The 139,466-nt window shown below is 39.1% G+C and overlaps 3 protein-coding genes across 3 annotated transcripts; all 3 read left to right on the top strand.

Annotated features, from left to right (window-relative positions):
- Positions 1-32,517: 32,517 nt before the first annotated feature.
- On the top strand, positions 32,518-52,960 carry LOC134489861 (myosin-1B-like). The gene is made up of 39 exons (XM_063292734.1): positions 32,518-32,653; positions 34,506-34,731; positions 34,821-34,964; positions 35,055-35,211; positions 35,780-35,807; positions 35,903-36,020; positions 36,110-36,202; positions 37,242-37,305; positions 37,387-37,485; positions 37,588-37,691; positions 37,983-38,121; positions 38,597-38,715; positions 39,310-39,459; positions 39,867-40,037; positions 40,625-40,928; positions 41,028-41,095; positions 41,833-41,920; positions 42,014-42,131; positions 43,391-43,514; positions 43,599-43,735; positions 43,842-44,097; positions 44,675-44,917; positions 45,015-45,191; positions 45,281-45,426; positions 45,524-45,614; positions 45,704-46,093; positions 46,588-46,714; positions 46,911-47,029; positions 47,287-47,483; positions 47,809-47,992; positions 48,091-48,256; positions 48,661-48,785; positions 48,941-49,249; positions 49,339-49,542; positions 50,137-50,262; positions 50,352-50,522; positions 51,721-51,825; positions 51,940-52,035; positions 52,673-52,960. Exons 2-39 carry the CDS (start codon positions 34,528-34,530, stop codon positions 52,826-52,828), a joined length of 5,817 nt encoding a protein of 1,938 aa, XP_063148804.1. The 5' UTR covers positions 32,518-32,653; positions 34,506-34,527; the 3' UTR covers positions 52,829-52,960.
- A 4,410-nt stretch (positions 52,961-57,370) lies between these two features.
- On the top strand, positions 57,371-83,434 carry LOC134489864 (myosin-1B-like). Its single transcript, XM_063292736.1, has 38 exons — positions 57,371-57,574; positions 57,658-57,801; positions 59,091-59,247; positions 60,327-60,354; positions 61,471-61,588; positions 61,679-61,771; positions 61,917-61,980; positions 62,057-62,155; positions 62,258-62,361; positions 62,910-63,048; positions 63,604-63,722; positions 63,833-63,982; positions 64,576-64,746; positions 65,076-65,379; positions 67,260-67,321; positions 68,159-68,246; positions 68,343-68,460; positions 70,396-70,519; positions 70,600-70,736; positions 71,526-71,781; positions 72,359-72,601; positions 72,699-72,875; positions 72,965-73,110; positions 73,208-73,298; positions 73,388-73,777; positions 74,545-74,671; positions 75,208-75,326; positions 76,436-76,632; positions 76,964-77,147; positions 77,245-77,410; positions 78,037-78,161; positions 78,648-78,956; positions 79,045-79,248; positions 79,874-79,999; positions 80,082-80,252; positions 80,341-80,445; positions 80,632-80,727; positions 83,179-83,434. The coding sequence occupies exons 1-38, from the start codon at positions 57,371-57,373 to the stop codon at positions 83,332-83,334; spliced, it is 5,811 nt and encodes a 1,936-aa protein (XP_063148806.1). The 3' UTR covers positions 83,335-83,434.
- Positions 83,435-93,469: 10,035 nt separating this feature from the next.
- On the top strand, positions 93,470-121,214 carry LOC134489862 (myosin-1B). The gene is made up of 38 exons (XM_063292735.1): positions 93,470-93,688; positions 94,139-94,282; positions 94,651-94,807; positions 98,658-98,685; positions 99,633-99,750; positions 99,843-99,935; positions 100,117-100,180; positions 100,283-100,381; positions 100,507-100,610; positions 100,710-100,848; positions 104,208-104,326; positions 104,415-104,564; positions 105,048-105,218; positions 106,199-106,505; positions 106,614-106,681; positions 107,204-107,291; positions 107,380-107,497; positions 107,627-107,750; positions 107,833-107,969; positions 108,453-108,708; positions 109,951-110,193; positions 110,291-110,467; positions 110,557-110,702; positions 110,800-110,890; positions 110,980-111,369; positions 112,546-112,672; positions 113,376-113,494; positions 113,751-113,947; positions 115,107-115,290; positions 115,388-115,553; positions 115,883-116,007; positions 116,168-116,476; positions 117,784-117,987; positions 118,447-118,572; positions 118,666-118,836; positions 118,932-119,036; positions 119,799-119,894; positions 121,047-121,214. Exons 1-38 carry the CDS (start codon positions 93,485-93,487, stop codon positions 121,197-121,199), a joined length of 5,817 nt encoding a protein of 1,938 aa, XP_063148805.1. The 5' UTR covers positions 93,470-93,484; the 3' UTR covers positions 121,200-121,214.
- The last annotated feature ends 18,252 nt before the right edge of the window (positions 121,215-139,466 follow it).

Raw genomic sequence — 139,466 nt, forward strand, 5'->3', positions numbered from 1 at the left:
AATGTCTGAATTGGCTAAGCAACAGTAACACTCATGAAATGGTAAGAAATATGCTTTGAACTGAAGGGAGCCTGTAAGTACTGAATCGTGTTACAACAGCCATCTGGGAGAATGGAGTGATAGATATATGATCTTTGGGGCTCCTATGATAATTTTAATCTCCAGAATTCCTTGGCATGTAATTCTACTTTGAAAGCGTGAACAGAAAATTTGGTTCTATTTCATATTTGAAAGCATCTTTCCATGTGACAGTCATTGTGGGTTGAATAACTGGTCAACTCAAAATGTTGTGCTTAGGGTAGAAGAGCTTGCAATGGATTAACAGAGTCAAGTGGAACTTTAATGAGGGTAGGATGGAAAATAAATTTCATTGCCATACATGGAGGATAGGAGCCACTCGGCATTGACACCCTATTTCTGTACTCAGCCTGTCTGCCAGCTGGTCAGTGCTGATGCAAAGGTAACTGATCTCACAAAAAACATGGGTCCCTAAAGTAATGTCCATAAAGGAACATTACTGGGTGAAGGCTTAAAAATAGATGCAGTCAATGTGATGCACCCAAAATTGTCCTGAGACCAGCTCTTCTCTTGTAACTGTGAAAGAAAGTGCTGAAAGAAAAGTGTAATATGAGTTTTAGTTTCCTGTGCAAGAACTACTCCCTTTCAGATTACCTTATGGAGCAGGTAAAAGTAGCAAGCTGTTTCTTAGGCTGGTGTATGCTAAACCTTATATAGGTTTGGATGCCTTTCAATTTTTTAGTGAGCAAAAAACCCACTTCAGGAATAACTACACTCTCCATCATAGAATTGTCCATTTATTTTAGGGATTCTTTCTGGGAGAAAAATGCCATGTATAATTCACAGCACATGTTTTATCTGAGCTTTTCACTACAAGATAAAAGCAAACAAATTACTAAACTAAACTAAACTAAACTAAACTAAACTAAACTAAACTAGACCAGACCAGACCAGACCAGACCAGACCAGACCAGACCAGACCATTGTGTTTCAGAGCTACCAACAAGCTATTCTGCAAAATTAGAAAAATCGTGGAGGAAAAGATGTCAAAACATCATGTTGACGTCTGGGAGAGTCTATAAGAGTCAGGCAAAAGTCTCCATAATTCTACATTAAAAGCCATTTTACGATTTTCAGTTACTCACTGAATATCATCATTACATTTCATTATGAATGGTGATTTATTTTCATAATCCAGAAACCTAGAAGTACAGGAATCACAGAATATTTTGAGGAGTAAGAAAGAGTTCATGGGTCTGAAAAATACAAAAGTATTGAAGAAATCAAAACATGGCAGAAGAATCCCACTTTATCTATTTTTACTACTGCTTCTTCTTGGATTGGAGCACAACTTGACCAAGATGTCTTGCTTCCTGAGACAAAATGGTGCACACCTCTACTCTCCCACCTCCGCTGGTCATTTCACTTACAGAAGAGCAGATGCGTGGTGGCTGAACTTACGTAGTGGTTAGAACTCAAGCTTCGTGGCACACAGACATGCAGCTCCATGACTTGCTTCTCCATCACTCTCCACTCCATCACTCTCAGGCTCCATATCCACAGTCTGAGACACTCTTTCACTTCTTTCACAACAAAGATGACACATTCTCTTTGACTGGAAAGGATCCACATTTAGGCAGCATTAAGTCAATATGACTAATATCTAGTCTATTAAGGCTGCTATAAAAATCACAAATGGGAACTTGATAGACCATTACAATCTTCATGACTGAAGTGCTAAAATGCAATGGGTTATTGTACTGATTCCCCACCATGATTTATCATGAAGATCACATGCAGAGTACTCACATTTGCTTATCTAATTGAGCATTAATGCCGTATATGTATCTGACGGTATTGTGTTTAAACTCATAGAAAAATACAATCCAGTACAAAAAAAAATTATATATCCAACAGAACTTTTAAATCCAACTCCTAAATCAGTGCAATGGAGAATTTATGAGACTTAATAGAAACAGTGGAAAATTATTAATCTGCATGCTTGGGATAAATGTAATAGTTCAAGACAAAGATATGAAAGGATTGGAAATACTTTGCAGGATATATCATGTGTAGTATAGGGAAAAACAAGGAAGAACAACTGCAGTGTGTAATTAAGAAGATGAAAGTGCTTTGAGACTTTGAGGATAATCACAAGCAGCTGTAAGATCTCAGAAGTCAACGTGGCCTGTCCTGCAAGAAGCATACCAAGAAGCTGGAAGCCCTCAAGGGACCTTATGAACAGTGGTGAAAAATGGGATTGAAGGTATGAAGATCTGTATCTAACCAGTAGAGCAGTGAATGTTACATTTTCATGGTATGGAAATTAAGTGTTTAAAGTCAACTAAAATTAAAGTTACGGGTGGCTCCCTGGATTACCAGAAGTTGTTTGGATGAAGCAGAAGCCCCATTCAGGCATCATGAGGTTTGGAGTGCTCTGAATAAATCTGGGCTTCTACTAGAGCCACTTAAATGATATCTGCAGGGGGAAAAGTGCATTCAGTTGAGTTTATCAGAGGCCTGGCTCATGTGGAAACCACAGTTCTACATGGAGAAGATTTTCTTCTGAATGCTTACAGGAGAAAAATATCGCTTGAGAAATGTCATGCGGTAACAGCTGTAGGGTACATTAATTTAATAATTTCAGTCTGATTCTGGTACAGGAACAATATTAGTCATCTTGATGGGTGACCTTGGTCAGGAGAGATATAGGAAGAAGGCAATCGTGTTGATTTTCCCTGAACTTTCAGCAGCTTTTGCTAAACTAGCCCTGCAAATTGGGTGTAAGAGGCGTATATCCACACTGGAGTGCTTGGTTGTGATTCAGTAGCATCTATGCTATGGCATCCTGCAAGGTTTCATATCATCACCCATGCTTTTTAATATCAGTATTAAATTGCTGGGTGAAGTCATCAGAGAATCTGAAGTGAGGTCCTACCAATATGTTGATCGTGCGCTGCGTTATTTCCTCAAGTCATCTAACTCAAGTGGGATTCTGTAGCTGCTGAATCTGTTCCTGGGCTCAGTAATGGGTTGGATTAGAGCCAGTGAGTTGAACTGGAATCCCAGGAAGCTGGTCCTTTGAATGAGAGGTTCATGTCCAATAACTGGGCCTGCACTTATTTTTGAATAAGCAGTTGTGTAAATTGGGAGTACTTTTTAATTCCTGTCCTCAGTTGCTTGAGATGCTCTTTATCAGCTTTGGCTGATGGAAAGCTATGATTATTTCTCACTGTCAGACAGAGATGCTCTGCCCATTGTGGTTCATCTTCCAGTAGCCTCTGAACTGGACTAGCATAATGTGTTGTATGTCCAGCAGTTCTTGGGTAAGATTTGGAAGTTTCAGTTAGTGCAAAATGGGGTGCTAAAATATTGATGCACCTAGATGTCCTTCCATAATACTGATTCTAAGGAGCTGCAATAGTTGGCTATTTCCTATTGGGCTCTGTTCTAGATGCTGCTACTTGCCTACCTTTAAATCCCTAAATGGCTTCAATCGAAAATATCTGAAGCAATATTTCTTACTATACTAGTTTGCCCATGCCTTAAGATTTGCAGGGGAGACCTTGCCATTATTTAAACTGGGTAGTCTATCTTCTATGTAGGTTTGTAGCCTTTACTGCTGCATCTTGGTTAGTTTTTATGGGATTTTCTGGGATTCTATAATCATTTGTAGTGATACTATTTATTTCCTGACATCTGTTTCTTGAACAGTGATATAATTATTTTTATGACTACATCAAATAATCAACTCTGTCATTGGCTTGAAAAAGCCTGTAGGTGCCCTGGAAAAAGCCCACTGAAAAATGATCTTAACCCTGCAGACAAAGTCTGAAAAAGAGTAATCCATGTGTTTGAATCTTGTAGCCTGGGAAATGCTACTTTCACTCTTTCTTTTTATTGGTCCATACAATTTATCATCTTCTGGGTAGCCTATCTTTTCTTCTAAAATGACAACTGATCTTAACTGGGAAATAATATACAAGTATAGTTTTGTAAAACAGCTAAATAGTATTGAAGATTTTGAATGGTGAGTTGACATTCTAAATTGTACAACATAAGGAATTGGAATCCTTAAATTAGAAGAGGACTGTTAGATCACCTGCTGTAATTCAGATTATCCTGGATTAAAAACAGCATTAAAGATGTCTTTCCATCTCACATAATTTATTTGGCTACCTCTAACTACATTGGTGTGTTTTCTCAAAGGGAGCGAAAAAAAAATTAAAAAGTAGATTGGAAAAAAGGAATGGCTAGCATTCTCCTCAAAGAATGTTTCCAAGAAGCTGAACATAGCTGCTGCTTGTGATATATAATGAATTTGAATAGTGGTGTCTAGATATTGCAAAAAAATATATCTAGAAATTTGTGCTGTGAGTTGCCCAAAGTCATTTGGAGCCAGACAGTGTCCAAGTTGAATAAATGAAGGAAGGAATAAATATTTAAAAGGAAAAGAGTGTTAAAAGTCAAATCAATCAACTGAGGTGATGAAATGTATTTTTCTCCAATGCATGTGTGAATGTATAATAAATATGGACAGAGTAAGGCAAAACTAATGGCTAGACTAGCATATTGTGTGTGTCTGTGTGTGTGTTTAAATCCCTGTGCTCCTTTTTGCTCTGCCCTAAACTCCTTTCTCCTCTCCCTCTTCTGTCATGAACTTCTTAGCCTTGTCATATTACTCACCAGCTGTGTAACAGAACCCCTTCAGCTGTTTTGATGTACAAGGGGTGAGCTTAACTAAGCATCATCCTGTCCTTTGGAAACCTTGTGCCCAAATATTGGACCTAAGGAAGACAGATCCCAGGCTGCTGTAGTGGTTAATATGTTGGATTAAGATTAGGGAGACCCAGATTCAAGTCTACTCTCAGCCGTGGCAACTCCCTGGGTGACTTTGGGCCCTTCACTCTCTTTCAGCCTAACCTACTTAACAGGGTTGCTTTTGGGGGAAAAGACATTGGAGGAGTTGGTACTGTGTACTCAACTTGAGCTCCTGAAGGAAATATGTGACATACATCTGGAAAATAAATAAGTCTGTTAACCATTTAAATTGTGGTGAAATATTTGAGATGTTACTTCTATAGTTCCTTTTCCCAGACTTTACCATTGACTTCAAGGTCCAAATTACTGTTGCTGTTTTTTAATCCATCCCCTTTGGTAATCGATATCATAGGTGGCAAATAGGAGATATTCCTGGTCTGAAATCCTAAAGCTAGCATCATGATACACACATCATCTGCTGTACTTAATTTATATCCAGACTCATGGATGTGCCCAAATGGCATTATATTCAAGGTTTGCTTCTATAACAACTCATTATGCAATTTACAACATTACCGTGTTTCTGATTAAACCCATCTAACATTCCCATTTAATTCTCTTCGTACCAGCCATGCTGCTGAAGATGTCGTCTAAGAGACCACCTGAACTAACCAACCCAATTTTGTGACCCTTCAAAAATCCTCCTTCTCACCATCCTCTGGTCTTTTTAAAGAGCTTAATTTGATTCAGCACCACTATCATAGCAGGTGAAAGAAATTGGTAAGGGCAGAAAAATCTAACTTACCATTTTCGTGGTGCAGACCCTGGAAGAATTGTAATGGAAGTGTGTAGGGATGGGACATTTAGCTTTGGAGCGTATGGCTCCAGGATCACTTTTTTTTCTTACCCACCGCCAAGATTCCTGGTCATTCTCTTGTTACAGGAAGAACGGCTCTAGGCCAAGGCTGCACATTCCATTTCACACGTGCTGTTGGGGAAGGCTGATCCCTCCAGGCATGTCTACTAATTCTGAAAACATGGCTGAGCACAGCTCTGGCAAGCTGCAAATCCCACTGGGGATGTTTTTAGAAACACATTAATTCCTGAGCTCAGTCGGAGCAGGTTAAGGTCTCTGATTGCTTCTTCACAATTCTGGAGTTGTACCACAAACCAAGGAGGGTTTTTTTTACTGTGATGCCATCCTATCAAACACTGTGTGAGAGACTTCTGAATTGGCTCAGGGCTTAAACAAAATCAAGCCAAAGACATTCTTCTGGTTTTCTAAATGAGTCTCTTTCCCTGAATTGGACCTCAGGAACATTTGTGAGCCTGTGTTCCTATAATATCAGTGGAAATAAACCCTTAAGGAAAAAGGCTCCTGACTTTGATATTTTAAGCTAGTAGCTTCAGATTTTCGTTATTTCTCTGTACTGATTTATTCTACTTCTGGCATACATAATTTCATCTTCAGTGACAAAGTCCAAAAGAATTTTGCCCTGATTTCAAGACAAACAGAATCTCACATTTTGGCTTAAAATGGAGCAAACATTGGTATTTGTAGCTGTTCAAAACAGAATTAAGGAATTCAGATTTTCAAAACCTTTTAGTTCAGGATTTGCTATGGGTGTCTATTAAAAAAAACCAGATCTTCAGGGAAGCTTGAAATCTGTATATGTTCCAGGAGCATATATAAGGATATTTAGCTTAGCATTAATGTCCATTCTGTTGCATTAATTCTGTAGTTACCATTTTCTGAAATAGCTGATAACCAAATTGGGTATATACAATAACTCACAAACAAGAACATGGTAGTGTAAATTATAGTCCAAGTCCCACCTTGCTTCCACCAAGTTGTGCAGAAGAACACAAAGGGGATATCTACCCATTAAATGCACTCCTATGGGTGCCTGAAATACACACAAAGTTTCAGATTTTCTGCACAAATATTTCTTTCAAATTGCAGATCATGGATTATTCAGTAAGTATAATTGTATTTGCAAGCATGCTGCAGAACTGCCAATAGTGCTTATCTGTGAAGTTCTGTCAGGTGGGAATAAAAAATTCAAGATGGTGGCCACAACCATGTGATTGAAGCCCTGCACCTTTGATAACAGGATTGTGGCTGCCATCTTGACTTTCTAGACAGATGTCCCTGTATCTATGGAGAACTGAATTTCAGGAAGCATGTGAAAAGAAGCTGGCCTTTACACTTATGGGACTGTTGTGAAGATAAAGTGGGGGAGGCGATAGCCAGATACGTTACTTTGAGTTCTTTAAAGTCTCCTTTAAATTCAGCTTTATGTGATTTGGTGAATATTCTGTAGTTTCCTTGGCAATTATATGGAAATGGTTTGCTATTGTCTTCTGGATATTTTTAAAAAAAAATCCAAATCTAGCCTACAGCCTTGGTATTTCTTGGTAGTCTCCAGTCCAGGTATTAACTGGTCTAATCCTGCTTAGTTTTTTGAGATGAGCCAAAGTCATCTGGATATGGAAGAAAAGCTATATAAATTCAAAATATTAAAACATACAAGTATCCTTAAATCTCCCTGTTTAAATCAGGGTCAGGGTTTGGGAACTCAACTTGCTGCCTAAAAATGAAATTTAAATGTTAAAATCTGTCTGCACTGAAGCCTTCATAGTTTATAATTAGAACCATACAATTTCTTTAAATGCTTTGATATGCTTGATTCAGAATTCCAGCATTAAAACACCATGAAGAGAAAACTACGAATGTTCTGATGTTCTGATGATATTATGATGATCTCATAATAGAACAACATCAGCAACAACCACCATGCCCCCACCGCCTTAAGAATTCTATAGCTATGCTTCATTCACAAGGGATGATAGGCAATAATAGCTGGACTTTGTTGACACTGGGTAGGAAGCATGTACATAGCTTGCTCAGGCTTTGCCCACATTGTAGAGGAAATCATCTGGATGCCTTGCATTATGTTGGAAGCCAAACAGTGGAGTGCTAAACGTCCTTGTTATGCGAATACCTCCCTCTTTAATAGAGACTGAGGCATTAGAAATATCCTCAAACAATCCTAGTGGTCTTGTGTCTGGAATTGGCCTTCTCTCTCTGGGTAGAATCTATTCCAACAGGGATGCCTTTGGCTGATTTACAACACAGATAGAGCCAGAATATGCACACCCCGTGATCCTTGTTGGCCTTAGAACAATGAACAAAAGCATAAACACTGATGTGCTAATTGAAAGTAGCAGCCAGTGCATTTAGAGGCCACCCTATCTACTAACGCCTAAAATGCCTGACAAGATAGCTTAGCCATTTTCCCTGGGCATTTCTTTTCAAGGATGTTGAGCATATGCCATCTTCCTCTGGCATTAGAAAGTTGCTTTTCTATATTTGTTCAAGGCACAGAATGGAAAGCCTTCCTATTATGAAATTATGAAAGTAGGCTGTTGGGTATGTAAATAGAAGGATTGGGGAAGCAAAGGGGTTTGTGAAGAGAATCTTATTGCGTTAATGAAACATCTTTAAAAAAAAATCTAAAAAATTATGACTGGAAGAACCTGTACTAGTATGTGGGAATGACCCTGGGAGACTAGGTGAAGAGACACAGCCAAGTGAACGGTCAGATAAGAGGCAGCTGAGTCTGCAGCAGGAATGTGGGTGGGTCAAGCAGCTCAGAAGGGACCACCCCTAGTTTTGTGGGGTGTAAAGGAGACGGGGGAGAAATGTACTTTCAGACTTGCAAGATTCTGTTAATGTAACCATAAAGTATTATTAGCTCATCTGGCCATGTTTCCTGTCTGGTCTACCTTGTAAGGCTGGCAGAATCCAACATAAACTGTTCTCTTAATGTCTAAAGGTTAATAGAAACACCTCTAAACATAGTAAGATTATTTTAATTTAGCGACAATTCCCAAAGTTCATTCTGTGGCAGGCTAATATCCCATCTATAATCCTTTTTCCAATTTAATACCTGAGATTAATGGAATCCAAGTAATTTTGCTTGGATTTAGCAATAGAGTTGATCTTTGTATGTGATTTGTCCATCAAAACACCCAAGGTGGTCAGGGCACTATATGTAGGTTTAGCGTACTTTCTGGCAGTGAAGTGGTGAGACAGAGATCACACTCGGAAGGTTTGCACAAACAGTGCTGGAGCACACATAGGCTTTAGCATGCTTTCAGAACTTGTTCCTGGTTTGCTGACTCCTAGGGTCTTGTGCAGACAAAAGGGGACTGGATTTAAATAGCTAAAGCTGTGCTCCCTCAGGCAAAGGAAGGAGGAGGATTTTGCTATCATAACAAAACTTGTTCCCTCTCTCCCTGCTTGGCTCCACAACAAACATTACTTTGTGATTTGTGACATCTTTCAACCACTGAGTTAGCAATGAACAAGTAGACAATATAGATTATGTGCCTCTGCCCAATCTTCACAGATCGCCTCCTTAGCTTCCCCAGTGAATCTGTTTTGCATCTGTGAAAATATCAAGCAGGCCCAATGAAGCTGAAGAATTGGGATGTGCCAATAAGCATGATTCCGTAGTAGAAATTATACTTGTTCCCTTTGGTAGCTTATTTCAGACATTACCTGGATTTACTTGGACTCCAGGGTCAAGTCCAAACAGAAAAAAGTATTGATACAAGTAGAAGAATTTCTATCAATGCTAGACATGCTATAATTTCCAAATTGTTCCAGTGTTTTTGAAATTCATTTGTCTCACCATCTTTCAAGTTGGCTAATGCAATATACACTTCAGTGGCCCAGCAACTTACTTTCTAAGATTGTCATGGAATTTCAATAGTTTCTCACATTATATAATTGGGCAGAATTATTTCAAGAGGTAGGGTTCTACTTAAAAGTTTTAAAGCTGTGAAGATCTTTCAATGAAGTTATCATAGTGGAAATGTTTTTCAGTCATGGCCATTAAACACTGGGAGGACCATCAACTAACCAAGGCTCACACTTTCAATAAAACAATCCAGAAGGATCTTTCTATCATCAACATTTCTGCAAGGGTCCTAAATGTTCTTCCTTAATTTTCTCTCTGTTCCCTTTTCATCAGTCTTCTCAGCTTCCATTAAAGATCTGAAAAATAAGTTGCCCCAAATTAATTCCATAACTTTGTGGGCACTGTCATCCCAGCTTTTCCAGTAATGCTCTGAATTCAGAAATTCTCCTCCTGAAAAGCTACTTTATTTTGCAATGTTTTAGCAAACATTTGAGAAGATTTACTAGTTGACAACTTACTGTGTAACCAGGAATATTATATCAGACATGTTTATATTGTTAAGGGAAAAATAAAATAGCACAATGCCTTTGGATTGTACTGGTAGGAGCTTGTTCTGCTATAAGGTAAAAGAAAAAAGGGAAACAGAAGAGTGTGGTGGGGAGAGGGGGAAGAGGAAACCAGCAACCCCTCACTGTGAAGATCAATAGAGAGAAGAAAAATGAGGTAACTTATTCCTGTTGTCATCCTGACACAAACTGGGAGAGTGTTGCTCAAAGGTTTCAACAGCCGTGGAGCTTTTTTATGTGCTAAGCATGTGAGGAGCACCACTGAGTCTAGAACTGGAGAAACCACAGGCCCGATCCTACTGATCTGAAATTCCATTGGTGTGGATGCTGATTCCTTGATCATAAAAAAAGAGGGACAGATTCAGATACAGGTGATGGTCTAAACTGACATGCAGTGTTTGTATAATGCACTGAAGCACAAGTTAGCCAGCCACATTTTAATTTAGTGCCACAGCCTCCCAGTGCTCATGCTTAGTTTATGGTTCACTGTGATGTGGGAAAAATGAGTTAGTAAATGTTAGCCATGCGTAAGTTGGTCATGGGAACACAGCAGCATGTGGAAGGATGTTGTTGTTTATTCGTTTAGTCGCTTCCGACTCTTCGTGACTTCATGGACCAGCCCACGCCAGAGCTTCCTGTCGGTCGTCAACATCCCCAGCTCCCCCAGGGACGAGTCCATCACCTCTAGAATATCATCCATCCACCTTGCCCTTGGTCGGCCCCTCTTCCTTTTGCCCTCCACTCTCCCTAGCATCAGCATCTTCTCCAAGGTGTCTTGTCTTCTCATTATGTGGCCAAAGTATTTCAGTTTGGCCTTTAATATCATTCCCTCAAGTGAGCAGTCTGGCTTTATTTCCTGGAGGATGGACTGGTTTGATCTTCTTGCAGTCCAAGGCACTCTCAGAATTTTCCTCCAACACCACAGTTCAAAAGCATCGATCTTCCTTCGCTCAGCCTTCCTTATGGTCCAGCTCTCGCAGCCATATGTTACTACAGGGAACACCATTGCTTTAACTATGCGGGCCTTTGTTGTCAGTGTGATGTCTCTGCTCTTAACTATTTTATCGAGATTTGTCATTGCTCTTCTCCCAAGGATTAAGCGTCTTCTGATTTCCTGACTGCAGTCAGCATCTGCAGTAATCTTCGCACCTAGAAATACAAAGTCTTTCACTGCTTCTACATGTGGAAGGATAGAGGTAAGAAAAGCTATCATATTGTAATTGTGGAGTGGAAACTGGTTATGTAACCTTTCCTGGTGAGTCTGGTGAAATATGCATTGTACCCAACATCTTCTAAATTACAGACACGGCCCTTGATGGTCAAAGAAATCATCTACCATGATAATATCATACTTAGCAAATAATAAGCTAGTTTCCCATTTATCACTAAATATGAAACATGAAATCACTACTAGCCTTTTTCAGCCTCTTTTAGAAAGATTGTAGCAAGAACATTTACAACCCCTCCCAAAGAAATCAAATCTGCTTGGCATTTGAGAGCTAAAGGTCACACCATGTTTCTAAGCAACACATTTCCTAGATATTAATTTTTACTTTTTACAGGCACAGAAGGTTGACAAGAAGTCATTTTAAAGCCCTATTACTGGACATTTTCTTGCATGTGAAGATAAGCCTGAAAGAAGTCTTCCTATCCTTTTCATTCAATTTTCAATATTCTTTATTATTACACGAGCAGGAAACTAGCCATCATTCATCTACCATGTATCAGAAGATGTGTGACCAAAGAAGGCTGTAAGCATTATAGCACAGCAGCAAGATCTATTCAAAGGAGAGGTCTGCAAGTACTGGAGATGAGCTATATGAGAGTATCATTTCTTTAAATGAACCTGTAAGGTATAAAACAAATGGATAAATCCCAGGGTTCTTATATTTGGCCTGGATCATATTCCTTCTGCAGCTGGCAGACATGTGCTGTGTTCACTCACTCTCCTGAGAGCCCCGACACCCATCAGAAGTAATAACAAGTCAGCGAAATAGAAGCTGTTTATGCCCGAAACCTTACCCTGGGGAGCACTGACAATTGCACATGTAAAAATAGCTTGACTGAACTCCTAGTTCCTTCAAGACGTGCTTGTAAAGGAATTGCTGGTCCCAGGATAGGAGCACATACTTAGATACCAAATGGGGTTCCTCTGCTAAGGGCACATTACCTTTTGCTGGGGATCTTTTAAACATGGATGTAGAGGTTCTTGCAGCCTTAGCTCAGGCTGAGATGAGGATCACCTCTTCATCATCTTGCTCCAGTTTGTTGCTTAGGGTGGAATGCGGAGAAGTACAAATGTATACTTTTGATTTCGCAGGATAACACTGTTAAGATGGTAAACCAGACGTTGTGGCTAGTTTGTGTCATCCTGAATGGATTGAGTCAGCATTTCAAAATCCAAAATAGTAATACTCAATATAAAATATGAAAACATGGGACAATTTCTTGTGTCCTGTATAACTTGATTATAGACTACACACCGACTTTTTTTTAAATAAGCCACAAATAACCAGTGCCAGTAAAAGGTTTCACATTAGCAGCTTTGCATTGTAAGCATGTATGGTAAGTATGTTGTGATTATTGCTTTTGCAGTTGCTTCTGGATCCTTGTCGAGGCATTTAAAGACAGAAAGTACCGATCTGTACTGAAATATCTAGACAAACCACACATGTGAATGCATAGCAAATAACATTAGCTCAATGATCGGTCTGAGTGTAGGAACCATAGAAAGTCTAAATAGGTATGGTCTGAATCAGAAAAGGATAGGAGACCATTAAGTCATCCTGAAATTTCTAACAGGAAGGTAGAATTGAACTATAATAAAATACATTACTATTGCTTATTTTCTCTGTACCATATCCTTAAGATTTCCTACAATATGAAAAAAAAGGACAGAAAAATATCCATTTGCAAAGTCAGGGAATTTTCTAGAAGGTGACTAAGTTTAGTTTTATTTTGCGTGCGGCTAGCATACTGTGTTTGGCAGCAGCCAAAATGTCCTTTAAACTCATATATGCTCTCTCTTTCTCTATAGTGGTTTATATATGCTAGAGAGAGAGGGGATGCTGTCCTATATCTGGCTATCCCTCTGGTCCACCTGCTGTCCACTAGGGCTCTGCATGCTTCAGAAATGGTGCAGAAGCACATCACACCTCATATTGCTGCTGTTCATTAAAGCAGCCGGTCTTTTTCTGGCTTCTGGACAAGACTGAGAAACATGCGGAATCTGCATTATCAGTTTTATTAAGAGCCTTAAAGCAGACACGGCATTTTTTCAGGGTCATGCAGAAGCTGGGAACAGAAGTGGCCACCTGAATGTTAGAATAGTAAGAACTGGGACACTTCTGCATTTTGTCTAAATTGTCTAAAACAAATGCTTGTTTTCACTGAGATGTTTTCACTAGTAATAATGCTGAAAGTCCTTCTAGTTTTGAACTGAATGCCTAAACTGAGGTTGAGCTTTTTGGAGAAAGTTACTGCCTGACCAGCAAAGTACACTGATGCAAAATGGAGATAATGGGTACCCTGTATCAGGTTCCTGAATCACTTGCTCTTTGTATTTGTGCAGGAAGGTTCAAGAAAGGCAAAGCAGGACAGAATTAACCCTGTAATCCTCCTAGAGAAGCTGGCTTTATCTCTTTCTACAAAATGACTTATGAACTTCAAACCCTACAACTAAATAATAGGTTATTGATCCTTGAAAATGCACACAAGAAGACTAACCAAACAAAACTAAATTTCATTTCTTCCTTTAAAGAGGCATATGGAAATTTGGATTTTCTTTAAATTAGACAAAATGTTTAAAAGCCTGGTCCTCTTGTTTGGGAATGGAAAAGTCAGGTTGTTCTTCCAAAGGTCACCTCTTTTGCCACCTGTGCAACTGCTGTATCCTTTCAGGTCTCACTCTGGCCTGACCATCTTTCATCTCATGACATTGTAACTTCAAAGCATGTCAGCATCTCTGAGTGTTTATCTTCCTTGGGGGTAAAACACTGACTGCCTAAGCCATCTGCTAGAATAATGTTGAGAATAGACACACTGAAAGAAGCTTAGAGTGTATGTGGAGATTAAATGTTTTGCTGGGCAACTGAAAAGCAACCATTCCCCCTAGAAGGAGCTGCCTTTCAAGTACAAGTGAGTCAACTTTTGAAACATGTTCTGCTGTTCGTTATAGCCGGATATATTGGTACAACACTAGTATTTCCTGCAATAAATACATGAAGTGTGAGAGAAAACATATTCCACTGAACACTTGTGAATAAGTGTTGGGGACTGCAACCTGTCACTGGCCATAGTTTTCTGGCACATGACCAGTGGTGTTTAGGGACATGTTGCCTCATGAAGTATGAAGTGGTTCTAAGTTGCTAATAGGATTAAAAGCAATAAGAACTAGAAACAAAGAACAATTAACATTCCTACGGATTCCCACAACAGCACACCAATGTGTCTATACTTCAGAGGAATACAAACTTCCATCTTGTCCCCAGATGCCCTCCAGAAAAGTCGGGTTTTTAAGGCTCTTCAGAAGCATAATGGAGAGAAGGCAGTCCAGGTATCAAAGGAGAAGTTATTCCAAGGAAGGAGACCATCCCTGAGAAGGCTGAAAGCATGGTCCCTAAAGGTGGTATTCCTCTAGTGGCAGGATCCTTAATAGTCCTCCTTTCCCTGATCTCACTGAATAAACAGCCTTGGAAACACTTGGGCCTTGAATAGGGCCTTAACAGCCCTTTGAATTGTACCTGGAAGATAACTGACAGCCACTGTAGCTCCTGAAGTAGTGGTGTTACATGGGCACACCTAGGCATACTCCTACCCAGGCTGCTGCATGCTAAACTAGCTGAAGTTTCTGATGGTCTTCAAGGGCAGCCCTGTGTACAATGAGTTGCAATAATGCAGACAGGAAGTGAGAGAGGCATGAGTGATCACCAGCAAAGGCTCCAGTTCTAGAAATGATCATTTCAAGATATAATTATGTAAAAGCCCTCTTGGCCACTTGCTGTTCTAGGTAGAGAGGTGTGTTCAAAAGCACCCAAGATTGCAAGCCAACCACTCCAGGGACACTATCTCCAGAATCGGTTAGCTTCCAGACCCACAGCTACTGCATTTTGTTGGAATTTAATCTAGGCCTGTATTTCTCCATCTGGACCCTAATTGCCACCAGGAACTAAGAGAGGACCTCTACCACATCTCCTGCCCAGCCTGTGGTGAGATATGTAACTATTATTTGCATAGTGATGATATCTCATTGGGTGCTGATAAATAACTTCTCCCAGTTGCTTTATGTAGATGTTAAACAGTATAAGGGAAGGGATAAGCCACACAGCATCCCCAAGCATTCAATGTCTCTCCTGCAGTGACTGAAACTGGCTGTCAGGAAACAGGAGAACCACTGCAGCGTAGTGACTCCCAATGTGTTGGGATGTCTAACAGACCCTGGGAAAGTGGAGGAAGAAAGAGGACTATTGCAAAAGAGGGAAGGGGTGGGGAGAGCATGAAAAAGAAGCTCAGAGCAATTCCACCTTAATTATACCAGATATAAATTGAGTGGGAGAATTGCTTTGACAGGCTTTCAAGATTCTGCTGCATTAACCTATTAACCATAAAGATCCAGGGGATTTGCTTCCTGAATTTGCCAGCTTCACAGGGCCTGACACCCATCCTAACTATTGCAACTGACCATACTGTGGTCTGTGATATTAAATGCTGCAGAGAGATCCAGCAGGACCTGGAGAGTTGCACTTCCCCTCTCCTGGTCCTGCCTAAAGTCATTGACAAGAGCAACTAATACAATTTCTGTCTCAGAGCCAGGCCTAAAGCCCAATGGAAAATGGTAGAGGTATTCCTCTTCATCCAGGGCTATCCCCAGTTGCTGACCCACTATTACCGCCATCGAATAAAGGAAGGTTAGACGGTGCTGACAGTGGCCCAAAACAGCTGGATTGAGGCTAGTTGCACAATTCGAAGGGTGCATTAACCAGTGTCCACACTCAGTCTCCTCTCACCTCCCTGGCTGATTTTACTAACAAGGTGCAAAGCTGTCAGAGCTGACACTGCAGACAATCTTGTCTGCTCTTTAGGATCTATTGGCTCAAACCAGTTCCAGATAATCTTGCAAGAAAAGGCATTTGCCATCAAAACCACACCTGCCCAGTGAGCATTCATCTCTGAGCAAAAGCGAGCAATTTTATTCTCCAGATGATGTGTGAATTTATCACAATAGCTCAGTATTTGATCTTCTGGCTCAGCTTTCCCTAATAGGAACCAACACTGCTGGATGGCTATCTGTGGATTCCATAAGGATGGAGAGATAGAACCACTGCTTTCACCACCATGCTGTAGGCTCAGACTGGAGCACTGCAGAGTTAATGTTCCATGTCCCTTAAAGTTGCCTGCCTCCAGTTCAGAAAACAATGCATAATCGTATTGAATTAATGCTGAAATAATGGAATAAAAAATGGAGTGGTATCTTAACGAAATCTATTAGTCCTGCTCTTAATTTACCCAGTTTTAATCAAATCATGTATTCCCACTCTGTAATCTTATAAGCAACAACAAGAATATGTTGTCACAAACTCTGAAGCGCTCAGATCCCCTTCTTATTGTATTTTGAGCATGGAATTGAATACCAGAATCCATTGTTGCCACAACATCCACAGAAATTCACCATATGTGTGGAAAAGGGGCAGGGCTTGTGATGCAACACCACAGTGCAGCTGACATCAGTCTCAGCCCCTTAACTCTGATTCAAATGCCACCAGATGGTTGCATTCAAACACACTTAATACTCAACCATCTCTCTGATATACATCTTCCATAGCATATGAATGTTAAGAGACATTTCAGAAGTGTCAGTAGCAGGAGGGAATATGGGATGGGAAATAGGAGCATATCAAGCTTTCTCACAATACAAGTTTATTGTTCTGAGCTGCGACTGATACAGACACCGAAACAATCTGAAGGAGACCCCTCTTTTATGATTGTCTCTTATTGCTCCGTATGCCAACTGGAAATTTGAACTACGTAATCCTGTACCCTGTTGGGAACATAAGCTAGAGGAGACAAGTCTGTTTAGCAACTTGTGATCATTTCAGGCACAAACTTGGCACATCACAACTGACAAAGATCCCAGCCTATCCTAAGAGATGACAAGTCTGAGGTGGCTTCTTGGAGAAGGCTCATGTGCCAGTATTACTAAATCAGAGACAATACATCTTTCTGCCAAATATGACCAACCTGTAATTTATCCCTTGAAAAACTGTAGGGCCTTGAGCTTAACTTCTGTTGTTTGGTAGCAGAGAGAGAGAATAATTTCTTCAGCACTTTGTTGTGAGAATTTTAGTGCTATCGAAGCATTTGCTTCAACAGCTTGAAAAAAATCACATCTCAGCTGGATATCAGTTTATTTGATACTGAGTTCACACTAGGAGAGGCACCCTTCTTATCAGCCCCAAATGAGCACTTTAGTGGTAATCTAAGATCCAGTGTGTCTCTGAGGTGAAAAGGCGAGAGCAAGCAACACCACTACTTATGTCAACTTCTGTATCACAGCTCTCTCCACGCCCTGTTGCTCAGTCCTTTGACCAAACTGAAAAGGCTGTCAAAGAAGAAGCTACAAAGTGGGAGGAATTGTATGGAGGGAAATGTATTACTTATATTGACCAGAGTTTTTGGCCTCCATATGGCTAATTAATCTAAGAATAAGACATTTAAATGATAATGATATGATTCATCCTATGGAAATAAGATTGTTGTAAAAAGAACTGACTCTTATACTAATAGATTTTGAAATGTAGGCTGCTTGGGAATGAAGTATGACAGCTTTATGAAAAGTCAGCTAGAGAACTGAATACAACAATCAGTAAAAACTTCTCTGTATCTGCTCATATCACTTGTTTTAAAAAAAGAAGTGAACAAAAGGAATGTAGAGCTTCTCTTATTACCCAGGGCAAGTGCTTTAAAATATTATACCGAAGCAAAGCAACAAATGCAGGAAACTAGTTCAGACAGTGGTTGGACTTTTATGTAATGAAAACAGTTTGCGAAGAAGCCAAGTCAGTTGTTTGTATTTGTCTTCATCTGAAATGTTGAAGGAGATGGCTGCACTGAGATCTCATTTCCTGGAAGTACAGTTGAAAATCTGATTGGAATAGAAGTGACAAAAGATAAGTTCTAGAATTTCTAGAAGTGCCGCTGCTGTCATGAGTAAGGATGGCGAGGAGGGGGCTCCCATCCAGGCTGTCAAGCGCATGCGTAGTACTGAGGAATTAGGTGGCCATTCAAAGAGACACAGATCGGGACCGCCTTAGCCTTTGGGGTTTATCTGGCTGGGTTTTTCCCACGCTTCTTCAGTTTGTTAGGATTTTCTGTCATGTAGCAGTAATAAAACACTAGAGACCTATTCTTGTCTCAGCGTGGTTCCTGGCTGTTAGGACAGCTGCTATTTGTACTACAGTTACTGTAATAATGTATCTTATGTAATTTTTTAAAGTTTTATTAATAATTACAGGTCTATGTATTTTATTGTTGTCCTTTCTAGCCCATAGGCAGTAATAAAGGTTTGATTGACTAGAAGTAAATTAAAATATTAAAGATCACTATGTTTATTAATCCAAAAGGTATCCACCCAATATTTCATATGATATTCACTCACAATTCCTGATTGTCTTACAAATATATTATTCTTGTCAATATAACTGTCCTGGTGAATTAGTTAAGTGTCCAGTTCCTTTTCCTTTTCCTTTCTCTTTTTTTAATCCAAGCCTCATCCCTCTTCTAAAGTTATATACATTCTTGGGATTGTAAACCCAGCAACAACCTTCTCTTCCCCAGGTGTGATAGTGCTACAATTCTTGCACACTGTCTCACACACACATACACACACACTGTAGAGGAAAACAGAGATAAAGTTGGCAAAGGCATGCAATGACCGTTGACAGATAAAAGAGATAAAGAAACAACATTCCAGTGCAAGAATCAGACTGAAACTAACCTCAGCTTGATTCTGTATAGTACAGGTGGGGATAGAGGAAAACTGGCATGTTTTCAAGATTCTGTTATTATACTGTACAACAATAAAATTCCAGTAGTTCTTGCAATGTTTGCATTCCAACCTGGCCCACCATGCACACACGCACACATATGCACACACAGACACACACATCCATAAGCAAGCAGAAAACTGTCCTGGCACAAGTTGTTCTGCCTTCAATTTGAACCTCTTTCAGCCTCTCAACAATGAGACTGATGAGTGGTGCTGTCCACAGTGAGGAAAAATAAAAGTGATTGCGGATTCCCTTAGCCTCATTTCCTCTGTCACTAAGTTTCAGCTGTCAAAGCCTACAAAACCCCCTTAATCTGCGGGGTGGGGAGTGGTCAGTGGATGTGGGTGCTTAAAACATCTGGTTTAGCCACCTGTCACTTTCCTTAATTAGTCACAGTTTGGCCATCCATGAGGTATGTGTATCAAAACCTACAAGACGGTGAGTGCAACACTGCAATCAAAGCCCCACCTCTTTTGTATGTGCCTTCCTAAAAATGCCAAATCTCAGCTAAAGGGCTGCTGGCATGGAGGAGGGGTTAAAGGTAAAGCCAGAGTGAGTCCTCAAGAAAAAGTGAGCTCCATCTGTGGCTGGTGCTGCAAGGGAATGGCAATGATGGTTGCCAATGGCTGTGGCTGTTAACACTCAGAAGTAATCCATGCAGAAGGCAAAATGGCACTACTCCCCAAAGAAAACACACAAACAGCTACAGCAAAGAGAGACCAGCTTGCAGCAGAAACAGCAAACAGCTTGCAATGCACTCACTGGTGGCAGAACCAGCAACACACATCTGGCAGAACCAGGATATGTTTCTCTGTTTAAATAAATCTTCTGTGCAACACAGGCTTAGTGCTCTCTCAACAGTACATAAATCCTATATTTAAGCCCAGTGTAGTGGTCTTTCAAAAGAGCACTAAGCCTGTGTATATAAAAAGCCTGCTTTTCAGAAAGCCCTGGTCAGGTATTGCGCAAGCAGATGCCTCTGAGAAAGCCAGGTGTATTATCCCTCCCATTGGTCATGTCAAAAAGGTCATAATGGGCCCTTTCCAGTGACTGGAGGGGAGGAGGCAGCCTAAACTGTCCAATAAGAGCTAAGCAGATTCCACCTCCTGTCTACCTCATCAACCATATCACCAGGGAAGCCTACTGGATCACTTCCATGGTAAACCTGTGTAGGAGAAGGTAGTAAATGTCACTTTAAATCTGGAACTGGTGATATCACTTTAAGCTGCCTTGGCTGTGTCAGGGTTGTGCAGACATTCATATAAAACAGATTATCAGTGTACGTTCTGGCAGAGTTAAGGGGATGGCAGGTGAGCCTATAGTCTGTACAGTAGTTGCTGTGTATGAAGATCTCTGGTTGGGAAAGTAACTTCATATTGATGGTAGAGGAGTCTACTAAAAGCTGCTATTAGCTGTGCAGGAGAAAACATCCAGCCTCTGCAAGCAGTGTTCTTCCTCCCTACTAATATTTGGTAGCACTTGGATCAGGGCTACAATCCCAATATCACCCAAACTGAATGCCACAGCCACTTACCTGAGAGTCCAACTTAATTTCAGAGATCTCAATAATTCCCAGGCTTTATCTGTTTTTATCTCCTATCTCCTTTAAATAACATTTTAATTCTGAAAATTGTTTCTGCTGTTTAAGGTGTGTATTTAATCAGGATATATTGGTTGGGGGTTCGCTATTGGAAAAACATTTCTGTGTTCAACTGAATGATAAATCAATACATTTCTTTTCAGTCAATATCGGTGTATTGTAACATCCCGATTTGCATCACTAGAAAAGAGAAACTATGTTTTTCTCCTTTTTTTTACAGCACTGACTCCTGATGTCAGCCAGTGGTGGAGCAGGCAAGGCAGATGAAAAGAAGCACCTTTCTACCAATGCACAGCGAAGGGACTTCAGATGGATGAGATGTGGTGATGGCATGGCATCAAGCTGAACAGCTTTAAAAGAGGAATTGATATATAAGTGAAGATAATCATGGCTAATTACAATGACTGCTATGTCTTACCTGAGGGATCAGAAGCAACATATCCTAGTTTTTGGAAAAAATGGTGGAAGAGGAACCTTGCACTCAAGTCTTCTTTCTGGATTTCCCATATGTGTATAGTTGGCCAATACAGAAATAGGATGCTGACATAAGCAGGGTTTTGATCTGATTCAGTGGAGCTTTATGTTCTTATGAAGAGGCAACGTTTTCTCCTCTTACAAAGCAATTGGTGCAATGTTGATTTATTTAATAAAATTTCCATCCTACTTTATTACTATTTAAACAAGCCAAAAATCAGAAACAATTTTTTAAAACCAAACCAGTGACTTAAAGGCAGTTTTAAAATTGAATAATATCATAAAAGCAATTTTAAAAAATTAAATAAAAACCTATAAAACGCTGGACAGCTAGACCAGACCAGAAAGGCAAGTAGTCCGAATGAACAAAATGCTCATAAGACTCAGCGCCAACCCAAAGGGAATAAGGAGGGACTTTCACAACCATTGGTGTATACTGAGAATGCCCTCTCATTGGTTTCTACATATTGAATTCTTGGGAAAAGGAGCATCATAAGACACATTTCCACAGAATCTTAGTTGATGGCAAGTACATATATGAGAGACTTAGACCTAAGCCTTAAGGACCTCGTATGTCATTACAACTACTTCAAATTTCCCTTGGCAGCAAATTGGCAGCCAACACAGTGCTTTTAGAATACATATGTCATCCATTTGCAATAAGCTTGTCCTATTCAGCAATCTGGCCCCAGCATTTTATCCTAGCTGCAGTCTCTGGGCCAGTCTTAAGCAGTCCCAGGCATAGCAGCAATCTGCTCTTGAAATTAGTGTGGACTGCTATGCCCAGGTCATCCCTTTCCAGGAAACACCATAGTTGCTGAACCAAGTGGGGCTTGCCATGGAACACATGAGCTTCCATCAGCTGGGATGGCTCTAGGAGCCCGCACATATTACCACCTCTTTTGGTGTGATATTAATCCATCCAAAATGGATTACCTCCCTAACTGCTAGAGTAATGAATTTATCAACAGTGTTGCTGCCTTGCTGGGGTTTAGGAGCAATGTTCTGACCTTCAGCCACTCCAGTTATATCCAAACACTGCTTCAGTGTGTTCACAGTCTCTTCACAACAGACAAAAGGTGAAATACAGTTTGATAACATCAGTATAGTGGTAGAACTTCACTCTAAGTCTCATAATGATTGTGATGAAGTTGATGGATAAACCTTTTTACACATCCTCTCAGGTGCCCAACAAACATGAATAAAATATTATTTTTTAATTATTCTTTAAGATTCTAAGGAACTTATTTAATATTCTTTAACACATTTAATCATTTATTCTTAATACAGAGTATTCCAACTCTATATTCTACAATTGCAAATAACTAATATCTACCTTAAGAATACTCTTGAACTGTCTATAAAAAACCAAAACCAAAGCCCCCTATGGATTCATAAATGTTCGGAAAAAAATTCAGTGCTGATAGTAACTCAGGATTTTTAACCAATATTTTTTAAGAAGAGTTCTTTTTTTTTTTCCTGGCCTTTTTCCAGAACAAAATAAATATTTTATATAAAACAGAAAACTCAAACTATGCTGTACAGTAGTTGTGCAGACAAGGATTCATTGACATTTATGATACTTTTGTATCTGTGTAATCTTACAAAGATTGGTCCGTGACTTTTAGTAATGAACTTTTCACTGCCTGACATGTTTTGCAAAACAGTGTTGAACTCTTCAGAAATAATGCTGAACCAAGTATTCTACCAATGTAGAATTTCAGTGTTGAATAATTTATTCAATTTTGCAAGAATTTAATACATTAAAAAAAATATGGCAATAAGATCCAGAGGGTCAGTAGAACTGCAAATCCTTATAAATATAGTAGGTAATATAAAATTGCCAGCGATAAAGATCTGCATGAACTTGACATTGACATGAACCTTGATCGTCTTGACTTTTTCCAGTACTGACATGTGTTCTCTGGTCGAGGCTAATGAAAAGCAGTGGCTTCTCACATTACAGGAGTGGGTGAGGGGCAAGGCACTGCAAAAGGCAGAAGTCATGTTCCTTGAGTGTTGTAACTTTGGCTGAAGTCTGATGTATATTTTCATGTTAATACTCAGGGTAAATCCTGAATCCAGGCAATCCCTAGAAATAAATTATATAATAAAATTTTATTTTATTTATAAATTTATTCACCGCCCATCTCCACCTCATGGGGGACTCTGGGCGGTTTACAATAAAATGCAGTTAAAATTTAGAACCATTTTAATACAATACAATATAATAAAAATATAGTAAAATCTAAGTGGCAAAAGATTTAATCAGTCTGTGAGTGTAACAGGCCCCTCAAAATCACTTAGGGCACTAGCCATCCCCAGGTATAACTATTCCCCCTCCCATTCCAAGCCTGCCTACAAAACCAGGTCTTTAGTCTTTTTCGGAAGTCCAGGAGTGAAGGGGCCTGTCTGACCTCTGGGGGAAGGATGTTCCAAGGGCAGGAGCTACAGCAGAGAAGGCATGCTTCTGGGACCCCGCCAGATGGAATTCTTTTATAGATGGGATCCGTAACATGCCCTCTCTGCATGACCAGTGGGGTGGGTCGATGTAATAGGGTTGAGACGGTCCCTCGGATATCCTGGTCCCATGCCATGGAGGGCTTTAAAGGTAATAACCAACACCTTGAATTGGACCCAGAAGCAAACTGGGACCCAGTGCAGCTCACGCAACAAAGGTGTTACGTGTGCAAATCTTGGAACGCCCAAGATTGTCCACGCAGCTGCACTCTGAACCAGCTGAAGCTTCCAGATACTCTTCAAGGGTAGCCCCATGTAGAGCGCATTACAGTAGTCTATATGGGAGATGGCCAGGGCATGAGTGACTGTTTGAAGGGCCTCTTGGTCCAGGAAAGGGCGTAACTGGTGCACAACACGGAGTTGAGCAAAGGCCCTCCTGGCCATGACTGCCACCTGCTCTTCAAGCAGGAGTCATGAGTCCAAGAGGACCCCCAAGTTATGCACCGGGTCTGTCTGGGGCAGTACAACCCCATCCAGCACTAAAGATGACAAATTCCTGGCACCCGAGATGCCATTAACCCACAGCCACTCCTTCTTACCAGGGTTCAGCTGAAGCCTGTTGTTCCCCATCCACACTCCTACAGCCCCCAGGCACTCAGAGAGGGCGGTCACAGCATCACTTACTTCACCCGGGATAGAGATATACAATTGAGTATCATCAGCGTATTGATGATACCTCACCCCATGGTGATGGATGATCTCGCCCAGCGGTTGCATGTAGATGTTAAAAAGGAGAGGGGAGAGGACTGAGCCCTGTGGCACCCCACAAAGGAGGGGTCGAGGGTCGGATCTCTCCTCCCCTATCAACACCGACTGGGACCAGCCCTGGAGGAAGGAGGTGAACCAGTGCAGAACCATGCCGCCCACCCCCAACTCCCTGAGCTGACCCAAAAGGATACCACGGTCGATGGTATCGAAAGCCGCTGAGAGGTCAGGAAGAGCCAGGATGGATGTTGTTTTATCATTTAAATTGTTTTATTTATTTATTTATTTATTTATTTAATATTATTTATTTAAATTGTTTTAGGCCTTAGTGTCCTGTTACAGGGCATTTGAATTTTCTATCTACCTGCTAATATTTACAGGAGTTCCTGTGAAAGATGTGAATGGATGAGATCTCCATACTGTTATGTACGTTTTACTATTTTTAAAATAATTTGAAAGCACTTTAGGAATTATTTGGAATTATATGGCCCTTGATATCTTAGATGAGTAACTATAGGACTCACCCAGACTTTTAAATCTCAGTAGAAGTAGCTGTCTGTATTTTTACTGGGTTTCTTTGGGTTCCTCCTTTGCATTCTGCCATGAGAACTCTGGAGTTACAGCAGGTTATCGACAGATTAATAAAGCCAGCAAACGAACCATGGTAATCATCAGGAACATACAAGCAGCCAAATGTCCTATGGAATGGAAATGTCATGGCATTCATGACAAGGCTATGCTTGAGAGCACTCTAGCTACAGTGTGGCAAAAGACTGTCCCCAACCAAGGAAGGGGTCACTTGTGGCACTCTGCGGAAGGGCAGAGTGTCATTCCTCTGCATTAGATGAGACTGCAGTTTTGTCACCTGCCTTGTCTTCCAGACTGATCACCCAGAAAACTGGGTGAAAATGCAGAGAGCAAGAGTTCCTTGGTATTTAGTTTTGTGTCTGCTGACGGTTAAATACTGGATAGTGAGTAATATTGCATTCACTGATAGATCCAAGGACCAATACGGGTAGTCTTTGTTTAGCAACTTCAATTGGTTCTGGTGAAATGGTCATTAAGTGACACAGTTGCTAAGCAAACCACATGTCTGAGAGAGAGAGAGAGAGAGAGAGAGAGAGAGAGAGAGAGAGAGAGAGAGAGAGAGATGCTCCTAAGATTGCTGGTTGCTGCCATCTCATTTAGATGAAGTTCTCTTATGCAGCGGTGCCAGCGTTACTTTCACTCTGCCATGCATTGCTGTCAGGTGCAGAAATTTGACCATAAGTGCATGCATTGGTCAGAAAGTGATTTTTTTTTTTTACTACTGTTTACTACTGTCTATTACCGTTGTATTTGGAAACAGTCGCTATCTGAGGCAGCTGCAAGGACTACCTGTATTTTAAAGTATCATCTGTATTTTTGAGCTCAGAATGCTCATAGCGATGCACAGTTCCTGACTCAACGTCAATGGATCAACTTCCCCATGTTAAATAGCAGCGGACACAGTCAAGCCCTGCATCGTTCTACAACAGGCCTTAGGACTTAAACTTTCCCCTTCCACTAACACTGAATTAAACTGGACTCAGAAGAAGGAGGAGAACCACTGTAATACTATAGCTTCCAATCCCAACCTTTGGATATGGTCCAGGAGGATACCATGGTTAATGGTACTGAAGGTAGCTGAGGACAAGAAGGACCAGGAGGGTTAGACTCCCAGCAAAGGCAATCCACAAGAGTGGTCAATTTGGTCTCAGTGGCCTGGCCTTAAACCTGACTGAAAAGGCAGGGGGGATAGTTTGTTTCCTCCAGGTTCCTCCACTACTGCAGCCCTACCATTTTCTCAATTACCTTCATTACAAAGGGAAGTTGGAGACTGGATGACAGTTCTCCAACCAGCCAGGTTACAGCAATGGTTTCTTTGGAAAGGGACACACCACCGCCTTTTTCAAGGCTGGAAGCACTACCCCCTCCCTTATGCTCTAACCATGGCTCCTGTTACCTCCCTGGAGGCTTTCACCTGCCAGGAAAGGCAGGGATCTAGCTTACATGGGGCAGAGCTGATGTCTTGGAGGACCTTGTCGACTTTTCCAGGAGGATCTTCAAGGTGGAGCTCTCTCAGTATTGATCCCCATGCTGGCTGGGGAATTCTGGGAGTTGAAGTCCACACAGCTTAAAGTTGCTGAGGTTGACAAACACTGGCCTGGAAGATAGCAGTTTAATGCAGCCATGAGGAAGAGTCAGAGAAAAAGAAGTAACACATAGTGAGTAATGGTAATTTTTACATCTGTAAGCGTATTTGCATTTCTATGTGAAGTTGTGAGTGCCATGGAAAACTAGAGCTACCATTTCTGGAGCATAAAACTATGGATGATCACTAGATGTCAACAAGGAGGTACAGTAAGCTTAACCCTTTGCTACCTTCTAATTACTCTCTGGATTTTTGCAGCCCAGATCTGGGTATGCCTACAGGGAAGAGAGACTTGGAAGGAAGAAAGCTTTTCAACAGAGTGTCCTGGTCCATGGTTTCTTACAGTTCCAGCATCCTTCTATAAGCAATTTGTAATTCATCTCAAAGGAGAAGGTATTCTTTTAGGAGTGCTAAAAAGAGCTCAAAATTCTAATCTGTTCTGGGCATTGGGACCCTCAGGCCTTCCACTTCAATCAGTCCTCACAGATAATATAATCAAACAGCCAGGAATGTTGGATAGTTGTTTGAATTTGCAAATATACAGCACTCTGAAAACTTTGTCATGGAAAAGCATTCTGAGATAGGTAAACATGTGTGAATGCAGCCACTAATCAATCAGAAAAGAAGCAAGGCAGGAAAAGCAAAGCATAGCTTCTCAAATGCTTTGTAACCCATTTATCAACAGTGGCCATAGGAGACATCTATATTTTCTTATCTGTAACAAAGTAACATGTTACACGTGTACGTGCACATGTATGCATGCTTCTCATGGTTCATTTGTGTATGTGTGTATTTATGTGTGCATTGGGAAGGAGGGAGGGGTTCAGAATGAAGCATTTTGCTGAATTCTGAGCAGCTGCTTAACTCAAATAAAATCTTTATTACAATCGTAGACCAGCATAGCTGCCTAACTATTTTCCCATAGTATTGGGGGTGGTGGTGGTTCTGGAATGTTTTCTCTGCAGCCCCCAGCTGGATGCAGCTCATTTTCAAACTTGAGCTTTTGTTTGCAAGCTTTTCCCCCCATACCAAATTTGGTCCTTTTCGGAGTTATCCTCCTGAGGGACAAGCAAATGGACAGATAGACAGCATCCAGAGCCTTTTTGCGTAATTTCTTTCCAACATTCTCTTGAATTGAAAAAAATAAATAAGTCAGATCTAACTCTGATGCACAGGCTTGCATGCATAGGTACTGCAATCTTAACTGACAGCCGCATACACATCCATATAGGCAGACTTTTCTACACCTTTCTGGTCATAAATGAAAACCAGAGACTAAAGTATGAATTCTGAGAAGTTGCATATATGGAGGTGGCTCTTTTTACAAGGCCTGGAGATACTGGTCTGAGTTTTTGTTTATGAGCCTTTGACCAATAAGGCCAAATAAATTGACCTAGCTCTTATTTACAGATTTCATATCATCAGTCAATAGAAAAAAAATGAAGCTGACAATCAGGGCCGCAACTAGCGGGGGGGGGGGCAACTGGGGCATGTATCCCAGGCACCATGCTGGGGGGGTGGTGCCAAAATGAGCGCTGGGGGGGACTCCATATTTGCCCTGGGTGGCACAGACCCTAGTTGCGGCCCTGCTGACAATTCAAGCAGATGTTAATGTTGAATTACAGAAGATGCATAAAGCCACAGGAAGAAAAATGAACACATATCTAGAATGAATGTCTACAGTCTAGACACTTTTGTTGTGACATAGAAGGGCTTATTAGCTCAAACCATGCATTAAAACTATCATCAAGAGTTTCAATATCTTTATTTAAAAGCCACATCAGCACCTCCTATTACCTTCATGCTAAGTAAGAGAAAAGAATGTTGGCTTGGAGTTGGGAAGTTGGCCTGGAGTAAGTAAGTAAGTAATTACTTACTTACTTAGCTACTTACTACCACCTCGCTTGGGGTGGGAGAGGTAATATCTTGTCTTGGGGGTGGCTAGCCCCATAGATCTTTCCCACCGAATAAGAACGTTGCCCCTTGGGTTTGGTATTTATTTCATTCTTATTTATTGGTATATTTATTGGTATATTTATTGTAACTTATATTTTATGATTTTAATCTTGGTTTTATTGTAAACCGCCCAGAGTCCCCCTTTCTTGGGGGAGATGGGCGGTAATAGAAGTTTGAAGAGTAAGTAAGTAAGTAAGTAAGTAAGTAAGTAAGTAAAGGTTTTTGTAAAAGTAGTGTATGGCATTTGATGATTGGAATAAATGCTTCTTTAAAGCTACCATAATTGTCTCCAATTTATTGTCCTCTATGGAATTCCGTATTTCAGCACGCCACTGATGAAAATCACCACATGGAATTTTGCACAAGCTGGTTGCAGATTAGCAAGTTGGTGTCCAACGAACCTATAGATATATGCTCCAATGGGTACACTTCTTTACAGGTTGTGAATCTAATATAAATTTTCAGAAGAGGGTTAGATTAAATGCCACCAATATGGGGCTGCTGGAAAAAAGGAGAACTATTTATGTTCTTCCTTCCTTAAACCTTAAGATATTTTCCTCTTGGGAAGTCTACCAAAAGAGATGGGAATGGGAGAAGCCAATGTAATCATATCACTGGGCTTGTTTTAAAAATGATTTGGAAGATGGGTTTTGCCTCTTCCAAGCATGTTTCTCCTATTCCTTAAAGGAATCTGGCCTTTTTTCAAGCTTCTACGCTAGCTTAAAAAATGCTGCTGCTTTAAAGAAACCACTCATTCAAATTAAAATGACTCTTAAAACCATACAACCTTTTTTTTTTTCAAGTTAAAACAGAAGCTGGGTTCCTTTACTAAAGAGCAGGGAAATGCTTGGTTTAGCCAAAGCCTGAAATGCATGGGAATCATTTTCAAACCATGCATGTCTCTGTTCCTAACATAGCCACAAAGCATTTCCCTTTCATCAGTCATCAGAAAGTGATAAGTTTTCATCTGCTGAGCTTCATAACTTGACTTCTTGCTCTTCTTCATCTTATGATTGCTAAGAATGCCAGGAAAGAACTAGAAATGATAGGGAAACAATTTCTTATATTAGTTATATTAGTTATATTTGTCATATCTGATTCTAAAAATCATATCAAAACTGTTCACTTAATTATCCAGTCGTTCTCTTGAATTTCTCATCTTGCCTTCCACATTTTATTATGGATGCATCTTCCCAGTTCATCTCACTTCTGGACAGCCTTCTGGCTGGCCTTCTGTTACAACAAATGATACAACTTTATAGGCAAGGGGTAACAGGAAGATGGTGTAATGTTATAGATAATTTGAAAAATAAAACGATACCTCCCTCTCTTTCTCAGAAACATGTGACTTACCAAGAAGAAGCAAAGGAAAATGGTCCATGAGTTTTATTCTGACATGTGTTTTGAAGACAATACTGGGTAGTCTACATTTTAATCAGTCTTTTTCTCCTTAATATTTCTGGGAGGCAGAAAAAAAAAGAGGAAGAACTGATAAGAAAACCCAAGTTACAAATGGAAGACTGATTGGACCTTTGTAATTCTGTGGGATGATTGCATAATAAAAATCTTATCTGAGAAATCCCAAACACAGAGACCTCTTCCTTCTGTTTGCTCCTTGATTGCAACTTTCCTGGTTATCCAATTGCTCCTAAAATGTTGGCCTCTTCAAAGATAGCCCACAGTAATTCTAAGTGGGTTTTAATGTTTTGAGTTGCTAAGATTTTTTCAGGTCTCCATGGTGCCTCTTAGAACTTCTCAAAGACTCCTGAAAATGGCATCCATCTCTAGCTACTCCCTGGACTGATGTCAAGGTATTAAGTGGCTCCAAATCATGCAGCCAGCCTCTCAGATAATATCACAGGGATTTCAAAATGAATACAACAGCTGGATAGAAGTACAATATATTTGTGCATGTGTATGTATATGTATTAATAAATGTATGCCCATATTATACTCTGAAAGCATTTATTCCCATTTTAGATTCACATATCGCCTTCAGCAATTTTCCATGCCACAAATTTGAGTTAGGTCTGTAAATCATTATATATTCATCAACTATGAATATTAGAAGATATGCTTGTTAGTGTTCATCATTCCACAGACTTTTTCTTTTCTAAAAACATCCACTCAAAATTATGTGATTATCATAATAATCAAGGTCAGTTGTGCAAAAGTTTGCAAATTTATCCAGTCTTCATTTTAAATGTCTCTTTTTTTTTTTACTCATGCCATGGCTCTGGTCTGAATTTGCACTGTTTTATTTTCATGACTTGGTTCTTCTTCTTTATTCTCTTGCTCTTTTGCAGTTGGAGAGATGTAGAAAAGCAGGTACATCTCAAACAGGTTTTCCATAGTTAAGAAACAAAAATAATACCACCAAAAATGAGAAACAACAGAAAACCCTGACTTCTTTCCCACTGGCTGCAATCAGTTCAATTAGACACCTGCATTTGTGTCTTCAGACCATACCAAGTTGGGCCTGGGTCTGGTGCTCAGGTATTGCAGTTATGCACTGCCCCTCCTGGTTACAAAAGCATTACTTGGGTATTACTTGCAAGACACAAGCAGATGTGATCATGAAATAACACAGATCACCAGGTAGCCTTCTCAGTTATAAAGTTAAGCTAGATTTTGAGCTCTTTGCTTATTCTTGTGGTTCTCTCAAATTCTCAAATTTACAGAGTGCTTTCAAATACAGACGTCACAGTCCTATACAGAGCTATCAATGAGTGTATTAAGGAAAAAAATATCTCTGCAGCTCTTTGCTTTTCCCATAGTAGATCTTTATGCGAACATATTCCACCTAGACTTCATTTTTCATTATGAAAATCTTATTCAATTGAGCATCTGGATTCAGCTGCAATATGATAAAGCCACCAAGGATGGTTTCCTTGACATTATGGATGATGTGATTATTATGACATATACTCAATATATCCATCATTCATAGGACCAATAATTGTGTGCCAACACACTCCCACATGAATATTTATTAATGGTAGATGCATACCATTGTGTTTCAGAATCTGGCTTCTTCTGAACATGTAATATCTTACAATGTATGTACCCACTTCTAAAACATGTGCTTCTTATAATCTTTAGAAAGATGGTAAATTTAACATGCAATCACAAAAGAACCCCAAATGTTTATATTTTAATATACTAAAAGAGAGAATCAGAACTATATACTTGGTGTGTTTCTAACCTAGTGATGAGCTTCATGCATGCAAAATGTTTTATCTTCTGCTACTGTATATTACGCATCCATGTAAAACCACTATAAATCACTTCTGTACCAAATGGTCACATAAGTCAGTCTTAAGATGGTAATGCTTACTTTGCCAAGATATTAGAAGAGGGATTCCAGAAACACTTAGTATAATAATATAGCATTTATCATTTTTTATCATTTTTGAGACATCAGATTTATTTTGCCAAGAGTTTCTCTTAAGTGCTTTACAATGAAGAATGACATTTTTGTTGTCTGGTGACCCAAACAGAATAGTGCGCCTAAATCTGTGGTCAGGATGCCATTAAGCAATGGAACTTAAGAGGCCCTTATGCCATGCTCTGGCTTTCTTGAATAGTCCAGATTCTCTCCTTTAGATCCTTGGTGACATTATTTATAGGGTATTTACTCACATAGTCTGAGAGACATCAAATATTTCTAATTATATCCAGTCATGTCAAATGACAATTATGTCTTTAGACAAGTTTGCCAAACAATGCTTTATGGGAAAGGTTAGCCAAAAATGCCTTGAGTGAAGAATGGCTGGGGGGAGGACAGGGGATGGTTCTTATGTTCATCCAACAGTATAAAAGGGTTTCTAGGGCCAAACCTGCCTTGTCCTTCCTAAGATAGTAGTAGGTAAGTGCTGGGCAGGGGGTGTGAAGGTCTGAATGGGTGCAGAACCCGTAGATTCCACTCTTACCGCCTTGCTATTACAGCGAGAGGATTTACTTGGATCAGAGGGATTTCAAATATACTCATTCAGTTCTAAGCAGTGGCTCGTAACCGAAAGGCTTAGAAAACAAAACAAAACCCATCAGTAAGAAGAGATTTACATTTTATTTTGCAGCATTGGCCAGTGCTGAGCCTGAATACCACCTATTCTCTACATCAGGAGGTAAGATGGTGCTTATACTCACTCTTTGGGAACTGGGGATTCAAGGAGTTTGTTCTTGGGACTGAGCTTTGCAGGCAGTGTCTGAGCCCTCCTTATTAATGCCATGCATGATGCACATTGTAGAGATTTTGTTCAGATTTTAAGATTTGATGCTAACAGTGTTCTTGGAGTCTGTTAGGTGAGCTTTATTAGCATCTCCTGCTCCCTCTAAGCAAATGGCAGGATTCTGCAAAATGGCTTATTCTCACAGAAGACAAAGAGTGGTAATTTAAAAAACAAACAGTAATGGAATCTCTTTGAATGTGCATTTTGGCCAGTAGCTACAGGGATTTATAATGACCCTTTGCTTTTGATTGAAAACAAAGTTGAAGTCATGTCCATTTTTGTTTTGTTTTGCTTTACTTCAAAATGGACTAAAACTTTCCAGCTGAGTCTGTAGGCCCAGTTTTAAAGCTGCTTTATTCTACATAAATGGAGAGGGTTGATCATGGCCTAGCTACAGTTCTTGCTATCAAAGCAGTAGGGGTTAGGATTTCTGCAACAGCAACTATAATGATTAAAAGATAGAGAAGCAGAGAGGTAGAACTGAAAATATAGGGACCAAAGGAAACATAGACTTCATTTGTCTGTAGGATATAATTTTGACAGTCTGTGGTATAAGCCCACAACCATCAAGATTTGTGTTCCATGGCTTACGGTTTGGCCTAAAGCTGTTGTTAGAGGCTGGCTCCTGACCAAAACCTCTCAAAGTTATCCATCATAAGGAAACAGCTTTCTCTTCTTAACTTTAGCTAAACAAAAAAGAGGTTGTTTTTTTTATGAACAAAACAATGGATGGATTACATGTAGAAGTCACTGTAATGCAGATTTCCTTAAAATTAAAAGGATGAAGTAGAGTGATTACAAAATAAAAGTGTCACCTGGGAGCACCTGATCACTAGACTAAAGCTCTGTCTTCACTGGCACTTAAGCACAGCACAATCATGCCCAGATGACAAGAATTTCTCCCCTTGTCTCCATGACACTTATGAGTGAGACAGCCTTAAGTTGTCACTAAGGGTTCTGTATAAAAGTAGTATCGGAGTCCTTATTCCGACACTGTCAGATTACAGATTTAGGGATGAAGTCAGGTGATCTGTTGTGGTGTCACTAGAGATGTATTTGGGGAGGGCTAGAAAGTGCAGACATGACCCCTCCCTTCTGGTCACTAGCCAACCACTGGAGCATCCATTTCTCTCCCAGCCTTTGCCCTGTTCATTAGCGCTTGCTTCCATTAAGTCTTTTCATATCTACCACATTTCCCCACCAGCACACTTTTGACATCAACTTCTCCCCCGGCTTCCAAAAAGATGGAGAAAAGTACAGACCTTCACTATTTAATAAGGGGAAGAAGAAGCCCTATATTTGTGCAAATTGGCTTTAGAAGTACTGTATTCTGAAACATATAACAAATTTATTATTAGAGTGAGTGGTTGTGTTCGTCCAATATACTGAACCACAAACTAAACAACCACATTTAGCAAATTGTGTAAATCCAGGCTGTGTAGTTGCTAGGAGATTCAATATGTCGTGGAAATGTAGAATTAATTAGATTAATTTAATAAATTAGGGTTAAGTGTGCCATGCAGACATGCATATTTTTCAATGAAGCTTTTCCGTAATGTGCCCAGTTTTCCTAATTCTTGCGAGGATTGGTTACCCACTTATTAGTAGATATGCATTTCTTTGCTTGGGTGAGAAGGACATTTCTTCAAAGTAGATTGAGACATCCTTATGGTAGCAAAGTAGCAGGTTTCATAAAATGGCATGTTAAAGTTGTGGTCTCCATGTGAGTTGTTTCTGTCTTCACCAGTGCTCTCTGTTAAGCTGCAGCCATGTCATCTGACGCTGAGATGGCAGTTTTTGGGGTTGCTGCCTCCTTTCTCCGCAAGTCAGAGAAAGAGAGAATTGAAGCTCAAAATAAGCCTTTCGATGCCAAGACATCGGTCTATGTGGTGGATCCTAAGCTTTCCTTTGTAAAAGGTGTTGTCCAGAGCAAGGAGGCGGGGAAGGTCACGATTAAGAAAGAAGGTGGAGAGGTAAGTAGAGAAATACCTTGCAAGGAGAAAAGTGAGACTTTGTTATCTTCTGCATGCTTTTGACTGAACTATCTTTTGTTCCCTTGCAGACTGCGACTGTTAAGGATGACCAAATCTTTCCTATGAACCCTCCCAAATTTGACAAAATTGAGGACATGGCCATGATGACCCACCTCAATGAACCTGCTGTCCTGTATAACCTCAAAGAGCGTTATGCAGCCTGGATGATCTACGTAAGGAGAATCTGAGCATTACCATTGAATTCAGAATCAAGTATCTTATTTCCCCAAGCAACCAACTAGCAATCTGTCTTTTCTCTACAGACCTATTCAGGTCTCTTCTGTGTCACTGTCAATCCCTACAAGTGGTTGCCAGTGTACAATCCTGAGGTGGTTAACGCATACAGAGGGAAAAAGCGACAAGAGGCCCCTCCCCACATCTTCTCCATCTCTGACAATGCGTATCAGGCCATGTTAACTGGTGAGTAACTAGAGCTAAGCAGATTTCCAGACTAAGTCTTTATCCTTTCCAGAAAGTATAACAATGGCCAATTGTCTGTGGTTATAAAATTTTAATGGAACCAAATGCCCTATCCTTCCAGTTTACACTGTGACAATATTTAGGACACTCTTTTTTGTTACTGTCACTGGATCTGGGGGCCAGGAGGTGGGGCTGAGCCCATGCATTGCTTACGTTGACTTATGCTTGATGGGTCTGTTTTTACCCCAGTTACTCTTTCTATGTGTATTGTTTTTTTCGTTGTTTATGCTTTTATATTTTCTTTTAACATTAATAATCATGCAGAGTAATGAATTTGAGATTGGAATAATAAATAAATAAATAAATAAGATTAGTATTTGTTTATAATTCAGTACTTTACTGTATATACAGTATTAGGATCTTGTTTGAAAGGAAGCAGTACAAGATACGTGGAAACATTTATAACAGAAATGAGCAGATCAGATTCTAAGGTTGCCTAAGTATAACCCAAGGTTAACCCAAACATCTATTTCAGTTCTGATTACTTCTTTGTTTCTTTGCTTTCTAGATCGTGAGAATCAGTCAATCCTGATCACGTGAGTACGCTTCCAATAATTATGTTTCTAGTCAGCACAAATTTCAAAGAGCAATACGTTGGCTAACTGTGTGGTCTTTTACTCTGTTTTGACAGCGGAGAATCTGGTGCTGGAAAGACGGTGAACACGAAACGTGTCATCCAGTACTTCGCAACAATTGCTGCAGCTTCTGAGAAGAAGAAGGAAGAAATACAGCAAAGTGGCTCATTAAAGGTGAAGTACAACTTTGGGAGAAGACTAAACACTCCTTTCTGGTACCTTCCCTAAGTTTAAAAGGTGACTTAGTACTGCTACTTTTACAGGGCACCCTTGAAGATCAAATCATCAGTGCCAACCCCTTGCTGGAAGCTTTTGGAAATGCCAAGACTGTGAGGAATGACAACTCATCTCGCTTTGTAAGTTACAGTTTCAAAAATGTGTGAGAGTGTGCTAGTGTAATTACTTTTGTGCCAGTGTTCCTAGCATTCCACTGAAGATGGCAATGAATTAGGGACCACAGGCTGTATTTGGGAATGTTACCTTGTTGTGGAGTTACAGCATTACTTGTTTTTCAGGCTAAGAATGCCTGACATCAGGGATATGCAGCAGTATCAAAATAACAAAAGGAGTGCTCTGCTGTTGGGCCACAAGCTCCACCCCTTTGGGATGTGTGTGAGACACCACAATGGATTTACAAAAGGGACAGGGCTTGTGTCATGACAATGCAATACTACCTCAGTCATTCTGTCCTTCCTTGCCTACCCCGACCCCACCCGCACAGATGCTGATGGGGATGTCCAACCCTCTTGGCCAAGTCCTATTTGGAACACTGAAAGCCAGGAGCAGTTCAAGGAAGCTGGGGGCACAAGGCACCCCTGGGTTATGAGCCCTCCTCCCAGTTGAACATGGTGCACCAGTTTAACATGGTGCATTTGAAAGGGCAAGAAGGGTGCTGATTTCTATCTGGGCCACCTCATTTTAACTTGATCTGCAGTGTTTCACCTTCACGTTCATCTCATCTCGTTACATAAAGAAAATGCCACCCAATCATTATCAGCCTTTACTGTCGTATCAACCCACTTTGTCATTATCTCTCTTAATAAATCCTCAACTGTTTTTCTCTCTTAACTCACATTTTACAATGTAAATAAAGTTTAATAATTATCATATCATAAATATTATTAAAATAAAGTTTCAAACATGGCTTTTTAAGGATTTTGTATTCTTATAACTGTAAACTACTAGTTTTTTTTCCTCTGAGACAAATTAAGTTAAAAAAATTGCTCAATAAGTTTGAATTCCATACATTTTGATATTAGATCAGAGAGATTGAAACTGCCATTATTAAAACATAATGAAAAGGAAGATCTAATGGGACTGCTTTGCATGACCTTATTGTAGAGTTAATTAAATACACTGAAAATGTCTTGTAATTAAATACTATTTTCCCCACAGGGCAAATTCATCAGAATTCACTTTGGTGCTACAGGCAAACTGGCTTCAGCAGACATTGAGACATGTAAGGAATTTTGGTAGAAGGTATTCCTCTCCCCCTCCCTCCATCCTGCCCTTGTCTAATTCAATTTCTTTGTCTTGCCAGATCTGCTGGAGAAGTCCAGAGTTACTTTCCAGCTCAAGGCTGAAAGGAGCTACCACATCTTTTACCAGATCATGTCCAACAAGAGGCCAGAACTGATTGGTAAGGAGAAGCATCCGTTTGGGGGGTGGTTTCTGACTATTAAATACTAACATTCTGCTGGTGCTTGAAAATGAAACCATGCTTGTGTTTCTTTGTATTCAGAGATGCTTCTGATTACTACCAACCCATATGACTATCACTATGTGAGTCAGGGTGAGATAACTGTGGCCAGCATTAATGATCAGGAAGAGCTGATGGCAACTGATGTAAGTAATTTGCAGAATCAGGGACATGAAATAGTAGCTTGATTATACAATCAATCATATTTGGTTTAAATGTTTCAGTGGGTGTAGGATTTGGGCATATGATTTACTTCTACAGTGGCTCTCTTGGAATGATGCTTTGTCATAATGAAAGGCATAATGTTCCAAGGGGAAAACTGATAGAGAAAATTACAGGCCACTGTAATGGCCAAAATAGTACTTTGAGTGACTTTGAATGACCACCTTGGCTCAGTGCTAATTAGACAGAACCCTTTGTATTGATTGAATTAATAGGAAGCCATTGACATCCTGGGCTTCACTGCTGAAGAAAAGACAGCCATTTACAAGCTGACAGGGGCTGCCATGCACTATGGGAATATGAAATTCAAGCAGAAGCAGCGAGAGGAACAGGCTGAGCCAGACGGCACTGAAGGTATTTGAAAGAATTATGGCAAAAATTGTGTTAATAATCCAGAGCAAATGAGGACATTCTTTTCCAAAAATGACATGACTCAAGCTTCCCTGATGTTTTCTAGAAAGATAGTCATATTGATCAATTGGAGTAGACAATAGACTATGAAGTATTATGCTATAATATATTTATTAGTATTTAAGAAGCAGGAAGAGTCTTCATTATTTTACCAAAATTATAGTAAGCACTGTTGTAACATCCTCCCTCTTTTCCAAAAGTCACTTTTTTGGGGGAAGGATGAAACTATTATTTTAGAGAATGAACATTCTTAGGATTGGGCATGTGGAACTCAACTAACAGTACCCAAAAGGCTCTTTTGTCATTTTTCCATTCTAATTCTAATGTTCACTACTTAATTGTTCCATACTGCATGAATACAATGAGATTTATAATAAAGATAAACTCTAACCTCCAACTCTTTCCTGTCTATGCTCAGTGGCAGACAAGGCAGCCTACCTCATGAACCTCAACTCAGCAGATCTGCTGAAAGCTCTGTGCTTCCCCCGAGTCAAGGTCGGCAATGAATATGTCACCAAAGGCCAAACTGTCCAGCAGGTAATGTTACATTAAACCAACCCTCACAAACCTTGGCATCCTCCAAGAAGTAGGGATTGATAATAATAATGCTTGTAATAATAATATTCAAAACTGTAATTAAGAATGATAGAATATCTACTTTTCCCCTCTTATCTATATTCAATATTCTAAGGCACCTAAATAATAGAATATTAAGAATCTATGTTATATAAATATTACTGTACTGAAATAACCTATTGTACAGAAACTGAGAAAATGGAACAATAGATGGTCTGTATGGCTCGATTTAACAATATATTAAAAGAACTAAGTTCTATATTAACACTTTATATTTGATATATTTTTAATTTCTACAAAGGTCACTCATTTAATCACAATATAAAATATACAGATTTTTTTAAAAAAGAAGCATGGATTTGAACTCCCAGAATTCTCAGCCATAGTCATGGTGGGCAATGAGTTTGGAAAAGATTGCATTAAACACATAGTTTAACTATCTAGTATTTACTGCCCTGAAGTAATTGTGCAATTGACCAGAAATTGAGACTTATTATTAATTTAAATATTGATCCCCTATATGTAGTGATTTTTGCCATTATCTTGCTATTCTAGGTGTACAATAATGTTGGTGCTCTGGCTAAGGCTGTCTATGAGAAGATGTTCTTATGGATGGTACTACGCATCAACCAACAGTTGGATACCAAACAACCCAGACAGTATTTCATCGGTGTGCTGGACATTGCTGGCTTTGAGATCTTTGATGTAAGGAAACAGGGAGAAACATGTATATGTGACAGATAGGAGAAGCAGTGTTTTGCTTTACTAAATCAAATTTGTATCATCTTCTGAAAAATTTGCTGCCCAGACTCTTTGATTCGGGCAGCTTATAAATCTGGTAAATAAATAAATAAACAAACAAACATTATCATAAATTTGACTTAAATGAGATCACTATAAATCAACACAGGCTTCATAGTTTAAACATACTGTATAAAGGTTTTCAGCTATAGAAAATATAACTAATTTGCACAAGTTTTAAATATATTGCTCAAATAATGGCATAATAGTAGTGCACAATAGTAAAGGATACTTAAGATCTTTTCTAATGTACAGATCCTATCTGTTAAGAATTATGAGTATTGACAAAAATATCTCTTTTTTTCCTATAGTTCAACAGCCTGGAGCAGCTGTGCATCAACTTCACCAATGAGAAACTGCAACAGTTTTTCAACCATCACATGTTCGTACTGGAGCAAGAAGAGTACAAGAAAGAAGGAATTGAATGGGAGTTCATTGACTTTGGAATGGATTTGGCTGCCTGCATTGAACTCATTGAGAAGGTCTCTTTTATAGTATATATAACTGATGTATTCTGAAATGTTTTTGGTTTCCAGACTTCAGATGGGATAAGAAATGCCTTAGGTTTCTCTCAAAAATAATTGATAAAATCCCAACTGAAACTACATGTACTATCATCTTGTTTTTGTCCTGCCCACTACAGCCTTTGGCTTCTCTCCTTCCCTTATTATTATTTTTCTAGAAAGTTTAGCTCTCAACTTTTCTAATGGCTTCATAGAAGGACAACCTGGGAAATTGTCCAAGAATAAATAGAATTATAGCAGGATTCTATTCAATTTATACTACCATGCTCAGAGGAATTCTTGACATAAAAACAAAAGTATATATAGAACATATCATATAATAAGTATAAAATCATGCTAGATATCTATATTTGCTTATTGAAGTATATAATTTAGAAGGTGTAGTCTAGTTTTCAGTGAGAGAGTGTGTTTCCATTTGGCTCCTATTCAACATCTCCATTCTGATTTCACTTGTGCGTGTGTATTTTGATGAAAAGGTATGTTATTCCAAGGTTCAATAATTTCTCAGGATGCTATCTAAGTAGCCGTGTCATTGTTCTTTCCAGCCCATGGGCATATTCTCCATCTTGGAAGAAGAGTGCATGTTCCCCAAGGCAACAGACATGTCCTTCAAGAACAAGCTCTATGACCAGCATCTTGGCAAATCAGCCAACTTCCAGAAACCCAAGCCTGCCAAAGGCAAGGCTGAGGCCCACTTTTCCTTGGTACACTATGCTGGCACGGTGGATTATAATATTGGTGGCTGGTTGGAGAAGAACAAAGATCCCTTGAATGACACTGTAGTGGGGCTCTATCAAAAGTCATCTATGAAGACTTTAGCTTTGTTGTTTGTTGATCGCCCTCCAGAAGGTGAGAGCTGTAATGAGAGGGTTTTTTTTTCTTGAATGAGGAAAAAAATGTTCAAGAAATATAAGGCTTAGTTATTTTTTCTGTTCATTTCAATTTTAGAGGGTACTACCAAGAAGGCTGCCAAGAAGAAGGGTTCTTCTTTCCAGACTGTGTCTGCACTTTTCAGGGTACGGTATAATGTTACAATGGAATTCGTTTGTGTGAAAGAAAAAAAGTTTCACATAATAAAACAACAATTCATTTGGGTGTTTTAAGAAAGATACTGAATTGGACTGAATTTGTAGAATATATCCTTCTTACCACCACCACCACCACCACTGATTTAAAATGCACCTTCACATGTTTCTCGATAATTCAGATATAAAGAAAATATATGGAATATCATCAGCTGGTAGAACAAAATCAGTACTGAGAATAAAATTTACAAAAGTGTGATGATGCTTTACAAGTTTTGCTTAAACCATACATCTCTGAGTTGTTAATCCTAGTTCTTCTTTAACGTTCAAATCCAAAGAAGCCATGTGCACTTAGGGCAGTTCCTTCCATCAGTATACAGCTAGACTTATGTAGGCAAGTGCCATTATGGATATTTATATAGCAAGACAATAAGTTACTATTATGGTGGAACTGCACTTTGGTTCACTGCAAGCACAAATGACAGCAGCCCAACAATCAAAGGATGCTTTAGTTCCATATGTTAGGACTTTATGGAATTTGACTTTTATTATTTATCATACTTTTATGATAAATTCAATAACTAGAATTCATTACAGTAGATGAATTCATTAGAATTCATTAATTCACTATTGCTGTATACCCCTGGTTGTTTGCTTACATGATTTTTCTTTTCAGGAATACGTTCTTTGGAATTTTGTACAAAAATATTTCTTTTCTGGTCCTATAGGAGAACTTAAATAAACTGATGACCAATCTGAGAAGTACTCACCCACACTTTGTGCGTTGCATTATTCCTAATGAAACAAAAACGCCTGGTAAGGCATTGTGGGGGAATGATAGGTATTTGACATTGCTTGTCTCTGTATGTGGTTTGGTGCTAATTCTTTTTTTAATCATCTTTTTGAAAGGTGCTATGGATCATGAGCTTGTACTACATCAGCTGAGGTGCAATGGTGTGTTGGAAGGCATCCGCATTTGCAGAAAGGGATTCCCCAGTAGGATCATTTATGGTGATTTCAAACAGAGGTCAGCTTGACCTTCTTATAGGGTTCCATACATCTATCTCTCTATCTCTCTATTATCTCTCTCTCTTTCTCTCTATTCTCTCTGTCTATCTATCATCTGTCTATCGCTGCCCATCTCAGGTAGTGGCTCTACATGATAGAGTACTGCTATCTTAATTTATTTTAATGTTTAACCACATTCAAGATATTAAAGGATTAGATTAATTAAATATAACAATCATATTGGTAGGCAGACAATGGGAGGAGGATCAAGGGGAATTTTGCTCATTTCCTCCTTTTCAGACTTTCATTCCTTTTGACGATTTCCCTTTCATTGAAACTAATGGGAAGGAAATTGTAAATGTCTTCTTTGCTTAGGGATGAGTGTGCTTTGGGTCTTGCTGATTAAAAAAATTCCATCATTTGTCCAGTCTGTCCTATTTATCATTCCATTTGAGAGCAAGAGTGCTGGTAAAGGATATGCAAGGATGGTATTTTCCTCCAAGGACACATTTATCTCTGTCTTCAGAGGAAAGATCCAGCCTGTCCCATGACACCATGGAAACCCTCCCACATATCCTTGGCTTGTAACCTTAGAGCAGTGCATAAAATATAAATTACTTCTGAACTGAACACCCTTGCTTTCTCAGTGTAATAGTATGGTTTAGAGCTTAAGAGAGCTTTCCATTCTGGACACCTGGACCAAAAAATTATCTCTTCACCAGTTTACACAGAGGCTGTGGTTAAGAGGCTGAAAAAGTTCCCACCTTAGCAGGCTAGGAGTTAATATAGCTTCAGAAAGTGGGAAAAAAACCCAAACATCTAACTGTTGAGATTTCTATAATCTAATCTCTTTCTCATTCTAATAAATCTAGTTAAAGAAGCCTCTGATGAGCCTGTTGCTTTGGAGTATAATTAATAATCAAGAGCTTGACAAGCCATATTTAATTGTCACATTTCTAGGCTGCCCAACTCCTAAATGATCTGGGTAGCTTCACAAATTAAGCACACACTCACACACATGCACACACACAAATAAACATATACACAAATACAAAAAACAATATCCAGCATAGTAGTCACATAGAAGGAAACCATATAACAACACTTCTTTGTACTAACCCTTCACTAAAAGGAGACTGACCCAAACCACCTAGCCCCATATTGAGAGATGAATAAATATTTTATAGCATTTCATATTTATGTTCATTTTTTTTTACTGAGGACAAATAATTATAAAAACACTGCTATGCATAACATGGGGTGTTTTTTTTCTACCAGATACAAAGTGCTGAATGCAAGTGCCATTCCAGAGGGGCAGTTCATTGACAGCAAGAAAGCTTCTGAGAAACTTCTTGGATCCATTGATGTGGACCACACCCAGTATAAATTTGGACACACCAAGGTATATATCAGTCTTTGTTCTATATACTCTTTTGCATTTTGCAGTGCTTACCTATGACATTCTGTAATGTTTTCTTTTTTCCAGGTGTTCTTTAAAGCTGGTCTTTTGGGTCTTCTAGAAGAAATGAGAGATGAAAAGTTGGCCCATCTGATAACACGAACGCAAGCTATGTGTCGTGGTTTCTTATCAAGGGTGGAATTTAAGAAAATGTTAGAAAGGAGGTGAGAATCTCATAATTATGTAAAGCAATTCTGTCAGAAGGGTAAGATTGGTGGATCTGTCTTTATTACAAATAATTTAAGAGATATCTTTTAACGTCATTGATAGGGAGGCTATCTTCACTCTTCAGTACAATGTTCGTTCATTCATGAATGTCAAACACTGGCCATGGATGAAACTGTATTTCAAGATCAAACCTTTACTAAAGAGTGCTGAAGCAGAAAAAGAAATGGCCAACATGAAGGAAGAGTTTGAGAAAACAAAGGAAGAGCTTGCAAAATCAGAAGCCAAACGGAAGGAACTGGAAGAAAAAATGGTGACTCTGATGCAGGAGAAAAATGACTTGCAACTCCAAGTCCAGGCTGTAAGCATATAGAATGATATTAAACATTGTTCTTTTATTGAATAGTCCAGTATTAGTAGCTTATTAGCTTAGTAAGCAATCATTTACAGATTGCAGGGGAAACTTCAGTGGAAATATTTGGGATTATTTAGAAATTCACCAATATTGCTACATATATTAAGCACCTTATTACAAATCTGTACACTGTTTCACACTGTTGTAATTAAGCGGTAGATCACCTAATTCATAAAGGTACATAAGGATTGTATTCTAACAGGTAAACTGTTCTTGTTCTTATATTTTGTGAACTAACACTACCAATGTTCATTAAAGAGTTGGGCAGCATCAGAAATCAAATGTATAATAAATAGTGAATATATTTCCTGCATTATATTAACTTGCCCAATATACAGGAACTACTTACAGTACCTTTGATTATTGTTCCATTAATATAAATGCTGAGGGTTGATCCCTGTGCGTATTTCTTTGTGAAGTGTTATTTCTCCACTAGAGTAAGGAATTGTGTGTGTGTGTGTACATATTTTAATTAGGAAACTTATTTTAACAAAATTGCCTGTACTGTATTTTCCCTTTATAGGAAGCTGATGGCTTGGCAGATGCTGAGGAGAGATGTGACCAGCTAATCAAAACCAAAATCCAACTGGAAGCTAAAATTAAGGAGCTGACTGAGCGGGCTGAAGACGAAGAAGAAATGAATGCTGAGCTGACAGCCAAGAAGAGGAAACTGGAGGATGAATGCTCAGAACTGAAGAAAGACATTGATGATCTCGAGCTGACCCTGGCCAAGGTTGAAAAGGAGAAGCATGCTACAGAAAACAAGGTACTGGACAAAAAGATACTGAAGTCAAATGACTCTCTACTCTTGCCATTCCAGAGCCCAGGAGAACGTTATAACCCTGTCTGTTCCACTTTTAAAGGTGAAAAACCTTACTGAAGAGATGGCGGTCTTGGACGAGACCATTGCCAAACTGACCAAGGAGAAGAAAGCCCTGCAAGAGGCCCATCAGCAGACCTTGGATGACCTGCAGGCAGAGGAGGACAAAGTGAACACTCTGACCAAAGCAAAGACCAAGCTGGAACAGCAAGTGGATGATGTAAGCACACAATCATCTCCAGAGAAGAATCACTCTGAGGTGGAGGTACTGCTGTGATGGCACAATCATTGTGATCTCTCTGTCTTCAGCTTGAAGGGTCTCTGGAGCAAGAAAAGAAACTTCGCATGGACCTTGAAAGAGCTAAGAGGAAGCTAGAAGGGGATCTGAAGCTAGCTCAGGAATCTACAATGGATTTGGAAAATGACAAGCAGCAGCTGGATGAAAAGCTGAAGAAGTAAGTAATAATGTCTATTGTGATGGACCTTTGTGCTAAGGGGAGTTTTCTTAACAACTGATTTGGAGATTAATCCATTATGTTTTGTTATGAAAAGGAAAGACTTTGAACTCAGTCAACTCCAGAGCAGGATTGAAGACGAGCAGGCCCTGGGCTCCCAGCTTCAGAAGAAGATCAAGGAGTTGCAGGTCTGTCATATGGTGGCTCCTTTGCGCTTGGAAGAGTTAAGCCCCCCGGGAGACAGTTTCAGGGTTCACGGTTGCTTCTTCTTCTCTAGGCCCGTATTGAGGAGTTGGAAGAGGAGATTGAGGCAGAACGGGCGTCTCGCGCCAAAGCAGAGAAACAGCGGGCCGATCTCTCCAGGGAACTTGAAGAGATCAGCGAGCGTCTGGAGGAAGCTGGTGGGGCAACGGTAGCTCAGATTGAGATGAATAAGAAACGTGAGGCGGAATTTCAGAAAATGCGCCGGGACCTTGAAGAGGCCACGCTGCAGCATGAAGCCACCGCAGCCGCCCTCCGGAAGAAGCACGCAGATAGCACAGCTGAACTTGGGGAACAAATTGATAACCTGCAGCGCGTGAAGCAGAAGCTGGAGAAGGAGAAGAGTGAACTGAAGATGGAGATTGATGATCTTGCAAGCAATATGGAATCAGTCTCTAAAGCTAAGGTATGCTGTAGTACATTAAAAAGTTGATGGAAATATGCTCTTTGTTTTGTACTGGAGTTAAAATTTTGTTTTTTGCCAATATTACAGGGGTACTTCAGGGGTAGAAAAATAAGAAAGTTCACAAACATTAGAATCCAAACCCTAGACTTCAATAGTCATAACATACGACTGGTGTAATACATATTCTATTCAATAAATTATATTACATGTACTTATAATATCATATACATATACTATATATATATGATATTTCTTCAATGTGTAAAATGAATCATTTTTGCATATTTAGCAAGTTGCTTATTTTGGTAAAATACACTTTCATAATTCCCAATTGTTTTATGCTATGCAAGACATGCCTTATATTCCACTTTATTTCTGGAGGCTGTTCTCTTTCCTCATACACTTCAGGCATCCAAGCTAACTATTATATATGATAATATGTAGGAGTGAAGCTGAATGCTAGGCCATGACTGCCTTTCTTTTCCCATGCTTAGGCCAATCTTGAAAAGATGTGTCGAACACTAGAAGATCAGTTAAGCGAACTTAAATCAAAGGAGGAAGAGCACTTGCGTACTATTAATGACATGAATGCTCAAAGGGCTCGCCTGCAAACAGAAACAGGTAAAATGCTGCAACATATTTGGGGGAAATGGCTTTGCTTCCATTTGTGCCTGATATGAAGGCTCTTGCTACACTAGATAACGTGAATTGCTGATAGAAATGAATTGAGCTGATTGATTAAATCCAGCACCTTCCTCACTTCAGAAAATGTTAATGCAGCTTTTATTTCAAAACCACCATGTATTCCTTGCTTCAGGCGAACTCTCACGACAGGTGGAAGAAAAAGACACTTTGATCTCCCAGCTCTCCAGAAGCAAGCAAGCTTTTACTCAGCAAATTGAGGAACTGAAGCGACAACTTGAGGAAGAGATAAAGGTGCAGAACTTGAATCATGTGTATCTTTTATTGTCTTTTATGCTACCCACAGTTTGTGTGGAACATCCAGGGCTGCTTCAGATGGCTTCAGATAGCTTACATAAGCCTTGCTTTCACTCGTGTATTTATTGAATCTTTATATGTTCCTTTCTCTCTGTTCTCATTTCTTGTGAAATCTCACCCTGTGAAGATGGTTTTCAATTATGTAGGATGACCTGGCGATTTGCAGAATCTCTAATATTTGGTTAACTCTGCAGGCTAAGAATGCCCTGGCTCATGGCTTGCAATCTGCTCGACATGACTGTGACCTCCTTCGAGAGCAGTATGAAGAGGAGCAGGAAGCCAAGGCAGAGCTGCAGCGTGCTCTGTCCAAGGCCAACGGTGAAGTTGCCACATGGAGAACCAAATATGAGACTGATGCCATTCAGCGGACTGAGGAACTGGAGGAGGCTAAGTATGTTCAATGAGTTGCTCTATAAAAATATTTAAACATTCTAATCAATTAGCATTGTGAGAGGAGTGGCTTTTTAAGAGGGGGACATTTACAATAATAAAGAGAAAAAATGTTCATTATTCCAACTTTGCTTAATAATATTTTATTGTGTGACTTGGGATTAGTGTCTAAAAGAGTATTGACATCATGAGATTTTGCTATCTCATTTATCCTAAATTTTCCTGAAGCTGGAGCAGAATTACTGAAATCAGGTGATTCACTTAGCAACTTATTTAGCCAAATCAAATATTTACTACTATGGAGCACTGGGTTTATGTTTCTTTAGGAAGAAGCTTGCTCAGCGTCTGCAGGAAGCTGAAGAACATGTAGAAGCTGTGAATTCCAAATGTGCTTCCCTGGAGAAGACAAAGCAGAGGTTGCAGAATGAAGTGGAGGACCTCATGATCGATGTGGAAAGGTCCAACGCAGCTTGTGCAGCTCTAGATAAGAAGCAGAAGAACTTTGACAAGGTAATTTGAGCTGCTATTATCATTATTATTGTTTTAAAAGTGGAATGAACTGCACAAAAGCCCTGAGTTTATTTAACTTATTTCTTGCTTTTTTTTAGATTCTGGCAGACTGGAAACAAAAGTATGAGGAAACACAGTCTGAACTGGAAGCTTCCCAGAAGGAGTCTCGGTCTCTCAGCACAGAGCTCTTCAAGATGAAGAATGCGTACGAAGAGTCCTTGGATCACCTGGAAACCCTGAGGCGTGAGAACAAAAACTTGCAACGTAAGTCCATATTCATACATGTGCACACTCAAGTCTGACCATGGTTTTGTAGTAGGAAGTTTCTACTTCAGTTTCATCCAGGCCTATTTCCTTTGATGAGAGATGGAGAAGTTATATTCCTCCAGGTATTACTGAACTGTAACTTCCAGCCCCACCAGCCAGATAACCAATGGTGAGGGATGTTGGGGGACGTTGCTTATCAACATGTGGATTGTATTAGCTTCCTCATTGTTGTCTTAGGCTGCTGATACCATCAATCAATCAAATATAAGTCATTAATATGAACAGTAGAACTTGTATTAGTGTTAAAGGCTGGATAACCTTTTGTACTCTGTTCTTAACTGAAACAGCAAGATTTTTATTTGATGTTCCACTTTTTCTCTTATTTTGTGTGAAATTAATAGAGGAGATATCTGACCTCACGGAGCAAGTTGCTGAGGGTGGAAAAGCTATTCATGAGTTGGAGAAAGTGAAGAAGCAGATTGAGCAAGAGAAAGGTGACCTCCAGAGTGCTCTAGAGGAAGCTGAGGTAATAATATGATTATTTTATAGGATAAATAAAAAATGAACAAACAAAAATGCACTCTAGGCAATGAACTAAATAATTCTACCAGTAACATATTCCTAATTAATAATTTTTCAGATAATAGCTCCATAATGCTTGCTTGTCTTTTTATTTTTAAGGCTTCACTGGAACATGAAGAGGGCAAACTCCTCCGCATCCAACTTGAGCTCAACCAGGTGAAAGCTGATATTGACAGAAGAATTGCAGAGAAGGATGAAGAAATTGATCAGCTGAAGAGGAATCACCAGAGGGTGGTAGAGTCCATGCAGAGCACCCTGGATGCTGAGATTAGGAGCAGGAATGATGCCCTGCGGCTGAAGAAGAAGATGGAGGGAGATCTGAATGAGATGGAGATCCAGCTCAACCATGCCAACCGTCAAGCTGCTGAAGCACTAAAGAACCTCAGGAACACACAAGGACTGCTCAAGGTACATACAGGCTTCTGTATTCAGGAAACAGTTGCAATGTTTATTGTGCAACCATTTCCCAAGACAAATATTGCAATATCCTGTTTTAGGATACTCAAATACACTTGGATGATGCTTTGAGAAGCCAGGAAGATTTGAAGGAGCAAGTGGCCATGATTGAGCGCAGAGCAAACCTGATGCAGGCTGAGATTGAGGAGCTCCGGGCAGCTCTGGAACAGACAGAGAGGGCCAGAAAAGTGGCTGAACAGGAGCTTCTGGATGCCAGTGAACGTGTGCAGCTCCTCCACACACAGGTAGATAAGCAGTTAGTTTGAAAATAGCTTTTTTAAATGCAATAGTCTTGATGGGTAGATTCATATTAGCAGTTTTAGTTCTGGGGTTCCATTTCCCTGACTAAAATGGGAAAAAAGTTCATGTTTCGTAACTGCTTTGGACAATTATTGTAAATCCCAAATGACTAGGTAGTGTTAGTTTGATACCTAGGAACTTACCCTAAATGAAAAAAATTAACGCCAGAGAGGCCAATAAATAATATCTAATTAGAAGACAAATTGTAAGTAGTTAACCAAAATCTAACCTCTTACCTCTACCCAAATTTTAAAGTTTCTTGGGGGGTAAATATGCTTATTTACTTACTGGACACTATATGATTTTTGTCTCAAATTAGAGCTAAATTCTACTCCTATTTGTATTCTCCTCTATTCTGCAACAATCATTCTCAAACCCAACAGTTCTAACAGTCAGTTATCTTCTTTCCCTTCCTGGAGAGGACAGAGAATTTCAGTTCCTCAGTGGCAACCAGTTTGTGTGTGTGTATGTGTGTATGCATGCATGTCTATGGTTTCTGTGCTGTTTGAAATATGATTGACTACATTATTTTTAAACAGAACACCAGCTTGATCAATACCAAGAAGAAGCTGGAAACAGATATTGCCCAGATCCAGGGTGAAATGGAGGAGACGATTCAGGAGGCACGCAATGCTGAAGAGAAGGCCAAGAAAGCCATCACTGATGTGAGGAGAATGACTTTTCTTTGAAAAGGTTAACCAGTTCACACCCGGCATTCTTTATTTTCTCAACTGCTTGGTTCATTTATTATTAGGCAGCCATGATGGCAGAAGAACTGAAGAAGGAACAAGACACCAGTGCCCATCTTGAAAGGATGAAGAAGAACCTGGACCAGACCGTGAAGGACCTGCAACACCGTCTTGATGAGGCAGAGCAACTTGCCCTGAAAGGAGGGAAAAAACAGATCCAGAAATTGGAGGCCAGGGTATGTATAATTCATATATGAGCAATTTTCATGCAATCTTTGTGAACTTTTGATTGATTGATTGATTGATTGATTGATTGATTGATTGATTTTTTCTGTGGGTAAAGGAGAAGTATTACCTGGAAATTCAGAGTAAGATTGAAGAGCAAAAATATGGTCTGCGCGTAGTCTACCCAGCATAAATTTGCCCTACACGTTCCAAGGTTTGCTCCCCAAATCATTTCATCACATGTTCAATTTTGTTCACTCTTTAACACTCTTTACCCACTTCTAAAATATTTATTTCATTTCATTTCATTAGTAATCTTTGAAAAATCCTGCAAGCTGGTTAGGGCTCATAATACAAGAGTCACAGAGTACCATAGAAGTTTTTGGAATGACACCAATGGGAAGTATGAAAAAGGATGCCTGGAACGATGTCATGAAAAAGGCTGCAGATGAGAAAATCTGCAAAAAGGGCAAAAAGTGAAGATAAAAGAAAGTTATTCTATAATGTGTACAGAGAGAAAAAAATTGTTGCAAAGTGTAGTCAAAGAGGATAAGAAATAGTTAAAGGAGGCAAAAAAGCAGCAATTTGTAATTTTAATGGAAATGAAATAATGTGATGTTAAGGAAAGTACTGTTCAGTTTTGAAAAGTTTTGGCAAGGATGCCACAAATGCAACCAAAGCCCAGTTTATCCCAAGCATGCATACACTACTTTAGGCAAACTAGAATCTCTAATCTAGAGACTCTCTTGCAAGCCAACATGCTTTGCCCACATCCCTTTATATACTTATACATACTTTCTGAAAGCTGTGATGGATGCTGCCAGAAAAGTAATGAAGAGAGGAATGGGGCAAGACTCATGTGAAACAAAGTTGGGCAATTAGGAAGGGAAGCTATGGAAAGTATTCATCTATACCAGTCTTTCTCAACCCTGGAGGAACCCTTGAAATATTTTTCAGACCTTGGGAAACCCCTGCACATTCAGGCTCAGATATAGGCCAGAAGTTACAAAAGTATTATATTTGTTTCGTGTGTAGGCCAGTATAGATGCATTAATAGATGCATATATCCAAGGAACCCTGGTTGAGAAACCCTGATCTATACACTTGTGTGTAGCTAATCATTATAGCCATGTTTCCACATGCATTTTCACAATTTAGTGGGCATCTCTAGTGTTAAGATAACATATTTAATTTTATTTTTAATGTCAGGTTCGTGAGCTGGAATCTGAGTTTGAGAATGAACAGAAGCGCAGCGCAGAGGCTATCAAAGGTGTACGGAAATATGAGAGAAGAGTAAAGGAACTAACTTATCAGGTGAGAATGGAAGTTGTCATTTATTTCAAATACTTTTGGAAAAACTAATAAAGGAGTAAATAATTTGCATGCTTACGCACTTTCTCCATTCTTTGTATCTTAAAAAAAAAACAGTCTGAAGAAGACCGGAAGAATGTTCTGAGGCTCCAGGATCTGGTAGATAAACTACAGCTTAAAGTGAAATCATACAAGAGACAATCTGAGGAGGCGGTAAGTACACAGGAGGACCTAGTCCAAAAAATTCTCCCTGCACAATTAAAACACTTTTTTTTTAACCTGTTCAATCGTGTCCAATTCTCAGAGGCTGCCTAGACAAGTCCCTGTAGTTTTCTTGGCAAGATTTTTGGAAGTGATTTGCCATTGCCTTCTTCCTAGGGCTAAGAGAGGGTGACTGGCCCAAGGTCACCCAGCTGGCTTTGTGCCTAAGGTGGGACTAGAACTCCTGGTCTCCCAGTTTCTAGCCTGGTGCCTTAACCACTACACCAAACTGGCTCCCAAAACACATTATACATATGTGTTTAAACTGGCACATAAAATAATGGTGATTACTTTTGAAAAAGTCACTCAATATTATTTGTGAATATAAAGTTTTATTTATATGAGAGTTTGTAAAGTGACAGCCTATCCTTATGCACTTCTGATGAATGAAGACCCTCATGGGATTAATGTTAATCTTTTTAACATCATGAGATTCTTCACTTGCTTCTAGTCTGAGGTTTCAGATTAATTTTATGCCTTTAAAATTTTTTTGAGAAGAATTATTATGTATTCTTTTTTTCACTATTGCTGGGAATTAAATTTGATTGTAACAGAAAAGAAGGAAGGACTTAATTTTATGCTTTTCTAGGAGGAGCTATCCAACGTGAACCTTTCCAAGTTCCGCAAGATTCAGCATGAGCTGGAGGAAGCCGAGGAGCGGGCTGACATTGCTGAGTCCCAGGTGAACAAACTCAGGGTGAAGAGCCGAGAAATACATAAGAAGGTGGTTGTAAGCGAAGAGTAATCTCACCTGAAAACTGCAGAGTGACTGAGGAGAAGCACAAAATGTGAAGCTCTTTTTCACTCCCTGTAATTATTGTTTATTTTCCCTGATGTTTAGAAAATAAAGATGGTAGAGAACTTTGCATACTAAAAACAGTTGTGACTTTTCTTCCATTCTATTTAATGCTAGAAACTGGAGAGGATTTATGCACTTCTAAATTACTGTATTTTCTTTCCATTATTATGCATACATTTCAATGAGATTTATTAATTTATTAATTTATTTATTATCAATCCATATAATCTACTTTTTCATTTTTCCTTTGTTTTCTCACTACTGTTTTCTCACTATAGAAAATGTGTTATGGAGGAAGGAGTTGAATAGTTACACAATGTATAGCCATCATATGTCCCTAATCAAATAGTTTTCAATACTGCCTTGGTACTTAGTCATACATCTGTTTTAAAGGAATCAGCTCAATGATAAAATAACTTTTAAAAACTCATACAATGGAAGTAATACAGACACTGGTTATGAATTAAACTGAAAATAATACATGGGGAATAAGAATAAACTTCATGTTCATTAGGGAAACATTATAAACAAACAAACTGAGATTTATTTTACAAGCTATACTACAGGTAGTATTGGTCATGTTGGAAAATGATGATTAGACCTTGGAAAACTGAAATTTGAATAGTGGTTTAATGGACAACCAAACAAAAGCTAGATCTTGGTGCCTGCCATTACAAAACTGTATATACAGTAGTTCTAATAAGAAAATCAATCTTAGCAGTTTGGAAAAAATCTGTATATTGGATTCTACTACCAAAACATCCAGCTCATGCATAAGAGGGCAGAGAAATACATAATTATGAACTCACATATGGTATCATTTAGCCTAGGGAACTGCTGTTTTTGGTGTCAGCCTTATACTACAAGTGTAATACTACAAGTGATATTACTTTTGCCTGAATTATTTCTTGCCATAATTTATCCAGTTCTTAATCTAAAACAAAACCAAAACCCTAAATTCAAATTGAAATTAGCTAAGTACAAATGAAAATGACATTAACTATCAACTAACTGCCTGCAGGCTTGAAATATATGCAGTTAGTTGATAGTTTATGTCCTATCATCTATCTATCTGTCACGAACTATAAGATAAGTAGATTTCTTCTCCAGAGTTTTGACAAAATTCTATGGGTTTCTTAGTCTCTGTGGAATGAATACAACTGATTAAGCAGAAAATGGAAAAGTGCTCTAAAGCTCTAGCCAATAAGATCCTCTACTTGTGAAGCACATCAGTGATAAATGATGTATAACTTCGTATTTGGTCATGCTAAGGGTCAAGGAAGAGGAGGATGAAATTCTTGCAGTACATACCCATTCAGTGGCCAACATACAGTACATCTTAGAGTAATAATGCAGCCAGCACTTAACCCACTAAACAAGTGAAAAGGGAGGAATATTACAAGCAGCCCCCTATAAGCAACAATGCTGAGGGAGAGTGATTGAGCAATACCTAGGTAAAGGTGGGTAGAACATGGAAAAGGAATGGCATAGATCCTGGAAGGAAAAGGTGACACAAATTAGCCTGATGCGAAGTTTCCTGAGGATTGTGTCTGAGAAAGGAGAAGGTAAAGGGAAATTTGAATCTGTCACTCAGGACTTGGCAAAACACTTTGACTCCTTCTTACAGCATACCACAGCCACAAGCTCCTTACACTCTTTTATTTTTCCATCATCATCATATCTCTTTCTCAATAACCTTTGGCTTGCTATTGCAAGGCACAAGTATCTCTTCCCAGCCTCTTCTCTTGCACGCTCTTACAGAACACATGCTCCTTATAACTCAAATTCTAAGCATGGTCCAAAGGGTGTATGAATACTGTCATAGTAATCATAGAAGGCATGCCAAGAGCCCCAAGTCTCCTATTGCTTACTCGTCATCATGACTATTTATCAGACGTTGTCTGAAAATAGTAGACAGGTTTTCCTATTCCCACAAAAATGATTTTACTGCAAAGTAGGTTTTGGACCCATCACAATCAGGTTGGAATAAAACATTTGACAATTATGGTACCTATGTTCATCAGTTGGTAGCACTGAAGCAAAGGTGCAAATGAAAATGGTTTAAGAAAAAGCGATTAAAATGTTATTGAAGCTATTTAAATGTTATAAAAGTTATTTAAATAATTTTTTAAAACTGATTTTCAGTGAGGGGTAGTCAGTAGCGATTTTATGTTAGGATACTTTTACTGAAAATGTTACAAGTTAATGACTTCCATCAAATATATTTAGAAATGATACAGGCACTTGCAGGAATGCAATGGCTCAACTCTAAATATATCCAGGGATAATTTGAGTAAGAATTATGTTTGCAGTCAACTTTGCCAAAACAATACTTGGCCAGAAATATTTGACCTGTGGCAGAGGAGGTGCTATGGGCCGAGCAGATATTATAAAAGAGTTTCTGGGACCTGCTTTATCTTTGATCTGCCTGTGCTTTGCCTACAGCTTCAAGGTAAGTCATGTGAAGAATGAACTTAGAGTTGGAGGGAAGATCCCAGCCAGGCCTGGGATTCTGCCCACCCAAGGGCCATCTTGCCACGTCTGGAATTAATTTCTCCGTGGAGATTCTAACCTGTTCTTAAATAGGTCTATACATTTTCATTTTGTATATCACATATTCTTCGAACTTTTGGGATTACAAAGAATCATCATCTTTTTTTAAATTTTTTTTTTGGGCGGGTAGTGTTGGCCAGCCTCAAGGCTGCATATAACTTCTTGCAGAAGGTGAGGTAAGGCATAACAATACTAATTCCCATAATAGAGATAATACTATAATTCTCGTAATATAGATAATATTATAATTCTCATAATATAGATAATACTTTAATTCCCATAATATAGATAAAGCTGTATTTGAAAATGTGGTTGATATATAACTTCTAACACACATTAAATGTAAACAAATAATTTAAAAATGGAGATTTTAGTCTGGAAAGATTTAAAAGAACGTAAGCAGAACATTTTAAAAGTAAAATTGTAAACAATAAATAATAAATGGATCCCCAAATCTATCCAGAAATTCATTAAAAAAATGTAATACTACAATTCTTTAAAAGAGAAGGAACACTGGGTTCTATTTCAGAACTTATCAACAAGGCATAAATTTTGTGCTGGACCTCTGTCATGCTTAATAAAGATGTACCATTTTGCTGGACATGAGGATCGTGGCTTCCTGGTAACAACCTTTTGGAAGATGCTCTACTTTCAGATACACCGCAAGATGCTTCACAAAGCAAGCTTCTGTACTTTCACTTTCAAATTTCTGATAAGAGGGACTGGAATAATTCTAATGCCAAGGGATAAAGGAGACAGTATTTAATTTCATAGATACAGACATGCTCATGAATCTCTTTTTCAAAACAGTAGAGTGAAAATAATGAAATATTCATACTAAAAAAGAAAGACAGCCTGGATGTAGAAGATAGAATTAGTTTCTATTGCTGATCAAAGTCACAGTTCCTTCATTACTTTACTCATCCCCTATTGGAACAATATCCAGTGATTAAATACTTTATATATATGATAATATTTTATAGTTGTTCTGTGAGATATGTTGTATATAAATCACATTTTTTTCCATCCACAGACATACTCGACTTCTTTCTCTGGTTCACTGTTTTGATAATTTAAAAAAAAACAACTGATAAATTCTCAGTAGAGACCTGCTTTGTTACTTATACTTAACTAAAGCCATTGACTATAGACTACAGTAGGGAAATAGGATGCTATTATGCTCTATGCTGAATTATATTTCCTTCCCAGGGTAGATGTTGAGCTCTACCAACTGGCATATAGAACATAAAATTTGAGAGGGACATAAAGGCACAATAACAGGTGTCAGAATGTTACTTTTGTGAATGGAACAGGTTGTCATATTTCACTGGGAAATGGAACTAATAGTAATTAGTTATATCCCAAGGAAAAGAGCAATATTTATCCCATAAAAGGTTGATAAAACTCATCTCTCTCTCTCTCTCTCTCGCCTAAGCTCTTACACCTGAGCTTTTGTCTATTCATTCATGGTTTATATTTTTAACTTTTACTCTTGGACACGTTAAGTAAAAAGCTGATTTATTAAGGTCTGCAAGTTCCTAAATGAAGTGGCGCATCTTAAGAGAGGAGTACAAGAGATATATATAAAATGCTGTGATGCGCCTATATTTATTTACTGACATTTATTTATTACATGTTACACATTTTAAAAAATGTAACCAACTCAACAATTATACTTCTTGGGTCAATTTTTCTCCCTCCAGAAAAGGAAACACATGTTCCTTCTAGCAGGAGATGTTGCTTCCATCGAAGGAAGGCAACCCGGAAGGGTCTTGTGCTCATAAGCAGTTGCTAAGTGCACATGATGGAAGGTTGCAAAACAAAACAAAAAACTAAATTAGCCTTTCAGGAAAGCTTGTGTTGTATCCATAACCCTATAGACATTTTTCCTCCATGTAGTGTTCACTGCTGAGGGACGTCCTATAAACTGCAGCCATGTCATCTGATGCTGAGATGGCAGTTTTTGGACCAGCTGCTTCTTTCCTCCGAAAGTCAGAAAAGGAGAGAATTGAATCACAGAATAAGCCCTTTGATGCCAAGACCTCAGTTTATGTGGTGGATCCTAAGGAATCCTATGTGAAAGCTATTGTACAAAGTAGAGAAGGAGAGAAAGCTACAGTCAAGACTGAAAAAGGAACAGTGAGTAAAAGACAAGAAATTCATTGTCAAAAGTTATCCTCTATAAGATGATGTCAACTTGTCTACTTTTTTTTCTTTCCTAGAGTGTGACTGTTAAGGATGACCAAGTCTTTCCTATGAACCCTCCCAAATATGACAAAATTGAGGACATGGCCATGATGACCCACCTCAATGAACCTGCTGTCCTGTATAACCTCAAAGAGCGTTATGCAGCCTGGATGATATATGTGAGTGCAGCCATGGTTGCTGTTTGCTGCCTTCTGCTAGTGCAATATTGTGGATTTAAATAATAAATGTGTAATCTCTTAAGGCCAGTTGGGTTCATGTAAAATCTGAACAAATACCCAACAGAGATTTTAACAATAGCAGAGTCAATTGATGATTGCTTGTTTTACATGGTCTCTAGAAATGAACACTTCCAGGATAACCATCATATATTGAGAGGAGAATAAACTGCTCAAAGCAAAGTTCATAGAGTACAGTGTCTGGATTTGATAGCATCCTCCAACAAACAGCCTGCTGAAGCATCATTCAGCCTACAGTTTTGCATTGTCAGAATAGTCTATAAGTCAGTTTGGTGATCCCATATCTCTGCACATAATTAACATTCATATAGCTAAGAGGTGGGCTATTCTGTGGATGTAAATGATGCAAGGGAGGGGGGCTAGACCTCTCTGCATGACCTCTATGGATTGATACAGCAGTTTCTGCACAATACTATGTGCTGTGCACATACTTCCTGCAATAAACCTTCAGTAAGTATGGAACGTATGATTCTGCTCCTTTCATGCAACACTGAAAATATCTATCATGCTATGGATAAAAGAAATACAATAGATGGGTACAGGATGGCTGAGAACTTAGTGTGGCAAATTTGCCCTTTTTAGTTTACCATTCCTGCTCCCCAGTCTTCCTTTCTCCTACCAGCTTTCCTCATTCTTTTTTCTCTACATTCCTAAAACTTCTTTAAATAACCTTTGATTATCTCTACATCAGCCTCAAGAATCATAATGTGGAGGAGAAGGATTAGGATTAGGATATTACAGGTAACTCTTTAATGAGGAGTAGGAGCTTGCTGGGCATTTTATCTTTAGACTTGAATTTTGCCCCTCAACCTCAATACTGTAAAATGAGCAAATCAAAGCCAGACCATAAGACACATTTGTACTATTCTATTATATATTTTAGAAATGGTACTTTCTTATTTGAGATATTTGGGTTTCTAATGAGGACATATTCCCAATTTTGGAAAATGTTGTGATATTTTGAAGGACTACTTTCTCCCACAGTATTGAAAATTGAAGTGTTGAGTTTTTAACCTTAAACTTGATAGATAAAATATAGGTTTACCAGGTTTTAGCTGGTCTGAATATATTCACTCACTCACTCATTCATTCATTTCCTTTTTCCACTCTTTTTCCCTTCCATCGAACTCTTTTATACATGATTAATTTCCTTAGGGTTCAAGGAATATAACAAGCAAATAAATTTTGATACTCGTGTTGTACTTTTGCAGACCTACTCAGGTCTCTTCTGCGTCACTGTCAACCCCTACAAGTGGCTTCCAGTATATAACCCAGAGGTGGTGGCTGCCTACAGAGGCAAAAAGCGTCAAGAGGCCCCTCCCCACATCTTCTCCATCTCTGACAATGCGTATCAGGCCATGTTAACTGGTGAGTGGATATGTGTCTCTAAAAAAACAAGGCAGGGAAAACAGGCAGAACGTGACTTCTGGAATTCTTTCCAGTCCCTCAAGAAAAGCTCAATCACAGACATTTATTATGATTAATGACTAGAAATTCCACAAATAGATAACAAAATAAATGCTACATACAAAAAACAAACAGACAAATACAGCAATCAAATCATGGTGAGTTCTATAGGCAATAAAACACAATCTTGCCACATTCAAAGAGACAGAATCATGCTGGTAAGACAGCAAAAGCTCTAAATGCAGCCTGGAAAATTGACTAAGAAAAGGTTACCCAATGCATCTTCACACCTTTATAAAAGGAGCAATAAACACGGACCATACATTGAATGGCCAATACTTCATACATATGGGATGTTTAAAATTTCCCCTCAAGAGCAGCAATTGAAAGTACATTGAGATGTGATTTAAGAATAGCTCTACTCTGGGTTGTGGGAAGGGAAAAGGAAGGGGACTTAGTATAAACACTCATGCAACATGCAACAACAGTGACCAAGTTGCTGAGCTGTTGCCCAATGGCTTGTCCCATAGGGATTCATTGAGGCAAGTGTTGAGGATTTTCTTTTCTTCTCCATGGCCACAGCCTGACCTGGCCCACTTTCAGACATGAGGTTTCCTCTGTTGTTTCTCTAGCCACATCAAATCAGTTAACCTGCCGATGGACTAAGAAAGACTGAGTTCAGGCCCCTTTACATCATTTCTTTCCAAATCTGTTAAGTAGGAAAAAATAAAAACTTTCCTCTTTAGAACCTTTCTCCTTTAAAAGACAGTGAAATACTGAATTAGTTCTAATGGTCAGAGAGTCTTAAAATAATTACATTGTTCTGAAAATGAAAATGACTACTGATGAAGGAGAAATAGATGAAAACTACTTATTTATGATTTATGACACCTATTACATGTTGGAATAAGAGAGTTCAGAAATGTAGAGGACGATGTTCTACTGCTCATCTGTATTTAGAATGATGTGGGGTTTTTTTTTTGCAACATGTCATATAATTGTAAAAAGTTACAAGTAACTTTTAAAAAAAATCTTTTCAGATCGCGAGAATCAGTCCATTTTGATCACGTGAGTATTCTTTCTTAAGTGATCCACTTTTGTTCTGTTGACTGCTCTGAAATAAAATTAGGACCACTAGCCCTCCATTCTGAAACAAACTGCAGGACTCTTGTGTATCACAGGACGTAACTGCATTAAGTTTAAATGCCATAATAATAATAATAATAATTCTTTGGCAATACTCAGCAGCTCCAAAGATTCTTCACCAAACTGCACTGGAAAGAACTGTAGTTAAACTGGTATAACAGAGAAGTCTACAATGAACATGCTTATAGCCTTTAGAACAAGGATGGGAAAATTATTTTAGATAGAAGGCCGGAGGTGGGTGTACCAATTGAGGTTTGCACACACTGTCATGTACTCTTTTACACACATACTGTACGCATGCATAAACAAAGGATTGATTTCTGATCTCCGTTCTATCATTAGGCTTCAAAAATTCCTTTGATCAGCCCCCTCACTTTATGGTGCAACTAGATTTTTAAAAACATCAAAACTGCAGCATGGGGCAGTTGAGAGAGTTGCAGAGGAGAATTAACTCATCTGCATGGTTTGTTGTTGTTTCTTCATTTGGTTGCTTCCGACTCTTCATGACTTCATGGACCAGCCCACGCCAGAGCTTCCTGTCGGTCGTCAACACCCCCAGTTCCCCCAGGGACGAGTCCGTCACCTCTAGAATATCATCCATGCATCTTGCCCTTGGTCATCCCCTCTTCCTTTTGCCTTCCACTTTCCCTAGTATCAGCATCTTCTCCAGGATATCTTGTCTTCTCATTATGTGGCCAAAGTATTTCAGTTTTGCCTTTAATATCATCCCCTCAGGTGAGCAGTCTGGCTTTACTTCCTGGACTGTGGACTGGTTTGATCTTCTTGCAGTCCAAGGCACTCTCAGAATTTTTCTCCAACACCACAGTTCAAAAGCATGAGCCACAGTTAATATAAATTTTGTGGGTAGGCAGAGTATGTGGAAGGGCTGCAATTTCCTGTAGTTCAATCAGGCTTGGAAAGCCTTCCCAATTTCTTAAACCTGGGGGCGAATGAGGCCACCCCCCATCCCTGCATCTTAGTGAACTGGAGTTGGAATGATTTCTGACACATTAATGGAAGTCTTCTTTGGATCAATAGTGGAGAATCTGGTGCTGGAAAGACTGTGAACACGAAACGTGTCATCCAGTACTTTGCCACCATTGCAGCTGCTTCTGACAAGAAAAAGGAAGAACCAGTCCAACAAGGCAAAATGCAGGTGTGCTTTTTACAAAAGAAGAAAAGTGAATACCTGTAATTTCTCTGTGACTGAAAAAAACAGAAACTAATTATGATATTTTCACTGAAGGGCACCCTTGAAGACCAAATCATCAGTGCCAACCCCTTGCTGGAGGCTTTTGGAAATGCCAAAACCGTGAGGAATGACAACTCTTCACGCTTTGTAAGTCCTGTGCAAAATGTGGCCAAGTACTTAACTTTCATTTCTGAAAAGTTGAATGTCATCTATGTTTGCAAGTTAGCTCTCTAAAGCACATGCAAATTCTCCCTCCCAGGGTTTTTAATGTTATGCCTTCTCTCCTTTAAAGGGCAAATTCATCAGGATCCATTTTGCTGCCACAGGCAAACTGGCTTCTGCAGACATTGAGACATGTAAGGGACCTTTCTTTGTGCATTTACCTGACCCTTTCTTTCTTCTTTAACTAATTCAACTTCTTTGCCATGCCAGATCTGCTGGAGAAGTCCAGAGTTACTTTCCAGCTCAAGGCTGAAAGGAGCTACCACATCTTTTACCAGATCATGTCCAACAAGAGGCCAGAACTGATTGGTAAGGAGAAGCATCCGTTTGGGGGGTGGTTTCTGACTATTAAATACTAACATTCTGCTGGTGCTTGAAAATGAAACCATGCTTGTGTTTCTTTGTATTCAGAGATGCTTCTGATTACTACCAACCCATATGACTATCACTATGTGAGTCAGGGTGAGATAACTGTGGCCAGCATTAATGATCAGGAAGAGCTGATGGCAACTGATGTAAGTAATTTGCAGAATCAGGGACATGAAATATTAACTTGATTACATTTCCACTTTTGGTGAACCCTTTTCAATGGAATTATGTTGGGGCAAAACTATTTTTAAATGTCCCAGTAGAAAGAAACTTCTAGAAGTGTTTCAGTCAGAGTGCTTCAGGGAATAGCAATCATTTCCCATCTTCTATCTTTTAAACAAAACTTATTGCTACCACTGCTGCTAAAAGGATGAGCATCTATCAGTGTTTTCATATTCCCCCTTTCAGACTGTTCTCTTTCTATAATAATACATCATATTTTAGCACTGCTCAAAAACATTCCTAGGGGGTGTGTGGTGTGGGACTATAAGAAATCATGGGAACCAGCAGGATCTGCTATCCCTCTCCCTCCCAAATGATCTTATATCTTGATGGCCTGCTTCAAGAATGGACATTCACAGGCCAATAATTACTAAAACATTAAGTTCTCTGACTCCAAATAGGGATGAGCACTGAAGAGCTTGCTTTCATCAAGCATATCAGGCAGCATTTTGACTATAGATTCAATTGCCAGAGCGCCATTGACATCCTGGGCTTCACTGCTGAGGAAAAGACGGCCATTTACAAGCTGACGGGAGCCGTCATGCACTACGGGAACATGAAGTTCAAGCAGAAGCAGCGAGAGGAACAGGCTGAGCCAGACGGCACTGAAGGTATTTGAAAAATCTATCATCCTGCTCAGCTATGGAATGATAAACATTACATGCTAAGACTCAGAATATGATATGGAGGATGCAGTACAGCTTATCATTTACGGGATACTGCTGTACAGATATTGCTGTATAGATATTGCTAAGATATTGCAGTTTATTATAAGTCTTTTCCTTACCAGACTAAAAAAGACACAGTGCTTTTTAAAAGTTTAGCTTTAGAAGCAAATACACAGGAAAATGAAGATGTATGTTAAGTTGCTATTTTCCTATAGGGTAGATATACTTCCTGCCAACTTTGTGGTCATCTCCACTCCAAACAAAGCTGACTGAAGTTGTACACATCTGCTTTAAGGTTCTCCCCCAATAATATAACAATTCAATTGTTAAAATGCTAACCAAATTAGAAGACAGTGAAAAACAGATAATTCTGGATGGCATATTTGGCATAACTAGAATCTGTTTGAAGACAAGATGGTTTTGATTTTGTAGAAGAGTTGAGAATTATAGCCTTTCTAATACACACTGATCATACCTTTCTTTTGTGACTCTGCTCAGTGGCTGACAAGGCAGCCTACCTCATGAATCTCAACTCAGCAGACTTGCTGAAAGCTCTGTGCTATCCCAGAGTCAAAGTTGGCAATGAATATGTCACCAAAGGCCAAACTGTCCAGCAGGTAACTATTTATAAAATTAAAGGGAAAGCTTCAATATTTAAATACATTCCTTAGGTGCCTGTTCTATGTTTTATATGTCACCAATTTGTCTGTAAATCCTGTTCTTCTAGGTGTACAATAATGTTGGTGCTCTGGCTAAAGCTGTCTTTGAAAAGATGTTCTTGTGGATGGTAATACGCATCAACCAACAGCTGGATACCAAACAACCCAGACAGTATTTCATCGGTGTGCTGGACATTGCTGGCTTTGAGATCTTTGACGTAAGGAAATGAAACCTTGGGACCAAGGAGATGGTTTTTGTTATCCAGTCTTTCTATTTCAGTTTTGTTCTGCTATCTTTGTTCAGAAATGCCTTTATTAGTTCATAACATAGGCTATAATTTTCTGCAAATTTCAACTGAAAGAACATTGCAGCAGACTTTTAAAAATTGTGGCAACATGCATAAGCATAGAATTGATTGCACGTATATTCAGAATTGAACAGTTAGCCAACCTGGGGAAAGCTCTGCAAGGTACTAGCAGACTCATGGCCAAGAAAGAAAGTAATTCAATTAACAGGTCTATATACAACAGAGAATATAAAAGGCATTTAAAACAAACACATAGCAAATTTTATTCAGTCAAAAATTAGTTATCAGTTCTGTTTATAGTATCTATGATTATACTTCAGGATAATAATTATGTATTTAATACAGTATCTTAGAATAAAAATTCTTATAAGTCAGCATAACACTGGTTTTATGCAGACATACAGATGAAAAATACTTTACAATTAAGTATTTGGAAACCAAAACTAAGAATAGATAATACATTGTGTGTTTTTAAAACAAATTATCTCCCTTTTCCCCCCAAGTTCAACAGCCTGGAGCAGCTGTGCATCAACTTCACCAATGAGAAACTGCAACAGTTTTTCAACCATCACATGTTCGTACTGGAGCAAGAAGAGTACAAGAAAGAAGGAATTGAATGGGAGTTCATTGACTTTGGAATGGACCTAGCTGCCTGCATTGAACTCATTGAGAAGGTCTTTGTCAAAACTTGTATTAATTTGCAATAATTTCATCTAATGATCCTTAATTGCCTTGACATAAGCAAGCTTTACCCCTGGTTGTAGCTATAGTTTTGCAGTGTAAATATAATTTTGTGGTGCAGCTAAATTTATAAAAATGGTTTCCTACTCAAGATATTTTAGATGCTTGTTTGTTCTGTTAATGATATTTTTTTCATAAGTAGGCTATCAAGAGAAAGCCCTTTTTTTTGGCTGAAATGGCCAATACTATGACATTATTTGAGATACTATATGATGAAATAGTCCAGGTGGTGGCAAACTCTCTTTCTCTTGTTGTCTTACAGCCCATGGGCATTTTCTCCATCCTGGAAGAAGAGTGCATGTTCCCCAAGGCAACAGACACGTCTTTCAAGAACAAGCTCTATGACCAGCACCTTGGCAAGAGCAACAACTTCCAGAAACCCAAGCCTGCCAAAGGCAAGGCTGAAGCCCACTTTGCACTGGTACACTATGCTGGCACTGTTGATTATAACATCTCTGGCTGGCTGGACAAGAACAAGGACCCCCTCAATGAAACTGTGGTGGGTCTGTATCAGAAATCTTCCATGAAGACCTTGGCCTTACTCTTTGTTGACCGTCCAGCAGAAGGTAATTCTTATGACTTGAAACAGGTTCATAAACTCATTCAGAGTAGTAACAACAGCTGCCTGTGTAATGAATACTTCAGTGCTAAGCCCAGAGGCACATTCAGAGGCAATTGAATTATAGCCAATGTTTTCTCCTTTTCTATTTTCTGAACAGTGCTTGACCTTGCACATTGAGCTAAAAATCCCATCTTAAGCCTTGAATAGTATTTTCTTCTCATTTTCCCCCTTCTTCCCACAATGGAGGTTGCAAAAAACCAGTAATAGTCAAATAAGCAAAGATCTACCCAGGAGACAACATAACATTGTTGTGATATAACCAACTTAGCTTGTGACATTCAGGATCATTGTTTGTTCTCACTGAGATATTGTAGTGTAGCATATCCACACTAAATGGCAGCAAAGAGTTAGAATCTCGGTATTTCTTTCCTGCCATGTAGTACATTTTTCCAACCTAGTTAAAGTGAGCCTTAATTATGGAATGAATTTAGATAATTTACTCAGTTTATCTATTTTGTGGGGGACAGCATGGTAGAGTGAACCATAAACTAGTCACAAGGTCTGGGTTACACAGTGTAGTGGGCTGAAATGTGGTTGGCTAATTTGTGGTTCAGTATGCTGTGTGGGCAGCCTGTAGTTGTAAATTTAAGGAATATTTTCTATGCAGGTTAGGGAATACTCAGCAAAGGAGCTCATATCTGTAAGCCTAAAGATTGAGAAATCATTTAACTTACACCTGATGTCCAGAGTGTCCTGAAGACATCATTCTAATAAATTGGTGCTTTGTAAATGATTATGTCCCCAATGGCAACCATTTCGTGAATGGGCAAGCCCTCAAAAGCCATTTCGTAAGAGTGTCCACATTCTCAACATTTCAAATGTGCCCATCAGCCCCAAAAAGTGGTGCAGCCTGCCTTAACATAGTTTAAATCAGATATTGCCTAAAACTCACTTTCAACAAATAAAACTGAATATACTGTATATGTAATGCTTTATAGTCCTTTGGCTTCTTCTAAAGGCCCTCAGCCCATACTTCAGCACATTCTTGTTCCATGTTCTATAAATAACCCTAAAATTAGCAAAAGTACTTATGTTTCACCTTTTCTCTGACAGCTTTATCCTCATGATAACCCTACGAGGTTGATTGAATGAGAGAGACAGAGACTAGTCAAGTGACCCACACTGAACCAAAATCACCCACTGTGTGTCATGCTGAAATCTCCTCAGCCCAGCATTTAACCACTATACTACACTTACTCTTTTAATTTGCTCCCACAAAAACTCCAAATATATAACCTCCAAATAAATGCAAGCAAATATGATGAGATGATCTGGTTCAAACATGCTAAGCCATAGTATGCTTCATTGTTTTTGGATTAGCATGATGGGGGAACCCACCCAGTCTGGTTTAGCGACAGACTTCACATCAGTCCTTGCAATAAATCTCCTTTCTTCAGAAACTTGGCCCACATGCAGTAACTAACTGCAGACACATTTGGACGTAGCATGAGTAGATAAGTAGGTCATACTATAGATATGAAACAAGTCATAGGTAAGCCTATGAGAGCGCACAGGAATATTTCAAAACTTAAGCCTTTTTCTCCTATTTTTTTTCAAATCAACGCAATCTTGGTTGTTGTCTCCCACTTGAAAGGCTGGCTTCTGATCAGAGTTGACCCAACAGTGTTGCCTGGCTTTAATTCCTGCCTCACCAGCTGCAGTCCTTACAACCAGCATCACATACATATAAGACTAATGTATCTTGCTCAAGAAATATAATACAAACACTGTGATATAAATATTATTAGTTACTTGTGCTGCAGAATAATTTATTAAGCCCCAGGTAAAAGTGTCTAATTGTAGTTTCCTCCCCTTCTTTTCCAGAGGGCAAAAAGGCTGCGAAGAAGAAGGGCTCTTCTTTCCAGACTGTCTCTGCCCTTTTCAGGGTACAGAACTCATATATCTTATCCTTTATTCCTCAGTGGGCACTCACACAGCAACGATATGCCTCTCTGTTCAAATGTAGGATATCTGCAGGGGGTAGAATATGGGGGAGAGATGTACCTCTGTGATAGAATATATGCTTTGCTGCCATACAAAAAAAGCAAGTTCTGGCATCTGCAAAACTGCAGATGGGAGAGCCACCATCAGGTCCCTGCTTGGCAGTGGCTTTGCAAGGTTGCAGATAGAAGAGTCCATCCAAGGTTGAAGGTAGGAAAAGAGCCCAACTGCAAAGCTATTGCCAGTTCACTTGGCTACATAGATTAATTTGACATAAAGCAGCTGTTAAGATTCACAAGCTGATAGAGCAATAAACATGTTTTGCCTCCTCAGAGGAGGAAAAGCAAGGTAAGAACAGTTGAATGTTAGGCCATAGTATTCTAGAGCAATGGAAGTCTGCCAAAGGTACTTATGGGAAGAACACATCACAGGGGAGATTATAGAGACTGAACACAGTACACAACTGAACTGTTCTTTCTCTTAAGCCACTGAGTTGTGAAACAGTTCTTAATCACAGCAGCATTTCATTAAAATGTCTGTAACATGCTCTCAAAATGTAAAGAACATGAACTGTCATGTGCTACAGTTTGAATGTTGGCATAGAGTGGTGTAAAAATGTTAAATTATGACAACGGTCGTTTGCGAGAATGTGGGGAAAACTCACAGTAATTTGTTTTCTGGCTACGCATGGCAAAATTTGGAGCTCACTCCTTAGGTTTGTTTTTTTATATATATAAAGATGCTTTTTAAAAAAAATAAGATTTTGCCTCCAAATCTCACAGGAAAACTTAAACAAGTTGATGACCAATCTGAGGAGCACTCATCCACATTTTGTGCGCTGCATCATCCCCAATGAAACTAAAACTCCTGGTAAGATACAGAACTGTACTTTGATTTTAAAAAGAAAAATGTAATCCAGCTACAGTATGCATTGCAACATCTTTTTTGTTCCTTTGATTTTCTAAGGTGCCATGGAGCATGAGCTTGTCTTGCACCAACTGAGATGTAATGGTGTACTAGAAGGTATCCGAATTTGCAGGAAGGGGTTCCCCAGCAGGATTATTTATGGTGACTTCAAGCAGAGGTCAGACAGATTTCCAGCTACTGACTTGTGTGGACTTTAGTTGTTTTTGATGTCTCTGCCTTACATCAATACATTTTAGTTGCTTTGAATTATTGAATGATACTAGTGTTGTATGGTCTAGTGGTTAAGGCTGTGGACTAAGAGCAGAGAGACCCAAGTTCTAGTCTTGCCTTGGGCATGGAAGCCAACTGGGTGAATTTGGGCCAGTCACTCTCTCCCAAACCTAGGAAGAAGGCAATAGCAAACCATTTGAGAAAACGTTGTCAAGAAAACTGCAGGGACATGTCCATATAGTTGTCAGGAGTCAGGACTGACTTGAAGGCACAATAAAAAAATAAAATAATATAATTTACATTAGGAATAAAAGGGGGAAAAATAGTAAGTAAACCTTATTACTTCTGTTTGTAACTCTTCAAGTTACAGAATAGAATTTGGGATATATGATGAAGAATTATGCATTTGGTTCAGACGTTTCAGATTTTTATTTGTACAGACTTCAGTAAATTCAACATCTCTATATGTATTGCTTTGCACTAACAAAAGCATTTGGAAGCATGATGAAAAGTTGACCTTGATAATAATAATATCCAGAAGCTTCAGCTGGTCCAGAATGCAGCTGCACGAGCTGTTTTTGGTGCCCCCAGAAGGGCACATGTAACACCACTGCTGCGCGAGCTGCATTGGGTACCAGTTTGCTTCCGGGCCCAATTCAAGGTGTTGGTTATCACCTTTAAAGCCCTACATGGCATGGGGCCAGGTTACCTGAGGGACCGCCTCTTTCCCATTACATCAACCCGTCCCACCCGATCGTGCAGAGAGGGCATGCTGCGGACCCCGTCTGTAAAAGAATTTCATCTGGCGGGGTCCAGGAGGCGGGCCTTCTCCGCAGTAGCTCCCGCCCTGTGGAACATGCTGCCCCCAGAGGTGAGATTGTCCCCATCGCTCCTGGCCTTTCGACGGAGTCTGAAGACCTGGTTCTGCCGCCTCGCTTGGGGTGGAGAGGGGAATAGAGTTACATGGGAATGGTTGTTATAGACCACTCCTCCCACACTTGGACTGTTTTAGATGTTTCATCGCTTGGATTTTTTATTCTTTATTTTTATTTATAGTATTTTTACTGCATTTTATTTTTTGTATTCTGATGGTTTTAATCACTTGTTGTAAACCGCCCAGAGGCCTCCAACGGGGGGAGATGGGCAGGGATAAGATAGATAGATAGATAGATAGATAGATAGATAGATAGATAGATAGATAGATAGATAGATAGATAGATAGATAGATAAATAACTCTCTAGCAAACTTGATCACATTGGCCAATCTCTTTGCTTTAGGGAAGTAGTCATAGCTGGTAAGTCTGACAGTTTCTTCTCACACTGATTGGAATGACTGTTATCAAACAGTGAACAGATCCACACTGTGTCCCCTTCACTAGAAGCAAGCTTCTAGTCCTCTAAATTGAAAACCCAGGAAGAAGTTTTGCTGCCATCATACAGTATATGTACTGTAGATGTTGTATGTGAAAGCAGGATGCTTAGTAGAATTCTTGTGTGTGATCTAAACTTTCCTATTAATAGATGCTATTAATCAGAGCTCTTGGATTAACCACAGTGTCACCTGGGGGATTGGCAGGGTGGGGGTGCAAAACTGGCAAGTTGTAAGAAATGTGTCATAATGCAAGTATCATATTCTTTCGTATATGCTTCAATGTTGTATACAAGTTTTGATCCTCCCCATAGACATCACAGATTCTCATTACAGAATTAGACTGTGACTGTGTGTATATTTGTGTGGGGGTGGGGGTTAAGAAAGGGAGGTATTCTGAGAGTGGATAATCTTTTCTTTGGGTATTTACCGAAATGAGTTTCATCCACAACAGTCGTCTGAATATCATGGCTTCCAATGATAAGCAACTGTAGCCTCTGCTTTCTTTAACAGATACAAAGTTCTCAACGCAAGTGCTATCCCAGAGGGACAATTCATAGATAGCAAGAAGGCTTCTGAGAAACTTCTTGGATCCATTGATGTTGATCATACACAGTATAAATTTGGCCACACCAAGGTAAGATGACTGTTTGACTCATGAGTGCAACGTTGTTTATGGGGGCAATTATTTATTATATTTTCTCCTCCACACCCCAGGTATTCTTCAAAGCTGGTCTTCTGGGTCTTCTAGAGGAGATGAGAGATGAAAAGCTGGCACAGCTGATTACACGTACCCAAGCTATGTGTCGTGGGTTCTTAGCAAGGACTGAGTTCAAGAAAATGATGGAACGAAGGTAGAGTTTTGCTATTACAAATCAAAAGAGACATACACACAGACATACATAAAGGGATCACCTACAATACCTGAACAAATCACTTGTGAATCATGGACCATAGTGATGGTTGGAAAACCACTGTAGCACGCACACCTGACTATAATATATGGTACAGAATGTTTTAGAAACATTTAGCAATAGCAAATTTGAGAGGTCACATATGCATGATGTAATTAGCCTTGATCAATCTCAGGTCCTCAGGACAGTTCATTGTGCAACATGGCAGAAATTGTGCATTTAAAAGATATATTTATTTCACATTTACTGTATCCATACAAACTTTTTTTAAATGTACCCTAAATGCCTCGTGAAGTAGCATTTATCTATATTTCTTAATCTTATCTTCTTTAACTTACATAAGTGAAAATTATATAAATGCAGTATAGTATAAACTGGTGTATATAATATATACAAACCACATTTGTGTCAAAAAAACAGAATGCCATTTCGGGAAATCAAGAGATATTCAAGTGTTGAATATGACATTTATTTGTGCCAATCTCATTTTTCAATCTTTCATTTCTTTATTTGCTCCTAGAGATATAAATTTGGAAATATTTTAAAATCTGATGTCAGGTGGCTAATCTGTTGTACAATATGTCAAACTACAGTAATGCCTTATCTTGCAACCAGATAAGAATGGTGATTAAGCAGAGAGCTTGGTTCTGTAATACAGAAATATAGACCAAATTGTATATATTCCAATTTTTTGCTAAACTTATCAATTTTATTTTGTATTCCTTCCAGAGAATCCATCTTCACTCTTCAGTACAATATTCGTTCATTCATGAACGTCAAACACTGGCCATGGATGAAACTGTATTTCAAGATCAAACCTTTACTAAAGAGTGCTGAGTCAGAGAAGGAAATGGCCAACATGAAGGAAGAGTTTGAGAAAACAAAGGAAGAGCTTGCCAAGGCAGCAGCCAAAGTGAAGGAACTGGAAGAAAAAATGGTGACTCTGATGCAGGAGAAAAATGACTTGCAACTCCAAGTCCAGGCTGTAAGCATACAGAATGATGTTAAACATTGTTCTTTTATTGAATAGTCCAGTATTAGTAGCTTATTAGCTTAGTAAGCAATCATTTACAGATTGCAGGGGAAACTTCAGTGGAAATATTTGGGATTATTTAGAAATTCACCAATATTGCTACATATATTAAGCACCTTATTACAAATCTGTACACTGTTTCACACTGTTGTAATTAAGCGGTAGATCACCTAATTCATAAAGGTACATAAGGATTGTATTCTAACAGGTAAACTATTCTTGTTCTTATATTTTGTGAACTAACACTACCAATATTCACTAAAGAGTTGGGCAGCATCAGAAATCAAATGTATAATAAATAGTGAATATATTTCCTGCATTATATTGACTTGCCCAATATACAGGAACTACTTACAGTGCCTTTGATTATTGTTCCATTAATACAAATGCTGAGGGTTGATCCCTGTGCGTATTTCTTTGTGAAGTGTTATTTCTCCACTAGAGTAAGGAATTGTGTGTGTGTGTGTACATATTTTAATTAGGAAACTTATTTTAACAAAATTGCCTGTACTGTATTTTCCCTTTATAGGAAGCTGATGGCTTGGCAGATGCTGAGGAGAGATGTGACCAGCTAATCAAAACCAAAATCCAACTGGAAGCTAAAATTAAGGAGCTGACTGAGCGGGCTGAAGACGAAGAAGAAATGAATGCTGAGCTGACAGCCAAGAAGAGGAAACTGGAGGATGAATGCTCAGAACTGAAGAAAGACATTGATGATCTCGAGCTGACCCTGGCCAAGGTTGAAAAGGAGAAGCATGCTACAGAAAACAAGGTACTGGACAAAAAGATACTGAAGTCAAATGACTCTCTACTCTTGCCATTCCAGAGCCCAGGAGAACGTTATAACCCTGTCTGTTCCACTTTTAAAGGTGAAAAACCTTACTGAAGAGATGGCGGTCTTGGACGAGGCCATTGCCAAACTGACCAAGGAGAAGAAAGCCCTGCAAGAGGCCCATCAGCAGACCTTGGATGACCTGCAGGCAGAGGAGGACAAAGTGAACACTCTGACCAAAGCAAAGACCAAGCTGGAACAGCAAGTGGACGATGTAAGCACACAATCATCTCCAGAGAAGAATCGCTCTGAGGTGGAGGTACTGCTGTGATGGCACAATCATTGTGATCTCTCTGTCTTCAGCTTGAAGGGTCTCTGGAGCAAGAAAAGAAACTTCGCATGGACCTTGAAAGAGCTAAGAGGAAGCTAGAAGGGGATCTGAAGCTAGCTCAGGAATCTACAATGGATTTGGAAAATGACAAGCAGCAGCTGGATGAAAAGCTGAAGAAGTAAGTAATAATGTCTATTGTGATGGACCTTTGTGCTAAGGGGAGTTTTCTTAACAACTGATTTGGAGATTAATCCATTATGTTTTGTTATGAAAAGGAAAGACTTTGAACTCAGTCAACTCCAGAGCAGGATTGAAGACGAGCAGGCCCTGGGCTCCCAGCTTCAGAAGAAGATCAAGGAGTTGCAGGTCTGTCATATGGTGGCTCCTTTGCGCTTGGAAGAGTTAAGCCCCCCGGGAGACAGTTTCAGGGTTCACGGTTGCTTCTTCTTCTCTAGGCCCGTATTGAGGAGTTGGAAGAGGAGATTGAGGCAGAACGGGCGTCTCGCGCCAAAGCAGAGAAACAGCGGGCCGATCTCTCCAGGGAACTTGAAGAGATCAGCGAGCGTCTGGAGGAAGCTGGTGGGGCAACGGTAGCTCAGATTGAGATGAATAAGAAACGTGAGGCGGAATTTCAGAAAATGCGCCGGGACCTTGAAGAGGCCACACTGCAGCATGAAGCCACCGCAGCCGCCCTCCGGAAGAAGCACGCAGATAGCGCAGCTGAACTTGGGGAACAAATTGATAACCTGCAGCGCGTGAAGCAGAAGCTGGAGAAGGAGAAGAGTGAACTGAAGATGGAGATTGATGATCTTGCAAGCAATATGGAATCAGTCTCTAAAGCTAAGGTATGCTATAGGAGTGCAGACAATGTTTCTATTTTCTCAGACAGAGTCAGAACATAATTCACATCATTTGATTATTTTAAAAAGTGGGCAAAGCAGATTTCAATAATTCTTATGCATTTGTGATGTAAGCATTTACATACATAAAAATATGGTACAGTAAGGAAGCAATTCATATTTACATTAAAAAATCGTATTTTACATATGACTTAAAATTATAAATTTGTGCTTACAACAGGTCATCTGCATAAGTCCTGGGCCATGTATCTAATAACAAAAACAAAAATGATTTCTTCTTTGTAATGTGTGATGGGCTAAATATAAGGCAAGGGAGCATGCCACCCCAGTTACTGACTCTGAAGACATTTCTTCTCACTATTGCTTGGTTTGAAGGGGTTGGTACCTGATTTTTAAAATTGCTTTGTGATTAACTATCCTTCTGAAGTAAATTCTGGTACTATACCCGCATACTGTTAAAACACTAAAGGACAAAAGATCTAGAGGTATTCTAAAACAGAAGTAACTATTTTAGGACTGCTGTGATTTATCAAATACACATCCTCCATCCTCCCATTTGAAATTTCCTTTTTAATTCTAATGTAACACTGCTAGCATCTGAGAAGGACAAAAGACATTGGGAGCTGTCTATTTTATATAGATAAACACTTTATCTTTAAAGAAAGGCTAAAGATCTCTACTGAGAACTGTGTGCTGGATATATAAAAGGTCACTTTCCATTTTTTCCATTTTTCTTGACATTTTACACTTAGGCAAATCTTGAGAAGATAAGCCGTACATTAGAAGACCAGCTCAGTGAGATTAAAACAAAGGAGGAAGAACATGTGCGCACAATTAATGACCTCAATGCTCAAAGAGCACGTTTGCAGACAGAAACAGGTAACACAGAGGAGCAAATTATGGTATTCTGTAATATTTTTTCATTATAGAACTTATTATTTCATTTATAATACATTTGAATCCTCCTGATTGCGTGTGAATTAAGGACTCCTCCCTCCCTCCCTCCTTCAAGTCAGTTTTGACTTCTGGTGACTGCCTAGACAAGTTTGTACAGTTTTCTTGGCCACATTTTCCAGGAATGGTTTGCCCTTTTCCTCTTCCTAGGGCTGAGAATGAGTAGCCAAAGTCACCCAGCTGGCTTCATGTCTAAGGCAGGGCTAGAACTCACAGTTGCCTAGTTTCTAGCCTAGTGGCTTTAATCACCACACCAAACTAGCTCCCCTCTCGTTTCTACACCTGTTTGAAAATAAATCCTACTAATTTCAAGACTTATTTGACTTATTGTCAAATAAATGTGCATCAGTCAAGCTTAGATATTCTTGCTATTTGTGACCACTATAAAACAAATTATTTGAAAAATAAAGTGATTTTTTTTTAAAAAAAATCAGTCAATATACTCAAATGTCTTTCATTAGGTGAACTGTCCCGCCAAGTAGAGGAAAAAGATTCACTGATTTCTCAACTCACAAGAGGAAAACAAGCCTTCACACAGCAGATTGAGGAACTGAAGAGGCAGCTTGAGGAAGAAGTAAAGGTGTGGAATTTGTCCACGTATTGCGTGGATCTGAACCCCATCTTTTTGTGCTACATTACTGCTGTGAATAATTGAGTCCTTGCCTTACATGAGATAATGTAGTTGTACAGACTTGAAAAGAATTGGATTTGCCTGTTCTTTATTATCTTATCAGTTTCCCTATGAACAAATGAATGGCATTCCTAATGTTCTTATTTGAGAAGCCCTAATGAGGCTTAAAAACTTGTTTAGATACTTGGCTATGATATCTTATTAAATCTGAATTCTGTGTAGGTTCAAATGTCTTAGTAGCATGCTCTAACTTTTGAGTATTTATTTTTGCCTAATAGAAAATAACTCTGGTATTTACTCTGCATAATTTAATGTGGCCAGGTTATCTGAGGCACCGCCTCTCCCCAGTTATGACTACCCATCCCATTAGGTCTGCCAGGAGAGGTATATTCTGGGTCCTGGCTATTAGGGATCGCCATCTTGCAGGGCTAGGGAAGAGAGCCTTTTCTGTTGTAGCACCCGCTCTTCAGAACATAATCCCACCAGAGATTAAATTGGCCCTGCTGGCCTTTCTCAAGGCCTTAAAGACATTGTTCTGTCACTGGGCTTGGGGATCCAGATGTGTGGCAGACCTCGTGCAATGGCTATGTTGATTCACTGATGGTGCTTCTGGTTTACCTTGGCTGTTGACTGTATGTGTGTTGTTTTTATAGTTACGTGTTTTATGCTTTTAACTGTCATTAGTTGCCCAGAGTCATTAATTTGGGATAGGTGGCCAAATAGGTAGGTAGGTAGGTAGGCAGGTAGATAGATAGATAAATGCTTAGAGAATTAATGAAGAAGGAACTGCTCTGCAAGTTGGGCATTATATAACTTCAGATATGAAATGAACTACGACGCATGAGAGTTAAAGCACAATATATTTGTTTTACATTTTCACTGACATCCCCTCTTCAGCAATTTTGTCAATGCAGCAAACAAGACAATGTAAATAGATTTCATACATAATAAGTAAATAGATAAAATAACATAGACATAATGTAAAGCATAGAAAGGTAAAACAGTATTTTGATATAGGTACTATTCTAAAATTATTGATATTAAATTTCTTATCTCAGGCCAAGAATGCACTGGCGCATGGCTTGCAGTCAGCTCGCCATGACTGTGATTTGCTCCGGGAGCAGTTTGAAGAGGAGCAGGAAGCCAAGGCAGAGCTGCAACGAGCATTATCTAAGGCCAATAGTGAAGTCGCTCAGTGGAGGACCAAATATGAAACAGATGCCATTCAGCGCACAGAAGAGTTAGAGGATGCCAAGTAAGTGAAAGTGTGTTTGTGTGTGGCACATATGAATCTCTGAAATAAACATGGAGACATCATTAACATATAAACATTAAAACATCAGATACATCTTGCAGATGTGATGGGAATTTGTCTATATATACATTTGATTTTAAAATTTGTCTACATGTAAGTGCTCAGGTCAAGTTACCTATAAGGTTTGTGCTGAGGTCAGAGTGATGTGCACAAATAGTGTTATTGCACATGATAATACAAAAGAAGGATCTTATACCAAAGTGTTGGGATGTTATGATCCCAGGACTCCCTAACTATTGTCTAAACATGTGTTGTAATTATATTCAATCAGGAAGAAGCTTGCTCAGCGTCTGCAGGAAGCTGAAGAACATGTAGAAGCTGTGAATTCCAAATGTGCTTCCCTGGAGAAGACAAAGCAGAGGTTGCAGAATGAAGTGGAGGACCTCATGATCGATGTGGAAAGGTCCAACGCAGCTTGTGCAGCTCTAGATAAGAAGCAGAAGAACTTTGACAAGGTAATTTGAGCTGCTATTATCATTATTATTGTTTTAAAAGTGGAATGAACTGCACAAAAGCCCTGAGTTTATTTAACTTATTTCTTGCTTTTTTTAGATTCTGGCAGACTGGAAACAAAAGTATGAGGAAACACAGTCTGAACTGGAAGCTTCCCAGAAGGAGACTCGGTCTCTCAGCACAGAGCTCTTCAAGATGAAGAACGCGTACGAAGAGTCCTTGGACCACTTGGAGACCCTGAGGCGTGAGAACAAGAATCTCCAGCGTAAGTTGTTTTTCTTCCAGTCATGGACAAAACTATGAACCTATTAGTTAACTGGGAATGCTAAGAAAAGAAATCAGATGATGCAGAGCTGCCCCCAAATTATTTTGTTGCTTGAGGCAGAATAATATACAGTGGCCCATTTTACTCATCTGAGGTAACTATGGATGGTCATGTTATTTTAGCATCCAATGCAGAGAATCTTCAAGTGCTTTTCCTCTCTGAAGTAGTAAAAAAAAGTAATAACAAGAGCAACTAACTGATGTTTCATGATACTGAAATAAATATAGTCCTGTATGGCTGAAATATCTTCATACTGGCCTTTTACCCAAGGCTGGAATAAGAAGGCACATATATAGCAGCTCCTGTTTGATGTGGCAAAATGCAGAGGTTTTTTTTTCCTTTCTTATTTTTACTTATACGGCTGTTTGATAACTAGATGTTATAAGAAAGCAGATATAAAGTGTGTTTCATGCCAATGGTCTAACAATCCAGAACAATTCAAAAATTAAAATAATCATATCTGGCTATAAATGGATGAGCCGGGATGAATCATGGAAATTGCCAACTCTGTCCATATTATTATTTTTATTAATCTTTTTTTTTCTTTCCTTGTGTGAAATTAACAGAGGAGATATCTGACCTGACGGAACAGATTGCTGAGGGAGGAAAGGCCATCCATGAACTGGAAAAAGTGAAGAAGCAGATTGAGCAAGAGAAAGGTGAACTCCAGGCCTCCCTAGAGGAGGCTGAGGTAATGATGTCATTATTCATAGCAAAGCAAAGAACATTTTAAATAATTAAACAGGCTACTTAAAGACTGTAAGAAAATAAGTGGAGACATTCCAGATCAGTGCAAAAGTCCATTTAGCCTAACAGTTTGTTGGCCAGCGGGAAGTCTAAATCAGCTCATGAAAGCCCTTTGCAGTTCTTGGCCTTCAGCAAATGCTACTCAGTACCATTCTTTCAATCTGGAGACACCATGACTTGCAGACACTAATTAATCTATTATCACATTATTTGGCATCATGCATTCCATATGCTAATTAACTTTTTTTCTCAGAATAAATATTTCATTTTTAAATTTCCAGCTAATAAATTCATTGGATGAATCTGAGTTCTGTTCAGGATCAGGGAAAAACAATTGTCTGAATCCATTTTCTCCAGAGAATATGTACTTTTGGAAACCCCTATTGTGTGGCTATACAAAATGCTCTTTTATTACCTTTTATGCTTTAAGGCCTCACTGGAACATGAAGAGGGCAAACTCCTCCGCATCCAACTTGAGCTCAACCAGGTGAAAGCTGATATTGACAGAAGAATTGCAGAGAAGGATGAAGAAATTGATCAGCTGAAGAGGAATCACCAGAGAGTGGTAGAGTCCATGCAGAGCACCCTGGATGCTGAGATTAGGAGCAGGAATGATGCCCTGCGGCTGAAGAAGAAGATGGAGGGAGATCTGAATGAGATGGAGATCCAGCTCAACCATGCCAACCGTCAAGCTGCTGAAGCACTAAAGAACCTCAGGAACACACAAGGAGTGCTCAAGGTACATACAGGCTTCTGTATTCAAGAAACATTGCAATGTTTATTGTGCAACCATTTCCCAAGACAAATATTGCAATATCCTGTTTTAGGATACTCAAATACACTTGGATGATGCTTTGAGAAGCCAGGAAGATTTGAAGGAGCAAGTGGCCATGATTGAGCGCAGAGCAAACCTGATGCAGGCTGAGATTGAGGAGCTCCGGGCAGCTCTGGAACAGACAGAGAGGGCCAGAAAAGTGGCTGAACAGGAGCTTCTGGATGCCAGTGAACGTGTGCAGCTCCTCCACACACAGGTAAGTGTGACACAGTAATCATAATATTGATTACTGCATTTATGCAAGAAAGGACAATCATGCAAACTAAATACAGACTTGTAGAAGTTTAAAAATATGCAAATGTTTTAAAATGACCTGATGTGGATTCCCATGATTTTTTTTTTTAAAAAAGCTCTAAAGAGAACTTCTTATATTTATTTGCTATTTATTTGAAACTTTTTAATGCTATTCTTTAATTGAAGAACATTTTACAGAGACAACAAAAGTGTGTCTGCTGACAAGGTTGCATTTTAAAAAGCATAACCAAAGAGGAAAATTAGTGAAGAGAAAAGAAGAAATTAGGCAAATTTGGGCATCAGTTCTTAACAGTTATATAATAAACCTCAGCTCTGCCAGATTGAATGGAGCTGGTTCTACCCACAGTAGAATCAGTGGAGGCACTGTTCTGCCATCACGTTTTGTAGCTTGGGTACTACTGGGGAGACAGTGAAGCAGGCTGGTTTCACCATAGTAAGATGTGTATAGTGTATTTCTAAATAACTGCAAATATGTTCAGCAATATTATCTTTTATAAAAGAAAAGGAATCCAAATGACAAAGTCAGCATTGGTGCTTTACAAAAAGTCTGATTTTACCCCAAATAGAATACCAGCTTGATCAATACCAAGAAGAAGCTGGAAACAGATATTGCACAAATGCAGAGTGAAATGGAGGACTCTATTCAGGAGGCACGCAATGCAGAAGAGAAGGCCAAGAAAGCCATCACAGATGTGAGTTGGGCCACCTTTCCTTTGAAACTGTTTAAAATTGGCCTTATGGGTTTCTGAATGGCAATTATTTCTCTGGAAATAGGCAGCCATGATGGCAGAAGAACTTAAGAAGGAACAAGACACCAGTGCCCACTTGGAGAGGATGAAGAAGAATCTAGAGCAGAGTGTGAAGGATCTGCAGCACCGTCTTGATGAGGCAGAACAGCTGGCTATGAAGGGTGGCAAGAAGCAGCTCCAAAAACTGGAGCATAGAGTATGTATTCCTTATACTCACCTTCATGCATTTCTAGCTCTATAATAAAGGTTAATAATGGAAGTGCTAAGTGTTTATTGCATTTCAGGTGCGTGAGTTGGAAGCTGAAGTTGAGAGTGAGCAGAAGCGTAGTGCTGATGCTATCAAAGGTGTCCGTAAATATGAGAGGCGAGTGAAGGAGCTGACTTACCAGGTGAGGACAGAGATTTTTGGTACCTCTGGGTGAAATATATAATATAATATAATATAATATAATATAATATAATATAATATAATATAATATAATATATATATATATATATATATATATATACACACACACACACACACACACACACAGAGTATATCACAATTTTGCATGTTTCTCTACTTTGTTCAGTCTGAGGAAGACCGGAAGAATGTTCTGAGGCTCCAGGATCTGGTGGACAAATTACAACTGAAAGTGAAAGCGTATAAGAGGCAGTCTGAAGAATCTGTAAGTATTCTTCTGAAGTTGGTGTTGCTTGAGCTAGAATTATGAAGGTGAATGCTAGAGAAAGGGTAAAGTTTTTGTACCAGTTATTACCAACCAAAGTAACCTGGATGTGGCACAATGAATTGAGAGGTGTAAAGCACAGAAACCAATGAAGCTCACTGTGACTGATGCAAGAATTGTGACCTCCTTAAGGTAAAGCCTTCTCCTCGTATGGGTCACAAGAGCCTGTTCAGGCTTTGAAGGGGAAAACACTTATTTAAATTTAGCTATTAAAGCAGCAGCAAATAGCAATTGATCCCCTCACTTTAGATCACTGTTCTGCACATATTTCAATTCACAATAAATGGAGTGTATTTGAGTAGGGTAGAAAAGGTGTTACCATTTAGCAAAATAGTTTGTAAAGAATAATCCAATCCATATTATATTTATAGGCTACCTTGTTTTTGAAGATGCTTAGGACTGTGTATAAACTCACCCCCATTTCTAGTTTTGTCTTCAGAACCTGGTGAAGATTAGAATAAGAAATAGCGACTGACCCAACATTTCTCAGCTAAGCTTCATGGCTTTGTGAGAACCTGAACCTGTTTTCCCCACTTAAAAATCCAGCGTTCTAATTACCACTCCAGGTTATGTCTCAGTTAAATGGATCAGGTATACTTATCTCTCTTAATTGGTGGCTTTTTTCCCATTCATGAATTCAGAAGTATATTTAAGTATGATTTCTAGCAACATTTCCCTTGCTAAAGATATAATGATACAAGGAATCTGTACAAAATATTACAGTGGTTAGAGATATGTGATTCCATGTGTATGGAACTCTGCACACTTATCCAGAGCATGTAACATTAATAAAGATCATCTGGAGATACCAAATGTGTATATGGATCACAGTGTGGTTGTACATCTTCAGCGAAGTCTGCATACATTGCTCTGATTCAACAAAGCCATGTGGACACTCTTCAAATAGGGCAACTTTTCCTGTTCTGAACCTTACATGAAGTACACACATACTCCTATTCCCATGGTTGGCTTTGGAGTTTGGAGGTCATCACATTTAGATGCTCACTACAATGTGCAAAGCAATTTTGAAACACTCCTTATTACAACGCAGTCTAAATGTAATACTAATTGTTATATGAAGATGCCTATTTTTCACTAAATAATATGGCTGTTAATCCTGCTCAGGATGGAGTATATTCTTGCTGCAGTTCCTAGAGAGCACAGCTGAACCCATGAGGGGAAAGGCTGGAGATCTGAAATCTCGTCTCTCAGGAAGCATGTGGGGTCATCCTGACTGTTGTGCTGCCTCCTGACTGTTGGGGTAGTGGCTTGCTAGTTTACACTGTCATCACTTATCTTCTAGGGCAGCAGTTCTTAGGCTGTTTGACTCAATTACCCCTTTTCCCAGTTTCAGATAATGTCATTCCCCCACACAAAACAAAACAAAACAAAAAACAAGACTCTTTTGTTTTACACAAGGGTCTCAGCAGCCGCAGTCCCAAACTAGATCCTTGACTCACAAACAAGCAATTACAAATTGCTCCATTAACCCAGAAGATGTCTAAATTACACCCCTGAGGGTAATTACCCTCAGTTTAAGAACCACTATTATAGGGGATGCCTCACTTGGCATCTCCCCACGAATTCTTGCGTGTGTGAGAGAGGGCTTTCAATACCTGTGCTGCTTTTTTTGGCAATTAAAAAGTGAAATTAAGTGAAGAGAATCATAGAATTCTAGAGTTGGAAGGGATGTTGGAGGCCTTCTAATTCTTTGCATTTGTACGCATTCGCTCCTTGCTGACAGGCAGCGAGAATCCAATTTGTAATTCCAGTATCTCTTTAATGCTAACTAAATCCCAGTGACACTATGATTAGGCAAAGATTAATACATGTTAGACGACCATTTTTAAAAAGATTTATTTAATTTCCATATAACAGAAAGCATTCTAAAGATATATCAAAGCAGGAAATATTTTCCATCTTTTTAAACCCTCCTATCTTTCCCAACACTTTTGGGTTTTTTCCCCCCTTACCTTTAAAAAAAATCTATTATTGAAGAAAAAAAGTTAAAATATCTACAGAGTGTTTTTTGATTGGTAGCTTTATAAACTTTCCATCTGGAAGCATGCCCAGTGAGGACAAAATAGGGTGCAAGGGAACCAATTCCTGCTGGTATTTGCAAGAAGCAGAAGAAAAAGAATCACCTGTGATTTGGAGGAGAAATTATTTGGATGTGATTCAAAGATAATCTGAGGAGATCGTCTGTTAGACTATTTTTGGTTATACCTACATTTCCTTCCTCTTTAAAAAACCTTTTATACTATCTAAATATGTCATTTCTTAACTATTTATATTTGTCAATACATGGAAATTATTATTATTATTATTATTATTATTATTATTATTATTATTATCATTATCATTATCATTATCATTAATTATTATTTTTAGGAGGAACTATCCAACGTGAACCTTTCCAAGTTCCGCAAGATTCAGCATGAGCTGGAAGAAGCCGAGGAGCGGGCTGACATTGCTGAGTCCCAGGTGAACAAACTCAGGGTGAAGAGCCGAGAAGTTCATAAGAAGGTGGTTGTAAGCGAAGAGTAATCTCACCTGAAAACTGCAGAGTGACTGAGGAGAAGCACAAAATGTGAAGCTCCTTGTCACTCCCTGTAATTTATTGTTTATTTTGCCTCAATTTCTAGAAAATAAAGGTTATAGCAAATGGAAAATCCAATTTTTGTGATTTATTTTGCTGTTATTACTATGCTTGTTGATACATCTTTTTCTTGTGCCCCCTTAATAAAAATGAACTTCCTAACACAGAGGAGGAAAAGTGTGCTTTAAAACTGTAGAGAGTGAGGAAGATGACCTTGACAGACATATGCAGGAACCTTTACCTAGACAAAAGGGGCTGAAGGATTTTTTAAAATCCAGGACAATGAGATAACATTCAGAAGCAGCTCAGGCAGATGCCTCCCTAATTCACTGGACTATAAGGAGGAGGAGGATGTACAGCACAATCAGATTTGCAAGATTCTGTTATTACAGACACACTCCGTAAAAATAGTTTTAGCCTTCCTGTGGAGTTGATTTCCTGGTCTGGTCTACTTATATACTGTATATTATATATAACTTATATATTATTCTATAAGTTTGTTATAGGAGCAAAATATCATAGCTCTTCAAAGCAGAGATTGCTTCATTGAGGGATGAATGGTAAAAAAGTACTAGATTGGCTTCTTACTCTATAAATGTTTCAGGGTGGCTTAAGTTAATAACCGGTTTTTTTATACCCCTCTTAAGAAGATTTTACCATATCAGGTTAAGAACCCACCTAGTCCAGCATTCTATGTCAAATGTTGACTTGGGACATCAAAGCATAGACAGGAGTAAAGCTTGCTTCTCTTGTTGCTCCCTCGCAGATGATATTTAAAATATGTTGCCTGTGATTGTCAATGCAATATAATGACATCAAGATTAGTAGCCATTTCTAGCCCATTTGTCCATGTATTTGTCTAATCCCTTGTTTTACAATCATTTAAACTGGTAGCCATAAATACCATGAAGGGCAACAAGTTCCGTAATTTAATTAAGTATTCATTAAGCGTCATTATTCAATGTATGACATTGAATTCTAACATGGAGCACTTCTAGACACTCCCTCACTGCCTGGACATGTACCAGTTTTGTGATGCTTTCCATGAACAAAGCATGATTCAGTCCAAATTTCTAAAAGTTCTGATTTCTCACCAACATCAGGACCTTTTCCAACACTGTCATGTTTCCATCATATCAGCTTAAAATTACACATCTCTATAGTTCTCAGGACACATTGTTTCTTTGCCTTTCTCAGTCATTGGTCCATCAAGAACTGAGTAATTGTAATATGTCGGATTTTACTGCAGACAGCTGAGGAAGAGAGATTGTGTTTACATCACATGTAACAAGATTTAAACAGCACAATGTTTAGTATTATTTATTACTTTTTGAAATAGCATGATCAAGGAATGAAACTATCAATTTAATTATCTAAACACTATTTTTGATTGTCACATACTGTGAGAGAATGTAGGGTAGCTGGGAAAGGAAGGGAAGAGATAAAAACATGTGTGTCAATTCATAGATTATCTCATAAAGGACAATTCGGCTCAGGTTGGGAAAAACCGGGAAAAAACATTTCAAAGTAGTCAAAAAGATTCTGCCTTAATTAATTCCCTGTAAATGAGACTGGGGAAGACAGCCAGTTTGGTCTAGTGGTTAAGCTCCAGGCTAGAAACCAGAAAACTCTGAGTTCCAGTCCCACCTTAGACATGAAAGCCAGCTGGGTGACTTTGGGCCAGTCACTCCCTCTCAGCCCACGATGTCAGGCTAAGGCGACAAGCTGGTTGGTCAATTCCTGTTGCAACCAATGGATCAACATTCAGTTGATCCGAAAAGCAGTCCCTGCACCCGCAGGCAAACGCTAGGAAAAAAATGAGACTGGGGAATTTCTGTTACAATTCCAAGATTCTGTATTTGCTCAGAACTAGCATTAAAGATACCTTATGAAATCTGTTTAGTTCTTGCTTCTTTGATCTTGCCAGCTACACAGGGTTGACAATACATAGATACTCATCACATTATTCCCTTCTTTGATAAAGCAATATTATGCAGTGGGTAGAAAGAGGGTAAGAAATAGCAAGCCAGAGATTTATTTATTTATTTATTTATTTATCGTATGGCAGCACATCATACATATTACATATATATTATATAAAAAAAATGGAAATATAAAACGGTATATAGAAAATATTCACTGGTCGCAGGGCAATTATAACTAAAAACGAACATTAAGATTACAGATATAGTCTTTTGCACCATCAGTTGCCATCAGGAGATCAGCAAAGTTCCCGTCGCAGGCTCTAGTCTTACATTCTTGTAGTATGTGTTTAACAGTTTGCCTGTCAGCCGCGCAGTCACACTTTGGAGGTGGTATCTTACCCCATTTATATAGGGAATCTGCACACCTGCCATGATTAGTGCACACTCTATTGACAGCTGACCATATTCTGAATGGCTGATCAAAAGCAGGAGGATTCATTGTAATACCGGGCAGGCTTTGACAATGCTGGGGGCAGGCTTTTTGCCAAGATTGCCTCCAGGAATCGAGGAGATGAAAATTTTTTATAGTCAATTCCCTGGCAGTAGCCATAGGTGGGTGCCTAGATTGCAATCTGTTTATTCCTAATTCTGCTATATTGCCATGTGTGGGGAGCTCGGAGTTATCAGCTATCCTTTTATATTCTCGGAGAAGAGCATTCTTCTGCTGGAGATCTGGAGGAGGAATATGGCTCAAGATGGGCAGCCATTGGGTAGGAGTGGACCTGATGGTTCCTCTAATAATCCACATTGTACTATTGAGCTATATGTCTACCTTCTTTGTGTGCACGCTATTGAGCCACACCAGAGTGCAATATTCCGCAGTTGAATAGACCAGCGCTAGAGCCGAAGTGCACAGTGTCAGCAGAAGATCCCCATGTAGTACCACATAGTTTATGAAGAATGTTAATCCTAGTTTTCAGTTTAGCTGCGGTATTTTCTAAGTGCTTCTTATAAGTAAGTGTCCTGTCTAGGGTTACCCCAAGATATTTTGGGTGTGTATTATGTTGGAGTCTAGTGCCTTCAAACTGAACATTAAATGTCTAGTCACCAATCTGTTACATAAGTGGAAGCACGCTATTTCTGTCTTCACAGGGTTTGGTTGCAATCTCCATTCGTAGAAGTATGTTCCCAGGGCAGCTAAGTCGGATGTTAAGATGGCTTCCATTGTCTCAAAGGTTTGATGTCTTATGCCTATAGGCCCAGTCATCCGCATATCCAAACTTTCTGGAGATGGTAACAGGCATATCAGAAGTATACAGATTAAATAAAAGAGGGGCTAAAACAGAGCCTTGTGGTAAGCCATCATTAAGGACTTTTTGAGTGCTCATGCTGTGTCCACTCATCACCTGGAAGGTCCTGTTTGCAAGCATATTATTAATAAGTCAGGTAGTTTTCTTACACACTGTAACTTGTACAAGTTTGTAGAGTAGTCCATGTCTCCAAACCATGTTGTACGCTGCAGACAGGTCTAGGAAAGCAACTGATGTCTTTTTTCTGGAATCCTGCTTCTATGTCAGTGATAAGCCCTGATCAGTGCAGCTTCGTTTAGGGCGAAAACCAGCTTGCTCCATGGGAACCCTCTCGAAGATCTTGATGCTAATTCTGTTACAGAGGAGCCTTTCTCAAAGCTTGTAGATTGCACTCAAAAGTGCAATTGGCTGATAACTTTTTGGTTGGTTACTCTGTTTTCCCAGCTTGAGAATAGCAATAATTTTAGAGTCCTTCACCTTATGTGGGATCATGCCTGTCATCATGATATTCATAAAGAAGTCTGCCAGCCACTTCTTAGTGTACTTGCCACAATTAAGGAGGAATTCTGGATGGCTTCCATCAGGCCCTGGTGCCTTGTTCACCTTCACATCCTTCAATGCAGTTGTTATTTCATCAGTTGAGAATGGGCAGGAGTATTCAGTTTGTTCTTCGCTGGTAGCGAGCAGCGCTGTAAACTTGTTTAATATAAATTGCATGAGCTCTATCCCATGGGGCCCTAGATGTAGATACAATGTGGGCTGCAATCTTATTTGGGGATATAGATATACTATTCTGTGCCATCCTGTGGCCTTCACCCAGTTTCCGTAAGAGTGTCCAGGCTTTTCTGCTGGATTCTTTAAAATCCAGCAGCTCGACTGTTTCTATCCACTTCTTTTGTTGCACTATGTCAAGACTATGTAGTAATTCATCTGCAATTTCTTGATCTCCATTCTCGAGGAATTCCTGATATTGTTTTTTGCAATCGTTGTTCCATCCCAGAATATATTGTTTGCAATATCCTCTAGGTATGGTGTTCTTTGCTACACTTATGATTGCCCCCACAAATCTCTGGTAATTTTCCACTATGGGCCAGGGTATCCAGCCCACACATTTATCTAAATTATCAGAGAAAGTCTTCCAGTCTGCTTTCTTAAAATTCCACCTTGGGCGAGGGAAGGACGTCACCAAAGGGATACTTACGCCAATCTCTATTAGCACCGGTCAATGTTGAGTGTGTGGGAAATCCTGTAAGATTTTTCGAGAGGCTCTCACTGTTAAGTTTTCTTCGTTTGTAGTCACAAAACAGAGGTCAGGATTATATTCTTGGCTCCAAGCTGCAGATTTGAAGGAACCTTGTTGTTTTGCATCAAACATAAGGTACGTACCGTTATCATCTGCCCAATTGGTAAGCACCTCTCCATTATAATCATTTTCCTTGTATTTCCATTGACTATGGTGACTATTAAAATCCCCCACATAGATGGCTGGGTGAGGCAAAATAGGCAAAACTTGGGGTGGCCATATAATGGCTGGTGGTTTATATATGTTACTGACTGTTACTTTCTCTATTTTGATAACTACTGTACTTCATGTACATTATTAGCATTAGATGTTGAGTGCAATTGGACATTTTCCATATTGGTCCAGGCATAGCTGGCTACACCACAGGCATGATGGTATGTTGCTCTAGTTAAGTCATAGCCTGGTATCTTGCCCCTTTTACTAATCCCAGCCTCACCTTCCACATGCGTTTCCTGGATGGCAATGATGTCTACTTGTTGCGCTATGAGTAAGACTGAGAAATTAAAGGCAATAAATAAGAAAAGAAAATACACCAAAATCTAGTTCAAGCAAATACCATTTCCTAAACTTTGGATAACTTACTATCATTGCAAATCATTCTTGCTTTTACTAGATCATGTATCTTCATAATATATTCACCTATAAACATTGCTTTTGGTCTTTAAACTACTCACCTATTTCTTTTTGAGGATTTCACCAACCCCATCCAACTATGACTTTTTTGGTCTTCCATTCTTTCTTCCTTTGCATATTTTTCTGATATTTGATCCTCTTTTATATGAGCAAACCACCTTCATGACTGATTTTTTGCAATCCACATACATTCAACACTCACTAATTTTTGACTCTCTTTTTTTTAACCATACACTTTTCTTAATGACCTCATTCCCACTGCATTCACCTTACTTTTATATTACTCCTGACATACCCAACTCTCACTTCCACACACCAATGTGGGTAGAAGCAACATGTTATACATTCACTCCACAGCAAACACATCCTTATTTCTCCAGCTATAGGATTCTACATAGGACAAAGAAGCCAGATGCTGTGCAAAATAATTAATGGGTATCAAGTATGATGTCAACACTCAGAACAAGTACAAAGTAATATCAGAGCATCCCGGGAGACTCCATTACAAATCTCAAAGTAGCTGTTTTGGGACAAAAAATCTTTAACAGTAAAACTAAGTGAGAGACTTCTGAACTCACACACCAAAAACTTTCAGGCAATCTCAGAAGATCTCAGCAAATACAATGGATGTTTATCACATTACATTGTTAACTGATAAGATTCTTATAACCTGTCCCACATGTAATCTGCATAACCACCCTGACTTTTCCTTCCTTCCCACCCTGTCCCATCCCAATTAAAATCTTACATCAGTTTAGCCACTCCATGGATCTGATGAAGTGAATTTCAAGAAAGCTTATGCTTTCAATAAAATTTAGTCTGAAGAGTTGCTACCAAATTCCTCCTCATTTTTGCATACTATAGACCAACCCAACTGTGCTGCAATACTGAAGACATTGTGGCTTAATCAAGAGTGAATTGTCTGAGAATATATACTCAAAGGATTAGATTAAAGTTTATGTTAAAAAATATTCATAGGCATGTATAAGGTTTAAAAGTAATCCTAAATCCTAAAGCAAAAACACTGCAATAGTGTAATGTAATTAAGAAGCCTGTGTGGGAAGAAATCTGGCAGTGGAGAGAAAGATGAAGAGATATAAGACAAGATCTGCATATGCAAGAAATCAAAAAGAGATTCTGAGGGATGTTTGGAGCAAGACTGAGGTTTTTGCAGAGAAAAAAGGAAGTTAACATGCTGCTTTTGACAGCTGCCCTTTAATGTATAATTTACATTCTCACAACCATTGTTTGAATCCTACTCTGTTGTACTCCTTCTAGACAATCAGATGTGTTGCACATACTGTATGGTTCTTTTCTTAGACCTATTGAACCTCTGTTACCATGACACAGACTTTTCAGTTATCTTTTGCAGAGAACAGTTCCCCAAACTGCTCCTAGTGTTCATTGCCTGTTTTGTCTGGAGCACTTCCTTTCAGGCTAAAGCTGGCAGTTCATTGGCTACTTTGCAGAGAAGAGAATACAGTTGAGACTACAGTAGTTTCTTTTGTCTAATTGCTCCTAAGACCTTTCTTTTTCTATTAGTATTTTGAAAAGCACTGTGGCTAAGTATTTGTACAGAAGTTGCTGGTTCAAAACCCAGCAAAAAGTTTTTGTTTAAATTACTATTTCCCTCATCCACCTAGCTTACCCTAGCTAGCTGAGGACTCTGAAAAATTTCAGGGTTTTAAATCAGGGGACAGGAAAAATGTTGAAACACTGCAACCCTGTACTTGACTTTTTTTTTTAAAAGTCATTAACTAGATTTTTAAAGCTAGGGAAAGCTAAGGGAGAGCTAAGTAGATGAAAGAAAAAAAATTGTGTGTGTGTGTGTGTGTGTGTGTGTCACTTTATAAAGAACTGTATATATAAAGTTTTTGATGGGTTTTGAACCAGCAACCAGGGGAATGAGCTGGGGTTTGTGTGTAAAAAATAAATTAAGATGGCAGCTGCATCTGTGTAATCAGAGTCCCAACCCTGTTGGATGAGGAGAACTTCTATTTCCTTTTGAATGCCAAATTACAGTTAACAAAAGGAATAGTTTCTCATCACCATGAAGGCCATTCTCTTATAGCTGAAAATGTGAAGTTATGAATATTTTCAAGATTGTCATCTGCAATAACTATTTGAGTAATAAATAATTTAGGGTTAAAAGGCTATTTTTCTGTGGGAAATAAAAGGTGTACAGCTTGTATGGTGCTCTATAGATATTTAAGCAACCAGAAAATCCCTTTGTTATAAAGAGATCAAAACTGAGAAGGCCATTAATGTAATACTGTCCTACACCAGCTGAATTTCTGATTCTCAGCTTTCAGATTCTTGGAATGCCAAACACTTCTGTAAATTAAGTTTGTGCCAAGCATGAAATGTGATTCTGCAAACTTCCCCTAAGGTCCCATCACTCAAAGTCAGAGCAGCCCTGCCAAAAGAGACAGTCGCTTAGGATGATGGCTGTGGAGAAATCCTGGACTTCTTTTCTGCCCCTTGTAATGAAGCTGGGCCAGAAGCAACGGTCCCTAGTTAAGGAAATGTAATTCTGGTCTTTCTAGGAATCAGAACTGTTATGGTTTGCTGTGTTTACTGCAGATGCTTCTTAGGAAGAAGAAGAGCAGTAGATACAGAAGTAATGCCTATAATTATACAAGAGGGTGAGCAAAAGCAACCTTCACACTTTCCGAATAGGGGTATATCTTTCCAAGCAAGGCATGATCCCAAACACTTATCAGTTTACCTTCCTTAAGTTTGAGACCACAGCCAGCTATAGTTGCTCACAGAGAAGCATCAGACTTATGGAATACATTAGCCTCCATCAAAATCTACTCTCTTCTTTTTACACAGCATTTTCACTTCATTTGTTTCTTTTTCCTCCTCCTTCAGTGCAATCCTAACAATAAATGAAGTAAAATTGTTTTTCTATTAATTCATGACAGTTTTTCTGGTGTTCCCTTTATTTTTTCCACATGCTTTTATAGGCCATTCACACTTACTATCTGAATGCTGGTGTTCTTCAATCTGTCCCTATGACTTTGCTTTAGAGCCACTCTTCCTTTTACCCTCACCCATCTTGTGCTTACTTCCTTTCCTATCTCCATGGGTTATTGGTGCTCCTGAGAAATCCATGTGCCTTTCTACCTGTATTGATGACAATTTCCATCTCTTTAATTTTTCATATTTTTTGCTAGCCACCTGCTCCTTTTCCAGGAATATACATTTCCAATCCATTGCTGGAGGTCCTTTAATTCAGTCTCTTGCCTCTAAATTTCACTTTATAAAGAACAGAAATTCTGTCTTATAATGTTTCATCTGATAACAGAATCAAAGCACAATATACAAATTCCCATCCACATTCTACTCCCCTTGTCAAATTATTTATAGACTGATCCATGGTGTTGATATATCTAATTATATCTATTTGCGTCAAATATGAATGAGAATCTTGCTAAGAGTTGCTAAGATTACTGAAACAGTTTTGACCTTAGACCGAAGAGGAGGGTGCTGTGTATGCAAATCACTTCATATATAAGTAGCCCTGGGATCAGCCTCTTAGGTCCTTGCACCAACAGCTTAAAGGTAAGAGGGTGTAAAAGGAATAGGAACTCACCCTAATTCTTCACATCTCAATTCATTCCTGCTGGTTTTGGCACAACTGAGCAGGGTGCCTATGTCACTAGGGATTTCATATCTGACTTCATCCATTTAAGCTACATACTGGACGTTTTATAAAGGATCTATCATTTTTACTTTGCAGTATTGGCCAGCTCAAGCCTGCATTTAAATCCATAGTACCACACAAGGTAAGACCCTGATTGATTACATCTCTGGGGACTTCCAGATTAATGGCAAATAAATACTAGGGATTGATATGCATGCAGTTCAGGAAGAAAATGCTTCCTTTTAATGGGTTGTGTACTGTGTGTATAGCTATGTCACTGAGGCTGCATTCCAGTACAAGTCAACTAAGGTACTGTCCCCAAAGATACCGGTATGCTTTACCAGATTTTCTAAAGGATTATTTGCACTGTCACAAAGCCATTGATCAAATCCAGAAAGCACGCTCTATGACTGAGGTCCAAATTCTGGATCATGATAAGCATTACTACTATAGGTGCATGCAGTCATTTAAAGGATATGGGATATATAAAAAGTTTTGGCATGAAATTTCCCATAGGACATAATTTGTGCTGAAAATTAACTATGTTAACAAATAATATATCAAGAGCAAATATAGAATTGTTCTAAAGTGTTTCCCAGTATTGGCCTACTGTTGACCCACAGATGGAAATACTAAAACATAGTATATGTTTCAAGTTCCAACAGTTCAGACATTATACTTTAGCTGAACAGAACCCTAATCCTAAACTAAACTTTTGTGACAATTAAGGCATTTTAATTTTTTAAAAAATAATACACTGTCCTAATGATCACTGTCAGATAGATGATAGTGTCCTGACTTCTTAAATACAGTATCTCTGTTTTAATACTTTTACTGTATTTTTCCAGCCTAAATGTCTCAGTGTCTTGGTTTATATATTATTTTATTAATTTATACTCTGCCTTTCAATTACCTTGGCAATCCAGAATAACAAGCAAAATTAAAATTCATCAGGTAATTTGGTGGGTGAGTTCTAGCTGCTCTTTCAGCATCAGTGGTTTACATAATCCAGTATCATGGATAATTGAACACATCTCATGGATATGAAAAGATTTATGGTATGGAATTCAATATTTGTGAAAACAGTAAAATCTTCTACTTCCACATAAAAAGAAGCTTTGCTTCAAGTCAAAGGAAGAACAAGTACAAATTCCATGCTGTGAAAAAAGGCCAAACAGAAAGTTAAATATAAGGATTTCTATATTTTCATGAATTGATTTTTGTGTTTCTTTTCTTTAGTTTTCTTCCTTGTTGAACTGCACAATATAAACTGCAGCTATGTCTTCAGACGCTGAAATGTCAGTATTTGGGCCAGCTGCTTCCTATCTTCGAAAGTCAGAAAAGGAAAGAATTGAGGCCCAAAATAAGCCCTTTGATGCTAAGAATTCAGTTTTTGTTGTGGATCCTAAGATCTCTTATATCAAAGGCACTGTCCAGAGCAGGGAAGGAGGGAAAGTCACAGTCAAGACTGAAAATGGAGAAGTAAGTAAAATATCTACATCTATTTGATTGATTGATTTAGTTGCCTAACTCTCATAAGCCATTCTGAATGACTTACATTTGGATAAAAACATAAAGGCAAAATAATTGCAAAACAACAACACAACCCTCATCAACACAGAGAAAGGAAAATAACACCATATAGTGTTTAGTTCATTGAAAACACTTTCATTTTTGATAGGTTCATCTTGTGGTCTGGCCCACTGCCTGGGGAAAAAACCAGGTGCTCAAGGCCCTACAGCAAGGTCTGAACCACAGGGGGAATGAGGTTCCATAGGGCAGGCACTGTGATAAAGGTGACATTGTTTCATAGAAGGGACCCAAAGCATGTTCATTGTGCAGGATAAGCAGAGACAATAAAGTGCAATTGCTATAGTTTTCTTCTCTCCACTTTCTAAGATGATATATACATGTCTGTTCTTTCCTTCCTAGTCTGTGACTGTGAAAGAAGATCAAATCTTTTCCATGAATCCTCCCAAATATGACAAAATTGAGGACATGGCCATGATGACTCATCTCCATGAACCTGCTGTCCTGTATAATCTCAAAGAGCGTTATGCAGCCTGGATGATCTACGTAAGCATATTCTGTGGTGGTATTTTTCTATCCGTTTATGGCAGAACTAGGTTTTAAGAACTTCTAAGAATCCTTTACCTCCTCAGACCAAATAATTTCTTATGTTAAGTTTCTAATTCATTGCTAATTAATTCATTAGTAACCCTGCTCTTTAAATCCAAAGTAACCACCTGTTTCTAAATTCTGTCCTCCCCTCCTGATATTTCAAGAAAATACACTTTATTTATTTATTTATTTATTTATTTATTCACTTACTTATTTACTTATTTATTAGATTTATTTAATCAATATTCTATTGAAGATGCTTTTGGAGAAATTGTCAACAAAAGATAAAGTAGATTAAGCAAATTCTGTGTTACTTTTTGCAGACCTACTCAGGTCTCTTCTGCGTCACTGTCAACCCCTACAAGTGGCTTCCAGTATATAACCCAGAGGTGGTGGCTGCCTACAGAGGCAAAAAGCGTCAAGAGGCCCCTCCCCACATCTTCTCCATCTCTGACAATGCGTATCAGGCCATGTTAACTGGTGAGTGGATGGGTAGTTCTGAAAGGAGGAGGATATTTTTATGAGAAGCCTCAGTGTACTTCCTACACGATGTGTCCTTTAGGCCAGACACTTAATATGCTTAATCATTTGGAGTTACAAATTAATCGATTCCCTAATAGTAAAAATTTTCCTTCAGCTTAATTGCTCACTTTATTTTTTAATGGAAATAAATATGAAATACATCACAGAAACAAGGAAGAAAAGATAAACAATATTGAATGTGTGTGTCAATGAAAACAGTGTAGTTCAGATTTCTCCTCTGAGGCTAAGAAGAGAGGGAATTCTGGACTTGGATTCTTTCTCCTGCTTTACCATTAGCTTCTGCTACAGGTTTTTATCTTCTAAGATATGGAATCTCAATTTCTGAAAACTTCAAAGGTGCAGCTGAGCTTGATGCTTCTGCCATGCCCCCAGACATATGCAGCCTTTACACATTTAGCTCTGAAGCTAATCTAATAATTTTTTTCCCCATGAAGTCACCCAGCATGATTGACCAGGTCAGTTAAATACCCTTGTGTTACAGACATGCAAGATGCTAATGCTTGATCAGTTTTAACCAGCTTTGTTTCTTTTTTGTGTGTGTGGCTCTCTGTGTTATGAAATTACAGCCAATTTGATTAATTTGTGATTTAGTGTATTTTGTGGATCCAAAAAAATTGATTGATTCAACCATTTGCAAATAGGGATCGGTTTGGAATATAGTATCTGGTGCACCTGAAATGTAATATTCACACATGATATCCTTTGTACATGTAAGTAGAATAATGTACATCTCTGTATGAAGGAACATGTGGATTGATAATTTATAGATAATGTTCAGCAAAGCCCATGGTCTATAGCTTTACATTCTATTTGTCTATAACTGCAGAGAAATGCTCTTGTAGAGAAAAGGAATGCTATATAAAAATTCCTCAACTTGGTTGGTTAGGGATTATTTCATCTGTACAGTTAACTTTCATTCATGACATTTTCCATTGCATAATATTCACATATTTTGTCATGACCGTAGTCATTGCACATTTATTTATTTATTATTCAAATTTTGCTACCACCCATCTCCCCCAAAAGAGGGACTCTGGGTGGTTTACAATAAAATTAAAACTATAACAATAAATAATTAAAATCCTATAAAAATAAAACAATTTACAAATATAAAATACAATATAAATGAGTGTAAAATCCAAGAAGCTAGAAAATCCTAATCCGGTGGGAGGGGCTCTAAGGCGTGAGCCAACCCCATGAATGGCTGCCCACCTTCCCACCCAATGCAAGACGGCAAAACCATTTACAATGTTGAACAAATGCATTTTTGATTTTTTCAAGGCTATTCGTTCTTTAACAGGCACAGTGCTTAAGTGGACAGCTTTAATTCAGAATGAGGTCCCACTCAGTTCATGGAAGTTCACGAAGAACTATTTTGTTGGTGTTTATTTGTTTAGTCACTTCCGACTCTTCGCGACTTCATGGGCCAGCCCACGCCAGAGCTTCCTGTCGGTTGTCAACACCCCCAGCTCCCCCAGGGACGAGTCTGTCACCTCTAGAATATCATCCATCCACCTTGTCCTTGGTCGGCCCCTCTTCCTTTTGCCCTCCACTCTCCCTAGCATCAGCATCTTCTCCAGGGTGTCCTGTCTTCTCATTATGTGGCCAAACTATTTCAGTTTTGCCTTTAATATCATTCCCTCAAGTGAGCAGTCTGGCTTAATTTCCTGGAGGATGGACTGGTTTGATTTTCTTGCAGTCCAAGGCACTCTCAGAATTTTCCTCCAACACCACAGTTCAAAAGCATCGATCTTCCTTCTCTCAGCCTTCCTTATGGTCCAGCTCTCACAGCCATATGTTACTACGGGGAACACCATTGCTTTAACTATGCGGGCCTTTGTTGTCAGTGTGATGTCTCTGCTCTTAACTATTTTATTGAGATTTGTCATTGCTCTTCTCCCAAGGATTAAGCGTCTTCTGATTTCCTGACTGCAGTCAGCATTTGCAGTAATCTTCGCACCTAGAAATACAAAGTCTTTCACTGCTTCTACATTTTCTCCCTCTATTTGCCAGTTATCAATCAAGCTGGTTGCCATAATCTTGGTTTTTTTTAGGTTTAGCTGCAAGCCAGCTTTTGCACTTTCTTCTTTCACCTTCATCATAAGGCTCCTCAGTTCCTCTTTGCTTTCAGCCATCAAAGTGGTATCATCTGCATATCTGAGATTGTTAATGTTTCTTCCAGCGATTTTAACTCCAGCCTTGGATTCCTCAAGCCCAGCATGTCTCATGATGTGTTCTGCGTACAAGTTGAATAGGTAGGGTGAGAGTATACAGCCCTGCTGTACTCCTTTTCCAATCTTAAACCAGTCCGTTGTTCCGTGGTCTGTTCTTACTGTTGCTACTTGGTTGTTATACAGATTCCTCAGGAGGCAGACAAGATGACTTGGTATCCCCATACCGCTAAGAACTTGCCACAATTTGTTATGGTCCACACAGTCAAAGGCTTTAGAATAGTCAATAAAACAGAAATAGATGTTTTTCTGAAACTCCCTGGCTTTTTCATTATCCATTGGATATTGGCAATTTGGTCCCTAGTTCCTCTGCCTTTTCTAAACCCAGCTTGTACATCTGGCAATTCTCGCTCCATAAATTGCTGAAGTCTACCTTGCAGGATCTTGATCTACCTTACTGCATGTGAAATGAGTGCCACTGTTCGATAGTTTGAACAATCTTTCGTGTTTCCCTTTTTTGGTATGGGGATATAAGTTGATTTTTTCCAGTCTGATGGCCATTCTTGTGTTTTCCAAATTTGCTGGTATATAGCATGCATTACCTTGACAGCATCATCTCACAAGATTTTGAACAGTTCAGCTGGGATGCCATCGTCTCCTGCTGCCTTGTTATTAGCAATGCTTCTTGAGGCCCATTCAACCTCACTCTTCAGGATGTCTGGCTCTAGCTCACTGACCACACCATCAAAGCTATCCCCGATATTGTTATCTTTCCTATACAAGTCTTCTGTATATTCTTGCCATCTTTTCTTGATCTCTTCTTCTTCTGTTAGGTTCTTGCCATCTTTGTTTTTGATCATACCCATTTTGGCCTGGAATTTACCTCCAATGTTTCTAATTTTCTGGAAGAGGTCTCTTGTCCTTCCTATTCTATTGTCTTTTTCCACTTCCGTGCATTGCTTGTTTAAAAATAATTCCTTATCTCTTCTGGCTAACCTCTGGAATTTTGCATTTAATTGGGCATATCTCCCCCTATCACTGTTGCCTTTTGCTTTCCTTCTTTCTTGGGCTACTTCTAGTGTCTCAGCAGACAGCCATTTTGCCTTCTTGGTTTTCTCTTTCTTTGGGATGTATTTTGTTGCTGCCTCCTGAACAATGTTGCGGACTTCTGTCCAGAGTTCTTCTGGGACCCTATCTACTAAGTCCAGTCCCTTAAATCTATTCTTCACCTCCACTGCATATTCCTTAGGAATATTAGTGAGCTCATATCTAGCTGATCTGTGGGTCTTCCCTAATCTCTTTAGTCTGATCCTAAATTGTGCAATAAGAAGTTCGTGATCTGAACTACAGTCAGCTCCAGGTCTTGTTTTTACCGACTGTATAGATGTCCACCACCTTTGGCTGCAAAGGATGTAGTCAATCTGATTTCGGTGTTGTCCATCGGGGGAAGTCCATGTATAAAGCCGTCTCTTAGGTTGCTGGAAGAGAGTGTTTGTTATGCAGAGTGAGTTGTCTTGGCAAAATTCTATCAGTCTGTGTCCTGCTTCGTTTACGAAGAACTATAATTTTAACAAATCTGTGGGGGAAAAAAAAGTATTTTTTTTGTTCCTTTCCAGATCGTGAGAATCAGTCGGTCCTGATCACGTAAGTTCGTTTCCTTTCTGTGCTCTGTATTTGCTTTATGGTAGAGTGCCCCAAACTATAAAGCAATTTACTATGGGTCCCATCAGCTAAGGAATGTCAGCTGGCAGGGACTAGGAGGCTGTGCCTTCTCTGCTGTAGCCCCTGACCTCTGGAACATTCTCTCTCCAGAGATTAGGACAGCTCCAAACCTGCTGGCTTTTCGTAAGGCTTTGAAGACCTGCTTATGTGCCGAGGCGTGGAGCCCCGAGTGTGTTAAGGGCCCTGTTTCCTGGTTAAATTGATTTATCGTTATAATTTTTCTCAGCTGAGGTGTGTGTGTGTGTATTATGCTTGTATTTGGTTTTAACTGATTTCTGATTGTTCACCACCCATTTTATGATTGTTCAGAGTCACTTCTCTGAGATAGGCAGCTATAGAAAATGAATTAAATAAATTAAATAAATAAATTCTTAGGATACTTGTAGACTTCCAGAGTGTAGAACCTGCTCCTGCCAATGCCTTGTTTTATGCTCTTACTGTTAGACCAGTAATTATGTAAAATATTTCTATAGATAAACTTTGTTTCAAAGTGGTTAGCCATGTTATATGGGTTATATATCCCTTTGATCTCCTAATTTGCTTACTCTTCAGTTATGGGAGCTCATGTTTTGGTTATGGAGGGGATGAGCTGCACCTTAACTGTCCTAGCAACCAGGAAACACACTGAGACAATGACTTGGTCTCTAATATTTATTACTAGTACGTAACAGGAATCCTAACAAACTGAGGAAGCGTGGGAAAAACCCAGCCATATAAACCCCAAAAGTTAAGGCGGTCCCGATCTGTGTCTCTTTGAATGGCTGAACAGTTCATCAGTGTTACGCATGCGCTTAACAGTCTGGATGGGAGCCCCCTGCTCGCCATCCTTACTCATGACATTAACACTTTGTTACTGCTTTGGTCTGCAGTGGAGAATCTGGTGCTGGAAAGACCGTGAACACAAAACGTGTCATCCAGTACTTTGCGACAGTTGCAGCTGCTTCTGACAAGAAAAAGGAAGAACCAGCCCAACAAGGCAAAATGCAGGTAGCTTGTCTGCCAAAAAAACATGACCTGTGATTGTGTAACCTTGTTAAAGGACTGATGAAATATAATCTAACAGTAATACTATTTTTCAGGGCACCCTTGAAGATCAAATCATTAGTGCCAACCCCTTACTGGAGGCTTTTGGAAATGCTAAAACTGTCAGGAATGACAATTCCTCACGTTTTGTAAGTCTTGTGTTGATTTCTACTTGGCATCCCATAGACATTTATTTATTTATTTATTTATCATATTTTTATCACCGCCCATCTCCCCCACACGGGGGACCCTGGGCAGTTCACAAGAGAATAGAAATACATAGAAGAGGCAGCCTTGGATTTGTGATGCTACCCCTTCTCTTCTTTAAAGGGCAAATTCATCAGGATCCATTTTGGTGCCACAGGCAAGCTGGCTTCTGCTGACATTGAGACATGTAAGGGATTGTCCTCCACCCCATTCTTTTTCCCTCTCTCCCTCCCCGCCCTTTTCCTTCTCTTCTTCTTTATTTGCTTTCTTGTTTCTCCTTTCTTGCCAGATCTCCTGGAGAAGTCCAGAGTTACTTTCCAGCTAAAAGCTGAAAGGAGCTACCACATCTTTTACCAGATCATGTCCAACAAGAGGCCAGAGCTGATTGGTAAAAGGCATCTTTTACTCTTCCGATGGCAACTGCTGAATATGCTAACTTTGACTCCCTGTTTTTGCTGTAAATGATGTCTATGCTGAATAAAGCAAGTTAACCCCCTTTTATTTTTCATTCAGAGATGCTCCTGATCACCACAAACCCCTATGACTTTACATTTGTAAGCCAAGGAGAAATCACTGTTGCCAGCATAAATGATCAAGAAGAGCTGATGGCTACGGATGTAAATAATACAAATACTTATAAATATTTAAAAATCTATTAGTGTACTCTAGTCTGAAATAATGTAAAGAATAGTTACTTATCTTGATTCAATTGCCAGAGCGCCATTGACATCCTGGGCTTCAACGCTGAGGAAAAGACGGCCATTTACAAACTGACGGGAGCCGTCATGCACTACGGGAACATGAAGTTCAAGCAGAAGCAGCGAGAGGAACAGGCTGAGCCAGATGGCACTGAAGGTATTTTTGCAGTTGGAGATAGAATTGCCTGCCAAAACCAAATCAAACCAAAATCCCTCTTCAACTTCAGCTGCTTTCACTCGAACAGCTGAAGTTTAATGCACAAGAATGAGTTCCTAAGGCTGTGGAGGAGCTAACTTCTGAGCAGCACGGGTAGCCCTCATTTAGCAATCACAATTGGGACTGGCAACTTGGTCATTAAGTGAAGCAGTCACTAAATGAAACCAGGAGTGCTTATGATCTTACTTCAGCTTCCCTTTGCTTTACAGACCTGCGAAGGTCATAAATGCGAGGATTGGTCATAAAGTTACTTTTTCATCACTGTCATAACTGTGAACAGTCACTAAAGGAGACAGTCCCTAAATGAGGACTACCTGTACATATTTATGCTGTTAGTCATACAGGTTTAACCTCCTTTCACATCTGTAATAATTTAATAGGAGATGATCTGGAAACTTGAATGAAGGTAAATAGAGTTCATAGTTGCCCTAGAGCCAGCTTATTACTTCTCCCCACCCCCACCCCCTACCCTTCTCATATTGAGATGACAGATGCATAGTCAATAAAGAATTTTTACTGACAGTTCCCAGCTCCTTAATTATGAAGAAAAGATTGAATATGTTAATTGCTATTTAATGCAGTTTTTGATATGTAATAGTTATGTTAAGAAATAAGCATTGCAAATAGATCTTGATAAATCTTGCAGGAAAATAATTTGGTTTGACTTCAGAACTACAGAGATAATAAGAAATTAATGTTCTTTTTTCCAGTGTCCTACATATATAAAGTAAATATTATTTATTTTTATAACGCTAATATATAGAGGTAGTTTAAGAGTAGAGAGCCAGTTTGGTCTAGCGGTTAAGGCAACAGGCTAGAAACCAGGAGACTGTGAGTTCTAGTCCTGCCTCAGATATGAAAACCAGCTGGGTGACCTTGGGCCAGTCACTCTCTCTCAGCCCAACTCACCTCACAGGGTTGTTGTTGGGGGGAAAATAGGAGGAGGAAGGAGTACTAGATATGTTCTCTGCCTTGAGTTATTTATAAAAATAATAAAGGCGGGATAGAAAATAAATAAATAAAGGTAATTCTCACTTACTAGCTGGAATTGGGACTGACAACTCTGTCGCTAAGTGACGCAGTCATAAAGTGAAAAAATCATGTGACCACACCTGACTTACAATGGCAGTTGGTCAGTTCCGGCTGTGGTCATTAAGCAAATCACTGTCATAACTTCAAACGGTTGCTGAACAAATGGTTGGTAAGCGAGGACTACTTGTACTGTAATAGCTACTTTGAAATGAAATAAGCAATAATGGATGACAAAATGTTGTCACTTAACAATCATTTTCATTTAACCTCATGAAGTTAATTTATGTTAAGACAGGCATAATTATTTCTTCCCTCCTGCCCCCAGAAAAATTCAGCAACATTCTACAAAAAGATTGTCTACTTTTTCTTGTATTTATTTCTTGTACAGTGTGTCCTTTTTTATTATGAATTTTATTAAGTTTAAAGAGAAAGATAAAAGCTACGAAAAAACAAAAAACTACAAAAAAGAGAAGAAAAACTAAAAAGGTGTGAAAACCCAACAGAAAAAAATTGTAAAAATTACAGAAAGATGTGACTTCTGACTTTTAACAGCAAGGATATACAAAAATTTTCCATAATCAATCTCTTACTCTATATTAAACCAAAATCACATTATTTCTATAAAACATTCCCCTTTAGCACATTATAAAAATCACTAAGTACAGTTACTTTCTCCCCTTATATTAAAGGGAAAAAAAATCATATGAACCTCCTAAACAACTCCCCCCCAAAAAACTTACTTCATTATTCTCTTCCTACTATTCTATACATTTCTGTCTACTATAATAAAATTCAAACTGAAAAGCACATACATTGTCTGCCATTATAGTAAATAATACAACAGTTTTAATCATCTTAATCTTAATAAACCCCAAAAAGAAAAGCAGTTTGAAACAATGACCTTAAATCAAATTCTTGAAACCATTTAAATATTCTTTTATACCCTAATAATCTTAATCCATATCCTTAAAAACAAATAACATCAGTCAAACCCTAAAAGCAATCCAGATGAACATTCTTCAACCCTCCCACTTCAAAATAAACCAAAGCATTATGTCCACAATGTGCACAGAGCTTTTCTCTTGAAAAAATCAAACAGCCCAACTGCCCCCCTCAAAAATTCCAACTTCTCTTCAGAAAACCTCCCATACATAACGACACCTTCTTTTTCATAACATTTCATCAAAAAGTCAGTTTTACTTATTGCTTGCAGATCCCTCTCTCTGTTGAATTTCTCCAACTCCACTATTCAATCTTCATCCAGCATCTCAACAGAAATCCCAATCTAATTCTTAGAAGAAACATTTCTATCACTGTTGAATTCCTCAGTTTCATCCACTACATCCCCAACCAGATGACACATTTTAAAACTCATATTTTCCACAATGTCCTGAATATCTTATATAAAACCTTGATAGCAGTCAGAAAAGATCTGCTTAAAATCTTGATGGAAGTCAGAAAAAATCTGTTTAAAATCCTCCATGTCTCACGTAGTAGATTATGGCACCCCTTAGGAACTTAACCAGCAGAAGTCGAAGATATGAAAAAGTTCCAAAGTATATTTACACAAAGTGAAAGTGAGATAAACAGACAAGGGAAAGTAGAAACAGAACGCTGAAGGTTTAAATCAGCTGATTCAACATGTAGGAAAATGCTAATATCTTCAAATTTAATACCAAAATAACAGGAAGACAATTATTTACTCTCTCAATCCTCCTTTATATTTGGAAGGGAAACGAATTCCAAATTTTTTTTAGAAAGTAATCCCAAAAATAATGATAAACACCAAGACAGCCTGCTTCTCCTTACTGTAGAAAGCCTCTCTTAGGGTACGCATACTTAAATATATATGATGATTTAGAAATGGGGTGGCCGGCCTTAGTGTCCTTTTAAGGCTACAGTGCAGCTTGGAAAATGGTGACGTCCCTGCCTCCCAGCTAGCTCTTTCCAGTCGAACACAAAACTCTGGTTGCGATCTTCTGGCTGCAAGCAGCCATCCAGAGGACAGATGGGGTGATTCCTGGTGTTTTCCTTCATCTGGAGAACACTCCTGGCCTTCAGGAAAACCTGCCTGAGCCCCCCCAAAATTGCTGCATTGTCAGTTCTGCCCAAGGAGCCTGCGGGCACAACTGTTCAGTCCGCCATGTCTTCACCAGAAGTCATCGTAAAGTGTGCCCTAATTGAACAACGTTAGTCTGCACATACCTTTTCCAATATAGAAAGCATACATTTTGCTCATAAAACTTTCCTCTTATTTTTGTGCTCAGTTGCGGACAAGGCTGCCTATCTCATGAACCTCAACTCAGCAGATTTGCTGAAAGCTTTGTGCTACCCCCGAGTCAAAGTTGGCAATGAATTTGTCACCAAAGGTCAAACTGTCCAGCAGGTAAGGACCTGCAAGAGAAGGTTTCATAGGCAATGGATCATTGGCCCAATTATATGCTGATATAGTCCCTTTCATTCTGTTTATATAGGTGTACAATAATGTTGGTGCTTTGGCTAAGGCTGTTTTTGAGAAGATGTTTCTGTGGATGGTTATTCGTATCAACCAGCAGTTGGACACCAAACAACCTAGACAGCATTTCATAGGAGTGTTGGACATTGCTGGCTTTGAGATCTTTGATGTAAGGAAACTGGGCCTTGGTGGCATAGTGTTGGAAAGTAGAGATGCAATGTTTATAAAATGTTTAAGCACTTAATGAGTGAAGTACAGTTCAACAATGTTCTGAATGCAAAGGCACTAAAGTAGTCAAATCATTTCTGAGCTGTTGACTGGAAGGATGATTTAGATAGAAATATCTGGCATAGAGAAGAGAATGTAGAATTTTTTGGCATGAAGGGCGTGGGTCATAAATTCAAGTCAGCTGTGGCAAAGATATAGTCTTTGAAAACACTGGAGGCCATGAGTATAAAGTATATTGGAAAAAAATGGATATAACAGTGAAGAATACTATGAGCAGACTTGTCAGCACTGATTCAAGAAGGAGGTTAAATATCTGTACATTCACACAAACCTTAAATATTTAAGAAAGCCTAGAGAAAGGAAGCTAGAATTAGGAACACTGGTAAAGGTGATGGTTATTTTCAAAATATTTTGCATTGTCAAGTTCAACAGCTTGGAGCAGCTGTGCATCAACTTCACCAATGAGAAACTGCAACAGTTTTTCAACCATCACATGTTCGTACTGGAGCAAGAAGAGTACAAGAAAGAAGGAATTGAATGGGAGTTCATTGACTTTGGAATGGACCTAGCTGCCTGCATTGAACTCATTGAGAAGGTCTTAAAAATAAAGCTTTTAACCTCCAAGATTGTATATGTTTTCTATAGAATGCATGTCTATAAAATTAATGAATTTTTAATTCCACCCTGCTACAGTAACAATTGCTTAATACTGACTATGTGTCACAGGTTCTTTTTAAAACTGTACCCAATTTGATTGAACCAGACTCAAAAGAGCCACAAAAGGACTGGATCCTGGGTTTTTTTTTTTTTTAAATCTCCCTAGAAGGGTTGGGGAGATGTTTTATGTTGAAAAAAAACCAAGATATAAAAGTGAAATATACAAATCTATGTGATTTCTATTGCCTCTATACTATATGCTGTTCTATGGCTCTATTTCCTATATCACTATGCTACTATACTCTTACTATGACTATTACAATTTTCTGAATACGATATTCTATTACTACTATACTCTTACTATTTTTCCTCTATATTACACTCCCTTACTATTCAATTACTATTATTACAACAATTCCTCTTTACCATTGCTATATTACACTCTCTAGTATTAATATTATATAACAATGCTTTCCTCTTACAAACACTGTCCTGCCTTAATTCCTCTCTCTGGGATTTCTTCTGCTGTTGTTTTTTTCCCTTCTCTGTTAATGGCCAGCATATAAAGCACCTGCACCTTCCCACGTTGTGCTTTGCTATGCTTCTTCTTTTTCCTCTGGACCATCCACTCCTTTTGAAGGAAAGCACCTTATTTTATTCGGCTGCTTTACTGTTTGTTGGCGGCCACAGAGCTTCCAAACCACACAGTCTCCTCCTATCACTTGTGTCAAAATTGCTGCTTTATTGGCAACTCTACCATGCTGACACTGGGAAGAAGGCTCAGACAGGAGGGGAAGAAGGCAGCACAGGTGCCTGCAATGTTTCTAAGCAGCCTGCTCTTCCACTCTATGAAAAGTTTAATTTCTGTCACAATGAGGGGAATTTCTTGTAGCAATTTATCTGTCTTGCTCTGTCCAGCCCATGGGCATTTTCTCCATCCTGGAAGAAGAGTGCATGTTCCCCAAGGCAACAGACACATCTTTCAAGAACAAGCTCTATGACCAGCACCTTGGCAAATGCAAGAACTTTGAAAAGCCCAAGCCGGGGAAAGGCAAAGCTGAAGCCCACTTTGCACTGGTGCACTATGCCGGCACTGTTGATTACAACATCTCTGGCTGGCTGGAAAAAAACAAGGACCCATTGAATGAAAGTGTCATTCAGCTGTACCAAAAATCATCCATGAAGACCTTGGCATTACTCTTTGTGGATCGCCCTGCAGATGTTGGTAACTACATATCCAAAGAACATTCCTTTCAAGTCTAAAGAAATAATGTTATGTATTTTGTCAACCATGTTTTAATTCCATTATATATATTTATATTTTCCCCCCTAGAGGGTGGTGGCAAGAAAGGTGGCAAGAAGAAGGGTTCTTCTTTCCAGACTGTATCTGCTCTTTTTAGGGTAAGCACAATTTCATTATTTGTACAGTCTAAGGTAAACGTATTTTAAATAAATGGTCAAAAATCTATTCCTGAGTTATAGCAGAAAACGATGAAACAAATTCAGAGGATGCTTTCCCTGGAAAGGGTGATTCAGAGATCCAAAAGTACACTGTCAGTGTAAAAGCATGCTAAAGGATAGTCAGGGTAGCCTGATTTTGTTTCAAATATTCTTTTCAGTTGTTCTCTCAATCAGCGAGCTCAGTATAATGGTTAAGATGTTGGGCTACAAACAGAGAGAACCAGCTTCCCAATTACTGGTGCTTTGGAACCAGTCCCTAGTTTCTCAGCCCAATCTACCCCATAGGGATTATGTGATGGTAATCAAACTAGAGGCAAAATTGCTATGAATACCACCTTGAGCTGTTGGGGAAAGGTGGGATAGAAATCTAATAAACAATTTGAAGTTGGCTTTTTTTAAAAAAAAAGTATTGGGAGTCATGAAGTCTACTTTAGGGTTGTCACAAATATTTCTGGTCTACAGGAGAACTTAAACAAGCTGATGAGCAATCTGAGGAGCACTCACCCTCATTTTGTGCGGTGCCTCATCCCCAATGAAACTAAAACTCCTGGTAAGATGATATATTTTAATTATGTTTGAAGCAGCCTTGCTTTCTGAGTTCTATTCTCTACTGCCAATATATTCCAACATCATTTAAGGTGCCATGGAACATGAGCTTGTCTTGCACCAACTGAGGTGTAATGGTGTGCTGGAAGGCATCAGAATTTGCAGAAAGGGATTCCCTAGCAGGATCATTTATGGTGACTTCAAACAGAGGTCAGTGTGCTACATATTAGCCTTCTTCAACTTTGTGCCTCCCATATTTGTAACTCTAACTCCCATTTTCCTTGAAGATAGTGCTTTTTAATATTTTTTAGTTATATAAAACTAAGCTTCTTCCAACAGATACAGGATATTAAATGCAAGTGCTATCCCAGAGGGACAGTTCATTGACAGCAAGAAGGCTTCTGAGAAACTTCTTGGATCCATTGATGTGGACCATACTCAATATAAGTTTGGCCATACCAAGGTAAAATTGCTGCCAATCACAAAAAGTTTAAAAACTGGGTCTGTTTGAAGAGACTGCAACTTTGCATTTTTCCCCCCTCAAGGTGTTCTTCAAAGCTGGCCTTCTGGGTCTCCTAGAAGAAATGAGAGATGATAAGTTGGCTCAGCTTATTACACGTACCCAAGCTGTGTGCCGTGGCTATCTGATGAGAGTAGAGTTCAAGAAAATGATGGAAAGGAGGTAGAGTTTTACCATCTATAATAAGGCTCATAATCATATTAATTTAATGAGCCTGTGTGCACAATATGACAATATATCACAAATACATTAGAAGTAACTCAAGCATGGCAACCACTTTTAGACTATTTGCTTGTGTCAGAAAAAAAAACGAAGTTCTGATTTTGGGTTTTGATGATTAAATGATTTGATAGAAATAAGGTTACTAAGGTTTAACTAATGGTAAGAGATTATATTTGTAAATGCATTTATTTCTGTATTGGAGAAGGTCGGAAGTCACTTTCTTTTTGTTTTCTCTCTAATTCTGCACTTTTATAGTTTTTCTTTTTTCTTTAGTTCTGTATTCTGCCTCATCTATATTCTATATTTTGTATTTTAACTATGAAAATTAACTTTGAAAATTAATAAAGTTTCTTTTTTAAAAAATGAAGTAACTCAAGCTGATTAATAGAATCACACTTAAAATTTTGTTTGCCTTCCTTCCAGAGAATCCATCTTCACTCTTCAGTACAATATTCGTTCATTCATGAACGTCAAACATTGGCCATGGATGAAACTGTATTTCAAGATCAAACCTTTACTAAAGAGTGCTGAGTCAGAGAAGGAAATGGCCAACATGAAGGAAGAGTTTGAGAAAACAAAGGAAGAGCTTGCAAAATCAGAAGCCAAACGGAAGGAACTGGAAGAAAAAATGGTGACCCTGATGCAGGAAAAAAATGACTTGGAGCTCCAAGTCCAATCTGTAAGAATTTTGATGACATTAGAACTTATTGTACTAATAACCTAATTCTAATGTCTGACCTGTATAGATTACATATGAGACAAAATGGCAGAAAATCTTGCACTGAAATTATTTCTTGTTTATTCAATTTTTATACAGTATTTAGCTTATACCGTAGATATTAAGTACAAATGGGAAAGTGGAAAGAGGAAAATGCTATTTAAAAAAGAGTTTTAAAAATCTTTGTCTCACCCTTCTTTTTGATTTCACTGTTCTATCCGTTGCCTCACAATAATGTCTCCTGCTCCCTTCCCCTCCTATCCAGCCATATTTCAAGCCTTTTCCCTCCATCTTCATGTTCCACCTCAGTGATGTGCTGTACTTTTGCTCATCCCCATCTTTCTATTTTGTGGACTATTAGTAAGGATCAAAGCAATCATAATCAGGACATATACACAACCTGTACAAATATGCAGGTTTTATTTCTTCCTATTTCCTAGCATCCATTCAGTTAAACAGAAAAGGCTAAATGAGGTACTTCTGGGAAAACTGAATCTACCATCTATTTGCAGTGTCCTAAATATGTCTAAGTTTACAGCCTTTTTATTTTGTCTGTGCAGGAGATGAAAAACTGAACTTTCATCCTACAATGAATAAGCCAGGAGAGTTGGGCTCAGAAAGAAAACAGGAATTATGGAGATAGTTTTTTTCCATAAGGGATTCTAGACCTATTAGTCTTAATCCTATCTTCGTTGATAAAAGATGGTCTGAAGGGCCTGTAAGCAATATAAAGCATTTAACCCGAAAAGAGCTAAAAGTAATTCAAGAGTGTACATTGGGGTTATTCATTTGAAATACTCATAAAAGCACAATCTTTTGATAAAAAGGAAATGTGTAGTCACTTTTATAACAACATGCTAGTATTAGCTACAGGAGATATTCCTTGTCAGTATGAATATATATGTCATTATCTAGAACTGTTTCTTCAACCCATCAAGAAATGAGAAGATAAAATATTTTTTACAACCCCTTTTTCTTTTGGTGCTTACAGGAAGCTGACGGCTTGCCCAATATACAGGAACTACTTACAGTACCTTTGATTATTGTTCCATTAATATAAATGCTGAGGGTTGATCCCTGTGCGTATTTCTTTGTGAAGTGTTATTTCTCCACTAGAGTAAGGAATTGTGTGTGTGTGTGTACATATTTTAATTAGGAAACTTATTTTAACAAAATTGCCTGTACTGTATTTTCCCTTTATAGGAAGCTGATGGCTTGGCAGATGCTGAGGAGAGATGTGACCAGCTAATCAAAACCAAAATCCAACTGGAAGCTAAAATTAAGGAGCTGACTGAGCGGGCTGAAGACGAAGAAGAAATGAATGCTGAGCTGACAGCCAAGAAGAGGAAACTGGAGGACGAATGCTCAGAACTGAAGAAAGACATTGATGATCTCGAGCTGACCCTGGCCAAGGTTGAAAAGGAGAAGCATGCTACAGAAAACAAGGTACTGGACAAAAAGATACTGAAGTCAAATTACTCTCTACTCTTGACATTCCAGAGCCCAGGAGAACGTTATAACCCTGTCTGTTCCACTTTTAAAGGTGAAAAACCTTACTGAAGAGATGGCGGTCTTGGACGAGACCATTGCCAAACTGACCAAGGAGAAGAAAGCCCTGCAAGAGGCCCATCAGCAGACCTTGGATGACCTGCAGGCAGAGGAGGACAAAGTGAACACTCTGACCAAAGCAAAGACCAAGCTGGAACAGCAAGTGGACGATGTAAGCACACAATCATCTCCAGAGAAGAATCGCTCTGAGGTGGAGGTACTGCTGTGATGGCACAATCATTGTGATCTCTCTGTCTTCAGCTTGAAGGGTCTCTGGAGCAAGAAAAGAAACTTCGCATGGACCTTGAAAGAGCTAAGAGGAAGCTAGAAGGGGATCTGAAGCTAGCTCAGGAATCTACAATGGATTTGGAAAATGACAAGCAGCAGCTGGATGAAAAGCTGAAGAAGTAAGTAATAATGTCTATTGTGATGGACCTTTGTGCTAAGGGGAGTTTTCTTAACAACTGATTTGGAGATTAATCCATTACGTTTTGTTATGAAAAGGAAAGACTTTGAACTCAGTCAACTCCAGAGCAGGATTGAAGACGAGCAGGCCCTGGGCTCCCAGCTTCAGAAGAAGATCAAGGAGTTGCAGGTCTGTCATATGGTGGCTCCTTTGCGCTTGGAAGAGTTAAGCCCCCCGGGAGACAGTTTCAGGGTTCACGGTTGCTTCTTCTTCTCTAGGCCCGTATTGAGGAGTTGGAAGAGGAGATTGAGGCAGAACGGGCATCTCGCGCCAAAGCAGAGAAACAGCGGGCCGATCTCTCCAGGGAACTTGAAGAGATCAGCGAGCGTCTGGAGGAAGCTGGTGGGGCAACGGTAGCTCAGATTGAGATGAATAAGAAACGTGAGGCGGAATTTCAGAAAATGCGCCGGGACCTTGAAGAGGCCACACTGCAGCATGAAGCCACCGCAGCCGCCCTCCGGAAGAAGCACGCAGATAGCGCCGCTGAACTTGGGGAACAAATTGATAACCTGCAGCGCGTGAAGCAGAAGCTGGAGAAGGAGAAGAGTGAACTGAAGATGGAGATTGATGATCTTGCAAGCAATATGGAATCGGTCTCTAAAGCTAAGGTATAGGCATTTTCATACTTTAGAGAAAAATTCTAAGAATTATTGCCTCTCAGAAGTGTGGCATGATTTACTAACTACTGGATTTGTAGGACATCCATTATGTGGTAAATATGCAATATTAATTGCTGTATGAACTAAGAAGTTGAGTACGTTTTTTCTTAGGAATACATTTATGCATCCACTGCTACTTGTGACTGTGTATTAAAGACAGTTGTTCAAAACTCATTTTCATCAGGTCAGATGTTTTTCTTGGATTTCACCTAGGAATAGATGGATCAATCTACTTTGATTATAATCATCATTTATGAGTCTGTTCTAACTTATTATTAACATTGTTATTACACTTTCTATACTGTCAATTTCCAGAGATTCCTGGTGGTTTTCAGAGTTACATAAAGCCATAAAAACATAACATAAAACATCTCTGACACTACTAAAATCCAGGGTCCTATAACAATTCCTCCTCAACTGTACAAGAGAGTACTGTCCTCAGAGCCCTCTGGAAAATTTTAGGGAAGGGCTCCATTCAAACCTCTGGCTGTAGCGTATTCCATAACACAGGGGCATACACAAAGAAGCAGCAAGCTCATGGTCCTCCATACTTGACCTCATTTGAGGGTGTCACTCTTAAAATCCTCATTCTGGCTGAACACATTGGGGACTTTTCTATGGGGAATAGGCATTCCTTCAGAAACTTAGGTGCCAAGTCATGAAGAGCTTTATAGCCACACTACATACTATGCCACCTGCAATTTCTAGAATCTTCAAAGGCAACCAGACAGAGTACACTGCAGTAGTTGACATGAGAGATGGTGAAGAAGTAAGAAAGCATCACCAGGACCTGAGGCTCAAGGAAGGGCTGCAACTTGTGCAGCAGATAGAACCGGGCAAAGCCCCCACCCTAGCTATGTGCCAATCTAGCAGAAGCAATGAGTCTAGGAGGACTCCTAAATCACTGGCCTATTTCTTCAGGAGTCAGTAATGCCTATTACAGGTATGATTTTGATGCAGCACTTTGTTTGGGCTGCAATGAATCATACATGGCAGAAATCCAAATGGATGAATAATTATATCTGATCTTGACAGCAGTTCCGTTTTAGCTTCCTGGTTTTCAAATAAAGTTCTCATTTATTAGTTTGCAGAATATTTCAATACATTTCCATTTGCTGATTTCAGTCAACCCTTGAGAAATTATCCCGGTCCTTGGAAGATCAGCTGAGTGAGATTAAAGCAAAGGAGGAAGAGCAGCAGCGTACAATTAATGACCTTACTGCTCAGAAAGCTCGCTTGCAGACAGAAGTAGGTAAGAATAAATGGTAAAGTATTTTAGGAATAATTTATTCTGCATACCACTAATAGTATTTGAGCTTGCCTGTAAGTGCTCAGAAGAGCCATATCTTGCAACCAAAGCTAACATCCAAGGAATACAACATTGGCTAGTAAAACCAGAAGTGTTTTTCACCTGTGATTTGGGTAAGAAATATATTTAGGTTGCTGCTGAAGAAAGAGTGGCTTTACTAAATTAAGTAGCCCAACACAGTTACTTCTACCTGCAAATGATCCCACTTTTCTTTCTTGATGAAAATTATGTTTCACAATGCCATCTCTGATGAGACATGCAAATTATACTAGTATCAGAGGTATCCAGGGCCGCAACTAGAGTCTGTGTCACCCGGGCAAATATGGATTCCGCGCCCATTTTGGCACACACACCCCCCGCACTCATTTTGGCGCCCCACCAGCGTGGTGCCTGGGGCACATGCCCTGGTTGCCCCCCCTAGTTGCGGCCCTGGAGGTATCACAGAATTTATGTGGGAAATATGAGAGACCCCCCTCCCCCAATTTGTGTTTCAGGTGATTATAAATAACCTAAAACATAAATAATATCAAATAACATGTATTTGATTTTGTTAAAAATTTCCAATTTCTCCCATTTTTCACCAGTACTTTCTTCAACAATTCGTTCAGTCATGTCAACCCCCTCTCTTCTGTTTTCTGCTTCTCAGGCGAATTTGCCCGCCAAGTGGAAGAAAAAGACTCTCTGATTTCCCAACTCTCAAGAGGCAAACAAGGCTTTACCCAGCAGATTGAAGAATTGAAGAGGCAACTTGAAGAGGAAATAAAGGTATGCATGAGGTCAAGATCTACAGGTGAAAAACCTGCTCTACTCACAGCCTTCGGCAACTTCTTTTTTTCCTTCTCCATTACTAGAATTGCTAGTAAGACATATGTGCACATTTTAAAAAGTGAACAACTGAAAGGTTTAAATTCCAAAGGCTGCAGAACAAACCAGAAGAGGAAAGTGGCACAGTGGGAGGTGTTAATAATGCCACCAGTAGATTTGGGTAGAGCATTTAAGACAACTGTTTTCATTTCTCTAGGCTAAAAATGCACTGGCTCATGGCTTGCAATCTGCTCGCCACGATTGTGATTTGCTCCGAGAACAATTTGAGGAAGAGCAAGAAGCCAAGGGTGAACTACAGCGTGCCCTGTCCAAAGCCAACAGTGAGGTTGCCCAGTGGAGAACCAAATATGAGACTGATGCAATTCAACGCACTGAGGAGTTAGAGGAGGCCAAGTATGTGGAGCTGGGAGTAGTTCTGTAGCGTAAATAAATTACAAGGACAAATGGAGTATAACCACCACAGGATAAAGTAATTCTAGCCATAACTGAGAGTGGACTTGGTTGCAGAGCCACCATAAGCTATTCTCTCTCTACACAGGTGCCTCAGCTTGCTGCAAAAAGGATACTGTATAACCAGAAGTGACATTCCAGTATTTTTGCAGCTATTCCCTTAGCTTAAATCGCAACAATGCAAGAAAAATAATGGTTAAGATTGCAGGATTGTTGTAAACCACTCAAAACCTTGCAAAATAACTAATCCAGAACAACCTTTCTTATGGAAAGAAATTATTTGTAGTTTATCTCTTATTTTCCATTTTTTCAAGCATTGCATTTGAAAGAGAAAAAGTAGATCTGTATAGAGTGGACACATCTCTACAAAACATTTTATGTAATAATTTCATGACCTTTTGTAAATTGAAATAGTAATTCATTGCAAAAACCAGTAGAAATATAATTTGCTTTTTGAAAATTTAATAAGAAATCCAAATGCAAGTTTTATGCTGATTATCCATGGAGCTTTAGAGTGAAATGTCTTTAGTTTTAATTTATTCCTATAATTAATGTTTAAACAAAATACAGTCTGGTACTTGAAACCGATGAGGGATTCATGTGAGGGTTCATGAAACATCAAATGAGAACATGGAAGTATAAATGACAATCACAGTTATTACCCACAGTAAAACAATACATTTCATGGAAATAGCTCAAATATTTCATAATTTGCCATCAATCATTGGGAATTCAATTGTTGCATATCTGCATAAGATACTTAAGTGTGAAATAATGTTAGCAATAATGCAATATCAAAAATAAAGGTAATCCTAATTATCTGAAGTTTTAAAGTTCTTATCATTTGTTGATAAGTATTCTCATTCTCAAAGGTTTGCAATCTGTCCTGCATGACAAGTTAGTGCTTCATGAGATCATTTGCATTTTGCAGAACCACTTTGCATAAGCTTTAAGAAGCTAGAAAATGAAAGATTTCCATGCCCATAATAAATAAAAAATTTGTAATCCTTATGCTTATGATTGTGAACTTTTCTTCCTTTTGTATTTTCTAAGCAGATTCATGTGTGAATTATTGCTAATATTTAGGCTTTCATTCCTCCAGGAAGAAGCTTGCTCAGCGTCTGCAGGAAGCTGAAGAACATGTAGAAGCTGTGAATTCCAAATGTGCTTCCCTGGAGAAGACAAAGCAGAGGTTGCAGAATGAAGTGGAGGACCTCATGATCGATGTGGAAAGGTCCAACGCAGCTTGTGCAGCTCTAGATAAGAAGCAGAAGAACTTTGACAAGGTAATTTGAGCTGCTATTATCATTATTATTGTTTTAAAAGTGGAATGAACTGCACAAAAGCCCTGAGTTTATTTAACTTATTTCTTGCTTTTTTTAGATTCTGGCAGACTGGAAACAAAAGTTTGAGGAAACACAGTCTGAACTGGAAGCTTCCCAGAAGGAGTCTCGGTCTCTCAGCACAGAGCTCTTCAAGATGAAGAATGCGTACGAAGAATCCTTGGATCACCTGGAAACTCTGAAGCGTGAGAACAAGAATCTTCAACGTAAGTCTATAAGCTGCTTACTATGTGTTAATGACACTGAAAATACAAAACTGAGAAACTATTGATTATGTAATGGTTCTACTCCCTCCTATGGAGCAACAAGTGACAAGCACAATACGATAAACTCATATGGGCATTCTCTTCATTATTAGGATATGCATATGTAGAAGTGTTGTCTGCACATGCAGTACTAACTGATCAGTTCCAAATGGATGAGTTTGGAAGAGCCAAGGAAATATTCTTTTCCCAAACATCCAGGCTAAAACTGTTAATTTTTATCATATAAATACTACCCACCTGTCCCTCTTTATTTTGTGTGAAATTAACAGAGGAGATATCTGACCTGACGGAACAGATTGCTGAGGGAGGAAAGGCCATCCATGAACTGGAAAAAGTGAAGAAGCAGATTGAGCAAGAGAAAGGTGAACTCCAGGCCTCCCTAGAGGAGGCTGAGGTAATTGTGTTATTATGCTTACAGAAAACAAAAGCTTCAATTCTTTAATGCATTTTAAAGCACTCTAAAATATGTTTTAGAAAGCATGTTACCCAAGTATGAACAATGCTGTTATTTAGATGACTCCTTAATAACAGTTGATATACTTGATTTTCTTAAGGCCTCACTGGAACATGAAGAGGGCAAACTCCTCCGCATCCAACTTGAGCTCAACCAGGTGAAATCTGATATTGACAGAAGAATTGCAGAGAAGGATGAAGAAATTGATCAGCTGAAGAGGAATCACCAGAGAGTGGTAGAGTCCATGCAGAGCACCCTGGATGCTGAGATTAGGAGCAGGAACGATGCCCTGCGGCTGAAGAAGAAGATGGAGGGAGATCTGAATGAGATGGAGATCCAGCTGAGCCATGCCAACCGTCAAGCTGCTGATGCACTAAAGCACCTCAGGAACACACAAGGACTGCTCAAGGTATGTACAAAGCAGTTAAAAAGTACATCGTGAAAATTCAAGGTCATATAATAACACAAGTAGAGAATTTTAGTTATTTGGGCATTTTGTTTAATCATGCTCTAACCTGGTAACATCATTGCAAGGCAATACTTCTGAAAGCAATATCTACTATGATGGCCTTGCTTCAATATTTCACTCAGAAGGAGGAAGATTTGTTCTTGCAGCAATACAACTTTTAATGCCAAAATTGCATCACAAATTTTATATGGAGCTCCAATTTGGATCACATTTGCTAACAATAACATAGCACAACTGCAGGTGATATTTTTAAAATCTCTTTTAAGTGTCTGAAGCTGTTTCCAAATTCTGTTATTCTCTTGGAAGCTGGGCAATGCCCTTTGAAAACAAAGGCTTGGTTAAGCACTATTAAGTTTTGGTTGCAAATATATGTTTTTAAAAACAAGGAAGGATTGCTTCAGGAAATCTTAAATGAATCCTTTGTAGATATGTGGTTTAAACAGGTGACTCAAAAGATTAGTCAGACTGGCAATGATCCTGATTATTTATTTTCCAGGGGTACATCATCAGCATTCCACTGCATCAAACAAAAACTGTGTGACTATTGGAATTAATGACTAAAGCCAAAGTTTTGTGTTCGCCTATAACTTTTGGAATTAACTGCAAATACATTTTTCAACTCATTAAATATCTGAATAGCTTATATTTAGCCACCCAGAGTCGTTGCATGAAAGATGGGCAGTAGAGAAATTTGACAAATAAATAAATAAATTTAAGTAAATACAGAATAACCTTTTCAAAAGCCAGATTAAATGTGTTGCCATCAAATATGCTATATGGTAGATTCAAAAAATTATCATCTCCCAAAGATTTTGTCCCTGTAATGGTACTGATCTTGAAACGGTGGATTATATTTTATTGTATTGTGAATTTTATAGGAATCTTTGGCAGGAAGTTATCTCGTCTATTTTAAAATCCAAACCAGGAAGAGATACTTCTGAGTACATAAAAATTCTACTTGCAGATGAAAATCCTAAAATTACAGTGGCAACAGCCAGATTTTTAACTATGGCTGTTAAAACAAGGTTTTTAGTAACAAATCAATGAATTGGGGTTTTAAGTGTATTACATAATATCTTACTTGTTAAACTGTTTAATGTCAAGTTTAGATTATATTTGTAACTTGCTTTGGGGCCTTTTGCCCATAAAATTTTAAAGAATTATAAAGCAGTTTCAGGAAACCATCAGAAGATCCCAACAACCGTAATGATTTCAAGGGCTATGTCTTACCATAATTTATTTCCTAGGACACACAACTGCATTTGGATGATGCTTTGAGAAGCCAGGAAGATTTGAAGGAGCAAGTGGCCATGATTGAGCGCAGAGCAAACCTGATGCAGGCTGAGATTGAGGAGCTCCGGGCAGCTCTGGAACAGACAGAGAGGGCCAGAAAAGTGGCTGAACAGGAGCTTCTGGATGCCAGTGAACGTGTGCAGCTCCTCCACACACAGGTAAGAATCTAATTATTTGTGTCCTCCTATAACCATTAGTTGGGAATGACAGAGCCACATACAGTATGCACTATTTAAGAGAGAAAAACTGCAGCATTTTGAATATTCTTCTGTTCTTTTGATGTTGGTTGAAAACAATAAAGCTATGCTTAAACAATATTTGCAGTTCTTTACCTATAACATCTGTAAAAATTATTATTAATCTTCCTCTTTTCTATGGAATTAGATGAGGTGCTATGAAACTTCTGTCTTTTTTTGAAACTCTGAGGGAAACTTGAGAACAAGACTAGATGAAGGGATACAAAATAATGTTTCAGGCATTATTTTTCAATATACAGGTTCATTTTTTTAAGAAGAGAGCATTATTTTCTGTTGCTGTTTTTTAAAATATATCTATTGGTTATTTAAATTAATCATTTCATGTTTATTAGAAACTAACAGTATATTTTTCCTAAACAGAACACCAGCCTGATTAACACCAAGAAGAAGCTGGAAACAGATATTGCCCAGATCCAGGGTGAAATGGAGGAGACTATTCAGGAGGCACGCAATGCTGAAGAGAAAGCCAAAAAATCCATCACTGATGTGAGTTGATGGAAGCCTTCTTTTGAAATCTGACCCTCTATACACTTAGAGCAGGGCTGGTTTCTTGAACTGGATTAGCATCTTTATTAACAGGCAGCCATGATGGCAGAAGAACTTAAGAAGGAGCAAGACACCAGTGCCCATCTAGAGAGGATGAAGAAGAACCTAGAACAGACTGTAAAGGACCTGCAGCACCGTCTTGATGAGGCAGAACAACTGGCTATGAAGGGAGGCAAGAAGCAGCTTCAGAAATTAGAGCAGAGAGTGCGTATCCATCCCTCTATATATTTATCGATTTTATAAAGGTTGAATGTAGTAGGACATAGCTGATGTCTAATTTTCAGTCTTTTCTCCCTTAGGTACGTGAACTCGAAGCTGAAGTTGAGAATGAGCAGAAGCGCAGTGCTGATGCTATCAAGGGTGTACGGAAATATGAGAGACGAGTGAAGGAACTAACTTACCAGGTAAGGGTGATAAGCATGGAGTGGATCAACCAAATTGGGAACAAAGAATACTGGGAAAATAGAACTGGCTTTTTTCATGAGTTATATTTGCATATGCTTATTTATAATCTATCTTTCCCAGACCTATCATAATTGTATACAGCTGAAAATTTTGAAATCCCTGAATATTTTGAAATCATTATATAGGACTTAATTAACACCTTTACCTCCCTCTTTCACCATTTACAATATAATAAAGACACTAAATAGTAACTGTATGCAAAGTGACCTAAAACAAGTCATCATCATTCTAATTAACCAACATTATCACCAATATAAAATATCTCCCTTAAACTTTATGGGTATTCATTTCCTGTAAGGAAGCTCCAGACCTCTCTTGTACATGGTATTGTCCCCTCCCACCTGGTTGATAACACCTCAGAAATAAATAAGTAAGTAAGTGTGTGTGTGTCTGTCTTCAGGTCATTGTTGATTCCTGGCGACTGCCTGGACTAGTCCCTGCAGTTTTCTTGGCAAGATTCTGGAAGTGGTTTGCCCTGGCCTCCTTCCCAGGGCTGAGAGAGAGGGACTGGCCCAAGGTCCCCCAGCTGGCTTCATGCCTTAGGTGGGACTAGAACTCACAGTCTCCCAGTTTCTAGCACAGTGCCTTAACCACTACACCAAAGTGGCTGTCTAGGAAAAAAATTATGTACTTGGAAAGTTATTTAAAGGGATTTAAATGATAGAAACTCATTTTTTTCCCGTGTTGTCAACTTTGTTTAGTCTGAGGAAGACCGGAAGAATGTTCTGAGGCTCCAGGATTTGGTGGACAAGCTGCAAATGAAAGTGAAAGCATACAAGAGGCAATTTGAAGAAGCTGTACGTAATGCATTAAAAAAAGAGCAATAATTGTATTTCAAATGAATTTGAGTGGCTCTGGATGTTTGGGCCTTCTGGATCTGGGACTTTACCATCTGGGGTACTGGATGGGGTTGTACTACCCCAGACAGACCTGGTGCACAATCTGGGGGTCCTTCTAGATTCACGACTCCTGCTCAAGGAGCAGGTGGCAGTCATGGCCAGGAGGGCCTTTGCACAGCTTCGTGTTGTGTGCCAGTTGTGCCCCTTCCTGGACTGTGAAGCTCTACTCATAGTGACTCATGCCCTAGTCACCTCCAGAATGGATTACTGTAATGTTCAGTGAGCTGTATTGGCTATCGGTCTGCTTCCGGGTGCTGGTTTTGACCTTTAAAGCCCTAAATGTCATGGGACCAGGTTATTTGAGGGACCGCCTCTTCCCAATTACATCTCCCCATCCCATCAGGTTGAGCAGGAGGGGTATGCTGCAGGTCCCATCTACTGAGGAGTTCTATCTGGCAGGACCCAGATGGCATGCCTTTTCTGCTATGGCCCCCACCCTCTGGAACATTGTTCCCCCTGAGGTGAGGTTGGCCCCATCCTGACTTGCCTTCCAGAAAGCCCATAAAACATGGTTTTTCCATCGACTTTGGGGATCCCATGGTGAGCCTGCAAGGTGGCTGTATGACATCAAGTGACTGTTGTTCTCCTGCAATCTTGGGGTTTTTTGTTTTCTTTTTTACTTATGTTTGAGTGTTTTATGGTTTTTTAATTGTCATTATGTTTGCATGCTGCCCAAAGTTACATTTTGTGAGATGGGCAGCTCTCTATATATTTGCTAAATAAATGCTAATCAAAATTAACTTCCTACAAGATAAGGTACGGCATTTATAAAATCAGCTGACCTTTCATATGTATAGATTATACTTTAAAAGCCTTATACAGTAAACTAATTTTTTATAGAATTAAACAGAGATTAGATTCAGTTGACTCACCAAAAATTGTTATAGTGAATATTCTCAGTTTGTGAAAGGCAAGTTGAACTTTCCATTTGCCTGTAATTGCATAATGGAGACCCAAGTCTCTCATCTTCATCACAGAAGCCATTACCTTTTTGCATTCCGTATAAAACACAAATAGACTTTTTTTCCACCATTCTCTTTTTATTCTCAGGAGGAACAATCCAATCTCAATCTCAGCAAATTCCGCAAAATTCAACATGAGCTGGAAGAAGCTGAAGAACGGGCTGATATTGCAGAATCACAAGTCAACAAATTGAGAGTGAAGTCTCGAGATGTTGGAAAACAGACAGCAAGTGAAGAATAAGCTTGTCTAACTGTGTCAAGGTGACTGAAGAAATGCACAGAATGTGAACCTCTTAGTCACTCTGATTTGTAATTATTGTGTATTCTGTCTTCGGTGTCTAGGAAATAAAGATTGTAGAAATGTTTGCATACATAAGATGATGTAATCTTATTGTGGGTTCTGCTGTCCCATATGAAACCTGAAGCTTCTCCTCAGAAGAATAATGTTATCAGAACACGATAATCATTTATGAAGATAGTGCAGGAATCACTTGCCATAGGTCATGCTGGGGTTGATGTAAATTGAAGTTAAAAACATAGAGAAGGCAACGATTGGTGGCCAAGGCAACGATCAGATAAATGAGGCATGAACCCAGGCCAAGAAAGTGGTTTCCAAAAATGCCTCAGACAGCCCGCCCCCCTTCACATGAAGACAAAAGAGGGAGGAAGGGAAGCACGTTCAGACTTGCAAGATTCTATTATAGCTGTTCCACTAAAAGTAGTTTTAGGTCTATGCAGTGTCTGTTTCTTTGTCTGCTCTACCTTATAGGGCTAACAGAGGGACAGCTTCCAACTTCAGTATCCAGTTTTCCACAACACCCACAGAGACAATTTTCAAAGGACTCTAGTTGAAATCATTCCACAGAGCAGAGTTGCTCTTCATTGGGAATTCCCTGCGCATGCAGGCATGGATCTGGCATGACTCTGAGTTGAGGGACTGAAAGAACAAGTTCAGAATCAAAGAAGAGCTCCCTTTTCCAATTTGCACACATCTCTTTGGCAGGATGTAACTTAAATACATGAATAAATGAGTATTGTGGGATATACAGTACATTTCAACTACAGTATTTATTTTTTAGTCAATGTCTCCTGGCCAGTTTTTATTGGTTTCCTCAAAACTGAAGCTACAGACTATAAGCCACAAAGAGATGTTTTGATTGCAGCAGAAGTATGACTAATAACTAAATGAAATAAAACACTACAATACAAGAATTGAATTAATATGTAATCAATGTGGATGGATTCAGTTATGGTGGTAATGGGTACACCTTTGGGAGACCTGAAAGAACAGATTAGGGATAGATTGTCATGGAGAAAATCTATCTATATGGTCACTAGGAGTTGAAAACGACTTGATGGCACATAATCAATCACACCTGCAGCCCAACTTCACTTCTTTATACTTAGAGTAACACATATTCTGAATTCATTTATACTTTCTGAACACTTCGTTTTTCAAACACAGTCTTCTATAGAGGAAAAGATTGAATAGTTAAATAATGGAGTCCTCCATCTGGAAGCATCTGAGTTGAGTTTCTTTAATGCAGTTCTGAAGGAATCAATTTGAGGAGCATTTAAGAAATACTTTAATCTTGAGCAAGTTATCTCACAGCTGACAGAAACAAAGAGGTATGCTTGCCAGTAAAAGCAGGTGGCTACTAATCCCACTGTTGTTGATAATTTACTTTGAAGTTTCTCATTTGGAGTTCACTAAAGTAATACCACTAAAAAATCTGGCAGACCACAATGTACTAAGACATATTTTGGTGTCTTTACCAAAAGACACTTTTACTTGCCTTAGTTTGATATTTCTGTAAGCACATGGTCTAAAATAGAGAAGTACAGTATCTTCTTATCCATGTATGCTCCTAAACTTTAGATTAATAACTTGCTGTCTTGCTGTTGTATTTCATCATGCAAGGCATTGAAAGGGGCCTTTGCAAAGCCCATCTCCTAAATAATTTCATAAGCCATATCCTCCAGAAAGAGCTGTTCTGAAGGCTTTCCCAGGTCTCTGTAATTGTGCATGCAGACAATATTTCTGCTGCGACCACCAGCTACACAAAGTGGCTTTGCATCGACACAGGTGAGCTGACAACCAACAAACCGCTTACCTATGATGTGCAATGCATGGCACTATGAAAGAGGGAAAAAAGCATTATCAAGCTTGCAGTATAGTGACTAATAGCTTCTCATGCATGAACTTTAATCAGCTGCCAGTCCCAGATTTTGGACTCTACCACAGCTGAGTGGACTACGTTGCTCAGTGGGTCCACTAAGGCTATGTTGCAAGGGAATGCTTTCAGGCAGCCTGATTTGAGGAATCATGGTTTCCTGTCAGCATCCAGAAAGGGTAAAAGCATGGTTAGGCTGTTTTTGGGCTAAGCCTGTTCAGGAGCTCAGTTACAGACCATACACCGTATACCATGCATGGACCAAGTCCCACCCTGGCATTTGTGTTTGGAAAGTATTACCATAGAACAGGGTTTCTCAACCAGGGTTCTGTGGCACCCTAGGGTTCCTCAAGAGGTCACTAGGGGTTACCTGGGAGATCACTATTTAAAAAATTATTTCAGGCAACTTCACATTAAAGAGGTAAGTTTCATTCTTTATTTTCAGTTCAAAACACCGTTAATGCATACATGTAGGCCTACACATGAAACGAATATAATAATTTTGTAACTTCTGGCCTATATTTGAGCCTGAATGTGCAGGGGTTCCCCGAGGCCTGGGAAATATTTCAAGAGTTCCTCCAGGGTCAAAAAGTTGAGAACAAAGCATGCAATAATATATTCCTTAAGCAGGTAGAGAGTTACTGCTAAAGAGAGGCAATTTCAATGTAGCTTTATAAATACATATTCATTTTCAAATTCATAACCCACTTTTACTGCAAGTGACTGGAGAAACAGTGAAATGCTGGAAACCTCCACTTATTTGTTTTTAACACTCTCAGTTACCTATGGAAAGCTAAGTAGTTGAAGAAAATAATACTTGGAAAAATTCTGCTGGCTATTAAAACAGCCAACTTTTACCCATGAGGGAAAGCTCTTTACCACTGAGGACTTTTAATCCTGAGAGTAAAAATGAAGTCTTAGAAAGCCTTATAGTGGGACAATTATTATTATTTATTTTATTATTTTTTGATTTTTTTATCCCGCCTTTATTATTTTTATAAATTAGTCAAGGCAGGGAACATATCTAATACTCCTTCCTCCTCCTATTTTCCCCACAACAACAACCCTGTGAGGTGGGTTGGGCTGAGAGAGAGGGACTGGCCCAAAGTCACTCAGCCAGCTTTCATACTTAAGGCAGGACTAGAACTCACCATCTCCTGGTTTCTAGCCTCAAGCCTTAACCACTAGACCAAACTATTGCTTCAGGTAAGGTGTGGGCGCATTCCTTCCTCTGTGAAATAGCCAGTGAAGTGCTTGGGCTTGTCTGTAAGGAAGTAAGCAGCTCCCACCAAAATGGACATAGAAGACTTTACAAACTGCAGCAGGAAAATATGCCAGAAGGTTGAATCTGTGATGGGAGAGAAGTGAGTAAAGACTGAATACCATCAATTTCTGCCCTCAAAAGCTGGTTGCTGTCCTGTTATGGTGATGGGGCAACCAGGCAGTGTAGATAAGCTCTATCATTGGTATTACTACTGTCACTTTCACTGACCAGATAGGTATTGTTGGTGCAATTCTGCCTAGCACTCTAATTTTTTAGATAATTTATGTATGTATGTATGTATGTATGTATGTATGTATGTATGTATTTATTTAAAAGACACCCATCTTATATACAGTGACCTTGGGTGGCTGACAGCGTAACAATAAACCATAAAAGCAAACAATAATGCTAACAACAAAAAATACACTTCTTGGCACTTCAAAAAGAACATTCCTCTGTACATCCACTGGGCTCCATCCAAGCCCTATGCTTGGGGAAGAACCAGCTCTTCATGGCCATCCAGAAGGCCAAGAGGGTGAAGGAGGATCACGGGGGAGCCTGTTCCATAGGGCAGGGGCAGCTATGGAGAAACTGGTGGAGCCATTCCAGAACGAGACCGTGGCTGATGGTATCAAGTCTTTGGAGATCCAGGAGGGCCAGGATGGATGCACCACCCCCATCATAAGCCTGATCTCAGATGCTGAAATGGCTGTATCAGTATATTCCCAAAAAATAGAAAAGAAGCTAAGCTTAGAATCATTCATTTGTTACTAAACCAGCCTGCTTTGCAATGAGAAAGAAATGTAGGTCAAGGCATGATTCAAACTACAGAGCCCAATCACTGTAAAACAGAAATTTAATCTGATCATTTTCTTGAATGGTTCAGTCTTCTGCGTGCTGCAGCCTCAGGAGCCATTGCTTTCCAGACAGTGAACTGAAGGCCATAAATAGTACATTTAAAGTTGGCACTGTCTAAACTAAGACTTTACATGGAGCAGGTGTCCTTGGATATAGTATTACATACAAGCATACGCCATTCCATAATATGTAGTAAAAGTAGAGACATGTAACATTAACAGTCTTATGTTGAAAGACAGGACATTTTAATACATTTTGAGAAACCTACCCATCTGTTTGTGTTTGTGTTTGTGTTTATTTATATTTTCAGTTGGGCATTAAATGTCACATACTAAGTTATGTTGGGGGCTGCCCTATCCCTGTTCTTTGGAAATTGTTTCTAGTTTTACTTTATGAATTTTATTACTCCTGTTGGGGTGTGGGTAAGGATAGGAAACGATGCACACAAAGCCAAAAGATCCATTAAAGTGTTATTTATTCCTATTTACAACTGTTTCCAATAACAAGGTGATGGAATTTGAATGCATATACATAAGAATGCAAAAATAATAACCAAGAACTGGTGGGCTTATAACTAAGGGCAAATATGAAGTCCTCAGGAAAATGCTAACCATTCTTACTTTGGGAACTGCAAACTTCTTTTGCCTCCTCCTTCTTCCCCTGACTGCTTATCTAAAGTGTAAGCTTTGGAAGGCTAATTGCTTTCCTTCACTAGCCTGGCCACTGCTGCTCCCAAAACAAACTGTATTGCAAGGGAAAAGGGGACTATGGCCCTTTCATTTAAACTCTCTCTAGCTCTACCACCTGAACCACCTGGGTTTTGCCTGCAATGGTACTCAGTTCAAGGCTGCCTTTTCCAGTCCTGCTTTGGTTCTTTCTCTCTAAGAAGCTGCTTTTTCCTAGCTTTCTTCTCCTTCGGCTGCAGATATCCTCTGGTTCCTTCCTGCTCCTCAGCTGTGGTTCCTCTGGGCTCCTTGCTCCTCTGGTCGCTTCTCTCCTCCTTCTCATTCCATATTGGGTCTGGTCCCCCTCATTCTGGCAGTACCCCTCGCAGAACCTGAAAGACACCCCCCCTTTCTTTTTTGGCTTTCTTCCTTTTCCTCTTATATATCTCATCTCTAACATGCTTATGTGCCAGCTTGTTGCAGATGCTTTCAGAGAGTGTAGGATATTTTTTTCTCCCTGCCTTTGTGCCCATGTCCTTGCACTCAGCCATGAGATCTCTCCCAAAAAAAGTTCTTTAATCTGGGAAGGTACAATTCTATAAAGAAAATTCGACTTATCTCCCCTCAATTCTAATTCTGAAATGTTGTCTGGTTTTATCAGGCCTTCACCCTAGCTAGGTTAGATGCAGTACCCTCAGCAGTCCTGTGGGGGTGGTATAAAAACATTCCTCTTTAGCAGCATTTATGCCCCTGCGGAGATGGCTCTGTGGAGTCCCTAAGCCACCTGCTCCTTTGTGGCTCTCTTTACAGGGAATCTCGGAAGATATATATTTATCCCATTTTAAAGAACTACCCTGGTAGAGAGCACAATGTCTATCTGTCACTACTCCTATCTGAACAGGACCCTGACAGATCTTTCCAGGTTGCCCATTTGTGCTACTATTTGTTGCATCCGTCCTACCTACAGCTGAAGTTTAGCACAAATTTTCGTGATTGCCACTGCTACCTGTATTTCAGTTACTATATCAATATATTTTATGTAATTTTATTGCATTTTATGTCTTTTAAAAAAAGTTTTATTAATAATAATAATTACAGGTTTATGTATTTTATTGTTGTGCTTTCTGGCCTAAAGGCTGTAATAAAGGTTTTGATTTGTTAAAGAAAATTCTAATTCTCAAGCATGGCAGCTGACATACCATAATTCCTAAAGAATTATCCATTTTTATTAATTAGCATTCCTGCAAACAGTAATTTATACAGAAACAGATTTCAAGCAGTTTTAAGAGCAGGGTAAACTAAAAGCCAGCTTTTGTTGTTGTTCAGTTGCTTCTGACTTTTTGTTTTCCAACCCACCTCACAGGGTTGTTGTTATAGAGAAAATACAAAAGAGGGAGAATTATGTGGCCATTCTGATTGTACAAAATAAAGGCAGGATATTGATTGAATGAATGAATAAAACCTAATCCCTGAAAGCCAGTCTAACCATACTAAGTCCAAGATGATATCCGGATTGATCTGGGAAATACAGTATATTGTCCAGAACTGTAAATTAAATAGAGAAATTGAAGGAAAAAAAATCCAACCTGGAAGAAGGCAATGGCAAACCACTACTGTACAGTTTTGCCCAGAAAATTGATGTATGTGTCCATGTACTCACTGGGAATTGAATCTGACGTAAGGCCATCTTTATCTACATACATGTATGCAAATAGAAACATTGCACCCGTTGTATTTTCTTGGAGCACATTTTTGCAATTATGGTTAGCATCAACCAGAATTAGAAGGGTTTTTACCCCAAGTCTATGGAGAGCTCTTTTTGCAAATCCAAGATTATCTTGAGAAAAGGGAGCACATTTACAGAAAGTCAGGTTTGTTGCCATGATTTGTTGAATCCTATACTCAGTATTATCAAAAGTAGTTCCCAGTCAGAGAGCCAATTTGGTCTAGTGGTTAAGGTGCTGGGCTAGAAACCAGGAGTCTGTGAGTTCTAGTCCCACCTTAGGCATGAAAGCCGGCTGGGTGACCTTGGGCCAATCACTTTCTCTCAGCCCAACTCAGTGTAATGTAGACTAGCCTCCTTGTGGTGCACCCTGGGCAATGTGACTTGTCATGGCTAAATAGTCTACACAGCTGGCTGCTGGACCTCATAAGGATTTCCCAGCAAGAAAAAGCAGCATGAACACCAAACTGCTATGCCATACAATTAAAAAGAAAAAAAAAAGTCTGGGAGACCAGTAGTATCGCTAGGATGTACATGCTCTGTTGCATACAACTATAGAAGATTAAGTTTAACATGGGTAGCTCAAGAGTTCTTTTGTTTATCTAAACTCATCCAAGCTAAGCCTGAAGTGGTACTTCTCTCAAAGGCAATTGGTGCTTTTCCTTCCTGCCATCACTGCTTATTATGCAGATGATATATTCAATATCTTGCAGAAAACATTGTTAAGGTACTGGGAAGACTCTAGAGAAGAGCTTGGGTTTTGAAATATGATCACAAACAAGATGCCTTATTTAGCTTCCACTGGTATGGAAACAGACTGGCTTTCCTACACCCTAACTTTTCTCCTGTGAATTTTAATCCATTCCTTTCAGGCTTAAAATAACAATTTTAGCCTGCAATTGCTGAAAGACATATCAAACATAGATATAAGCATCAGGATTTATAGGCTTCTTCCATTATGGTGCTTCTCCTGCTCTATAAATCATTATACTGTATTTCCTTTTTTCCAGTCTTCATCAGTCTGGTGTGCTTCAGTTGTTTGGTCTATAGCTTGCATAATCAGAGGTGTAATTCACTGCATCTGAAGGGCACTGGAGTAGGGAAGGTTGCCATAAGCCAATGAAATGCTCAGCATGTATTGCATAATATCTGAGATGCCTGTGTTAGGTTCCAAAGGGATAGCTGTGGCAACAAGGAAGGTGCTAAGAAGCTGACTTCTCCCACCCAGTGTCTGCTATGTTCAGAGCAGTAGCATTTATTTCAGCTCCATTCTTTATGGATCAGCATGAGCAACTTGGCAGCCCAAGGGCTACCTGCAACTCTCTATCTAACTTCAGGCAAGTGATGGTAGCCATGAGGGACAAAAGGCAAAAGGAAGAAGTAAATAAAACTGGAATGATACGAAGAAAGTGAGAAAGAAGAACAAAGAATTGAAAAGTGCTTTCATACTTCTAGCAAGCGTGATTTATCTTTCTTCATTGCCTCAGCTGGAGAGGTGAGGGAGAGAAAAGCAGAAAGCAATGATAAAAAAGAAGATAAAGTAGCCGGAGACAGAATACAGATGAGAGTGCACTTTTGCAGTGGCATTGGTGGCACGAGGGCCCTTTGCAGATTGTCCCCATAGGAAATAGGGAGTGCATTCTTTGGGAGAAAAAAAGGTTCCTCACTTCTATAAATTAAAATTAAAAGTCTATTTTTTCCCATAACTTCTGACTGAAAGGTGAAATGGACATCAGCTGGCAATGTACCAGATGGAAGGTAATGGGTCCTGGACTGTATTTGAATTTGTAGGAAAGGCAGAATCCTTTGTGTTGTCACTTCCATCTAATAGTCATTTACCACAATTTAGAGGATCACTTATTTTCTGTGCAAATTCTGCTTGTACTCTTGTCTGAATAGCTTCTAGAATATAACATTACACCCCTTAGTATGGAGATGGGCAACCTTTTGGAGGCCAAAGGCCCCACTTCACATTCTGGGGGAAACTGAGGACCATAGGGATGAGGCAGTGATGCAGCTTGGATGGGTAATGGGGTTTTGTTCTGTAGGTTCGGAGGAAGATTGATTGACTGACTGACTGATTGATTGATTTTAAGCAGAGCTTCCTACTTTCCATGTGTTTTCTGCCTCAAAATGGTGAGAAATTATGCTGTCTGTTTTCAGCAATTTTAATCAGAAAAGGCTCTGGGGGCTGCAAAGAAGACACTTTAGAGTTACAACCTGCTCATCTCTGCTTTGGGAAGTATATATTTATTCAGTTCTGTTAGAGGAGAAGTTAATTAGGGTAAGCCAGGATACTACTGAATTTCTTTCTACTCTAACCAGTTCCAATCAAATTACAACTTTTCAGAGACAAACAAATACAGGGAGTTCAAAGATGACTGATGCCCTCTGGAAGCCTTTTGCTACGTTGGTGGGCTTACTTAACAGTAGCAACAGTTATTAATGCTCAAGGAAGCCTCAAAACGTCCATGTTTGGACATAGGCCCATTTTAACAATGTTTTACTGAACCAGTCATAATTACCTAGTCTACTAAGCCATAAACCATGGCTGAACTTGCACATGACACTAAGCCCAAACCAAATAGACCACATTATGCTTAGGGTAAAGCCTAAAACCAATGCCAGAAACTGAAATGGCAGTTAGGCTGAGGAACCCGGTGCTACTCAAGGTTTCCCAGGACAAGTGAACCCAAAGCAGGTATCAGTGGTGGGCTGTAATGAAGTGCTGGTGCTCTATTCTTTGTACAGATATGCTACTTCTAGCCTTATGAAAGGGTCACATGTAATGTTTCTTTTTCCTGTGCAGACACACACCTGGATTCATTGTTTATATCAGCATTTGTATTTTATATGTGCTGATGGAATGGAATCAAAACCGGCAGACATGTCAAGTTGAACTAGAAGTTGCCCAGAAGGAGTCATCATCTCAGCCTACCAAAACTTTAAGAATGAGGAATACTTACAGTGTATTGTTAAGAGCAGCTTGAGACAGTCAGGCAAAAGAATAAAAACATGCAATGTAAGCATCTTTTCCCAGGAATCTTTGTTGGATTTGACTTAGGGCTTTTGTAAGAGCAAATTCACATAATCACTCCTCCTACTTGGGAGAATTAGTATTTGTTATTTTACAGCTTCAGAATAGAGAAAGATTACAGTATATAGACATGCCATGTCAGCTAAATGCTGTAGAGGTCCTTTATCTTACCCATAAACATTCGTCTCTTGATGGCTCTGCATCAAGTGGAGATTGGCTTGTATGAATCCACTAACAGAGATCAAACAACTTTTTGTTGTTTTAATGAAATGTGGTGTCCTGTCTCCCATCCCAAGTTTTCATATCGTCAAATTACAAACATGGGCATTGAGCTGCCTTTTAGACCTCAAATGTTCTGCCTACTGTGTAACATGATCCAGCTACATCATGTTGTAGGAAAATATCACTCATAAGGGTTTCCCAATCAGCTGGAGCGTTTCTGCTCCAGATGCTCTCAGTGTGATAAACGTCTACTGAAGCAGTATTTTCTTGGGATGTACTATAATTAATATTTATTTTATTTATCACATTTTTAATTCAGCCAGTAGTGAATACTATCTGGCTAAATTACAGAAAAAGAATAACATCCAAAAATATCTAAAGTAAAATTATAGTAACTAAATTTCCTTCACAGGCCAATTCAACATTCCCCATTTTTAACATTAGGTGAAAGCTTTATCAATATTCCTGCTCTCTTAAAGGAATTATCATATTGGGATAATCCATATTCTTACTATTAATTTCATTTATTATGTTAAAATGTTTTTTCCTTTTTTGAACCTTTGTATGCTACTTATAAGTTTTAAATTAAACATGATTCTAGTCCAGTTAGAAGGGTTTAAAGTGCTTATTAATTTTGGTTGGTATATTTCCTTTATAATTTTTTTTTATTATTGCCTTTTTAGTATTAGATAAAAATAAGCTGTATGAAGCAAAAGCCTATTTTTATTGGCTGGAAAATCTTTTGGTCAAAAACATTGCATCTACTTGGCTGCAGAAACTCAGTTTGATTGGTGGTGTGAAAGGTCCCCTGTGCAAGCACCGAGTCATGTCTGACCCTTTGGGGGGACGCCGCTTTCATGACGTCTTCTTGGCAGACTATAGCGGGGTGGCTTGCCATTGCCTTCCCCAGTTGTCACTTTCCCCAGCAAGCTGGGTACTCGTTTCACCAACCACGGAAAGATGGAAGGCTGAGTCGACCTGAGCCGGCTACCCGAGAGAGAATCCGGCTTCCGCTGGGATCAAACTTGGGTCATGGGGAGAGTTTCGGTTGCAATACTGCTGCCTACCACTCTGTGCCACACAAGGCATCCATAGTTTGTTTACAGTGCAGTATTTGGAATCGTATGAATAATGCTAATATTTTATTTTTTTTTCTGCAGAGGAAACATCTGATCTGACAAAACAGATTGCTGAAGTTGTAGACGTAGCTATTAGAGAAAACTTAGAAATGAACTCAGCAAGAAAAGTGAGTCCTTCAAGCTGCCTTGAAAGTAGTGTTGAATATGGATACTTTCAAGATACAGTATGCTTAATCTCCATCTAATGCTATTGTTGTTGTTTATTCGTTTAGTCGCTTCCGACTCTTCGTGACTTCATGGACCAGCCCACGCCAGAGCTTCCTGTCGGTCGTCAACATCCCCAGCTCCCCCAGGGACGAGTCCGTCACCTCTAGAATATCATCCATCCATCTTGCCCTTGGTCGGCCCCTCTTCCTTTTGCCTTCCACTCTCCCTAGCATCAGCATCTTCTCCAGGGTGTCTTGTCTTCTCATTATGTGGCCAAAGTATTTCAGTTTTGCCTTTAATATCATTCCCTCAAGTGAGCAGTCTGGCTTTATTTCCTGGAGGATGGACTGGTTTGATCTTCTTGCAGTCCAAGGCACTCTCAGAATTTTCCTCCAACACCACAGTTCAAAAGCATCGATCTTCCTTCGCTCAGCCTTCCTTATGGTCCAGCTCTCGCAGCCATATGTTACTACAGGGAACACCATTGCTTTAACTATGCGGGCCTTTGTTGTCAGTGTGATGTCTCTGCTCTTAACTATTTTATCGAGATTTGTCATTGCTCTTCTCCCAAGGATTAAGCGTCTTCTGATTTCCTGACTGCAGTCAGCATCTGCAGTAATCTTTGCACCTAGGAATACAAAGTCTTTCACTGCTTCTACATTTTCTCCCTCTATTTGCCAGTTATCAATCAAGCTGGTTGCCATAATCTTGGTTTTTTTGAGGTTTAGCTGCAAGCCAGCTTTTGCACTTTCTTCTTTCACCTTCATCATAAGGCTCCTCAGTTCCTCTTCACTTTCAGCCATCAAAGTGGTATCATCTGCATATCTGAGATTGTTAATGTTTCTTCCAGAGATTTTAACTCCAGCCTTGGATTCCTCAAGACCAGCTTGTCGCATGATGTGTTCTGCATACAAGTTGAATAGGTAGGGTGAGAGTATACAGCCCTGCCGTACTCCTTTCCCAATCTTAAACCAGTCCGTTGTTCCGTGGTCTGTTCTTACTGTTGCTACTTGGTCGTTATACAGATTCTTCAGGAGGCAGACAAGATGACTTGGTATCCCCATACCACTAAGAACTTGCCACAATTTGTTATGGTCCACACAGTCAAAGGCTTTAGAATAGTCAATAAAACAGAAATAGATGTTTTTCTGAAACTCCCTGGCTTTTTCCATTATCCAGCGGATATTGGCAATTTGGTCTCTAGTTCCTCTGCCTTTTCTAAACCCAGCCTGTACATCTGGCAATTCTCGCTCCATGAACTGCTGAAGTCTACCTTGCAGGATCTTGAGCATTACTTTACTGGCATGTGAAATGAGTGCCACTGTTCGATAGTTTGAACATTCTTTAGTGTTTCCCTTTTTTGGTATGGGGATATAAGTTGATTTTTTCCAATCTGATGGCCATTCTTGTGTTTTCCAAATTTGCTGGCATATAGCATGCATTACCTTGACAGCATCATCTTGCAAGATTTTGAACAGTTCAGCTGGGATGCCGTCTTCTCCTGCTGCCTTGTTATTAGCAATGCTTCTTAAGGCCCACTCAACCTCACTCTTCAGGATGTCTGGCTCTAGCTCACTGACCACACTGTCAAAGCTATCCCCGATATTGTTATCCTTCCTATACAGGTCTTCTGTATATTCTTGCCACCTTTTCTTGATCTCTTCTTCTTCTGTTAGGTCCTTGCCATCTTTGTTTTTGATCATACCCATTTTGGCCTGGAATTTACCTCCAATGTTTCTAATTTTCTGGAAGAGGTCTCTTGTCCTTCCTATTCTATTGTCTTCTTCCACTTCCGCGCATTGCTTGTTTAAAAATAATTCCTTATCTCTTCTGGCTAACCTCTGGAATTTTGCATTTAATTGGGCATATCTCCCCCTATCGCTGTTGCCTTTTGCTTTCCTTCTTTCTTGGGCTACTTCTAGTGTCTCAGCAGACAGCCATTTTGCCTTCTTGGTTTTCTCTTTCTTTGGGATGTATTTTGTTGCCGCCTCCTGAACAATGCTGCCAACTTCTGTCCAGAGTTCTTCCGGGACCCTATCTACTAAGTCCAGTCCCTTAAATCTATTCTTCACCTCCACTGCATATTCCTGAGGAATATTCGTGAGCTCATATCTAGCTGATCTGTGGGTCTTCCCTAATCTCTTTAGTCTGATCCTAAATTGTGCAAGAAGAAGTTCATGGTCTGAACTACAGTCAGCTCCAGGCCTAGTTTTTACCGACTGTACAGATGTCCGCCACCTTTGGCTGCAAAGGATGTAATCAATCTGATTTCGGTGTTGTCCATCTGGTGAAGTCCATGTGTAAAGCCGTCTCTTAGGTTGTTGGAAGAGAGTGTTTGTTATGCAGAGTGAATTGTCTTGGCAAAATTCTATCAGCCTATGTCCTGCTTCGTTTTGTTCTCCCAGGCCATACTTACCTGTAATTCGAGGTGTCATTTGACTGCCCACCTTAGCATTCCAGTCTCCTGTGATGAAAATAACATCTCTTTTAGGCGTGTTGTCCAGTAGGTGCTGCAGATCCTCATAGAACTGCTCTACTTCAGCTTCTTCAGCATTTGTGGTTGGGGCGTATATTTGGATCACTGTGATGTTAGATGGCTTGCCCTGAATTCGAATTGAGATCATTCTGTCGTTTTTGGGGTTGTATCCAAGCACTGCTTTAGCCACTTTACTATTAATTATGAAGGCTACTCCATTTCTTCTGTGGTCCTCTTGTCCACAGTAGTAGATCTGGTGGTCATTTGATGTGAAGTGGCCCATTCCAGTCCATTTCAGTTCACTGACGCCCAGAATGTCTATCTTTAATCTTGACATCTCACCAATAACTACATCCAATTTGCCCTGGCTCATAGATCTTACATTCCAGGTTCCAATGGTGTGTTGATCCTTAGAACATGGAGTAATTCTGCCCTCCAGAGGCAGCTCAGTGCCGACTACACAAAAACAATTATTTCCACAGTACCTTCCCTGAACTGTTAGTATTGTAATAGCTGAATCAAAGTCATAGTGCAGAATCCATTACTCAGCTAAAGCCTCTGGAAGAGTTTTAGTGCCATCTCCTGACTAAAAATGGGATGCATGATTACACTTAGAACACCCAGTTGCCCTGTCATGAAATACTTAGTGCAGCCAAATCAAACTAAAAAAGCATATCTGTCTCCCCGCCGCCACCGCTTTGAGATTGACTCAACAAGCATCTAAGAAATATTTATTTCAATATACATTTCTGTTGTAACACTGTAATTCCAGAGTTCACAATTCCAAAATAAAGACACTTCAGCACCAAGCTGACTGTGGCTATTTTGAAAAAGCTAAGCAACAGCACATGCAGTTAGCACTTGGATGGGAGACTATAGTCCCATGTAGACTAGATTAAGGAATTAAGAAAAAATTCTGGAAGAAAAAAGTGGTAAGATACTTTCTCATTGTTTCAAACAAACAAACAAGTAATAACCCCCCACCCCAAAAAACCAAACAGACCTTTAATCACTAGAAACTGAGTTCAACCTAAGGAGACATAATGTAATGATCCTTAAACAAAATAATTTAATAATCCTTAAATAAAACTACTGTAAGCATTTTAGCATTATTTAAAGCAGTCTGACAAAGGTTTTCAGATCAGCTATTTTTTAAGGGCAAAATCAATCCTCATCCTTAAAATCTAATAGGTGTGATACAAAAAGAAAAAAGGACAGAGAAGGAGAAAAAAACAAACTCAGCCACTAGTTCTTAAATTGACATGGTGCTTATAACGACCAGCTGGGATGGAAACAGCTCAAGGGAGCCAGAAATCAAAGGCAGCTGATCAGTGGAATGGAGCTCATGTTTTTGGAGCTTCCAGATTACAAATTGTGTTCATTATGTTCTAACTGCCCTGCTCCCCTTCTGGAATAATGGCAATATTTACCCTAAAATGAGCACTCTGTTGCATTTATAGATACCAGCTGTATTTATAGATGTATTTCTTAGCAGGACAGATACTGGTATGGTGACCATTTTCACAGCAGGAACTGTAAAACTTTAATGCAGAGACAGAATTAAAATGAACAATTTTGTTTAGTGATTCAGAATTCCTTAGAATATAAATAGGACAAAATTGTGTGTTCTGAGCTACAATTGAACCAGCTGAAGTCTGAAATTGACATGGAGATCACAGAGTATTAGGGAATCGAACAATTGGCAGTGCATGACAGAATCCTGACAAAATACAATGGCCAGTAAAGTATGAAGCAAGAATGATGCTTTGAGATTTGAAAAGGATTTAAGGGAGTCCTGAATGAAATGGCATCCTAACATGAGACATGCTAACTGCCAAGCTGCAGAGACACAGAAACACTTGAGGAATATCCAAGGTAACTCAGGTTCAACCTGACTGCATTCCATGAACTTTGTAATGCTAAGATGGGAGGAAAGAGTGATTATGGTTAAAGTCTATAACATGGGGAATCCAGTTCTCATCATCTTCACTCAGTATTACCAATATTACCAATTATCAGGATGATTACTGTACTGTCCAACAATATCTACAGTCCAGTAGGATCCCTGGAGGCCACAAGTTCTCTATTCTTCTGTATAGATTTACTAATAATGTTTTCAAGATTAATTGGAAATGATTATTTTACCTTTACACAGAACACCATACCTGGTGCAATAGGAAATGGTGAAGACAATAAAATAAAATAGTTTATGTGTGTCTGTATGTTTCAAAACAATCTTATCAAGGCCCATATTGGGGGGGGGAAAAAGTTACTCTAGGGAGTCTTCAGTACTGATTCCTGGGCCAGAACAGCAGAGGATGAATTGCTACTTCACATCTGCTTTTCTTCTTGTAGACTTCCTTCTGGTCTTCACCGCCCTTTGATTTTTTTGTCATAATTTCAGCCAGCTGTAATTGAGCCAATGAGGGATTGGCTTTATTCAGGATCTATTAAATAACTGTGACAAACCGCTGACTGAGCACTGGAGCTAGCATTTTGTGATGATAACATCACATAAATCTGGAGTCCATAAGCCAAGTTGCTGGTTTTGTTTTATCATTTTATTATTTGTATAATAATAAAAGCAATTAGAGAGGAAAAGATACCCCCTTTCTCTCCCTGTCCCTCTCTCTCTCAACACTGAAATTAGCTTTGGGAAAATCTCTCATGTTTGTTGTTCATTTATGAGAAGGCAATGACACAAGAGAGGAACTGACTGTGTTTTTAAAGATTGGACTCAATTCTAATGTGGAACAAAAAGGATCTTAACATATTGCATGGAACATATCATTACTACCAAAATATGGGTAGGTTCAACTAATGGTAAACACCAACTCCCTCATGTCTCCCTCTTTAATAAGTAAAATAACTTCATATAACATTCAACAATGTTCATTTAGTCTGTTCAGTTTCTTGATTACTTGTCTGCTCCATGTAACTCATATATTAGCATCTGGATGTCCTTTGCCACTCTCAACTAGTACTGGTGGTTTTAGTTTTCTTCTGAGCATGCTTTAGATTATTTTGTGCCTTTATTTTCAGATGGAACTAGAAGATGTTGTCACTGATTATTGTGAAAAAATATTTTCTGATCTGTTTAAATCCAATAGGGTTGTGCTGAGCTTTGTGATATCACTTTGGCTACAGGTCCCTAGTATTTTGAATCTTTTACTCTGACATTTTCATCTGGAAAGAGTAGATGAAGAGATACAACTCTATCAGTGTAGCAAGAAGGTATGTGTTTCTGTCTTTTGCTCAATATTGCAGAATTCTTATAAAGGTTTCCATGGATCTACAATGGGAAGACATATCTTGTGTTTCTCTCAAACAAAAGTTCAACTGGGGACTTCCTGTATTGTAAAGGAGATGATCTATCATTCATAGGAAGGCAGCAAGAATCTCCTTCAGCATTCCCAACCTTTCTTGGGAGAGTCTTGACCATCCTTGCATCAGATTCTACAAGTCCATTTGATGTGACCTATTTAAATCCATGTGCTGTGATAAAATTTATCAATGTAACATTGCAAATTGTGGTCCATTTTCTGTGGTCCATGTATGCCATGTCAAGCAAATACAGTTTTGATGTGTTTAGTAATCATGTTAACAAGTCCTCTAATTGAGCAACTTAGTTTGAAAAGCAATCCATTGTCACAATACTGTATAATCTTTAACACATAGTATGCACAAGTCAATGCCTTCCTTTTCCCTTGAGGACAAAGGAAAATCCTAATCTCTGAAGGACTCCTTTCATAAACTGGATGATGTTGCCTGACAAATCTTATACTGGACAATACATGTTTCAGTGTCAGAGTACTGAAGAAGTTGCAAGGTATTGGTGTTCAGCTGGAGAGGATGAAGTGGGATCTGTAATGGGCCAGAGGAGTTGGCAGCTTATAGGTGATAAGAAGCAACTTTAGAAACTAGAAGACAGGTACATTTGAGGATCAGATATCTGGGTCCAGTCATTGTAGTTTATTATAGTGGTGAGTGACTGATTTTGGAGCTACATTATGCAAAATGTAATTCATGGAATTGTTTTAATTATACTCTAATAGGATATTTTTGAGAAGGAACATTCAAAACAGTCATTTTATTGAGGCATTAATTACCATATTTTTTTCACAGATGCATTACTGTGTCTCTTTAGAGTTTGTTTTTTCTGTATAATAATGCTCTGTTTTAGGTACATGAATTAGAAAATGCAAACAGAATAAGGACCTGAGGAATCAAACAAGTGAGAAAATATGAGCAGAGAATCAAAGAAATTACTTTTCAGGTAAAGCTGCCTTTTCCCTCTAATTCAATTCCTATGGGTTCTTTTCCTCCACAATATTGTTATACATTTAATTTGGGAGAGTCTGCATGTTTTAAATTTACCTTTTTCTGCTGCAGAGTCCTTCTAGCTTTGTGCTGACTCGTGATTTTTTTTTTGTTACCTCTAAGTCTCTAGCATGCCATTACTGCTGCACAGGAATTCAGCTTCACTTCTGTGTGGTTCATTCATGAGGAAGCAATGTCACATGAGGTGAAGTGTCTGCATTTATTAACATAAACTTGGACTCAACCCTGCCTGGAACAAAACAGCATGAAACATATGGCAAGGAACTCACCATTACCAGTCCCTATAACATGAGCTGGTTCAATGTTAGTGAATACCATCTCCTTCACACTGTTGGGCTGATGAGAGAATATACATAGCTTCAAGTGATTTCTTCATTAAACCAGCACTTTTTTTCATGTGCTTTTTTCAAAGTAAGATTTTTTTAAATTATGTGTCACCAAGTTGGTGTTGACTCTTAGCAA

Source organism: Candoia aspera, chromosome 2 (genome assembly GCF_035149785.1).
Source record: "Candoia aspera isolate rCanAsp1 chromosome 2, rCanAsp1.hap2, whole genome shotgun sequence".
Lineage (NCBI taxonomy): Eukaryota > Metazoa > Chordata > Lepidosauria > Squamata > Boidae > Candoia > Candoia aspera.

What these genes read in the sequence shown, in the direction of transcription:
- LOC134489862 (XM_063292735.1), top strand. Translation starts at nt 93,485, where the DNA reads ATGTCTTCAGACGCTGAAATGTCAGTATTTGGGCCAGCTGCTTCCTAT. An exon ending in AATCAGTCGGTCCTGATCAC is followed by an intron (nt 98,686 to 99,632) that starts GTAAGTTCGTTT and finishes TTTGGTCTGCAG; the next exon opens with TGGAGAATCTGGTGCTGGAA. An exon ending in CAAGAGGCCAGAGCTGATTG is followed by an intron (nt 100,382 to 100,506) that starts GTAAAAGGCATC and finishes TTTTTCATTCAG; the next exon opens with AGATGCTCCTGATCACCACA.
- LOC134489861 (XM_063292734.1), top strand. Translation starts at nt 34,528, where the DNA reads ATGTCATCTGACGCTGAGATGGCAGTTTTTGGGGTTGCTGCCTCCTTT. An exon ending in AATCAGTCTCTAAAGCTAAG is followed by an intron (nt 46,094 to 46,587) that starts GTATGCTGTAGT and finishes TCCCATGCTTAG; the next exon opens with GCCAATCTTGAAAAGATGTG. An exon ending in AGAGACAATCTGAGGAGGCG is followed by an intron (nt 52,036 to 52,672) that starts GTAAGTACACAG and finishes ATGCTTTTCTAG; the next exon opens with GAGGAGCTATCCAACGTGAA.
- LOC134489864 (XM_063292736.1), top strand. Translation starts at nt 57,371, where the DNA reads ATGTCATCTGATGCTGAGATGGCAGTTTTTGGACCAGCTGCTTCTTTC. An exon ending in TCAAGACTGAAAAAGGAACA is followed by an intron (nt 57,575 to 57,657) that starts GTGAGTAAAAGA and finishes TTTCTTTCCTAG; the next exon opens with AGTGTGACTGTTAAGGATGA. An exon ending in GAAGAGTTAGAGGATGCCAA is followed by an intron (nt 76,633 to 76,963) that starts GTAAGTGAAAGT and finishes ATATTCAATCAG; the next exon opens with GAAGAAGCTTGCTCAGCGTC.